Genomic DNA, 144,179 nt, shown 5'->3' on the forward strand with positions numbered 1-144,179 from the left:
TTCTCCATCGGTTTGGCTGGAGTGATCAGGTTCCGCAATAGGCCGTACGTTCTTGCGCCCATTAAGTTTAGTAGTACCGATGCCTTTTTCTCATCGGCTACTTCATTTGCCTTGCAATAGACTTCGACTCTTTCCACATATGTGGTCCAGTCTTCTATTGCATTATCGAAGGCAGTGATATTGCCAGTCTTCGGCATCTTGGAGATCTAAGATGGCGCCTCCCGCGCTTTGCCTTCTTCCCCGATTTAACAAAATGGCGCCTCCCGCGCTTTGCCTTCTTCCCCACTGGATTAAGATGGCGCCTCCCGCGCTTTCTGTCTTTTCCGCTGCTGCCAGCGCTGTTGCTGGCATTTTTATGCCTTGATGGCGACGCCCTATGGTCTTCGCGCGCTTCCCCCCGTGCTGCTGCCAACGCCGCTCTCCGCGGTCCCCGTGGCAAACTGCAGCTCCTCGCGGCTTTCTGCGCTTCTAATTTCTTTTTCTTTTATTTTAATTACTGTTCCCGTCGTCAGAGCAGACCCTATGGGACACTTCCCTCCCTCTTCTCGGGTCTGTACGCTGCCCGGCTTCATAGCACCGGCCGCGCCCTGTGTGCTCCACCCTCTCTCTCTCTCTCCTCTTCACGACAACGCTGCTTGGCCCCATTGAAAAGCCACCCGATTGAGCTCTAGCCCGCCGCAGCCCAGGAAGTATCAGTGTACTACCTGCCACCAGCCCGATTAGCTGGAACACCATAGACTGGATAACCAAGCCCAGCTCTCGACAGCCTCTCCTGCAAATCTTCGAATTCGATGAAGCAGAGGGCAGTTGGCCACGGTCGACGTCCGTTTCTTCTGTTTGTTTTTTTTTCTTTTTGCATTTCTTCCTTCTGGCTTCGACCTCTAATAAATTCGCTTCAGGGATGGATCCCCGTGAGGTGGTGCAGAACTGTAGGTAAGTTTGGATCTGTTCGTCGCCAATGTAATGTCCGTGTGTAATTGAGACACGGACTGCAGAAGTTGGTTATAACAGGTGTTTACTGAACGGAGACAAAACTGGAACTACTATACAAAGTTACTTCACATGCTTATATACAGGCGTGGTCACTACTGGTACTGCAGTATACAGGGGCTGCAGAATATAGTTCCTTCTTCAAGGTACATACACCACAGGTTCCACTCCTTAAATGTCCAGTTGGTCTGTGACCACAGACAGCTGATACTCGCTCTCAATTTCCGCTATCCTGGCAGCAGCCACGATGCTTTCATCCTGCGCCAGACCGGTGTGCCAGAACTTTTCCAGGCACCGCATCAGCCAAGTGGTTGGCTCCTCGGGGACAAGGGTTATCCACTCTGCATCTGGCTGATGACACCACTCCGTCACCCCAACACCCCTGCTGAGCTGCGGTACAATGAGAGCCATCTCGCCACCAGGAACATCGTTGAGCAGACGATCTGCGTGCTCAAGCAACGGTTCCACTGTCTGGACCACTCAGGAGGAGCCCTGCAGTACTCGCCTGAGCGAGTCTCCCTCTTCATAGTTGTTTGCTGCATTCTTCATAACCTGGCAATCCTCAGGACCCAGCCAATGCCACCAGGCCTTGGTGCACCACCGGAGGAGGAGGAAGAGGAGGAGGAAGTGGAGGAGGATGATAAGCAGCAGCACCAAGGCACCAGGGAGGCCCACAATGTTGAAACTGCAAGGGCCGTCCGTCAATGACTGATAACAAGCCGCTTCTAGGCCCCTACAGAGGAAATGGCTTCTGGCATGGAGAACAGCATGAATGAAAGCAACCCACAACCCCGAAGCCGGCCAAGGCAGCAATGACTCCAAAGGCCAAACCTGTACATTTTGAATACAAATACTTTTTTATTTTACAAACTCTATCATTTCTTCACGACAAACTAATAGAAACAAATACAAAAAAATCATGAATTAACATAACTGGCTCTCACAACCTGGAGATAATGTCCAAAACACTAAACAAAAGTTTGAACACGATCCTTGGCCTTTAATAAAATAATTCCCAACATTTTGTCACACCTCCTACTTTTTGCCCTTCGAGGGTGATCTCCTTCCCTTGCGCACTTTCCCCCTTCCCACCCTACTGCTCCTCCGTAATGGGGCCCCAGTGGCTGCAGCAAGGCTGGTGGAAGGCTGCTGATTGTCAGGACCTGAGACTACAGATGCCCTTGAAGGACGGGCTCAACCAGCTCTGGGTCTGGAGAGCCCGGTTGCTGACTGCACCAACTCTGCATGGGCGGCAGCAGTCTAGGCTACAGATGGTGGCAAGTGCAATGGGGAAGTAACAGTGGTGGCAGCAGGAATGCTGTCATCTTGAGAGAGGATTGCAACTCCCTGCTCGACCGACACACTGGCACTCCCACGGGGCATCACCTCAGCATCCGGAGCAATCTGCTGGAGCACAGATTGCTGGCCTGCTGCGGCGCGGTGAGAGCCCTGGGGAAATGTGTCCGAACCAGCGACAATGGCAGCAGTCAGTGCTCGCGTGGCCTCAATCTGAGTCTGCATGAGACCAGTCTGAGATTGGATCACGGCAGCCAGTAACTGAATTACAGCACTAAGCATTTGCGTGGCATCCGCCTGTGCTACGACAAAGTGCTCCACACTCCTTGTCAGTGATTCAATGCATTCGGGCACCCTTCCCACTGCACCCATGAGCTGAGTGTGCATGTCCACCGCCTAGGTGTTCATTTCAGCGATCAGCCGCTCCTCCTCTGCGTCCAGTGCAGCAGGACTCAGTGGCATACTCTCCCTCCGGGGAGAAGGCCCCCGAGCTTCCCTAGCCACATCGCGTTGCTGCAGCCTGCTGGGTCCCGGAGCTTCACCCTCATCAGACCCTTCCCCCCTGCACCCCTCCAGGGAAGGCGTGTTCCCAATGTGGGTATGGGCTTCCTCAGGAGGGGGTGGCGCTGATGCTCCAGCTTCCTCTTCCTCCTCGCCTGCAGCTTGAGGGCCCATCTCCACAGCTGGTGAATCACCATCTGAAAGCAGGGAAGTACAAGAGTGGGTTTAGCATCAGGACAGTGGGGCAGTAAGGGAGGAAGGAGTGGAGCAATTTAGTAAGTTGGATTGAAAGTGTCAAAGGCTGGTGTTGTGAGGGACAAGTGGGATGAGAGAGGAGAGAAAGCTGATGAACTTACCATTGCTGTCCTGAACGGGGTCGACCTCTCCAGGGGCGACGGGACTGATCACTTGGCTTGCCACAATCCTGTGGATGTGCACCTCAAGATTGCTGAGGGGTTGCAGCTGAGGCTGCCCTCCACCCGTCCGTTGCTGCTGTCTCCTGTTATGAGATAGCTTGGCCTGCAAGAAAAAGGACGGCGTCTGAATAAATATACAGCCATGGTCTTGCCTGATGTGCCTCCCATAGTTGAATATCTCTTACTGTATGCAAGATGTGGAATGTGCGTGTGTGTTTCATGAGAGGGCCATAGGTGTTGGATGAGTGTTGGGCATTGGGGTTTTAAGACCCTCTGGCCATAGAGTGAGGTTGAAATGGAGGAATGGAGAGGTATTGAAAAAAAGCCACTCAACCTGACGACCCGAGTGAGGTCGTTGAACTTTTTGCGATATTGAGTATGGGTCCTGGGCACCATGCTCCTGGAGGAGACGTGCAGAGCCACCTCCCTCCACACTCTTCTGTAGTCGCGCGGCAAAGGCCTCCTGCCACTCTCTGGCTACAGTATTGATCTTCTGTGCTCCAACGCGCCAATCAGCGCCTCCAAGGCCCGCTCGCTGAAGCGCTGAGCTTGTTCTCTCACCCTCGCCATAGTCCTTGGCTGGAAAATGTAGTCACAGGTCTCTCCAGGCCAAGATTCAAGGCTGTAATGAGCAGGGTGTGGCTGGAGAGCAAGATCAACCCTCCACTTTAAGAACTGGCCAGCGCCAATGTGTGTGTGTTCCATCGCTAACTGACATTACCTGCGCTGCGCCCGTGCTCTGAGTTAGCACTTCGCTCCTCGGCTTTTGCACCTTAAGACAGGTGTGAAGCGCCTGATTTCGCGCTGCAATCACCTCCAGGGGCAATAAAAGCCAAGTTTGCAGTCGGAGGCAATAATTAGCGCCAGGCACTAAACTTTGTGCCCGGCCGATAATTGCGCCCCAAACGGGGCAATACCAAATTTCTCCCCCTTAGTCTTACATTTATTTCTGTAAGATAGTTAATAGTCTAAAATTGTAGGACAGCTCAGCCCCATGGAATGCACATCTTGTGCCATGTGGGGACTCCAGGATGCTACCCGTGTCCTTGACAACCACGTGTGCAGGAGATGTCGTCAGCTGGAGGAGCTCGAGCTCCAGGTTTCGGAGCTTAAGCAGCAGCTGGCATCTCTGCGGTGCATCCGTGAGGCTGAGAGCTTCGTGGATAGCATGTTTCAGGAGGTGGTCACCCCGCAGCTAAGGAGTGTGCAGGCAGAGAGGGAATGGGTGACCGCTGGACAGAAGAGGAGGACCAGGCAGGTAGTGCAGGAGTCCCCCGAGTGCATCTCGCTCTCCAACCAGTATTCAGTTCTAAGTACTGGTGAGGGCAATGGTTCCTCTGGGGAGTATAGCCAGAGCCAACTCTGCGGCACCATGGGTGGCTCAGCTGTACAAGGGGGAGGAAGAAGCTTGGGAGAGCAATAGTGGTAGGGGATTCGATAGTTAGGGGAGCAGACAGGCGTTTCTGCGGCCGCAGACGTGATTCCAGGATGGTATGTTGCCTCCCTGGTGCCAGAGTCAAGGATGTTTCTGAGCAGCTGCAGAACATTCTGAGGGGTGAGGGTGAACAGCCAGAGGTCATGGTCTATATTGGTACCAATGACATAGGTAGAAAGAGAGATGAGGTCCTGCAGGCAGATTTTAGGGAGCTAGGAAAGAGATTAAAAAGCAGGATCTCAAAGGTAGTAATCTCTGGATTACTACCGGTGCCACGCGTGAGTGAGTATAGAAATAGGAGGATAGAGCAGATGAATGCGTGGCTGGAGAGATGGTGCAGGAGGGAGGGCTTCAGATTCCTGGGGCATTGGGACCGGTTCTGGGGGAGGTGGGACCTGTACAGGCCGGACGGGTAGCACCTCAACAGGGCCGGAACAATATCCTCGCGGTGAGGTTTGCCAGTGCTGTTGAGGAGGGTTTAAACTAATTTGGCAGTGGGATGGGTACCAGGATGTAACAGTAGAAAGGGGAAATAAAGTGTTCAAAGGATTGGGAGAGGTAGACAGCACTAAAGTAAGAAATAGTAAGGTATTAGGTGGGGTCAAACTAAGAGAGAATACAGGATGGTTTAAGATGGGTTTACAGTGTATATATGTCATAGAGTCATGGGCCTAGAAATTCAGTGGGCTGCACCACCCATTAGTGCCCTAAGAGGGCACTTAGTGGGTTTTGCGCCACTGGCCATGCCTCCCGCTAAATTTAGCGGGACGCTAATGGCGGCGCTAGCCGTTAGCGCTGCATCGCTACCGATGACGTCATCGGTGTGCGCAGCGCCCCGCTACTGCCCCGAACGCGAAATTTAGTAGCGCCCCCTGCTTTAACGCCGGTTGCAATTTGCGACCGGTTCAGGGGGGCCTACCTGCGGCGGTAGAGGCGCTGAGGTGCGGGGAGGCCATTTTTTTTGCTGGCCGCCTGCCAGCACCTCCCCGCGCCGCCGTCCCCGGCCTCCTGAGCACCCCCCACCCCCGCGGAGTGCCGGCTGTGTCCCAAGAGCCCGGCACTTCTCCTCGGTGCCGGGCTCTTTTACTAGCACTCGAGCTCTTCGAGTGCGCCGCAGCAGGCCCCTCCCCTTTAAGAAGGGGAGGAAGGCCTGCAGTACCGCAGCGTGCCGTGCCGCAGCGTGTGGCGCTGTGGCATGTTGCGCTGTGATTTTCAGTTGCAGCGCCCCAAGAGGGATGCGGGGCGCCTCGAGTAGCGCCGCGCTTCCGTCTGGGGCGCTGAAAGTGAATTTGCGGCAGGCGGCCACGACTCCTTCCGGGGCAGTACTTCTGGCGCCCTGGCGAGACTGGCACCCCAAACGGGATGCCAGTGAATCTCTAGGCCATAGAGTCATAGAGTTATACAGCACAGAAAGAAGCCCTTTGGCCCATCGGGTCTGCGCCAGCCATCAAGCCCTGTCTACTCTAATCCCATTTTCCAGCACTTGGACCGTAGCCTTGTATGCTCTGGCATTTCAAGTGCTCATCTGAATGCTTCTTGAATGTTGTGAGGGTTCCTGCCTCTACCACCCCTTCAGGCAGTTAGTTTGAGATTCCAACCACCCTCTGGGTGAAAAAGTTTTTCCTCAAATCTCCTCTAAATCTCCTGCCCCTTACCTTGAAACTATGCCCCCTGGTTATTGATTCCTCTACTAAGGGGAAAAGTTCCTTTCTATCTACCCTATCAATGCCCCTCATAATTTTGTACACCTCAATCAGGTCCCCCCTCAGCCTTCTCTGCTCTAAGGAAAACAGCCCCAGCCTGTCCAATTTCTCTTCATAGCTGAAGTGCTCCAGCCCAGGTAACATCCTGGTGAATCTTCTCTGCGCTCTCTCCAATGCAATCACATCCTTCCTACAGTGTGGTGACCAGAACTGCACACAGTATTCCAGCTGTGGCCTAACTAGCGTTTTGTACAGCTCCATCATAACCTCCCTGCTCTTATATTCTATGCCTCGGCTAATGAAGGCAAGTATCCCATATGCCTTCTTAACCACCTTATCTACCTGTCCTGCTGCCTTCAGGGATCTATGTACATGCACACCAAGGTCCCTCTGATCCTCTGTCCTTCCTAGGGTCCTACCATTCATTGTGTATTCCCTTGCCTTGTTAGTCCTCCCAAAATGCATCACCTCACATTTTTCAGGGTTAAATTCCATTTGTTCTGTTCTGCCCATCTGACCAACCCGTCTATATCGTCCTGTAGCCTGAGGCTTCCCTCCTCGCTATTTACCACTTTATCAATTTTTGTGTCATCTGTGAACTTACTGATCATACCTCCTACATTCATATCTAAATCATTAATATATACTGCAAACAGCAAGGGACCCAGCAATGATCCCTGCGGTACACCACTGGACACAGGCTTCCAGTCACAAAAACAACCTTCGACTATCACCCTCTGCCTCCTGCCACTAAGTCAATTTTGGATCCAATGTGCCAAATTGCCCTGGATCCCATGGGCTCTTACCTTCTTGACCAGTCTCCCATGTGGGACTTTGTCAATAGCCTTACTGAAGTCCATGTAGACTACATCAACTGCACTACCCTCATCCACACACTTAGTCACCCCCTCGAAAAATTCAATCAAATTGGTTAGACATGATCTCCCCCTGACAATGCCATGCTGACCATCGTTGATTAATCCTTGCCTCTCAAAGTGGAGACTAATTCTGTCCCTCAGAATATTTTCCAATAATTTCCCTACCACTGAATGCACAAAGCATAGTAAACAAGGTAAGTGAGCTGCAGGCACAAATAGCCACACAGGAATCTGATGTTGTGGCAATAACTGAGACCTGGCTCAAAAAAGGGCAGGATTGGGTATTACATATTCCTGGTTATCAGGTTTTCAGGAAAGATAGGGAAGGAAAGCTAGGAGATGATGTGGCAATATTGGTTAAGAAGACTGTTACAGTGCTGGAGAGGGAGAATGTCCCGGAGGAGTCAAGGACAGAATCTATATGGCTAGAGTTAAGAAATAATAGAGGTACCATTACACCACTAGGTTTATTCTATAGACCACCAAATAGTGGGAAAGATATGGAGGAGCAAATCTGCAGAGAAATTACAGAGAGGTGCTAGAGCTATAGAGTAGTATTAATGGGGAACTTCAACTATCCTAATATAGACTGGAATCGTAAAAGAGTAAAGGGCAGAGAAGGGGGAAAAGTTCTGAAGCGTGTTCAGGAGAACTTTCTTGATCAGTATGTTTCCGGCCTGATGAGGGAGGAGGCATTGCTGGATCTGGTTCTGGGGAATGAGGTAGGTCAAGTGGAGCAAGTGTCAGTAGGTGAACATTTAGGGAACAGTGATCATAGTATCATAAGGTTTAGATTAGCTATAGAAAAGGACAAGGAGCAATCTAGAGTAAAAATGTTTAACTGGGGGAAAGCCAATTTCAGTGGGAACGGATCTGGCCTGGGTAAACTGAAATCAAAGATTGTCAGGCAAAACTGTAATGGAACAATGGGTTGCCTTTAAAGAGGAAATAGTTCAGGTACAGTTGAGGTACATTCCCACTAGGGGGAAAGGCAGGACAACTAAAGTCAGGGCTCCCTGGATGACAAAACAGTTAGAGAGTATGATGAAGCAGAAAAAGAGCATGTATGACAGATGTCATGTGGCAAATACATCTGAGAATCAGGCTATATATAGAAAGTTCAGAGGAAAAGTGAAAAAGAAAATAAGAGGGGCAAAGAGTGGCTATGAGAATAGAATGGCAGCCAATATAAAAGGTAATCCAAAAGTCTTCTATAGGCATATAAATAGTAAGAGGAGAGGTGGGGCCGATTAGGGACCAAAAAGGAGACCTATGCATGGAGGCAGAGAGTATGGCTGAGGTACTAAACAAGCACCTTGCATCTGTCTTCACCAAGGAAGAGGATGCTGCCATAGACATAGAGGAGGTAGTGGAGACACTTGATAGGATAAAAATTGATAAAGAAGAGGTATTAGAAAGGCTGGCTGTACTTAAAGTAGATAAATCATCAGAAGCGGATGGGATGCTGAGGGAATTGAGGGCGGAAATCATGGAGGTACTAGCCATAATATTCCAATCCTCCATAGATATGGGGGTGGTGCCACAGGACTGGAGAATTGCAAATGTTACACCATTGTTCAAAAGGCCAGTCAGTTTAACCTTGGTAGTGGGGAAGCTTTTAGAAACAGCAATCAGGGACAAAATTAACAGTCACTTGGATTGGTGTGGATTAATTAAGGAAAGCCAGCATGGATTTGTTAAAGGCAAATTGTGTTTAACCAACTTGATCGAGTTTTTTGATGAGGTAACAGAGAGGGTTGATGAGGGTAATGCGGTTGACGTAGTGTACATGGATTTCCAAAAGGCATTCGACAAAGTGTCACATACTGTAATAGGCTTGCCAGCAAAGTTGAAGCCTATGGAATAAAAGGGACAGTGGCAGCACGGATACAAAGTTGGCTAAGTGACAGGAAACAGAGAGTAGTGGTGAATGGTTGTTTTTCGGACTGGGGGAAGGTATACAGTGGTCAGTTCCAGGACCACTGCTTTTCTTGATAAATATTAATGACTTGGACATGGGTGTACAGGGCACAATTTCAAAATTTGCAGATGACACAAAACTTGGAAGTATAGTGAACAGTGAGGATAGTGATAAACCTCAAGAGGACATAGACATGCTGGTGGAATGGGCTCGACAGGCCGAATGGCCATCTACCGTGCTGTAACCATTCTATGATTCTAAATATAATGGCCCAGAAATTCGGGTCGGAGGTTTCCCGCGGGTGCAAGCCTCCGACCTACACTTACCTAGCGCGCCGGCCGTTGAGCTGTGGGCCCGCGTGGGATTTCGATCCTGGGCCTGCTCCAACTGCCGGCACGCAGTGCTTGTGTATCCCAGGGGCGCAGTTAGTTCGATGCGTCCCCTGGGATCACGTGGGCCATGGAGAGCCAATGGTAGCAGGGAATGCCCATTCATAAAATTGACAGGAACAGCTGTCAAAATTATAAATACTATAAGCCCCAAAACATCACTAAAACTTCAAATAAATTTTTAAAAAATCACATTTTTAAAATAACTATAAATTACATAAAATAACTATTTTAAACAATAATTTAAATTTTTGAAAACATTAATTACATTTTCTAACGGGGCTAAAAATAAACTTACCTTTCTTTAAAGTATTTAAAAATAATAAACCTGTGGAAATAAATGTTTTAATTTTAATTAATTCACCACTTACCTTGTTAAAAGCAGGCCTTGCGCCTGCTTTTTACATGTGTAACTCCTGGAGACTTACCCTCCCAGAGAAACCGGGAAAAAAAACGTTAGTTCCATGCGCACGCACTGCCTCTCCGGCGTACGCGTTCGACCTCTGAACCCCTTCCTTTAAGGGAACTGAAGTTCCGGTTTCCCACGCATGCGCAGTGCATGCACAAAACTGGCACTTCCGTTGGGCCTACAGGTGAGTGCCCCGTGCGTACTCACCCGTGGAGGCCCGAATTTCTGAGCCATTACTTTTTTTTACTTTTTCTTTCTGTCTCTTTTATCTCTCTCTTAATCCAATCTTTATTTCCCTTTCTTTATTTTGCTTTCTGTACCTGATTTGACATTGAATTCACTATTCTAATTTACACTTCCTGGCTCAGACTCATTAATGATTCCTCAATCTGATTGGTTAAGGAGATACACAGTTGTTTGATAGCAAAATACTGCAGATGTTGGAAATCCGAAATAACAACAGAAAATGCTGGAAAAACTCAGCAGATCAGGCAACATCCGTGGAGAGAAATTTGAGTTGACGTTTCGGGTCGAACCCTTCTTCAAAACTGGAAAGAAAAGAAAATAGATCGAAGGCAGGGCTGCGATCAGACAAAAGAAGTGAAAGAAACAAAAGGAGTAAAAGAGCTAGACGAGATGGTAATAGGCTGAGATTAGGTGTAAAGTGTACTGGCAGGGCAAGAGATAGCTGCCAGGTGTGAGAGAGAAACAAAAGGAATGGTGGGGGGGAAAGGAGTGGAAAAATTACAAGAAAAAATGTGTAATAGGGGCCGAGGAAATGATCTGAAATTGTTGAACTTGATATTGAGTCCGGAAGGCTGCAGAGTGCCTAATCGGAAGATGAGGTGCTGTTCCTCGAGTTTACGTTGAGCTTCCGTGGAACAATACAAGAGGCCAAGGAGGTCCGAGTGGGAATGGAGCGGTGAATTAAAATGACAAGCGACTGGAAGCTCGGGGTCACCCTTACGGACTGAACGGAGGTGTTCCGCAAAGCGGTCACCCAATCTGCATTTGGTCTCCCCAATGTAGAGGAGACCGCATTGTGAGCAGCGAATACAGTATAGTGGATTGCGAGAAGTACAAGTAAATCGCTGTTTCACCTGGAAGGGGTGTTTGGGGCCCTGGACAGTGGGAAGGGGGGAGGTATAGGGGCAGGTGTTACATCTCCTCCACTTGCACGGGAAGGTGCCAGGCGAAGGGGAAGGGGTGTTTGGGGTGATAGAGGAGTGGACTAGGGTGTCTCGGAGGGAGCGGTCCCTACGGAATGCTGAAAGGAGAGGGGAGGGGAAGATACGTTTGGTGGTGGGATCACTTTGGAGGTAGCGGAAATGCCGGAGGATGATCCGTTGAATGTGGAGGCTGGTGGGGTGAAAGGTGAGGACAAGGGGAACCCTATCGTGGTTCCGGGAGGGAGGGGCAGGGGTGAGGGCAGAAGTGCGGGAGATAGAACTGACACGGTCGAGGGCAGTGTCAACCACGGTAGAGGGGAATCCTCGGTTGCAGAAAAAGGAAGACATGTCTGAAGCACTGGTGTGGAAGGTGGCATCGTCGGAGCAGATACGGCGGAGACGGAAAAACTGGGAGAGTGGAATAGAGTCCTTACAGGAAGCGGGGTGGGAAGAAGTGTAGTCCAGGTAGCTGTGGGAGTCAGTGGGCTTGTAGTGAATATTGGTCGATAACCTATCCCCAGAGATGGAGACGGAGAAGTCGAGGAAGGGAAGGGAAGAGTCAGAGATGGACCATGTGAAGGTGAGGGAAGGGTGGAAATTGGAGGCAAAGTGAATGAAATTGTCAAGTTCGGGGCGAGAGCAGGAAACGGCACCGATACAGTCATCAATGTATCGGAAAAAGAGGTGAGGGAGGGGACCCGAGTAGGACTGTAACAAAGATTGTTCCACATAGCCCACAAAAAGGCAGGCATAGCTAGGACCCATGCGGGTACCCATGGCAACACCTTTGATTTGGAAGAAATGAGTGGAGTTAAAGGAGAAGTTGTTCAATGTGAGAACAAGTTCAGCCAGGCGAAGGAGGGTGGTGGTGGATGGGGACTGGTTGGGCCTCTGTTCAAGGAAGAAGCGGCGCGCCCTCAGGCCATCCGGGTGGGGGATGGAGGTGTAGAGTGATTGTACGTCCATGGTGAAAAGGAAGCGGTTGGGGCCAGGAAACTGTTAAAGTGGCGGAGGGCGTCCGAAGAGTTGCGGGTGTAGGAGGGAAGAGACTGGACAAGGGGAGAAAAGATAGTCAAGATAGGAAGAGATAAGTTCCGTGGGGCAAGTTGTTTGCCTTGTTCGCACAGGTCCCAAATGTCCTGTAGAGGGTGCTGCGCTGTTTGGCTAACATCAACTTGTCCTGCAAAAGCCCACAAAGTCTATGGGCAAGTGCAAGTCATACGAACAACTGGTGCCATTCGTTCTCAGCTCACAGGGGACCTGTATTGAAAAGTTTCTCTTTACAATTGAGATATACACGATTTGGTATTTGCAGCCCTGTAGTGGCAGGTTGCTCTTCACTGTTGATGCATAGACTGTGGTATCTGCAGCCCTGAAATAATATGTTGCTCTTTATTACTAATGTCAACACTGTTTAGTATTTACAGCCCTGAACCGACAGATTACTCTTCACTGTTAGCGTGTACACAATGTCTGGTATTTGCAGCCCTGTACTGACAGATTACTCTTTCCTACAGAGCCGCTGGCTCCGGGCAGCTCTTCCTGCCGGGGGGTCCGCTCGGAATTTCCGTCAGCACCGAAGGACCTTGCCCCTGAGGTCCTGACAACCTGCGGATTGAGTGTTCCTCGAGGAGGTACCTGCACTGTCCGCCCGAAGGCAAATGGCAACGAAATATATATTAAATACCGCAAGAGGTTTTTTTTAAACAAATAAAACAATGCATATCATGTGTTAGAAAAAAATGATTATCTGCCGAATCCATCGCAAAAGAAAAAAAGGGCGCAGCAAAGCTCAGGCGTGGGAAAGGCAACTGCGGCGAGGGCTTGGTTTCCACCTTGTGCGCATGCTCAGCCTGGCTGTTTCTGCCGGTTTGGACCATGCCGACCGTCAGCGTCAAGCGGGATTTGTTATTCCGGGCTTTGGGTCAAACATACAGTGAGTTCATTCATGGTCTTAGCTGTCGGCGGCCTAAGAGTGCCCGGGAACAGACGAGCTGGGGGGTTGAGGAGGGAAGGAGAGACTGACCGATCGGGCTGGGACAGACAGAGAGGGAGGGAGAGGAGCGGGTAAGGCGAGCCTGGAACTCCGAATGTGGAACGTGGAACTCCGAATGTAGACGTGGAACTCAGGATGGAGTGTCTGGAGCCATCCCCGGGGGTTCCGATTCATTCACTGTTTCCACACCGAGTTGCTCCTTCCCGCTGGCTGATTGCATCATGCAGTGCCGGAGCCCCAGTCGTGTTTGCGGCGACGTCTAGAGACGGCGCGGTGCACTGAGAGCGGAGCTGTCAACATCAGGGTGAGAGAGGTGCAGGAATGAGACGAAGGATTTGAGGTTGATCGCAAACTCGTTTAAAAAATGCGGAACTGTGTTTATTTTCCAAAGATGCTTCCAATAGGTTACTTCTTAATTCCGACACGTTACTGTGGAGGGGTGGAGAATCTATTCATGTAGTAAAGGCTATGCAAATGTATCCTCTTTGGAGGGATATTGCCGCAAGAAGGTATATGATCACTGTTTTGATCCATTTAATCTGTACAGTATATTATTAATATATTTCTGCCGTTCTGGGAAAAATAATGTCTGCTGAAGTAGTTACCACAGTGTCATGACGTATTATACCGTCAACTCTAAAATCTCATCTTTCTTACCCTTTTATTAATATTGCACCATTCCAAATGCAGACAGCTTCTAGACTGCATCATATAATTAATTCTAAAAGTAGAAAAGCTGGCCTAGTGGTTAAAGGCACCACTTGTGTAATAAATACTGTAAGGTCCCAAAAGTTCAATTCCTGGTCTCTGCTGATTTCCGCCCGGGCAGTGGTTTGGGTGCTACAGTTGGCCTCACTGCTCTTGAATTAGGGAGGGCAAAATCATCCAGCAATCTCACTTCTGATTACTGACTAGTGACCCTTGCTTGAAAGTGTTCTTGTGTAGACATTGGGCGAGGACAGGATCGGCTCCAGTTGCCAAAACCTTTGCAGTCGTATAGCCCGACAACACCCACTGTCCGGGTTGAAGTTGAAGACTTACCAGCGTGGATGAAATACCATAGCACAGACAGCACCAGGTGCATAAGAATGGGTCGTATTTTCCGATCGGAGACTTCCTGCGTGCGGAGGCCTCTGATCTGGAAAAAATCTACGCACTTACCTGAGGGCTCCCGAGCTGCGCATAGTTCCGATCCTGGGCCTCTCCAAACTCCAAGTGCGCAGGGCCCACATATCCCTGGGATCACGTGGGCCATGGGGAGCCAATCAAAGGAGGGAATCTCTTGACAGGTAGACCTGTCAAATATATGAATGGAGATCACCACAAAAACACTTTAAAACATTAAATTTTTTTTTTTTAAATCACATTTTTAAAATTAGTTGAAATTACAATAAATTAAATATTTTAAACAAAAATTTAATTTTTTGAAAAAATACTTAACGTTTTTACGGGGCTAAAAATAAACTTACCTTTTTTAAAGTATTTTTTAAATGATAAATTGGTGAAAATTTTTTTTAAAAACTTTTTTCAACTCTTATCCTGGTAAAAGCAGGCCTTACACCTGCTTTTACCAGGCGTAAGATTTCTAAGGGTTTTCTGCGGGCGGAGGGTCACCAGAAAGCGGAACTATCCGCCTGCAGAGGCCCTGCTCCAGGGCAGGCGTCCGATCTGTCAAGAGCATTCTTGACAGATCGGAAATGCTGGTTTACAGCGCATGCGCTGTGCATGCCTAAAACCGGCATTTCCGATGTCCCTACGGGTGTGTACACAGCCCGTACACACCTGTAGGGATCGGAATATCCGGCCCAGTGTTTTCTATCTTTCATCTGGAGTTATACCCCAACAAGATATTGGCCCGGAATTTGCGGTCAGCAGTGAAGCGAAGGCGTTCGCTGCTGGCCCCGAGATACGCTTTGCACAAGATCTCGCAATCCCTGTGTCGAGAACTTCAGGTTTTCCGACCTTCAATTCAATTCAATGGACTGTAGTTTGGGAATCCCTTGTTTGAACTGCTGTGATGTCAACAGGCTGTCTAAGCAGCCAATCAAAAGGCAGAAATCTCAGACAGTGAACAAGGAAGTGAGTAAGCTCTTAAAATTCGAACTTTTAAAAATAGTTGGAGAGAGCAAAACAAAGATTGGGACTGTCACATGGGGAAAAAGCAAACCTGAAATAAAGATGGGCAAATTAAAAAAAAATTAAAGAATATTTTTTTGAAAGGTTTCTTAAGATTTTTAATTTTTCTTAAAATGGACAAATTTCACACTGCACAAAATTAAAATTACTTTTCCAGGCCCTTAATATTTGTTTAGCAGTCAATATGCTGTTAAAACATCAATTTCACCTGATCCCTTTGGGTCTAATTTAGGGGAATTTAATAGCGTAATTACTGCAGAAGAGCCAAAGTTTTTGTCACTTTCAATAATTTGGCTGATTACACAGATTGACAGCTCTGTAGGGTGGGGGGAGGGGGCACAGCACAGCCTGTTTCGGAGCTGTCAATGACTGACCGCAACTTTGGGATTTCCAAACCCGAAGTTGCGGCCAGTTTCAAAGGTGGAATGATGGCGACTACTGCGTTTTCAGGAGGGGCGAAAAATGGAAACAAAAAAAAAGCATTTTAAAAGTGCAAAATTATCCTGTTTTCTCCCTGGGAAACTTAATGAAACAGTGCTGCATAAACCTTTTCCTGTTTGGACATGAAAAGAACCTTGCAGTGTTTCTGTTGTATTACACAAATATGACAGACAATACAACTCAATGTGACTTACATCATCACATTTATGTTTATAAGCTAAAATAGTTCACCAATTACCTTTCATGGAAACATTGATCCTTTAAATTTAGCAATGTAAGCTTGTGGTTCTGTTTATATTATCTTTTGTTTAAGATGTCGTCAGAATCACTACTTTGTAAATTACTATAAGCTATCCCAACATTAAAGGAAAACTCCAGAGAAAGCTCACAAAAGTTCATTTGTGCAGTACTTGTTAGCTCCTTGTAAACCTACTTGGGTCAGATTTTTGAATAATCTAGAATGATCTATCCTACAGATTTGGTTGATTGAAGCCCATTTCTGTACCCATAAAAAAAGTTACAGTGCTCTGCAATGAGATGAACCTGCTTTGTGTTGAGCCCAGCATTTCCTCAACATCAGCACTGAGCTGTGCATTCACTGAATGTTGAATCTTATAACTGTATATACTGTCCTCCCAGGGAGCTGTCAGTTGTACATTTTACATTTCCATTTGAAATTCAATTTTCAAGTTGGTGGTTAGGTACAGATATGTTTTTTTAATTTACATTCATAGAAAATTCGCCATTGTAAGTAGTGCATTATTGGGGAAAATGGGGTGGTTATTTACTCTTAACTGCATAAAATTATATGGGAATTCTTTCAGGAATTTTGTGCAGTAATTGGTTTCAATAACACCTATCTTGTTTATTTTGTTTTACAGCTGACGAAGAATTTGATGAACTATGTTTTGAGTTTGGTCTGGAATTGGATGAAGTGGTACAGTATTATATTATAGCTGGCTAATATATGTCTAGTGAATGTGGAAGACTGTTGCCAAGATGCTTTTGGTCAGGAAATGCATGGTGTGCTAACAAAAAGAAAAGCATAGGAGGATTTTTCCTTTCCAATTTTCTCTCCTCAGGGTGCTCACTGTTGTTAGCGTACAGTTCAGTGGGTGCTATCTGCCCTCCACAGCAATGGCCATTCTTCATGTATGAGTCTACATAATTATTGGTGGTAGGCTATTCAACCATGTGGAGCACCATAGCTGAACCTAACCTAATGTACAAATGCACATTTTCCAGCAGGTGTCACTGGATAATGATCAGGAGGATGAATCCAGACTGTTTTCACCCCCACACCTTCCCTAATCGTAGCTCAGAGCTGGTGAGGCCTAGTTTGGCATTCCTACTGCATGCTGGCTGAGATCAGCTAATGGCACAGATCTGGGATCAAAACTGAGACTCTGCTGATCTGTATTACTATTATATATTGACCCGGAATTTGCGGTCTGCGGCGAAGCAAAGGCTTTCGCCACTGGCCCCGAAGTAAGCTTCGCACAAAGATCTCGCGATCTCTGTGTCGAGAAGTTTGGGTTTGCCGACATGTAATTCACATATAGTGGGAATCCCCCAATGCGAGCTGCTGTGATGTCAACAAGCTGTCTGAGCAGCCAATCAAAATGCAGAATTCTCACAGACAGCGAACCAGGAAGTGGGTAAGCTCTTAAAATGCAACTTTTTAAAAATGCTGGAGAGAGCAAAACAAAGATTGGAGCTCTCACATGGGGAAAAGGCAAACCTGAAATAAAGATGAACAAAATTTTTAAAAAATAGAATTTTTTTTTTAACTCTTAAAAATTGTAGTTTTTATTAAAATCAATAAATTTGACACGGCACAAAATTAAAATTAGTTTTTCAGGCTAAGTCCTTTGGGTCTAACTTTTAGTGGGGAATTTAACAGCACAATTACTGCGGAAGAGCCGAAGTTTTCATCAGTTTCCATGATTTGAGAGATTTCACTGATGGCTGGCTTGGTTGGGAAGTGGGGGTGGGGCACAGCGCAGCCTGTGTCGGAGTAGTGAATGACAGACTGCAACTTCAGGATTTCCGCATGTGCTAAATCCTGAAGTTGCGGTCAGTTTCAAAGGCGAAATGATAGCGAATATTGCCAGTTCGCTGTCATCAGGACCGCAAATTCTGGGCCAGTGCCTTTACCATTTTAGTTTGGTGGGAGGTGGATGCTGCAGGATGCTCTCTTAAGTTCAGATGGAAAATTACCCAGCTGTTATGAAGCTGATGTAAGTAAATATTGGTTCTTTATCTGCAGACATCTGAGAAGGACATTATAAGCAGAGAACAGGGAGATGGAAAAGCAGAGGGTGCATCTGATGTGGTACTGTATAAAATTGATGTTCCTGCTAACCGCTATGATCTCTTATGCCTGGAAGGATTGACCCGTGGATTGCAGGTCTTCAAGGACAGGTAATGTTTCTTAATGATTTTTAATTACAAACCTTGTTTGTTCTGTGGAGAATTTGCTGCCCTCATTATGTTTGGTTTGTCATGAAGTCGTTAATGTTTTAAAATATCCATGCTTCTGAAGTATGGTGGTGGTCATAGTCTAATTTCCATGTGCCCAAACAGAATTGAAGCTCCAAGGTACACAAGAGTGGGACCACTTAATGGGGACATGCAGCAATTAATTATCACCAAAGAGGTAAGAAAAAGTTTATTGCATAATAAGCTGAAGTATTATATATAAGATGCATAATTAAAAGTAGGATTTTTTACAATTAAAAAAAAATCTCAAAATCCATTTGCCAATAGCCCATCTGCTACTTCTCCCAAACAATCAAACTAATCCTTGAAGCATATGCACTTTTTTATTGAAAAAAAAGCACATTGGTTCGGATTTTGCAGTCAGCGGTGAAGTGACGGCGCTCGCTGCTGACCTCGAAGAAAGCTGCCCACATACTTTTAGCAGGTTGTGTGTCGTCAGTTTCACCTTTTCCGACATGACCTTCCATCTGCCGCCATGTATAGGGGATCTGTGGTGTCCAGCAACAGTGATGTCATCAAGCAGGCTAAGCAGCCAATCACTGAAGAATTCTCAGACAGCAAACCAGGAAGTAAAAAGCAAATGTTATCATTACTTTTTAATAATTTTTCAGAAAGCAAAATAAAGATTGGGACATGCACATGGGATTAAGATAGAAACTGAAATATCATAAACAAACTTAAAAAAAAATTAAAGATTTGTAAAGAAAAAAAAAATGTAATCATAGATTGGAAAAAATGACACTCCACAAATACAAAATTAGTTTTTCAGGACCAGAGAGGTTGTTCAGCAGTAAGTATGACTTAGTACACCATTAAAAACTCAGTTACACCTCATTCAACAAGGCTTTTCAAGGGTTTTTATAGCGAGAATAGTGCATCAAAAGTTGAAGGTCACATCAATTCAGTGACTTCGAATTGATTTCCAACTTGCGAGGACTGCAAAAGCGCACCCTGTGGAGGAGCAGGGTATCACCGACAGCAACTTCTGGATTTCCGCGTTTAACTGCGCACTTGTGGACTCCAGAAGTTGCTGTCAGTTATACAGAGTAATGACGGTGAAAACTGACAGTTTCGCCATCATTACAACCGCAAATTCCGGGCCAATATTTTCATCAAGATGAGGAATGTTAGTCTTACAAATATTTGTTCATTTCATGCACTTAGTGCCAGCATTAAGCACTCCTAGGCCAGATAGGGGGGCACGGTGGCATAGTGGTTAGCACTGTTGCCTCACAGCGCCAGGGACCCGGGTTCAAATCTGGCCTCGGGCAACTGTCTGTGTGGAGTTTGCACATTCTCCCCGTGTTTGCGTGGGTTTCCTCCGGGTGCTCCGGTTTCCTCCCACAGTCCAAAGATGTGCAGGTTAGGTTGATTTGGCTATGATAAATTGACCCTTAGTGTTAGGGGATTAAATACATGGGGTTACGGGGGTAGGGTGGGATATGTGTCGGTGCAGGCTCAATGGGCCGAAATGGCCTCTATCTGCACTGTAGATTCTGTGATTCTGTGATATGCCACTGTTAGATGCACAGTAAAGCTGCTTTTAATCTGCCCAACAATATTTCTGAGCCCCAACCTCAAAACACCTGCTCCTGCAGGAGTATGACATTTGTGTTTCCCAGACCAATGGGATGGATTTGAACCCAGGTGGCAAAGGTGAGAGGACATGATGCTAACCTATTGTACCAGATTTCTGCATTTGAAAAAAGTCTTTATTTTGGCCTTTTTCCTCTCTTCCCCTTTTCTCCTAAATGCATGATTTCTTGCTAGGGTGCAGTTCCACAGGCACCTTACCCGGCTGGCATTACTCACGTGAACTCTGGTGATGAGTGCCTCGAGTCATAGAGTTGTACAGCACAGAAAGAGGTCCTTCGGCCCATCGTGTTTGCACCGGCCATCAAGCCCTGTCTATTCTAATCCCATTTTCCAGCACTTGGTCCGTAGCCTTGTATGCTATGGCGTTTCAAGTGCTCATCTAAATGCTTCTTGAATGTTGTGAGGGTTCCTGCCTCTACCACCCTTTCAGGCAGTGAGTTCCAGATTCCAACCACCCTCTGGATGAAAAAGTTTTTCCTCAAATCCCCTCTAAACCTCCTGCCCCTTACCTTGAAATTATGCCCCCTGGTTATTGACCCCTCTACTAAGGGGAAGTGTTCCTTTCTATCTACCCTATCTATGCCCCTCATAATTTTGTACACCTCAATCAGGTCCCTCCTCAGCCTTCTCTGCTCTAAGGAAAACAACCCCAGCCTGTCCAGTCTCTCTTCATAGCTAAAGCGCTCCAGCCCAGGTAACATCCTGGTGAATCTCCTCTGCACCCTCTCCAATGCAATCACATCCTTCCTATAGTGTGGCGACCAGAACTGCACACAGTATTCCAGCTGTGGCCTAACTAGCGTTTTATACAGCTCCATCATAACCTCCCTGCTCTTATATTCTATGCCTCGGCTAATGAAGGCATGTATCCCATATGCCTTTTTAACCACTTTATCTACTTCTTCTGCTGCCTTCAGGGATCTATGTACATGCACACCAAGGTCCCTCTGATCCTCTGTCCTTCCTAGGGTCCTACCATTCATTGTTTATTCCCTTGCCTTGTTAGTCCTCCCAAAATGCAACACCTCACACTTTTCAGGGTTAAATTCCATTTGCCACTGTTCTGCTCATCTGACCAACCCAGCTATATCGTCCTGTAGCCTGAGGCTTCCCTCCTCACTATTTACCACTCCGCCAATTTTCGTGTCATCTGTGAACTTACTGATCATACCTCCTACATTCATATCTATGCGACTACAGGGGCATCACAGCCAAGCCTGATGCTGCCTTCTCCAACATTTAATACACACACACACACACACACTAGTTGTCACTGGATGGGGATCAGGAATGGAAAACCTGGCAGCTTTTTCTCTTGCCAAAACCAGTGTGGTTGGGGCCAATTATTATACTCCATCACTGCCCTGTTTGCGATCATCTAACTCCGCACTGACCAGGGATTGAATTTAAAAAGTTTTTAACTGGTAATTATTTCCATGAAGGGAGGAATGGTACCCAATAGTGTTGTTTGATGTTGTGCCGCCATGACCATAGAACATTGTTAGATCTGTAACAGTCTCAATCCATATCCTTATTGTTGCTATGTCCAAGTGCTAGTTTCATGATGATTCTCTTCCCTTTGTAGACTGCGCAGGTTCGTCCACATGCTGTAGCAGCTGTCCTTCGTAATATCAAGTTTACCAAGGATCGCTATGACAGTTTCATTGAGTTGCAAGAGAAACTGCATCAAAATATCTGCAGGTGAGATCATCTGGTCCCTTACTTTCTGACAAAGCCTACACAAAACTACGACTAAAGAGAATATGTATCTCCTAATTTTTAAGATGTAGTTTTGAGATATGCCTGTCATACTTCAGGCATCACATATGCAAATATCCATGTGACACAATATTTTCAATTTTTAGATGCTCAATTTTGTGTTGTATTCTGCAGTGTTCTAGTTGTAATACTGAAAGATTAGGTCTGAAATTTTGAGAAAATAATTTGTGTATAAATGTTTCTCTAGGAAGCGCGCTCTGGTTGCTATCGGAACCCATGATCTGGATACAGTATCCGGACCCTTTAGTTATACAGCAAAACCACCTTCTGAAATTAAGTTCAGACCTTTAAACCAGTCAAAGGAATACACTGCTCACGAGCTTATGGATCTTTATAGGGTAAGAAACACTTTCAGTCATAATGTTTTATTTACATATTATGAATGCTCTGGCTTTGATGATTTAAAATAAATGTAAAGAAACCCAATTGAGAAATGATTAATGCTGATGAACTAATAATTGTAAACTAGCAATTCTAGGTTAATCTGGGGTAGCTATGGCACTTACTTTTTCTTTCAACTGAGAAATTGTACCCTGGTAAAATATTTTACTGGAACAAGAAATATTCCATTGTGCAACAATGCTTATTGAGTACGAACGTCTGTATTTTTAAAAACTTGGTTTGAGGGCGACTTGTGTTGCAGCAGATTAGATACTGGCCTATTGCATCTTGACTTCAATTCATATCCAGCTCCGACTGATGGGGTGAAAAGCTCCTATGTATGCTGACTGTAAGGGTCCTTGTGAAATGTGTTTGGACAGTTTCAATCCAATTTCCAGTGAGCATGGGTGAATATCACATAATTACCCTAAATTTGGCACTAATTGAAACTATATGGGCAACCTCACTTTCAGGCCACCAGATGGCTAATGTGGAAAGTAAAAATTGACATGCTGCTGCCGTAGAGATTGCCCCTTTTGAGGTTGGGCCTAAAGCACATTGTTGAAGCAGAGTTCAAGCTTAATCTGCATCTACTTATGTTGTACCTTAGTTGTGAGTGTTTGAAGTGGAGCTTGAGTGACTAAGTAGAAAGCTTTCCATTCCTCGGCATTATCATTCTTCATCTTCTAAATACTTAGATATTTACTAGACAAATACACTTCTGTTTCCTTCTTTAATGTTTATTTTTTCTCCATTCCCCCATGTTATGCACAGTATTGAGGAATTAGCTGAATTTTCCTTAGGTCTTTGTAATGTTGCTTTTGAGCTGGTCACTTGCAGGTGCATGAGAATGTCTTCTATCTCTCATCTGTGACATTAAATTGAGACCCTGTCTGCCCTTTCAGGTGGATGTAAAAAATCCCATAACACGATTTTAAAAAAAGCACAAAATTCTGCCGATTTCCTGGCCAATATTCCATCCTTGAACAACACAGCTGATTAAGAAAGAAATTAACAGGCCATTTATCCCATTTGCAGTTTGTGGGATATTGCTGTGTACAGTTGGCTGCACATTTTCCTACATAACTACAGTGACTGCACTTCAGAAGTGATTAATTGGTTGAAAAGTGCTTTGCAAAGTCCTGCGGTATGCTAAGGTACTATACAAATGCAAGTTCTTTCTTAGACTGAATTCCCAAGCACTTGAGGAAGAATTGTGTCCCTGGGTCAGCACATTAGTAGAGGGGTCAATAACCAGGGAGCATAGTTTCAAGGTAAGGGGCAGGAGGTTTAGAGGGGATTTGAGGAAAAACTTTTTCACCCAGAGGGTGGTTGGAATCTGGAACTCACTGCCTGAAAGGGTGGTAGAGGCAGGAACCCTCACAACATTCAAGAAGCATTTGGATGAGCACTTGAAACGCCATAGCATACAAGGCTACGAACCAATTGCTGGAAAATGGGATTAAAATAGACAGGGCTTGATGGCCGGTGCAGACACGATGGGCCGAAGGGCCTCTTTCTGTGCTGTACAACTATGACTCTATTAGAGTCCAAACACACCTTGCCTTAAATAAAAGTAACACTGAATAATCAATTGTAAAAGGAATCCTTCCCTGCCAAGAGACACCCTCAGTCTTCTGCATAACTTTATTAATTGCTGTGAATTAAATTGTAGATAATCGCGTGATTGATTCACTTGGCTATTAAAATTATCCAGGTAATGTACATAAGGTAAATATTTGATTTCTGGTCATATATTTATATGTTAAGTGACAGTGTGCTGATTTAAACTCTAAAATGTACATCTTTGATTCCAGAGTGGAAAATCTGGTTTATGAAGTAAAATTCTTGATGGATTTACAAAGGATACATATTGGAGAAAGCTGAAATACCTAATTTATTTAAACAAATGAAAAAGCTGGGGGTGAATTAGGTGGGGCTCTCCCACTTATCTGCAGTAACTTCAGAAAAGCCGTGGAATCCCCAGAAAAATGGCTAAACTATGTTTCCCCAGGGTTTCTGCACTTTGTGCCGAAGTTATGACAGATGAGTTAGGGAACCCCTGTGGAAATTCACTGCTTTGTAACTTGCAAGTAATGAAGTTGAAAGTGAGTTACCATTTTTTTAAAAGAATTAAATAATCTGATGTATTCTAATTGTAAAACACATGACTTAGAAAAGTTTGTATTTCTTTTTAAAAATATTATTACAAGTCTTTTAATTCTCTGAGGTGTGGCAGTACTTCAGTGACATCACATTCCCACCATAGACGGAGTCGCCATGGAGCTCAGTCTGCATTTGGCTCCTATCGAAAATATGGTGTGGGAGGAGCTGCTTTCTGTGTCCCTATAGACCTAACATACCACTCAATAATGGGCTGGATATTCTAATCCCTACAGGTGGGTACGGGCTGTGTACCCACCCGTAGGGACACTGGAAATGCCGGTTTCAGGCATGCACTGCGCATGCGCTGGAAACCGGCATTTCCGATCTGTCATGAAAGCTCTTGACAGATCCTCCGGCTGCCCTGGAGAAGGGCCTCTGTGGGCAGATAGTTCCGCTTTTTGGAGACTCTCCGCTCGCAGAAAACACTTACAATTCTTGCGCCTGGTAAAAGCAGGTGTAAGGCCTGCTTTTACCAGGATAAGAGTTGAAAAAAAGTAAAAAAAAAAAAATTTCCACTGATTTATCATTTAAAAATACTTTAAAGAAAGGTAAGTATATTTTTAGCCCTGTTTAAAAACTTTAATTATTTTTTCAAAAATTTAAATTTTTGTTTAAAATAGTTCATTTATGTAATTTCAAGTAATTTTAAAAATGTGATTTAAAAAGTTTTACTATGTTTTGGGGGTGATCTCCATTCATATATTTGACAGGTCTTCCTGTCAAATGTATGAAGGGAGATTCCCTTCTCTGATTGGCTCCCCATGGCCCACATGATCCCAGGGACGCTGCAAAATACCTGCGCCTCTGGGATACGTGGGCCCTGCACACTGGCAGTTTGGAGAGGCCCAGCAGCAGAACTGTTCGCCTCCCGGAAGCCCTCAGGTAAGAGCGCAGATTTTTCCAGATTGTAGCCCTCCGCCCGCAGGAGGCCTGCGATCGGAATATCTGGGCCAATGTGTTTTTGACTGATACTTAAATTTGTTAAAGCACGGCTATAACATCTGCCTTTACAGAACTGTTCATTTAATCTTTAATTCACTAGTATATTGTGTAGTGTCGTGCTTTTATGGTATTGGGCTATATATTGAATGAGGTTTTAAATCCAAGATGTTTTGACAAAGTTATTGCATGCATATTTATATTACTGTTTGCAATGTGTCTTTTTAATAGTGAAAAGCAAGACTCCAATGACATCTAGCTGACCAATAATTTACGCAAAGATCCTGGTCCTGAAAATACTCATTCATTTGATTTGATTTTCAGATGGACAGTCAACTTCGCCATTATTTGCATATCATTGAAGACAAACCAGTTTACCCTGTTATCTATGACAGCAATGGCATAGTTCTTTCTATGCCCCCTATCATAAATGGTGAGTACAGTATACCATCTGTGGCACTATTTTTGAAGCTGGTATTTACGTCTGGGCCAACTTTTCTACTTAAAGGAATTAAGTACTTGCGTCCGCTGTATCTCTTTTTCCCCAATTTCCTCCTCATTCCCATCTCTCCTGAACACATTGACTCTATGTTCAGGTTTGGTTCCACAGGTCGAGTCAGCCCTAGTAATCATTATTCACGCATCATAGATAATGCTGAGTGTTGATAGGCAATTTAACTATGGGGGATCACAACTAATCTGATCCACACACGTGCTCCCCAGATGGATTGCTGGAAAACCTTCAGGAACAGGACCTGTGATTTATTTTTCCCTCCCTAACCCAGGGTTGCTGAGGTCACTCAAAGTGCCCTTACTGCTGTTCAGTAACTCAGCACAGACTCTGGGTTCAACCTGGGACCCTTTTGGTCTGTATGGCTCTGCTCCTCACTGGATAAATTCACTGGGTCATTAGGGGAGCATTTGCAATATTTAAATATTATAATGAGGCTGCGTACCTCATATTGATCCACAATTCCAAATTTAACTCTGGCCAGCCGGCTTTCCCTGGCCTTGGGAAACCCGGCGGCTAAAAATAGGCGAAGACTACTGGATCCAGGAGGTAACTGCCTTTCCACTTACCTGCTGGATTCAACGTACCTGCTGTGCCAACCCCTGTGATCAGACTCCCCCACGAGGCCACCGACCTCCCCACCAACCCCCTCCCCCCCCCCCCACCCCCCCCCAACCCGGATTTCTTCCTGGCTAGATTGGGAATTGCATAGCCAAGAGGTAAGGAAATTATATTTGCTTTTCAAATTTAACTATTTTACAATTTAAGTTTGACCAACCTGTTGCTTTTTGTGTTCCCTGATATTTCCCCATACTTTAAAAAAATATTTATTTTTCAATTATTTATCCACTTCCTTTTTAAAGGCTAGTTCCATCGATTTTGGGTAGGGCATTTGATGTACTAACTGTATTTTGCGTTTAAAAAAAAATCCTAACTTCTCCCTTTGTTCTTTTGGTGATGGTCTTAAATTTTTGCTCTCTAGCTACTGACTCACCAACCAGTGGAAATTGGTCTTTCTATTTACCTTATTAAAACCCTTCATTATTTCGAATACCTGTATCAGATCCTCCTCTAAACTTTCTTTACTTAGCTGAAAAGAGCCCCAGTTTCTCCAGTCTCTCCTCATAATTAAAGCCCGTCATCCCTGATATCATCCAATGAATCTCTTCTGTACCCTTGACATCCTCCTTAAAGTAGGTTGCTCAAATCTGAGACTGGGCACAATATTCTAACTGACTGAACCAGTGATTCATAAGGGAAAACAAGAAGGGAGGTGACTATAACAGAAGCAGAGCTATTAAACAGCTCAAAACAATATCTTTAATTCGAATAATGTATTTTCATTATAGGAGGTGGCGATTGCAAATTATACTTACAGTGATCACACTTTTTAATGTCTTTGATTTGCTAGGAGATCACAGTAAAATAACACTCAACACTCGGAATGTTTTTATTGAATGCACAGCAACTGATCGCACTAAAGTAAGTAGACCAGTGTTTGTTAGAGTTTTATACATTTTCAGAGCCGTGTTTGATTATGTTTTGTCAGTGTTTGCCAAACTTCAATTAAATTAAATGTTTGACTGTTTCTTGTAACAGGCAAAAATAGTGCTGGATACAATTGTCACAATGTTCAGTGAGTACTGCGAGAAGCCATTTACGTAAGTACTTCTACTTCCAAAAATTATACCATATTCCTTAGCATCTGAATTAAAAGTTTGTATTCTTGATTGATAAATAAATACATTGGAGTGTATAGAAATGAAATAATATTTTAACAAAAACAAGAGATTATGTTTTAGGCAATTAATGTGTATTTGTACACTTCTAATATATAATGGCCTGGAATTTGCAGTCAGCAGCGAAGCGAAGGCATTCGCTGCTGGCCCTGAAGTACGCTCCGCACAAAGATCTCGCAATCCCTGTGTCGAGAACTTCGGGTTTTCCGACCAACAGTTCAATTGAACGGAACTTAATGGGGATCCCCTTGTGCGAACTGCTGCGACGTCAACAGGCTGTCTAAGCAGCCAATCAAAAGGCAGAATTCTCACAGACCGTGAACAAGGAAGTGAGTTATCCCTTAAAATTCTAACTTTTTAAAATAGTTAGAGAGAGCCAAAGAAAAATTGTGGTTCTCACTTGGGGGAAAGGCAACCCTGAAATAAAGATGGACAAACTTAAAACATTTTGAAAAGCATTTTTGAAAAGTTTCTTAATTTTAATTTTTATTAAAATGGACAAATTTCACACTGAACAAAATTAAAATTAGTTTTCCAGGCCCTTAACATTTGTTTAGCAGTCAAACCCCAGTTACACCTCATTCCTTTGGGTCTAACTTTTAATGGAGAATTTAACAGCTAATTACTATGGAATGCTGAAGTTTTTGTCAGTTTCAATGTTTTACGAGATTTCACTGATTGCCGACTCTGTTGGGGGGGGGGCGGTGTTGGCGGTGCACAGTGCAGCCAGTTTCGGAGCTGTCATTGACAGTCCGCAACTTCGGGATTTCCATGCGCCAAATCCCAAAGTTGCAGTCGGTTTCAAAGGCGGAATGACAGCGAACGCTGCCAGTTCGCCATCATCTCAACCGCACATTCCGGGCCATTAAATCATTGCTATTTGTAACCCCTTCCCAAAAAAACTGTTGGAGTGGGATCGTTTTTAGATTTTAACCAAAAAGAGTACTTTTAACACTATATGCTTGTAATTATCAAGTGCCACTGACTTGCTGGAAATTACTTTTGATTTAAAATCTGAATCTGTCTTACAGAGTTGAGGCAGCTCAAGTAATTTATCCGAATGAAGAAACATGTATTTACCCAGTAAGTATAATCAGCTATCCTTTTCGTCGTGTAAGTAGTGTACTAGATGCCCTTGATCATAATCACCTAACATTAGGACTGGAAGTAACCTCCAAGACAATTTTACAGTTTTAGAAATGTAGAGAAATTAATTTTATACTCAACTACTGATACCAGAGAAATGAAAATGGATAATCTACTAATGTTTTAACTTTCATTGCAGTAAGTAGATTTTTGTATTGTGTTCATGCTGCTCAACTTTTAATTTTCTACACAATATGTAGATAATGGCTGCACTTTTTCATTTGAATTGAAAATATTCAAGATAGGTTGGAAAATTAGGCATACATTGTTAATGTGGCAATTATGTGTTATGCTAATCATTGAAGAAACAAATCAGCTCAAATTGTGCAGAAAAAGAGAAATAAAAGCTGTCACTTTTATGTGAACTGCAGCTGCAGTATTGTTGGTAGGATTTCAATAAAGTATAATGGTTGATAAGCAAAAGAGTTGTGCTATGTACATTTGAACTATGAGAAATACCCAGCAGTGCAATAGTACATTTTTTCCCATTCCAAACTTGGGTTGCATCTGGAGCAAGCATTTTGATAAACTAGGATGAAACGGTGGTGGTTACAAGTCTGTCAGTGGTGTTAGTGATGAGAGCAGATGGGATCACACAAATATATCTTAGAATATTAAAGTATATTGGCTCAAGTGTGATTTTTTTCCCTTTATAATATTACGATACCAGTATGCTATATATCAAGATGTTACAAATGCTTTTCTTCTGAATCAGAGTTTGTTTTAAACTTAATTTCAATAGGTTTTTAAAATTTGATCCCTTTCTAAGTTTATGATTAAAACATTTGAAATATTGGAAATACAGCAGCCCTGAATTCGCAGTTGGCGGCGTAGCTAGGGAGTACGCCGCCGACATTCGAACAAAATCCGCACTTAGCTCGTGCGAACCCACCTTCGAAAAGTTGCTTTCAAACGCTGCAGAGTTGTGCGCAGCGTGGTGGCCCATGGATCCTAGGGGTGCACCGTTGTACGTATGCGGACCTGGGATCACGTGCTCCTTTCACTTCCTGACTCTTAGCCAATCAGGAAACAGAGGAGATTGCTGATTTGCCCACAACTCATTTTAAATAACTTAGCAGCCAGAAATGCTATTTTATTAATAAATTACGATCATTTAATACACAAATCAAGATTCTAATACACAAACCTATAAACAAGGGGAGGCGGTGGCGTAGTGGTTATGTCACTAGACTAGTAAGCCAGAGGCTTAGTCAAATGCTCTGAGGATATGGGTTCAAATCCCACCACGGCAGCTGGTGGAATTTAAATTCAATTCAATTTAATTCTGGAATTAAATGTTAGTCTTAGTAATGGCGACCATGATACCATTGTTGATTGTTGCAAAAACCCATCTGGTTCACTAATGTCCTTTAGGGAAGGAAATCTGCCGTCCTTACCTGGTCTGGCCTACATGTGACTCCAGACCCACAGCAATGTGGTTGACTCTTAATGCCCTCTGAAATGGCCTAGCAAGCCACTCAGTTGTAAACAACTGCTACGAAAAACAATAAGAATAAAACCGGACAGACCACCCGGCATCGACCTCGGCACCGGAAACGACAACGGCAAACCCAGCCCTGTCGACCCTGCAAAGTCCTCCTTACCAACATCTGGGGGCTTGTGCCAAAATTGGGAGAGCTGTCCCACAGACTAGTCAAGCAACAGCCTGACATATTCATAATTACCAAATCATACCTTACAACCAATGTCCCAGACATCACCATCACCATCCCTGGGTATGTCCTGTCCCACCGGCAGGACAGACCCACCAGAGGTGGTGGCACCGTGGTATACAGTCGGGAGGGAGTAGCCCTGGGAGTCCTCAACATTGACTCAGGACCCCATGAGGTCTCATGACATCAAGTCAAACATGGGCAAGGAAACCTGCTGCTAATTACCACCTACCGCCCTCCCTCAGCTGATGAATCAGTACTCCTTCATGTTGAACACCAATTGGAAGAAGCACTGAGAGTAGCAAGGGCACAAAATGTCCTCTGGATGGGGGACTTCAATGTCCATCACCAAGAGTGGCTCGGTAGCACCACAACTGACCGAGCTGGCCGAGTCCTAAAGGACATAGCTGCCAGACTGGGACTGCGACAGGTGGTGAGGGAACCAACAAAAGGGAAAAACCTACTTGATCTCGTCCTCACCAATCTACCTGTTGCAGATGCATTTGTCCATGACAGCATTGGTGAAAGTGACCACCGCACAGTCCTTGTGGAGATGAAGTCCCGTCTTCATGTTGAGGACACCCTCCACCGTGTTGTGTGGCACTACCACCGTGCTAAACGGGACAGATTTCGAACAGATCTGGCAACTCAAAACTGGACATCCATGAGGCGCTGTGGGCCATCAGCAGCAGCAGAATTGTATTCAACCACAATCTGTAACCTCATGGCCCGGCATATCCCTCACTCTACCATTACCATCAAGCCGGGAGATCAACCCTGGTTTAACGAAGAGTGCAGGAGAGCATGCCGGGAACAGCACCAGGCATACTGAAAAATGAGGTGTCAACCTGGTGAGGCTACAACACAGGACTACTTGCATGCCAAACAACGGAAGCAACATGCGATAGACAGAGCTAAGCGATCTCACAACCATCGGATCAAATCAAAGCTCTGCAGTCCTGCCACATCCAGTCGTGAGTGGAGGTGGACAATTAAACAGTTAACAGGAAGAGGAGGCTCCAAAAATATCCCCATCCTCAATGATGGTGGAGCCCAGCACGTGAGTGCAAAAGACAAGGCTGGAGCATTTGCAACTATCTTCAGCCAGAAGTGCCGAGTGGATGATCCATCTCGGCCTCCTCCTGAGGCCCCCAGCGTCACAGATGCCAGTCTTCAGCCCATTCAATTCACTCCACGTGATGTCAAGAAACGGCTGAAGACACTGGATACTGCAAAGGCTATGGGCCCTGACAACATTCCGGCAATATTACTGAAGACTTGTGCTCCAGAACTAGCTGCGCCCCTAGCCAAGCTGTTCCAGTACAGCTACAACACTGGCATCTACCCGGCAATGTGGAAAATTGCCCAAGTATGTCCTGTCTACAAAAAGCAGGACAAATCCGACCCGGCCAATTACCGTCCCATCAGTCTACTCTCAATCATCAGCAAAGTGATGGAAGGTGTCGTCGACAGTGCTATCAAGCGGCACTTACTCAGCAATAACCTGCTAACTGACGCCCAGTTTGGGTTCCGCCAGGGCCACTCAGCTCCTGACCTCATTACATCCTTGGTCCAAACATGGACAAAAGAGCTGAACTCAAGAGGTGAGGTGAGAGTGACTGCCCTTGACATCAAGGCAGCATTTGATCGAGTGTGGCATCAAGGAGCCCTAGCAAAACTGAAGTCAATGGGAATCCAGGGGAAAACTCTCCATTGGTTGGAATCATACCTAGCACAAAGGAAGTTGGCTGTGGTTGTTGGAGGTCATTCATCTCAATCACATGACATCACTGCAAGAGTTCCTCAGGGCAGTGTCCTAGGCCCAACCATCTTCAGCTGTTTCGTCAATGACCTTCCCTCCATCATAAGGTCAGAAGTGGGGATGTTCGCTGATGATTGCACACTGTTCGGCACCATTCGAGACTCGTCAGATACTGACGCAGTCCGTGTCCATATGCAGCAAGACCTGGACAACATTCAGACTTGGGCTGACAAGTGGCAAGTAACATTCGCACCACACAAGTGCCAGGCAATGACCATCTCCAACAAGCGAGACTCTAACCATCTCCCCTTGACATTCAGTGGCATTACCATCGCTGAATCCCCCACTATCAACATCCTGGGGGTTACCATTGATCAGAAACTGAACTGGACCAGCCATATAAATACTGTGGCTACAAGAGCAGGCCAGAGGCTGGGAATTCTGCGGCGAGTGTCTCACCTCCTGACTCCCCAAAGCCTTTCCACCATCTACAAGGCACAAGTCAGGAGTGTGATGGAATACTCTCCACTTGCCTGGATGAGTGCAGCTCCAACAACACTCAAGAAGCTCGACACCATTCAGGATAAAGCAGCCCGCTTGATTGGCACTCCATCTACCACCTTCAACATTCACTCCCTCCACCACTGGCGCACTGTGGCTGCAGTGTGTACCATCTACAAGATGCACTGCAGCAACTCGCCAAAGCTCCTTCAACAGCACCTTCCAAACCCGCGACCTCTACCACTTAGAAGGACAAGGGCAGCAGACGCATGGGAACATCACCACCTACAAGTTCCCCTCCAAGCTACACACCATCCTGACTTGGACCTGTATCGCCGTTCCTTCACTGTCGCTGGGCCAAAATCCTGGAACTCCCTTCCTAACAGCATTGTGGGTGTACCTACACCATATGGACTGCAGCGGTTCAAGAGGCGGCTCACCACCATCTTCTCAAGGGCAATTAGGGATGGGCACTAAATGCAGGCCTAGCCAGCGACGCCCACATCCCATCAATGAATAAAAAAAAATTAAAAAATTACAGTCTTATAGTCCTATCGAATTTGTTTCTCCTCTATTGGACTAACTAACTTTTGATTAATTTCAGTAATGTAAAATTGAAAGTTTAAATGTCTGATAACATGAGGAAATCATGAAAGTAAATTAAATCCTATCTAAATAGAAGTTAGGAATTAAACCGAAGCTACAAAAGGCTTTTGGGCAGCAAAGACAGTGGTACAAAAAGGCCCTGTTTTCAAATTCGAACAAATGAAAGTTTCTTTCAAAGTTTGTATCCGCTCAGACATGAACCAGTGCCTCATTGTTATGGGTTATAGCATAAACTAATACAATTTTCTCATTCCCACCCCCACCCACCCCCCCTATGCAGTGCAACAGGCTCCTATGCCTGTTTGCACCAGACGTAAACATTTTCAGGGTAATTAAGGCGCAGTAGGTGGGTAATTAGCCCAACATTTCGCCAGCACGTTGATTTGAATGGGTAGTTGAAACGTGCAGTGAAGCCAATGCGCAGTCGGAACTTGACGGATTGCAAGTTCGGGATTTAGCGCATGTGCAAGTGCATGCGGAAATGCCGAACTTGCGGTCAATTTCAAAGGCGGTATGACTGCGTACTCTGAGAGTGCTGCGACGTCAACAGACTGCGAATTCAGGGCCAGTATGTCTAAAACAGTTTACCTATATGATTATGTAAATCAAGCAAAATGCACTTGGAATGAATCTGCGGCTTAGCAATGTTTCCTTTTAAATATGAAAACTATACAGATCGTTCAACTAGGATACTACACTTTTGTATACTAGCATTTTGATGCACACAGCTACTTGGTAATTTTCAGATATCAAAAATATTGCCAGTTCTGGTTACACTGGTGCATGGATGTCAGTCCCAGAACTACACAAATGTGATTTTTGTTGCAGAATATGATTCATCTAAATTAATGCTGGTGTCTATTTCGTGAATTGATAGTGTGGTCTGGGCTCAGCACCAGATTTTCCAACCTAATTGTGACTGGCAAGTGCCTGACAGAACCCATGGAACCATAAACTCAGAATAAACCCCTGTGCTCACTGACCTACATTGGCTCCCGGTTAAGCAACGTCTCAATTTCAAAATTCTCATCCTTGTTTTCAATTCCCTCCATGGCCTTGCCCCTCCTTATCTCTGTAATCTCCTTCAGCCCCATAATCCCCCTGAGATATCTGCGCTCCTCTAATCCTGCCTTCTTGAGTATCCCTGATTATAATCGCTCAACCATTGGTGGCCATGCCTTCTGTTGCCTAGGCCCTAAGTTCTGGAATTCCCTGCCTAAACTGCTCCACCTCGCTACCTCTTTCCTCCTTTAAGACGATCCTTAAAACCTACCTCTTTGACCAAGCCTGCCTAGGTCACCTGCCCTAATTTCTCCTTATGTGGCTCAGTGTCAATTTTTTTTTCCGTCTTTTAATACTCTGTGAAGCGCCTTGGGACGTTTTACTACAAGTTGTTGTCATTGTTGAATAAACCTTCAGGAGAGGAAGGAAGAAAGTTGGAGGGGATTAACAAAAGACTGTTTAAAATAGCTCTGTTAGTAATGTATAGCAACTTTTTCTTTTCCTTTGCAGGAGATGGGATACAGAAAAGAAATTCTAAGTACAGACTTTATTAACAAACGAGTAGGAATCAAGTAAGTTATTAAAATTGTTATTATATAATTAATTGACTGAATTGAACTTAATAAAATTGTAAAATTTTATTTTTATTTTACTTTAGTGAGACAGCTGAGTCTGTTGCCAAATTGCTGACTCGGATGTACTTAACATCCAAGGTTATGGGGAATGGAGCACAAATAGAAATTGAAATCCCCCCTACAAGAGCAGATATCATCCATCCTTGTGATATTGTAGAAGATGCAGCAATAGCCTACGGTTACAACAATATCAAGATGACAGTTCCAAAAGCCTATACTGTGGCTAATCAGGTGAGAGCTGGCAGTCTTGGTTATTGTTTAAGGTGAATGGTTGTAATGTTACATTTCAGAGATTTGCATTGTACAACAGAACGTCAGTCATCAGCCGTAACAGAGTTGACCCATGGCGGCTGATGGAACTTGGCAGATAATCAAGACCCTGCAAGTTCTGGTCTTACATGTATGGTGTAGCAATACTCTTGGGATAGAAATTAAGACAAATGCAAATAACTAAAGAAGCATTGTATAGTTTTAATCTCTGAGAAACGGAGATGAAATACAAATAACAAAAGAAGTTGTACAATATTCACACAAGGCTTTGTCCTGAAAGAAATAACTTACATTTATATTTTATGTCCTCAGGATGTCCCAAAGCACTTCACAGCCAGTGAATTCTTGTTGAAGTGTAGTCACTGTTGCTATGTAGACAATCACAGCAGCCAATTTGCACACAGCAAGGTTTCAGAAACAGCAGTGGAATAAATGACCACTTAATCTGTTTGGTTGAGGGATACATGATGGCCAAGGCACTGGGAAAAGTTCCATTCTCTTCATCAAATACTGCCATGGGATCTTTTACATCCACTTGAGCAGGCTGGCAAGCCAAGGTTTAATTTTTAAGCTGAAAGGTGGCACCTCTGACAATGCAGTAGTCGTGCCAGCCTAAACTGTGTACTCGGGTTCCTGGAGTGGGACTTGAACCAACGACCTTCTGACAGAGGCAAGAAGACTACTGTTGACTCAGGCTGAAAAAAATTGTACAGATAATTGGAACGGTGTATACTAGGAGTACAGTTAATGGAATTGTCTCTTCAACCATGTATTTGTTACCCTTCCCCCCCCCCCCAACATTACTATACTTCCTTCTCAGTGTCTACCTTTCCCCTTTACTTGGCACTGTGAGAGATTCTTTGTGAGGAGTGCTATATGAAGCCTTTTGGGGAAGAGAGTTCCAGATTTCCAATACTATTCGTGTGAAAAATAAAGACTTAAAAAATGAGGGGTTTTTCTGCTGGAGCTGAGAAGATTCAGGTGACCTGTTAGAGGACCTCAATATTAGAAGGAAAATAGTGATAGATTATTTTTATTGGTCGGCGAGATGGTAACAAAAAGGTGCAGACTTAAAAATAATCACAAAAAGGACTACAGAAAGATTAGAAACAATTCCTTTCTTTAAGATGTGGATAGAATGTGTAACTCTCTGCCATACACTGTTGTTGACGCAAAGTCCATAAAGAGGGAGTGTTTGCTTGTGCTCTGGGGGAGGGTTTAAGCTAAAATGGCAGGGGGTTGGGAACCTGAGCAGGGAGACAGAGGAAAGGGAAACAAGGATAGAAGCAAAAGAAAGGAAGGAGAAAAACAAAGGTGGCAGGCAGAGAAATCAAGGGTTTAAATCAAACATGGCCACAGTAAATAATAATTCTAAAAGGTGTAAGAGTGTTAAAAAAACAAGCCTGAAGGCCTTGTGTCTTAATGCGAGGAGCATTCGTAATAAGGTGGATGAATTAGCTGCGCAAATAGAGGTAAACGAACATAATATGATTGGGATTACGGAAACATGGCTCCAGGGTGACCAAGGCTGGGAACTCAACATCCAGGGGTATTCAATATAGAGGAAAGATAGGCAAAAAGGAAAAGGAGGTGGGGTAGCATTGCTGGTTAAAGAGGGGATTAACACAATTGAAAGCAAGGATATTAGCTCTGATGATGTGGAATCTGTATGGGTAGAACTGAGAAATACCAAGGGGCAGAAAACGTTAGTGGGAGTGGTATACAGACCTCCAAACAGTAATGCGGAGGTTGGGGATGGCATTAAATGGGAAATTAGAGACGCGTGCAATAAGGGCACAACAGTTATCATGGGTGACTTTAATCTACATATAGATTGGGCTAACCAAATTAGTAACAATACTGTGGAGAAGGAATTCCTGGAGTGTATACGAGATGGTTTCCTGGACCAATATGTCGAGGAAGCAACTAGAGATCAGGCCATCTTAGACTGGGTATTATGTAATGAGAAAGGATTCATGAGCAATCTTGTTGTGCGAGGCCCCTTGGGTCGGAGTGATCATAATATGATAGAATTCTTCATTAAGATGGAGAGTGAAGTAGTTGACTCAGAGACTAGAGTCCTGAATTTAAATAAAGGAAACTACGATGGCATGAGGTGCGAGTTGGGTAGGATTGATTGGGGAATGTTACTCAAAGGGTTGACGGTGGATAGGCAATGGCAAACATTCAAAGATCGCATGGATGAACTACAGAATTTGTTCATCCCTGTTTGGCATAAAAATTAAACAAAAAAGGTGACAAGGGAAATTAGGGATAGCATAAGATGCAAGGAGAAGACATAAATTGGCCAGAAAAAGCAGTAAACCTGAGGATTGGGAGCAGTTTAAGATTCAGCAAAGGAGGACAAAGGGATTAATTAAGTGGGGGGAAATTGAATATGAGAGTAAGCTTGCAGGGAACATAAAAACTGATTGTAAAAGCTTTTATAGATATGTGAAGAGAAACAGATTGGTGAAGTCAAGCATAGGTCCCTTGCAGTCAGAATAAGGGGAATTTATAATGGGGTACAAAGAAATGGCAGACCAATTAAATACATACTTTGGTTCTGTCTTCACAAAGGAGGACACAAATAACCTCCCAGAGATGTAGGGGAATGGTGTTAGGGAAATTGATGGCATTGAAGGCCGATAAATCCCCAGGGCCTGATAATCTACATCCTAGGGTACTTAAGGAAGTGGCCCTAGAAATAGTAGATGCATTGCTGGTCATCTTTCAGAAGTCGATAGACTCTGGAACAGTCCCATGGATTGGAGGGTAGCTAATGTTACCCCACTATTCAAAAAAGGTGGTAGAGAGAAAACGTGGAATTATAGACCGGTAAGCCTGACATCGATAGTGGGGAAAATGCTAGAGTCCATTATAAAAGATGTAATAGCAGAGCACTTGGAAAATAGTGACAGGATTGGACAACGTCAACATGGATTTACAAAAGGTAAATCATGCTTGACTAATCTACTGGAATTTTTTGAGGATGTAACTGGTAAAATAGATAAGGGAGAACCAGTGGATTTGGTGTATTTGGACTTTCAGAAGGCTTTCGATAAGGTCCCGCATAAGAGATTAGCATGTAAAGTTAAGGCACATGGGATTGGGGGCAAGGTACTGACTTGGATAAAGAACTGGTTGGCAGACAGGAAGCAAAGAGTTGGAATAAACGGTTCTTTTTCCGAGTGGCAGGCTGTGACTAGTGGGGTACCGCAGGGATCGGTCCTAGGACCCCAGCTATTCACAATATATATAAATGATCTAGACGAGGGAACTAGATGTAATATCTCCAAATTTGCAGACGACACAAAGCTGGGTGGGCGTATGTGCTGTGAGGAGGATGCCGAGAAACTCCAGTATGATTTGGACAGGTTGCGTGATTGGGCAGAAGCATGGCAGATGCAGTATAATGTGGATAAATGCGAGGTTATCCACTTTGGTGGCAAAAACAGGAAGACAGATTATTATCTGAACGGCAATAGATTGGGAGAAGGGAAGTGCAACGAGACCAGGATGTCCTTGTGCACCAGTCACTGAAGGTAAGCATGCAGGTGCAGCAGGCGGTTAAGAAGGCAAATGGTATGTTGGCCTTCGTAGCGAGAGGGTTCGAGTACAAGAACAAGGATGTCTTGCTGCAGTTGTACAGGGCATTGGTGAGACCACACCTTGAGTATTGTGTGCAGTTTTGGTCGCCTTATCTGAGGAAGGATGTTCTTGCTATGGAGGGAGTGCAGCGAAGATTCACTAGACTGATACCTGGGATGGCAGGAATGACGTATGAGGAGAGATTGGGTCGATTGGGCTTGTACTCGCTGGAGTTTAGAAGAATGAGAGGGGATCTCATTGCAACTTATAAAATTCTAACGGGACTGTATAGACTGCATGCAGCAAGGATGTTCCCGATGGCCGAGGAGTCCAGAACCAAGGGTCACAGTCTAAGGATAAGTGGTAAGCCATTTAGGACAGAGATGAGGAGGAATTTCTTCACCCAGAGAGTGGTGAACCTGTGGAATTCTCTACCACAGCAGACAGTTGAGGCCAATTCATTAAATATATTCAAGAAGGAGTTGGATATATTTCTTAAGGCTAAAGGGATCAAGGGATATGGGGAGAAGGCAGGGACAGGGTACTGAATTTGGATGATCAGCCATGATCTCATTGAATGGCGGAGTAGGCTCGAGGGGCCGAATGGCCTACTCCTGCTCCTTCTTCTATGTTTCTATGAATGGCTATGAGATAGTTGATGAAAAAGAGGACTATTAAAGGGTATTGGGACTGAGCAGCAAGTGGAATTAGACTAGGGCCCGTAATTTCCGATAGGAGGCTTCCTGCGTGCGGATGCTTCATATCGGAAAAAAATCTACGCTCTTACCGGAGGGCTCCCGAGGTCCGGACACTTCTGATCCTGGGCCTCTCCACAGTCGAAATGCGCAGTGCCCATGTATCCCAGGGGCGCATGCGGTTCACAAGCGTCCCTGGGATCACGTGGCCCAGGCCAACCAATAGGAGAAGGGAATCTCCCTTCATAAGCTTGACAGAGAGACCCGTCAAAAGTATGAATGGAGATCACCCCAAAAACACATCAAAACATTAAATACATTTTAAAAAAACCATTAAGTTTTTAAAATGAGTTAAAATTACATTAAATTAATTATTTTAAACAAAAATTTAATTTTTGGAAAAAAATAATTAAAGTTTTTTACGGGGCTAAAAATAAACTTACCTTTTTTAAAAGTATTTTAAAATTATAAATGAGTGAAAAACATTTTTTTTTACTTTTTTAAACTCTTGCTGGTAAAAGTAGGCCTTACACCTGCTTTTACCAGGCATAAGATTTTGAAGTGTTTTCAGCGGGCGGAGGTTCTGCAGAAAGCGAAACTCTCCCCCCACAGAGGCCCTTCTCCAGGGCAGGCATCCAACCTGGCAAGAAATGCCGGTTTTCAGCTCATGCGCTGTGCATACCTGAAACCGGCAATTGCGATGTCCCTACGGGTGTGTACACAGCACGTACACACCCATAGGCATCGGAAAATACGGGCCTAGATGGCTTGTGTCAGAAGACACATTGACGGGCTGAATGGTCTGTTTTTGTGCTGTAATATTCCATGATTCTGTGAATTGACTTTGAGGTGGAATCTTCAGTATTGCATAATGTCCAGTAGAAAATCAGAAGTTAATCAGAAGCACTTGAATAGTCCAGGTGTGGTTTGAAGTAATTAGTTGTAAGACTTATACAACACTGGACTCAAAAGTTTACAGAAGCAACTAATTGCTCCAAAAGTGGTCCCTTAGACTAAAGGAAGCTTTGCCTATTAAAGTTCATTTCAGAAAGTTGCAGTCAGCAAATTACCATTTAGCTGCAATCACCTGGTGCCACTTAAGTAAGAAGTAAGTACTATACTGTATGTTATTTGTTAGAAAACACAGCTTACTTGACAACGTGAATACATGCCAATGTTGTTGACACCACCTCCAGCCTGGTCACCTGAGTGCTTTCATTTTGTCTTCATTAGTTTCCATTGAATAAATTATCCGAGTTGCTGAGGCAGGACATGGCAGCTGGTGGATTCACGGAGGCTTTGACCTTTGCCCTGGTGAGTTCATTAACATTTTCTAATGTTCAGGATTATTATAAGAACATTAATAAGATCCACTTCATTTTGTGGTTTCAAATGCATTCAAGATCTCTCTTAACAGTGATCAGATATGCAACTTTTGTGTAACTGGTATATATTAAGATGATTTATAATGTTGGGGAGAAAAACAGAACTTTTGGGCATTCTTTTTTCGATGATTGCTGTTTCCTCTTGAAGGATGGAATGTCAATAATGACAGTCTTATTATGATAAACTGCTGAACACTGATCTATTTTATGTCAGATGTCACTCTTTGCAGTGAGTGACTTAGAATTTTGGTGGAGCTGTAATAATCTACCCAATTAACACTTCAGCAACTTTTAAATAGCCAACAATACATATTTTAGAATCCTGCATTTCAGAAAAGAAAAAATGCAGCCTACTGGCAGAACACATGGGTGCATCAACAGGGCGATTCATGGAGTGTTAGGATGTAGGTTTATATCTTTCATTTCTCTATCTTTCTCTTTCTTCTCTCCCTGCCTCCACCCTATGGTAAATTGTTCATCTCAGCTGGATCTAGGGAAATGTGGCATGGAAGTGAATCAGTTCCTTGAAAGAATTGGGAGAAGATTGTATGGAGAGTTGGTGAGAGTTGACCTATGCTCCTATACCTCCAAAGGACCAGATTATTATGAGGCACCATTGGTAGAGTGCGGGGAACTGGTCACATGGCCTTATTTTAGTATGATTTACGCAATTAATGAGACAACCTGAAGAGAGGAGGCGAAAAAAATTTTTTTTTAAGAGTTGCAATATACAGATGTTCCTGATATCAACTGAGCTGTACGGCTTCCCCATAGTGATGGACGGAATGTTAGAGGAAAGCTGGTCAACAACACTCACTCTCTGCAGCCAAGGAGGCAGCGAGGTGGACTGTTGCAGGGTTCTGTAGGACCAGGTTAACCAGTAATAGGAAGTTGTGAGAGAAGCCCAGTGTGACTGGCCTGGTTTTCTCTGCATTGTTGTAGTGTTTATGAACTTCATTCAGCAAATGCTTCTATTGCTGCATCATCCAACATTGGAAACAAATATGCTACCAGTCCATGGCAAATTTTGTTAGGACATCAACTTATTGGGTTACTTTTATATAGTAACTTATTAATCAGAGGTGCCATTTGCAGAACCTAAACTGATGAATTATTACAATATTTTTTGCTCTAAAACTGTTTTGCAGGATTTATCCTTAAAAACACAGGAATGTCGATAAGAATTTATTCTAGAATGTTAACAAAAGCCCACAAGATTTTCTTTTGAACACTCAGAATTTTGCTAAATTGCACTTGAGAAAACATTAGCCTATAATTTTCCAAAAAAATAACGGCGTCTGAACAACGCACGCCATAATTAATGTGCAAATTGGCCAGCAACTTGTGGCAAGGAAGAGATACCCTGTGAATTACGAATTGCCACAAGTTGCTGCCATTGGGCCCTTAACCTTCCCGTGAGTTTCATGAAGTTGCTGCATTTACACATTAATTACCCATTAAACTTGCTAGAGAAAGCTAAGTCTACTAACTAATGGCGTAAGTAAACTTTTAACGACGTGATAATTGTTAATGACTGCCATTCAAGCTCTCTGGCCCAGAAAGTGAACAATTATAAGTGTAGCATGTCATTCCTGCATGTAGTGAATTATTGTTGGAGACTTAAAGGGCTGGATTTTGCTACGGGGGCAGGTTGGAGGTGGGAAACCCACATTCGGGCTTGTTGTCCCGCCTCCATGGAGATGTGGCCAACCCACTGGATTTTCCTCTGATTGACCTCATTGAGCCCGCCCTGTGGGCTCAGCAGGCCAATTAAGGGCCACCCGGCAACAGGTGACGTCAGAGATTGACATTTCATCTGTCAAAAGCTTTTGGCAGATGAAATATCAGTGTTTAACAGCTGTTTGAAGCTGTCAAGCACTGAAAAACTGCTAATTCAGCCTCAGTCCTTTCTCAGGATAACTTTAAAATCATTTTGCTGCAGAAACCAAGAAGCTGATTTTTTTTTAAAAATCGGAGCTTCTGTGGTTCTTGCAGCCGACTCCCGACACAGGAATGCAGGACTCCTGTAAAGGTAAGTAAAAGTAAGTTAAACTTATTTAAACACTTTAAACACTTGCAAAACACTTACCTTTGCACTCCTGCACCCCTCATTCACCTGAACACTGGGCATCTCAACCCCTCCAAGACCTCAGACCCACGTCCCGCCTCGAAAACTTTTCGTGGTTTGGAGCTGTCGGGAAGCCCACAAACCAGCAATAAAAATCGCGAATAGGCAAAAAACTACCTGTTAACTACCTGTTAACAGGCAGTTTAATTGCCTTTAATCCCTTCCCGCCTCTGGGAGTCGGGTTCCAGCACTTGTCGGCAACCCGACTCCTATGAAATTGACATGGAGGCGGGATGGGGTCGGGACCCCCGGATCTCCGATTTTTATCGCCCGCACGCCTCCAACCCGACTCCAGGGGCTTAGGAAAATCCAGCCCAAAGTGTCAAATTTTACATTTTTGCATTTTTTGTCTTACTTTTCTTTTCTGTCTCTTTTTTTCTCTCTCTCTCTTAATCCAATCTTTCTTACCCTTCCATTATTTCTCTTTCTGTACTGATTTGACATTGAATTCACTCACTCTAAGTCACCCCCCTTCTCAGTCCTTCCACTGTTTATTTCTCAATCCTTACACCTCACTAATATTGGCTCGCGCTTCCAGCAACTTTGTGGGCAAAAATATTTTGAGCTGAAGGGTGCAGAAACAAGCCTAACTAACAGCATGGTGTGAGATGTGCCGCTCCAACAAATTCTAGGCCATTTTGTTTGACCACCTTGTACTGTATCTTTGTTTTAAGAAGGAACAGAGGGAAAATAATTATTTTTGTATGAAATAGACCTAGTTAGCCATCGTCTCCTATATAAACAGTATACTCCTTTTCATTACCTCAGTGTTCTCAGGATGATATTGCAGAGAAGCTGGGCAAGGACATAGCAGGAACAAGAGCAGTACATATAGCCAATCCCAAAACAGCTGAATTTCAGGTAAGAACTTAGAATGAATATTTGTTCAGTTTATTGAAAGGTTTACACATTTGCCTCTTCCAGCTTTGAAGACAGATTTGTATGTGTGCAAACTAACTTGGTTAAATTATACCTGTAAAGATTTAAAATACATTTTGGCCTGCACCTTCATTATTATTGAATTTTCTGACAAGTTTCTTTTGGGTTATCAATTGTTAATGAGTTAACCATATCAATATAATTATTTTAATAGGTATTTCTAGATAATAAAAGATATATTCTGAATAGTTGTGTAATATGATTTATTATTCAGTGCATGGATTGACCTCCTAACTCACTTGTGAATTCACTTGATTTGTATCTTAACTGGGATGGAAATCTGATTCCATGGGTCTTCGATGCATACCTTGAATCCCAGGGGAAGATTTCCATTGTGAAGTACTTGCAGTGAAATTGTTAATTAATTTATGAAAAAAATATATGATTTTGCTACAAATGCAACGTACACCCTCCTCTCCTACTTCTTCCTCTCCTCCTTTCTGACTGCCTCCCTCCCCCTCCCTCCCTCTCTCTGTTTCCCCCGGTTCTCTCCATCTGCTCCCATCCTCTCCCTGTCTGCCTTTCTCCCTTCTCGCCTTCCCCTCCCTCATTTCTAATGGGTTTTGCTTTTGACAGTTACACGAGAAAGTAAATGGGAAAACCTTTTGAAAAAAACGCTTCTGCTGATTTAATTTCCTTTATGCACTATTTTTAGTGCACTGCATATTGTATTCCCATCAGATTCACATTTGTGGTACTTGAACACAATCATTAACCTGTTTAAAATAAAAACTTAAGAAGGCCAAATAAAAAAAGTTTTATGAGAAAGGTGTCCTAGGCTAAAATCCAAATGACTCTTCCCCCAATATGCTCATAATCTTGCTGCTGGTATAGTCTTCTCTCAATTCAAAGTTGCTTAATTCAAATGATCCAATATGCTTCCATCGTATAGAGCCTTGGTCAGACCCCATCTGCAGTACTGCTTTCAGTTTTGGACACCGCACCGCATGAAGGATATATTGACCATGGAGAGTTTGCAGTGCAGATTCACCAGAATGATACTGGGGCTTAGAGGTTTAAATGATGAGGACAGGTTGCAGAAACCTGGCTTGTATTCCCTTGACTATAGGAGATTGTGGGATGATCTGATCGAGGTGTTTAAAATGTTAAAAGGATTTGATAGGGTAGATACAGAGAAACTACTTCCTCTGGTGGGGGAATCAATATTAATAGGACATAATCTTAATATCAGAGCTAGATCATTCAGGAGCGAAATCCAGAAGCACTTTTATACAAAGGTTAATAGAAATCTGGCATTCTCTCCCCCCCAAAACGCTGTGTATGCTAGGACAATTGGAGCTTTTAAGACTGAGATAGAGGCCTAGAAATTGGAGGTGTTTTCGCTGGCCATTAAGACCCGCTTTGTTGAAAAAATAGGCGGCCGCCTCACTTCCGCCCGCTTCCGGTGGGTCCCGCAATGCCCGTCATTTTTGGCAGGTCGGCGGGCTACACCAAATTGATGCACACTCATCCGTTTTGGAGCTCATCACTCCTCTTACTGCCCTCTCCAAAGCATGCCTGTGCGTGCTGCCGTTGACAGTGCGGAGAGGCAGGAGAAAGTGGCGGTGAGCTAGAACCCATACAGTAAACAGCTGCAGGGATAACTAACTATGGAAAGCTATTGGAGTGAAAACTGCTTCCACTGAGATGCATCAAATCTCCCTCCTGGTCAGTCAAACAGTATAGGAGGTACTTTTAAAATAAACTGTACTGTATTACAGTTGTAATAATCTCAAGAAAAAAATCAAAGCTGCATTTCCTTCAATTTTATACTTTGGGGTTTTCTAGTTTAAGAACTGATAAAAATGATATGCAAAGTTTGGAAGTCTGCTTTTAAAAGGCTTGACAGCATATTCTCACCAAGAGTTCTTCAGAAATCTGCTGTTGTTAAAAATTTTATTGAACTCTCTTCTGCACCATTTACACCAGTAAACTCCTGACCAAGAGTTCATGTTCTCTTTTATTAAAATTTCTTTCCATTGATGTCTCATGCAACGGTTTAAGGACATCTATGCCACAGTCTTCATGTGGTGTTTCCAGGAGTCCCTCCAGATCTGAGCCTGTGCTCATGAGGGAGTGAATGCCCTGTGCGATATGCAGGCTAGTGCACTGTCACTGCTAGCTACAAGACGGAGCATTCCTATCCCTCTGCCCCTCCAGCACCATGACAGAGCACAAACCTCCACACAGCAACCATCTGGGTGAAAATCTGTGGAGTTCTGACAGCCAGCGAAGGTGGGAGTACCAGGCAGTCTGGCACCCATTTGTGGACCCCACACAAAACCCAGAAAAATGCCCGCATAAGTAAGAGCGGAGCTGTGGACAAACAAATGCCTCGTGATGTGCCCCATTGTACAATGCTCCAACCCTACAAGGGCCATCAGCGGACTCGCTATCAAAACCCAGAAGCCGTCACCAAATTCTCTGACACAGCACATTGCCCGAGAACGCCGCACTGAGCCTTCAGACGTGATCTTCAGCCTCCTGCTGAGGTTAGCGCTGGAACGAGCCCATTGCACCACAGATTCTCTGCTCCGCTGTTATAAATTAGCAGGCAGCACCAAAATACCTGCTACTGCAGACGGCCATTAGCCTTGGCTGGCGCTGTTACCGGCCTACTCGAATTTCTAGGCCATATATTTTTGTTGGGTAAGGGCATCGAGGGATATGGAGTAAAGGTGGGAAAATGAAGTTTAGGTACAACCATGATCTAACTGAATGGTGGAGCAGGCTCGAGGTGCTGGATGGCCTACTCCTGTTTCTAGGTTCCTATGTTCCTAAAATGTTTAGCACTAAATTTCTATTTTGGTGTGTTATTTGCATCTCTTAATTCAAATTATTGGATAAATCTTTGAAAAACTGGAGCCTGTCCATCAACAAGCTACGAGGAACATTGCCTTTCGTCAGTTGTCAAACCTCCAGGATTCAGTTTAAGGGAGGGCTTGTGTACATACGACAGCCACCTTTTCACTGGCCATTGTTGACTAAGGTGTGGCCAGCTGATGCAACATTTTAGAAACTGAAATCAACACGGAAGGTACCTGCCATCAGGCCTAATATCCAAGTAGTGGCATTGCAAAAATACACAATGCAAATAACAATGCTGTCAGATGGTTAAAAGATTTATATATAGATGTTTAGGAACATCTATTTTGCAAGGCGTAATACAAGCAGTAGCACAGTTGTTTTTTATGCTGCCATTATGACCTTCAGCTGCCTACATTTTGAGCCCACTCCATGAGTTTCTAATTGTTTGGATCAATAGCTTATGACCAGTGGATCCAATGTAGTTAATTTTTAGTGTTGAAATGAAGCTTCTCTTTAATGTGCTTCTGTCAACTGGTGATGGTGTAATTCAAAAGGCCACAAGGTGGTGCCAGTGTCCCAGTTTGTAAAGGTTTTACCAAGTGTGATGAGAATTCAGTCTGTAAAATGTTGCATCACTTGGCCACCCCTGTTCATAAGCTTAAAGAAATGTAAATTTTAAGTTGAATTGGGGAGTTATCCAATGTAATTAATATGCTTTATTTAGGAAGGAACATTTAACTCTAAAAGCAGTGTTGACAAGATACAGTTCCTATATATTATATGCATGCCAGTTTTTGTACAGATGCAGAATATGGCTTCACCTGAAGATTGTAGCAGTAATATTTGACTGAAGTTTTTCAAGTGGTAAAATATGTGCTATTAATATCTGCAATTAAAGCTTACTTCTGTATCTTAAATAACAACAGTTTACTCATTCCCAGAGATACTGTTCTGTTTTACTGTTCCCTTGACTACATTTATTTTGCAAATGGGAAATTCTTTTGCCCATTTTGACTGGTAGTCTCTGTTCTAATATCTGCTAAAGCCACATAATACTGTCAGCAGTGAGCAGGCAATCATGAAAACTCTTGTTCTATGTGATGGATCTTCTGTATTTTGGCATTTCAAGTTCAGGACATGCCATGCTGATAAGTGAAAGCAGCTCATTTATTGTATCCATCTTTCTGTTTGATTTAGGTAGCTCGCACCACTCTTCTGTCTGGTCTGCTGAAGACAATTGCAGCCAATAGAATGATGCCACTGCCTCTGAAATTGTTTGAAATTTCTGATGTTGTTTTGAAAGACCCTTCTAAAGGTATTTATACATCATTAAACATGATGCTTATTTCATAGTCAATTGCTCTCTTATTTTTAATCAGCATACCGTAACATTCAAAACAAGTGATTTTAGAATGATGTTTTACACACATGCATGGACAATAAGATGGTTTTGCACAATAGTTTATCACATAAAAGTATATAATCTCTTAAAATGATATCCCGCTGGACTCCCCACTGGCTCAGCTGGCTAACCCAACAAAGAGCTGAACCATAAAGACCAGGAAGGTTCCAGGTTCAGTCGTCAGTCTGTGCTGAGCTAGCTGACCTCAGCTACAGCAGTGGCAAGGGCTCTACAATAATTTCAGGAGCACGTACCCTGCCTGATATTTTTGTTCCTGCCCCCTGCAACCCAGGGGCAATTGAGGCCAATCGTGCCACCTTTACTGCTGCACCAACTGAGAAGGACTAACAGCACAGATCAGGAATCAATTTTAGGACCATTCTGGTCTTTATATCTCAGCTACTCATAGAATTGTGCTGATCTATTAGAGGAGCCTGTTAGAAATACTTTAATAATAAAGTTTAATTTGTCCCTTCTTTAAGTGGTGCATTGGCATCATTCACAGGCTATTCAGTTGTAGGTGCTCATGCACTTCCAGCAGGGGTCACTATGATAATCAAGAAAGGGAACCATGGATGGTTTTCCCCTCTCTAACTCGTGGGCAACAGGCTAATTGTAGTGCCCTTACTGCTGCCTTGACTCAGATCAGTAAACCCAACACAGACTCGGAACCGAGCCTGGAGCCTTCCTGGTCTGCATGGCTTAGATACCCGTTGAATAATTTTTTGAGCTACCTGGAAGCTCAACTCAAAATATTAATCACTTATTTTTGTTTACCAAAACATGATCATTTATAATATGTGAAAGGATATAATCAGGTTGTAACTTGTAGCAGATTGCTTGCAAGTTCACTGTACAGTTTATATTATAAAACTGAAATCCGCCTGGATTTAAAAGAGCAGAAGTACCTGTGCATACAGAGGAATCATCTTTAAACATCACGGAACTTTTTATACAAAAGTCACTCCTACTCCAAAGGGCATTTTTAAAAAAGTAATTGTAAACAAATTAAGAAAAAATTCATAACAGGAATAATTCATAAGATAATCCATTATATTTAATCATGGCATTGGCTTTCATTTAATGAAACTTATCAATTTAATGCACTCACAACCATCCACCTTGAGGTCGTTTTATATCCGTGCATCCAAGCTGAAACCTGCTCTGTAGATCTCTGGTATCATAACTGATGATTTAATTTCCATTATTTTCTTGGATACTAAAGCTGAATTTGCCTTTTGCTCAGTATTTCTGCTGTTTATGAGAGGGGGCTCTCCAATTAATTTACATAGCTCTTTCACAGTAAAATTCATTTTCCCTGCAATAATGTGGTATGAAACATACAGGTTTGCTCAGTTCTGAACCACTGGTGAATACCAATTAGTGCCTATGCTCACACATTTAGAAGGCTTCCTCTGTGAGTTACTGGAGGGGGGACTCGTGCACAGGGAACTACATACCAGCAAGGAGTCAACTGTTCCCGGAGGGGAGAAAATTGGCAGGGTAAAGAGGGAAAAATTGGACTCAGCTTCTTACCAAAATTTACAGCTTTTTGCAAAAATATATATTTGTAGAACATTTTTCATTTTGAATTGGCAATCTCCCATCACAAAGAATAATGTTGAGTGCCTGTTGTGTAGGTGGATATACTCAATGCAACAGTTAGTGCTAAACAAGAGAAACAGCTAGAATGTCTTAATAAGGAGTACTGAGCAAATGCCAGATTCAAAGCATGCCACATACAGCCTCATATCCTGCATGTGTCAGAGGTCAAAAATGGAACGGCATACTTGTGTGGTAGAAATTCAGTTAGTCGTGCAGCCAAAGATCTGCTTAAAATCTTAAGCAAACATGATTTACGCATTATAAGCTGCAGGGAAATTCTTTCATGACATTACAATAATATTTTTGTTTAATTACTTGAAACTACAAGGATATGGCGTAAGTATTTTATCTGATGTGTCGCATTCTTTTTATTGACAGTACCCAAGGATTCATTTTGTACTCAAACATGGCTCTTTTGTATTAGCAGAAATAGTTTTATTCTTCACAAAAGCAGAATCAAATTATGTTCAACATGAAGTCATTTTTTCTGGCTAATGTTTTTGATGGCTGAATTATTTCTTCTTGAGATGGCAAGGGTTCTGAATCCATGGAAAACTTCTCTACTGTACAGACTAAGATACATGGGGGAAAATTCTACCACTTGTATTTCAATTAATGGTTGCTGCAGAATGTTATAAGGAACATAAACGTATGGAATGAAAAAAGAGCATTCAGCCCATCCAGCTCCTGTTTCAGAACCTGTCATGTTCTCGTTTCCTACCCTAAACCTATAACTACTCTATTGAATCATTAATTGATTTAGTTCCCTTTTGATGCTTAACTAAATCGGTATTTTCTGCACTAAGTAGCAATCTATTTCATATGTCTCTAAACATAAAGAAATTATTCTCTAAATTTGGCTTATGGCTTCGCGACATTAACCATGTCCTCTTGTGCCTCCTCTAACCCCTATTCTTTGTGTGTTAGCTTAGACAGTGAATATTGGCATATTATTGGACTGTGAGTATGGGAATCACAGCTGAGTGTAATCCTGTCCACACATACACATTTTCCAGCAAAGGTTACTGGATAGTGAGCAAGTGCAGGAACCCTGGCTACTAAGTCACTAAGACAATTTCAAAGGGTGCAGTCTTGTTCAGGATAAAAAAAAATTAGCTTGGGCTGATTTATTGACCAGAATGTAATTAATAAAACAGAATGGGTATAAATCTTCAAACAATTCATGGCCATAATTTAGACATGGGCATGAAGTGAATGCTAGAGGAGAGGTGAGAATAATTGCTCTTGATATCAAGGCAACATTCAACCACGTATGGCACCAAAGAGCCTTTGCAAAACTGAGGTCAGTGGGGGTCAAGAAAAACCCCCTCCAGTGGCTGAATTCATAATTGGCATAAAAGGAGATAGTTGTGATTGTTGGAAGTACCTGTACTATTCAATGGCTATTTCCAACCACCTCCCATGACAATTAAATAGCACCACCATTGCCCTGCTTTTGAAGCAACAATGTTGATGTGGCAGGTCCGTTAAGCTTGAGGTCAATGGTGACCTCCCTCCCCGCCTCCCCCCCCAACCACCACCACATCAACATCATCTTGGGAATGAGGGGGTGGTCACCACTGATCAGAAGCTTAACTGGACCAGCCATATCAATAGCCTGGCTACCAAAGCAAGGCAAAGTTTGGGTACTGAGCGACCAGTGGCTCATCTCCTGACCTCTCAAAGCCTCTCCACCATCTACAAGGCTCAAGTCAGGAATGTGATGGAATACTCACCACTTGCCTGGATGGGTGTGGCTACAATACTCAAGAAGCTCCATACTACCCAGAGCAGAGCTGTCTGCTTGATTAGTGCTCCTTGCACAGGACTCCGTATCTACCCACAGCCAACACAGGCGCACTGCAGCCGCAGTATGTACAATTTGCAGGATGCACTACAGCAACTCACCAAGTTCACTTCGGCAACATCTTCCAGCCCCAAAGTCCTCTACCACAAACAAGCAGCAAGGTCACATGAATGCCATCATCTCCAAGTAACATACCAGCATAACATGGGCATATACTGTCACTCCTTCATCATTGCTGAGTCAAAGTTCTGGAAATCCCTGCCTAATGCCATTGTGGGAGCACTATCACCACAAGGACTACAGTGATACAAGCAGAAGATCCAGCACCTCCACCACCAGGGCAACTAGGGATGGGCAATAAATGTAGCCTTTTCAATGTCACATCCCGAAAACAGATTTAAAAAATGACATGAAGCAAAGCTGACTTTGTATACATAAGTATAGAGGGAACCTCTGCAGGGAAACTACTGAAAAACTGACTCACCAAAATGTAATCAATGGCGAAGATGATCAATTTAGCGATTAACAATCGACTTTGGATAGGTGAGATCTGTGCGTTAACGGGTCATTACTGGAGGCATCTAATCCAGATTTACACCACTGTCTGGAGCCCGGAAGTGGAGTCATTTATATTTGTGAGTGCCATCGAAAGCAAGAGAACTACTCACCTGCAGTCAGCAGTATCCCTCATGGTAAAGGTACCTTAGTCCCACAGCCCCAGAACACAATCGGCCTTCTTTAGATATCCACTGTAGCGCTTTCTAATTATCAACATCCAAGTTGTTTAATTAAGCGGTTGACAGTTTTTGGAGTTTCAAGAACTTGTTTGGAAGTGCATTTACTTTAATGTTGTTGATAGTTGCCTTGTGTGAACTGTTTTCTGGTGAAGATAGATTATATAGTTTTTTTAATTGAGATCAATGTTTTAAAATTTATTGGAATATAGATGTTGGTGCGAAGAACAGCAGACGCCTCTGTGCTGTGTACTACAACAAGAATCCTGGCTTTGAGGTGATCCATGGCTTACTGGACCGCGTAATGCAACTTCTTGAACTGAAACCAGGAAAAGAGAATGGATACTACATGCAGGCGGCAGAAGGTGAGCGGTGTTCTTCTTCAGATTTTACTCTAGATATTCTCCTTGGATTCAGCATCACCAGCCATCTCTCTTAGAGTTCCTCACGTCCCTTACAATCTGGATTGTGCCTTTACTGCCCCACCATCTAAGTTAAAAGAATATTGAGACCTAGGGAATGAACAGAGAATCCGTGGCACTATGCCTGATGACTGGAATGCAGCATTGTTGTACAGCATATATAACAGCAGTAATATAAAGGATCAGTTAATCTGTTTTGATGGGTGGTTTCTGAGGGATGACTGTTGGCTAACATGCTAGGAGAACTCCCCCCTCTTCTTTGAGTAGTGCCGTGGGATCTTTGGCATCCACCTCAACAGGTGGCTGGGCCAAAATTTATTGGCCCGAATTTTGCGGTCAGTGGCGAACATTACACTTACTTTTGCCCACAGATTTTTATGGGATTTTGCACTTGAACATGTCGTGATTAGAAATCCATTTCAGCGCGGTGCCCTCTATAGGGAATCTGGGACCTGTGTGAACAGGGCAAGCAACTGTGTATCTCCTTAACCAATCAGACTGAAGAATTCTTAATGAACAGTGCAGAGTCTAAACCAGGAAGTGTAAGCTAGAATATTTAATTCAATGCCAAATCATGTAGAGAAAGCAAAATAAAGAAAGGGAAAAAAAGATGGGATTAAGAGAACGTAGGAACAGGTGTAGGCCATTTAGCCCCTTGAGTCTGTTCCGCCATTCAGTGAACTTATGGCTGACCTGTGACCTAACTCCATATACCTGCCTTTGCCGCATATCCCTTAATACCTTTGGTTAACAAAAATCTAACAGTTGACCTAGCATCAACTGCCGTTTGCGAAAGAGAGTTCCAAACTTCTACCACCGTGTAGAAGTGTTTCCTAACTTCACTCCTGAAAGGCCTGGCTCCAACTTTTAGGCTATGTCCCCTAGTCCTAGACTCCCTAACCAGCGTATATAGTTTCTCTCTACCCTATCAGTTCCCCTTAATATCTTGAAAACTTTGATCAAATCACCGCTTAAACGTTCTAAATTCCAGAGAATACAGCCCTAGTTTGTGTAATATCTCCTCGTAATTTAACCTTTGGAGTCCAGAGAGACAGATAAAAGAGACAGGAAAAAAAAGTAAAAAAACAATGTTTTAAAAAACTCCAACAGTAATTAAAATCTGGAGGAATGAGACTCCACAATTGTAAAAGGTTAATTTTCACTGCCAGAAAGGTTGTTTGGCGGTAATTAAGACATATCACGCCATTTAAAAATCCACTTACACTAGAATGAACAAGCCCTAAAATTTTCTGGTGAGCTAGTGGGTAAGTACCGCAACTTCATGTGTTTCAATGCTGAGTCTCTCGGCGAGATACCGATACAGCGAAGCTTGTGGAGAAACAGGGCAACTCGGACTGCAAATTCCTGATTTCCACATTTAACTGCACGTGTGTGGTCGCCGGATGTTGCTGTCCGATTTACTCTTTAATAATGGTGAGCGCTGATAGCCGCACTGTTACTTTTCCTGCAAAATCCAGGCCAAGGTCTCATCTGGAAGACAACACCTCTGACAATGTTGTATTCCCTGAGTACTGTGCGGAAGTGTCAGCCTGGATTATGCGCTCAAATCCTGGATTGGGGCTTGAACCTGCAATAATCTGACTCGGAGGCAGTAGTGCTGACATTTGCTAAGCCTATACCCTTTTTCCCATGTTGAATTGGGAATCTGTCCACTTCATTTTTCAATGCTCCTGCCAAATTCAAAATCATGAGTGGCCTAGACAGAGTAGATAGAGAGAAACTGTTCCCATTGGCGGAAGAGTCAAGAACCAAAGGACACAGATTTAAGGTGATTGGCAGAAAAACCAAAGGCGACATGAGGGAAAACTGTTTTATGCAGCGAGTGGTTATGATCTGGAATGCACTGCCTGAAAAGGTGGTGGAAGCGGATTCAATTGTGGCTTTCAAAAGGGAATTGGATAAGTACCTGAAGGAAAGAAATTTGCAGGGCTACGGGGGAAAGGCAGGGGAGTGGGACTAGCTTAAGTGCTCTTGCAGAGAGCCGGCACGTGCTCGACGGGCTGAATTTTCTCCTTCTGTGTTGTAACCATTCTATGATTCTATGAAATTCCTCTTCACAGATAGATAGCAGTCTGGTTTGTAAATTTACAGTTTTTTTATGGATGATATCCAGTGTGTGTTTTGAGATACAATGTAAAAGTTATAGTATATTTTTCATTAGTATTTTTGTGTCAGTTATACACATTTGCATAATTGTTCCATAAAATATTACAGTGGAAATTTAACAGAGGAACAGAATAATATGGCAATTGGGGAAACTAGATTCAGACATCTTATAATCTGTGCAGAGTTTTCAAATGGCATTTTCCCATCTATCTTAAGCACATCCAAAAACTTCCTAATGTATATGCCAATATGTTTCATCTGTAAATGGAAATCAATTCTTACAATGACAAATTTGGCTTGCTGTTAGGAGACTGAAAGAAGAGGGTCTTAAGCAGACTGTAATCTCGAGAGATTTTCTTTCCACCACCAGCAAATTGTAGTGTACTTATAATGCTGAAAGTACTTGCGATTCGTCCTGCCGAATGTTTTTAAAGTAATTTGGTGTTACATACAAATATACGAACAATGACGGACAGGTAAAGACTATCTGGTCCATCGAGCCGGTCCCTTAGCATGTTTGCTTGTGGAATAGTACATTAATTTGTACAGTGCTTGCATTGTAGCAGCATTTTCTAGTCCTTGAGCAAATTACCAAAAATAAATGTGAAGAAGTACCCTCTGGGAGTGCATGCCGCACTTCTTTTAAAACACACATAAAAATAAAGCTAGTGTTACTTTTATGGAAACTTATTACAGAATGAGAAAATACCATGCGACTAATAGATGATTTCATGGGAAATGAAGCACTTGTGATAACGGAGTGACTGATTTTTGCCTTTGCACCTGATGAGTTACATGCTCTGAAGGCATTTTGATGTTTCTTGTACTTTAAACATTACTTCCTGTCTACAATATGTTGATTGAAATAATATAACTTTGTCAACAAATATTTCAGTTAGTAAGTTTTTAAAGCTTACAATCCTATTGTTTCATTAAACTCAACCCAAGAAATGGAGAAATGGCTGTAGTGGAAAATACTGTAGGACAACAAACTGAAAGCAGGGAATATTGGAGGCAGCAGTGTCTGTTTATCCAAAACTTAAATGATATGTTGCTGTTTGTGAAATGTGCTCTGCTACTTGCCCCATTTTTATATGAATGCAGGAAAACATAAATTACATGAAGTAGATCAAAAAGAGCGCTCACATTTTCACGAAATAGTCACATAACTAATTGAATAAAGCTAAAGAAATTGCCTTGTGATCAAGTCAGATGGTATGAATATGATGTAATGCCAGAGTGAAGGGGCGAAGAGGAAGTCCGAGCTGCAGCAGGCTGACATTGTATTTGTTTGCCTATATAACAGTGACTGCAGATCAGAAGTTACTTATTGTATGGAAAGCACTTTGAGATGTTGTGATGATGTCATAAGCTGCTGTATAAATGCAATTTAATTTGTTTGTTCTGGCTATTCTGAGTTGTTGAAAACGTTTACCAATCCAACTACAAAGTTATCTGTCAATAATTTTTTTTAAATCACAAGGTTTCAAGCAGCACCTAGAGCTATCTGAACCATTTTAAGAAAGTGAGGGTAAAGTGAAAATCTGGCTGTGCATTGCTCTGTTATACAGATTTTCAGGCCAACACATTTACTTCTATTAAGCATTCAAATTTTCTTTCATTGGCCAGCAGATGTAAGGAATTAGATAGCACTTTTTGAAAGCTCCCAGTTGTGCTTAAAATAAGTGATCTTGTTTTCTAAAAATACAAAAACGTAGCTGGTACTTGCATCGACTACTTTGTGTGGGAAGAAAGAATGGGTGAACTTGCATTTATGTAGCGCTTTTCACATCCTCTGAAGGTCTCAAAGCATTTTTACAACCAATGAGTTATTTTTGAGGTGCAGTCACTGTTGTTAGGTAGGTAAACACGGCAGCCAATTTGTGCGCAGGAAGGTTCCATAAACAGGAATTTAATTAAATCGGTTTTTCGGTGGTGTTGGTTGAAGGAGGAATGTTAGCCAGGACACTGGGGAAATTCCCTGCTAATTCTATATCTGTGTTCTCTATCTTTATAGAACTAGAGTGGGCAGACTACAGGTCTGCAGACATAGAACCAATAAGAACATTGGGGTAGAATTTATGCAGAGACCTTACGATCTCCCACTGTAACTTAAAAACCCCAGAGAAATGATGTAAACGGCTATTTACAACATTTCTCTGGGGTTTCCACCAATCTGACCCACATTTATGGGGCTAGGCACTGAAATGCATCACATTTTATTTTGTCTGGGAATGACATTCCTAAATGCTTAAAATAGATCTCTACTGTTGGTAGAATTGTCAGGTTACCTCTTTGGATGGTGATCGATCAACATCTGCTGAGAGACTCAGTAAATTATTTAACACTTTGGGGGCATTTATTCACCAAAGTACTATTATGAGCTTTTTTTGTTAAAATATTATAAAGGAAGATAGGCTAGTTTATGGTACTTAGCATCAGAGATCCTTTCTGCAAATATATAACTGTGTACCCATTAAAAAAAATGTGCAGTATTCATTACTCAGAGTCAGCTATGAATGTGTACAGTTACCTCGGGTATAAAGCCAAGGACATAAAGTCTGTGATAATTATATATGCCCTCCCATCAAACCTTTCCTTAGGAAGGAAGGAGAAGAGAGAGGTTAAGCATGTTTTCTGTTAAATGCTCCTCTCCACATCCTCTCCTGAAAGCTGGCAGCCCTCCAGTATCTTGCTCAAGTGCAAATCTTCCTCTCTGTCCGGATAGTGCATGGCAGCAGTGCATAATGTCACCACTGGCCACAATCCTGCACCCATCCAGTGTTGCACTTTCTGATTGGAGTTACTGGATAGCAATCAGGAGTCGGAATCCTAGCCAATTTTTGTTTTCCATACCCAGCCCAGGAATCCTTAAGGCTATTTGTTGCTGAGATCAGCTTATTCAGCACACAACCCAGAGATCAAACTATGGCTCAGTTCAACACTGATCAGTGCATTTACCAATTGAGCTATTTGGGGAGTAGACTGTTCTATAACTTACTGCATATACATTCTTTTACATTTATAAATTGTACAAATTGTCCATTTGATGGAGTTAGCAGGGCAACTAACTATTTAGAGGAATTTCAGACAATTTATTCGGCATTCATATGCTACCAACCCACAGTATCATTTTAATTTGCATTTACTGAGGATAATTACAACTGTGGCAAACCTTTTACATCTTGAAAACCATCTTAATGTGGGTATATCATTCACAGGGCCACCAGAACTGGTGTGAAGTTTGAACAGAGACTAAAAGAAGTAAAGGTTAAAAACCAAATAGATTAGTTACTATTGCAGGATTAAGATTACACTAGCAAATCACTGGTTAGGCCTCAGCTGGAGTATTGTGGACAATTCTGGGCACCACACTTTAGGCACGATGTAAAGGCCTTAGAAAGGGTACAGAGGTGTGCCAGGGTGATACCAGGGATGAGGGGCATCAGTTATGAGGAGAGGCAAAATTTAGGACTGTTCTCCTCAGAACAGAGAAGATGACCTAATAGAGGTTTACACAATGATGAGAGGTTTTGATAGAGTAGATGGAGAAAAACTGTTCCCTCTGGCAAGTGGGTCAATAACCAGAGGTCATAGATTTAAAATTATTGGCAAAAGATCTAGAGGGGAGATGAGGAGAAATGTTTTCACTCAAAGTTGTCGGGATCCGGAATGCTCTACCTGAAAAGGTGGTGGAAGCTGATTCCATAAATAATTTTAAAAGGGAGTTGGGCAGGTACTTGAGGATGAGGAACGTACAGGGTAACAGAAAATAGGCGGGAATGTGGGACTAAGCACGACTGCTCTTTCAGAAAGCCAGCACAGGCACGACGGGCCGAATGGCCTTCTTCTGTGCTGTAAGTTTCTATGATTCTATGAATAGCTTTTATAAATGGGTGGTATAATAACAAAATGTCTGAACAGATTTTATACATCTGTTTCACATGCAAGGGAGAAATGTAATTGTGCCTTAGTGGATTTTCCACCATAATTAAAAGTTCTACCATTTACCATGAGAAATTGTGCAAATAGGTTTGGGTACAAATCACTCTAGATTGAGTAAAATCATTCATTTAATTGAATGCTCTTCTGAAGATCCTTTAATTAATCTTCTATGTGCCTTAACTTGTTATGTCACTTGTAGGGCAAGGTTTGCAACCTCTCCCTTTCTGCGCTTGTAAAATACAATTTTTCATAACGCCACTGAGTCCTGGCCTTCTGTAGCCTTCTGTGAAACACCTGTGCATGGATATAGATGACTGGAAATAGGGGTGAAATTGTTGAGTGCCATTTGCCTTTCTGGGGATTGTGTGTGAAAAATGATCCTCGCTCGGGCTACTCTAAATGGAGCAGGGATGCTGTAGGTGGCCGTTCAGAGTAATAAGTATCATCAGGAGATTTAGTGATCCTGTTAAAGCCTGGATACGGAACAGCAGCATTAGCAAACAGGCGTAACAAAGCAGACAGTGCATCAGTCAGACGCCTGGTCTAGTTACCATCTCCTGGGACCAGGGAGGAGGGTTAGTCCATTATATGTAGAGTGGAGAGGTGTAATAGTATTATAATATAATTAGCATTCACTGCACAAAATCACTGAGATTTTCCTTTAGAGTATAGAATTTGCTCTTATAATCTAGGCCATTAGTACCACAGGGTGTTATTAAATGATTACAAGTGATTAACTGGATTGTCTTATGTTATTTTGGCCAGAATAAGGCAATTGTAAGGAAAATCATTCCTTCACATTTTGTGAATTGCTTATGGAGACCAATGCCTTTTAGGAAAATCCTATATATTGGGGCAAGGCTGAGTTACAGAGCATGAAGCTGTTCCAAGAATATATTGCACCCAAATGTACATCAGCTTATTTTTCTTCAGTATGTGCTTCCTCCTTGCAAATTCAGAACCTGGTATTTGAAAGGTTTTCTTTGTGCATTTTGTCAAAGTTGAATTTCAGTTAACTTGGTATCATTTGGTGTGTCTTTGGAAGAGCAGCCCTATCATGGATTGTACAGGAGGAAATCCGAGCTCCGATTGTAGCCTTGGTTGACGTTCCCACTTGTGATTTAAGTAGAGCAGAAAGTCTAAACTGTTTGTCTTAGTGGGCCAGTTATCTGTATATCATGGGCCACCTGTAACCAATCTCAATTCAAATCACAAAACTCTTGGAATACTTCAGTTCGGAACATAAAACTTTCAATGTTAGAAAATGTATTTAAAAAACTCTACATGAGCATTTATTTTACTTAATGCATCTTGTCTTTTCTCATCGTCTTGCTAGAAGAACTCAGTAATTTATATTAATTGTTTTTTTTGGGTATAAGATTTGTTGTTCCACATTCTCCTATCATTACTCAATTAATGTAAGTTAACATAAATATTTATGTTTTCATACCACTTTTTCACGGTAATTTCTAAGCTTTTCATTATGTTTTCATATTGTTACCACTCTTTCACGGTAATTTCTAAGCTTTTCATACCCTAAAACCGATGTAATAATTTAGGAATTATCCACTTGTGAGACAGCTGTAAGCCTTTTCAAATCACTAGGCTTGTGAATCTCAAGTAGAGAAAAGCAATGGTATATCAAAAATGAGTGCAAGTAGAAAATATGTCACTGGGACATTGTGAGCCTGATAGCTTGCGGCCATATATGATCCAGATTGTGGCCCATAGTTTTGACACCCCTGATCTAAAGGATGCTCTTACTGGTTTCAAATGCATCATGTTTCAAAGGAGGGAAAACTGCCTATGGAGGTACTACTCAATCATCCCTCTTATTGTGGACATGAAGAAGCACTATTGAATATATTTGCGGAGACATCTTAGGTGTGTGTATTATATTTTGTATTACAGGTAGGAGTGTATTATAACACAGTTAATGCATAAAGGGATTCAGATGGCTGCTGAATCTATGAGAGCAAAGCATGAAAATTTTTTCAAAAGCCTCTGAACCCCAAGATGAGTTGTTGGCTTTTAACTTCAGTATACATTTCCAAAATATATCCTATATATTGGGGCAAGGCTGAGTTACAGAGCATGAAGCTGTTCCAAGAATATATTGCACCCAAATGTACATCAGCTTATTTTTCTTCAGTATGTGCTTCCTCCTTGCAAATACAGAACCTGGTATTTGAAAGGTTTTCTTTGTGCATTTTGTCAAAGTTGAATTTCAGTTAACTTGGTATCATTTGGTGTGTCTTTGGAAGAGCAGCCCTATCATGGATTGTACAGGAGGAAATCCGAGCTCCGATTGTAGCCTTGGTTGACGTTCCCACTTGTGATTTAAGTAGAGCAGAAAGTCTAAACTGTTTGTCTTAGTGGGCCAGTTATCTGTATATCATGGGCCACCTGTAACCAATCTCAATTCAAATCACAAAACTCTTGGAATACTTCAGTTCGGAACATAAAACTTTCAATGTTAGAAAATGTATTTAAAAAACTCTACATGAGCATTTATTTTACTTAATGCATCTTGTCTTTTCTCATCGTCTTGCTAGAAGAACTCAGTAATTTATATTAATTGTTTTGGAAATGTATACTGAAGTACTTGATGTTTCCCTAAAATATTGGTAACTTAGTTGTCAATTATTCAAAACAGCGATACAACTCAAAGGTTGTTACAAGACTGGCATGCTTTAGGGATTTGGATAACTGATTTTTTAAAATCTGTTTATTGACATCATCTGAACCTTGAGTGTGTTGCAGCTATAAACATACACGGTAACACAGTCTTTTTTTATTTACTTTTCTAGAAGTAGACACTTGGGCATGGAGTTTTCACTAGGATGCAATTTGCCCCAAATCAGTCAAACACGTGCAAAAGATTGAGGATTTTCAAGCGCAAATTCTGTCCAGCACAAATCGAGTTACTGCAGTCTTTTGTGCTAGTTTAAAAACATCGCAATAGAAGCCGGCCCCGCCCACAAAACTGGCCACACCTCCCGATCAAATTAATCACCATGGCGAGTTTCTGCTAATTACACCAATTTGCGGGCCTTCGAGGAGGCTCTTAAAATTAAGCCTTTTTTTAGGCGCAAGGGCACCAGTATGCACGTTTTAAAAGCTTTAAAATATTTGTTTTAAATTTACTAAGAAAGTGACTACTGTACCAATGTACATAACTAGCAAATGGTTCTGTATAGTTTTTTCAAAGTCAACTTCAGTTATTTAAAATCAGGTTACACATAGGTGGTGGACTAGACACTGATTAAAAGTGCTTATTTTTTGTGATAAACCCATTTTCAGCTGTATTAATGAAACTGTACCAGGTTACCACTCTTAATTACATCACAGAATATTTTTAATGCAAACATTTTTTTTTAAAATTACGTTCTAAAACATTGCCCGATTGCGCTGGTTCATGGAAGATTTTATGTTTGCCGATATGCAAATTAATTTGAGCGGAAACTTGAGCAAAAAGTTCACTTTGCAAAACTAGCGCAATTGTGAGCACGGATTGCGATCAAAGTGGAAACTCTTGGCCTTAGTGATTTACATTCAGAATTTTTTTTTAACCTCGGGTTTCTTTCCTAGTAAAGTAAGAGGGAGTAAAACAGGGTTATAATGGGCTAATTGATGGGTAAAGATGGCTTTTCCTAGAAACAACATATCCTACTTTACAGAGACAAGATCCATTGTATGTAATGTTTCTTTTTATTATTGAGTGTGGGATCAAACTTAATATTGGATTAACTTTAACTAAAGCTATGAGACAGTAATACATTTTGTGACAAAACCACCAATACATAGTGGCCACGCTTACATTGATTATCTTGGATTGAAGAGCTTGCATCTTATGTATTCTATCTATTCGTAGCCAGAGAATCACCTGCAATGGTGTCTCTTCCCACTCCTGCATCGTTACCTCTGGTGTCCCCCAAGGATCTATCCTTGGTCCCCTCCTATTTCTCATCTACATGCTGTCCCTCGGTGACATTATCCGAACACACAACATCAGTTTCCACATGTACGCTGACGACACCCAGCTCTACCGCACCAGCACTTCCCTCCACCCCTCCGCTGTCACTAAATTGTTAGACTGCTTGTCCAATATCCAGTATTGGATGAGCAGAAATTTCCAAAAAAATCTAAATATTGGGAAGACCAAAGCCATTGGGCTAGATTTTCAGTATAGACAGTTTTGGGGCGCTAACCTTAGCGCCCGCCCGAAGTTAGCGCCCGCCCCAAAGTAGCGCCCCGTTGCCGGAAATTCAGTGGCTTCGCCCTAAGAGGTTGGTGGAGCGCTAAAAGAGGCGTTCCACTACTATCTTTAGGCGCTAAGCCGGCGGTGCAGAGCACAGCGCCCGAGCTCGGGCGCAGCACCCGGCAGACACTCTGGTGCCAGTGAGCTCTTGAGGAGGAGGAGGAGGAGGAGGAGATAAATACACCGTTCACAACAACACACTGGATCCTTCCACACAACACATGCAGACTGCCGTTTATAGTGCAGGAGGAGTGCCCTTTAATTTGCGCTCCCCAGGGTGTGTTGCGTTCCATTTTACAAACGCTCTGGACGCCAGCCGCACAATGGGGCGGTCCGACTGAAGTTTGGATTCGGGGCGGCCAAAGGGCGTTGCATGAGGATGTGACGTCATTTTCTGCGCGCGCATCCGGGCGGCCGGTAAACTTTGCGCCGGCGCTAACGGGCAACTTAATTTGGGGTGGGGCGCAAACTGCGCTGCGCCCGGGCGCTACACGAATAGCGCCCGAAAATCACTTCTCTTAAGGCGCTAACTGCTGGCGCAAGCAACTGAAAATCTAGCCCATTGTCTTTGGTCCCCGCCACTGACTCCATCCTTCTCCCTGACATCTGTCTGAGGCTGAACCACACTGTTTGCAATCTCGGTTTCATATTTGACCCTGAAATGAGCATCCGACCACCATATCTGCACCATAACTAAGACCGCCTATTTCCACCTCCGTATCATCGCTCGTCTTCGCCCTTGCCACAGCTCATCTGCTGTGAAACCCTCATCCATGCCTTTGTTACCTCTAGACTTGACTATTCCATCACACTCCTGGCTGGCCTCCCACGTTCTACCTTACGTAAACTTGAGGTCACCCAAAACTCGGCTGCCCGTATCCTAACTTGCACCAAGTCCCGTCACTAATCACCCCGGTACTCGCTGACCTACATTGGCTCCTGGTTAAGCAATGCCTCGATTTTAAAATTCTCATCCTTGTTTTCAAATCCCTCCATGGCCTCACCCCTCCCTATCTATCTAATCTCCTCCAGCCCCACAACTCCATGAGATATCTGCGCTCCACTTTTTCTGGCCTCTTGAGCATCCCTGATTATAATGGCTCAACCATTGGTGGCCGTGCCTTCAGCTGCCTAGGCCCTAAGCTCTGGAATTCCCTCCCTAAACCTCTCCGCCTGTCTACCTCTCTTTCCTCCTTTAAGGCGCTCCTTAAAACCTACCTCTGACCAAGCTTTTGGCCATCTGCTCTAATTTCTACTTATGTGGCTCGATGTCAAATTTTGTTTTAAAACACTCCTGTGATGCGCCTTGGGATGTTTACTACATTAAAGGTGCTATGTAAATACAAATTGTTGTTATGGTTCTCAGCCTTTTCAAAATTATTGATTGATTCCTGGGATGAGTGGGTTGTCCTATGAGGAGAGATTGAGTAGAATGGGCCTATACTCGCTGGTGTTTAGAAGAATGAGAGGTGATCTCATTGAAACATACAAGATCCTGAGAGGGCTTGACAGGGTAGATGCTGAGAGGCTGATTCTCCTGCCTGGAGCGTCTAGAACTAGGGGGCATAGTCTCAGGATAAGGGGTTGGCCATTTAGGACTGAGATGAGAAGACATGTCTTCACTCAGAGGGTTGTGAATCTTTGGAATTCTCTACCCCAGAGGGCTGTGAATTCTCAGTCGTTGAGTCTATTCAAGGCTGAGAGCGATAGATTTTTGGACTCATGGGGAATCAAAGGATATGGGGATCGGGCGGGAAAGTGGAGTTGAGGTCAAAGGTCAGGCATGATCTTATTGTACGGTGGAGCAGGCTCAAGGGGTCGTATGGCCTTCTCCTGATCCTAATTCTTATGTTTTTAAATGTTGGCATTTTGATTACACTGGAAATGCAGGACTCTTGCTCTTTCCTACAGCAATTTCTCATGGTAAAAATGTACTAAGGAGCAGCTCAGAGCGATGGAATTGAAATTTGCAAATTCTAATATGCTTCGATGTATTGATAAATAATGACTGTTCACTGTCTTCATTCTAATCCTCTTCTTTCCTTCTCCTTTCTAATCCAACAAAAATAATGAAAACCAGATTGCTGTGGTCTGATTGAATCCACATAAACATATGCACAAACACTTTTTACAAAATATTTTGGATAGATTTTTTAAATCCGGCACAGCACAACTAACACTAGATAAATGCAATTCGAAGGGTTCAAGGATAAGATTCATTATACCAATCCACTTTCCATTCACTCCAAGTATATAGACAATAGATACATGATATATGCCCCATTATTTTAGTGTGATAACACACAAATGAATATTTTGTTAAAAATGAATCTAATAAATGAGATAATTTGAGGTTTTAAACAATCTTTAATGGTGCAGTGTATTCTTTTGTGGTTAATTTCTAGTGCTGCTGTAAGCAGTGTGAGTGCTACTTAAACTAAAATGGGATGTGGGTTTAGAATACTTATACTTTGAATATTCTCTTTATAGAAAAAATTGTTCCAGCAATTGGAAGGTGACATAATCTCCCTATTAAAAAAAATCATGGAAATTATCAGTACTTTATGGTATATGATAGCTAAGCTCTGAACTTGTAAAAATAAATATGTATTCAATTGAAAGGTTGAGTGAAAGCAGAGTAGTGTAGCCTGTAGAGAATGTGCTGTTATTTAAATACAACACTTGAGTTTTTCACAGAAATATAATTGATGGAATAAAGAAATCTCAGTTCAGGTGTTATGGTGTTTATTTACTGTAAGTGTAAATAAAAACCAGCTGTAAAATGTAGACATTTCATGGTGCATTTACCATGAATTTAAAACGTGGGCTTTTCTCCTTTTATTCCTGCATAGTGCAGTCAGCCCCCAGTCTCTCAAACAAAAATGAGGCAGTTCCTTAGAAACCTAGAAATTCAGGGGATAAGAAGAGCCGGCATAGACTAGTTAGGCCGAATGGCCTGTTTCTGTGCTGTAAATTAGTTGCAATTCTATGATATAGAAAAATAGGGGGCAGGGGAGTTGAGTTGATTAGTGCCAAAATAGTTTAATACTTCGCAACTACAGACCTACAGTTAACGCCACCATCTGCCCAGATTCAGTAAGGCAAAAGTCAAAGAAGTAGCTGCAGGCATACACAGGTTTTCAGCTGATGGATTCTGTGCCTGGATCTGTCATTGGCGCCTTTGTTAGCTGTGTTCTTTGATGTTGTAGAGTGTAGAGATAGTGCTTAACCTAAAAGGATTAGACATACCACCTGAGAGGCTTTACACCTGTGCAGTTCAGACACTAAAGCAGCTTCTGGTGCCTTGCTGTGCAAGGCTTTTAATAAATACTTGGGTAGAATGAAGAGTTGAAGTGACTATTAATTTTAAGCTGCTTATACAAGGTGTAGTTTGTTCGTTTCAGGTTTTTAATGTTAAATAAGATACCCTTTTATAGAACTTTTCAGTGTGGTTGTTTTAGCACGATGTAAGTGTTCCATTTTATTACTTATGCGCTTATGGCTGGAGCTATTTAGTGTAAAATTTCTTTTTGCCGCATCCAAAACAGGAAAACAAAGAGTAAATGGAGCAGTGGGACTTGATGCCATTTCATCAAACTATAAATGTCCTGAAAAGTATGTGACAACTGAAATGACCCAGCATGTATTTTTTTCTTTAGTATGTTGCAGCGGGTATTACACTGTTTCATATAATTGGTGTAACCTGAAACCTGTCTATTGTTGACTGTCAAATTAGAATAGTAGTGGGAAATGCTGTTTCCTGTCATTTACAAAAAGAGCTATTCAGATAAAAGCTGCTTGAACTCAGTGACGGTGTAGAGTAATGCTATAATTCCTGAACTGGTTGGTGGTTTTGGATGTCACCAATGACTTGTGTGAGATCCTGCTATTGCTTAGTGATAAAATGTATCCATTGCTTGCCAAGTGCACAGAGAAGATGCGCATTGGATTCACTATAGTAAGCAAACCTCCTGGATGAGTCACAGAGGGGAAAACGTACAGTCAGTTCTGGGCAGTCATACATCTGATCAGTTTATCTGCCTTCTATTAGCGAGAGCTGCAGAAATCAATTTCAATGGAAATGACAATCAGATGGGTTCTATAGTGGGCGGGCGATCAGTTCTGCCAGTTTACCACCCAAGTGGTGGTGAAAACTACCCACTGCGTGTTTTAAGTGAAAATGGGAAAGGGGAGAACCTGGGGGGAAAAGAAAGATTCTGTAAGTTGCTTTGAAAAGGAAGTCCAGTCTATAGACTGGCTCCTCGCCCAGCCCCAAACCAAATAGTTGCAAGTCCAGGTGTGATGGGATGTCTGGTAGTTGATTCTGTTTCACTGTTGCTGCGCTTTATTCTTAGCCTGGCTATTAAGTGGAATGTTTCACCATGCCAGGGATTCTCTCCCTGAAGGAGGGTGGAACTGAACCAGCTGGGTTTGCTGAAAATGTCTCTCATTGGTTGTAGAAGAATGTGGTTAAAGAGATGGCAGCTGCTGAAACTCTCTTATCCTCTTGGACAAAGACTGCGAGGTGGTGAAGAGCTTTTCCAAGGAATTAAAAAACATAAAAACCATCCCAAACCATTTCAAACAAATAGATTCATTTTACTATCTTCATTATAACTATTGAAGTTTCACAGGTTACAGAGTTGGTAATGTTAAGTCCATTCTCTGTTCGATCTCCAGCTTTAGGAAAAACACATCCTTTAAGTGAATGAATTTCCCAAAGACTGCATAAGAAGCTAATCTAATATAAAATGATTTATCATTAGAATCAATGATTCACTGGGTAATTAGCATTATACTGTAGATTACTAACACTGGACTCCTTTATGCTAGAACTCAAATGAGCAATCAGCCAAGGAAACTGATGCATATCAAAACAATCTGGAAGTTTTAGAAATACTACAAGATCTTAAATGAAGGAAATGGGGATTCCTCCCATTTTGATCTCAACCCTCACTCCATGAGTTATTTTTATTCTCTTTGGGGAGGAGGGGAGAAAAACATTTCACCTCATTATAGATCAATTTAAACATTCAAATTGCAGTTGATTCTTTTATAAAACATACTAAAATACAGTTCTAAAAATCACCTCCAAACACCTACTCATGTGGATTGTTACTCTTTTTTTCCCACCTTTCCTTTTCCCTAGAGGAAACCATGCACAAGAAACAAAAATGGCAGCTTAATTCACACTTTCTCAAAATTTCCATATGACTAAACTTTGTATAAATATTGAAATACAGCATTGGCCCAAAAATTGCTGTCAAAATATTGGCGAGGCTAATGGCGTTCGCCGTATTTATGTGCAAATGCTACATCAACTTTAGGCGAGGGCAGCTGCACGATTAAACATGGAAAACCAAAAGTTGCTGTCCAAGATGCGCTGCTCTGCCATTAGCTTCGCGAAAACGGCATCTCACTGTCTGGCTCCCCATTCAAATGCGTTGAGTGGTGTGAAGTTCCTGTACTTGCACTGTAGATACGAAGGAAACTTGCCATAGAAAGTTAATTCAAATCATTTCAAGTCTTAAGTACCCTTTTAATGATGTGATAAATGTTAATTGCTGCCAGTCAGCCTCTCTGGCACTAAAGATTAACAATTAGAAATGTGGAGTCTTATTCCTTCAGGTTTTAATTGTTGTTGGAGATTATAATTTAAAAAAATCTTTTTCTTTGTCTCTTTTTTCTCTCTCTCTTAATCCAATCTTTATTTACCTCTCTTTATTTCTCTTTCTGTACCTGATTTAACATTGAATTCACCATTCTAACTTACACTACCTTGTTCAGATGTGCTGTTCATTTCACAATCCTTCAATCTGATTGGTTAAAGATACACAGTTGCTTTCCCTGTTCACTTAGATCCCAGATGCCCTGTAGAGGGCGCTGTGCCATTTCCCTCTTGCACTTCCAGCAACTTGCAGAGAAAAATATAGGCCCAGAAATTCAGGTCAGGGGCTTCCCGAGGGTGCAAGCCCCCCGACCTGCACTTAACTAGCGCGCCGGCCATTGAGCTGTGGGTCCGCGTGGGATTCCGATCCTGGGCCTCCTCCAACTGCCGGTGCGCAGTGCTTGCATATCCCGGGGCGCAGTTAGTTTGATGCGTCCCCTGGGATCACGTGGGCCATGGAGAGCCAATGGTAGCAGGGAATGCTTCACTCATAAGTTTGACAGGAAGAGCTGTCAAACCTATAAATACTATAAATAAAGCCCCAAAACATAACTAAAACTTCAAATAATTTTTTTTTTTTAATCACATTTTTAAAATAACTATAAATTACATGAAATAACTATTTTAAACAATAAATTAAATTTTTGAAAAAATTAATTACATTTTCTAACGGGGCTAAAAATAAACTTACCTTTCTTTAAAGTATTTAAAAATAATAAACCTGTGGAAAAAATGTTTTAATTTTAATTAATTCACCACTTACCTTGTTAAAAGCAGGCCTTGCGCCTGCTTTTTAAAAGTGTAACTGCTGGAGACTTACCCTGCCGGAAAAACCTGGGAAAAAAATGTAAGTTCGATGCGCACGCACTGCCTCTCCGGCGCACGCGTTCCACCTGTCAACCCCTTCTTTCAGGGGAACGGAAGTTCCGGTTTCCCGCGCATGCGCAGTGTATGCACGAAACCGGCACTTTCGTTGGGCCTACGCGTGAGTACCCAGTGTGTACTCACGCGTTGGGACCCAAATTTCTGGGCTATAGTCGACATCAAACAGGCAAGGGCAAGTCTAACTCACAGCAGGCGCCACTCGTTGGCCTGTCACAGCTATTTCTGAGCCATTGTTTTAGATTCTAGTCCCTGTGTACCCGTTGAATTTTTCAAAGCCATATGTGTGAGAGAAGGTATGCAAATGGTATAGTGATACCTCTGGGAAAACTGGAGCTTAACAATTATCGGTAAAATCTGAAAATTCAAATATGAATTTGCTTTCTTAATGATTCTATGTAGATTGATGGAAATCACTTCAATTGCAACAAAATGTGTTGTATAGTCATTAAAATTACTTTATAATGAATTTTGCAGAGGAAGCATTTTGAAATCTTTCTGTTATTGTATAGGAAAGGAATTGAGAGACCAATTCAAAATGATTTTTAAAGCAAACCACCCAATTCATATTTATCAGATAATTGTTCTATTATTTAGCATTACTTTCTTACATTCTGTGTGCCTTATTGCACTGCGCAGTACGTGCTATTATAGAAAATGAATCTTTAGTGACGTTTTCTTTAATTCTGCAAATTTTAGGGCATTCTAATTTATTGAACAATAAAGAGTTAGTATGTCAGCATAAAATATATTTTTGTTATACATTTGGTAGCTGCGCTGTTTACTATAGACTCAAAACCAAGATATTTCTATATTATACATGTACTTCAATTTTTACCCATGTACAGAGTGTTTTTTGCAGCTGTTAAAATGTGAAGACTTTGTGCCATATAATATCTGAAAAACGTATTTTCTATATACCTCTTCTGATCCTAGGCATAAAGTAAAGCAGGACTGCAGAAATGTGCAGAAACAGAGAACACCAAGAGTACTCTGAATGTAAGGGAGGGTTTCAGTGGACAAAAATGAGATGTGACCAGTTCAAAGAGTTAACTACTTCATGATCACCTGCAGGAAGGGTGTGTGCTGATATAGAAGAGGGACAAAGTGGAAGAAAATAACATTCTCTAATAAAAATAGCTATCAAAAAGCTACGATTGTATTCAAAAAAGTCATGAGGCGACCTCTTGTACACTTTTAATTACTTGTAAATGCAAACACTGCTTAGTCCTTTGGTGCCGAAAACTTTGATGGTATTTTGCGCCTTTGATGGTTAATTATCTTGAAAATGTGATAAAGACTAGTTACTCATTTGGATTCTGGTAAAAAAAAAGGGATTCGGCCACCATCATCAAAGTGTAGCTCACTTCTGACCTGCGGAAGACAATTATAAATTTTCATTTAGAGCTGTTGAAGATTTAATTAAAGGCATTATCAGTTACCAGCTGCAGGGCAGTGCGAGGGAAGTGAATTACATCTGCTGGTTATTGAAGGTGGAGAAGTACTGATGGTTTTTGTTCTGTTTCTTCCTTTTATAGATTCCACTTTCTTCCCGGGTCGATGTGCAGAGATCTTTGCAAAAGGTCAGAGCATAGGCAAGCTGGGAGTTCTTCACCCTGATGTTATCAACAAATTTGAACTGACCATGCCCTGCTCTGCTCTCGAAATTGACATTGAGCCCTTTCTTTGACGGAAGAGACTGCTTCTTGGTTCTTATCACACTTTTGTGTCCTTCAGTCATTCTGTGCAAAGAGCAGCTACCGACACTATTCAACTGTAAAGATAAATATTTAATAAGGCAAAGGATCCTGTGTCTGCTTTGTGGTTAAATATGTTCTCCCTACTGTAATTTTATCTGTTTGCTTGAAACATAATAGTACATTCTTCAGCATAAATTAGCTGAAGCTATAAATGTACAATACTGCAATTCAGTGCAACATATGACATAAGTGTAACATTAGAAGTAAAAAAAAATTAAATCAAAATGTTGATACATAGCGCTGTAACTTACCTGCTGTAATAGAAACCATTCTACTTCAGGAAATCCCCCTCAGTTTTCTAATATATACACTGTACTAGCAGCAAACATGATATAGAATAAATGCATATGTAACTGATAAAATAGTTTTAGTAAGTGGCATAAAGCCAACTTGAGGGTTCCCCCTATTGGATGTCTCAGCACCGGGTACAAAATGTGGCAACTGCCAATAGCTACCATTATACATTTTATGCTCCAACTGGGTGGAATGCCTAAATCCTATAATGTTTAAGTAATGTTCACATGTCTGCAATGAATCAACCATTCTGTTTTGTCTGACCCATAAGGATATAATGGGATTTACTCAGTTGGTGCAGTTGCCACATTACTTTCAAATGTACAAACCGCACTACATATGAAAGGCAATGACTTTTTAAAAAAGTTACATTCTGGAAAATATTGAGTAATGGCAAGGGCCACTGAATGTTGTCTATCTGACTACAGTGCTTAAACTTATATCCTATATGACTGTCAGTAGCACTCTTGACTCTTCAGAATGAGCTTTAATTAGTCTTGGTTAGGCTATCTGTAGAAAGGAATGAGAAACTAAGGGTTCTCCCTGTGCCAGGAAAGTGCACCTACCAGTTGTCAAGCAAAGATCGGGATTTGTAATATTATCTCAATGCTGGATTATTTTATGGACTGGGACAGTTTAGTGTGGATGTGATCAACAACATTCAGATGGAAATTGACCTGTTGTGCAATTCCAAGATTTTCAGTTTTTATTTTACAAAAATTGATATTGAAGATGTATATACATAATTTCAAAACTATTGACTTATGATTTTATGAGGGTACTATTACTCGCTAGAAGCTTTTAAAAAATAGCTGATTAGTAGCTTAGGTCCAGGATTCACTTACTTGCATATTATTCTCAATTCTCTCCTCTTAGCTCCCTCTTAACTGTCATCCTTTGCAGCTTCCCTCATTGCATTTGAAGTTACTTAATGTTCTGTCGATTGGCTGGCAGGATGCAGCAGTTTGTTTTCCTGCAGTTGTATGGCCCACCACAGTGGCCTGGTTTAGAACTAATGAAACCCATCTCCTGCCCTATGGGCATTTTTAAACTTCTGAAGTCAGAATAATTCACTTTTTGTTGCCAGGAAATCCTGGCAGTCACTAACCATTTCACTTGCTTTGGAATTTGTTTTGTGTGGGTAGTAAATATGAAGCATAAAAGCAATTTTTCCAGAATTGTTACACACAAACAAACAAAAAAGTCTGAACTTGGTGATTCATGTAAGTAGTGAAACTCTAATCTAGGCCCATAGATTTATAAAGAGTGCTCCTTAACCATTCTCCAGCATTCATACAGATTTTGAAGAAAATAAGAGGTATTTCCTTAATCTCCATGTAGAAACTTGTAGATAAAATTGCCTTTTAAAATTAACTTCATCTACTGCTGGCATCCCAGATGATTCAGCAAATGAATCCACTGAGTCGCTGAAGCATACTCACTAGGAAGGTCCCAGATTTAATCCCAGGTCAGCATTGGGTTAGCTCATCTCAGTTGGGCCAATGATAGGGGTACGACAATTGGTTTCAGTGTTCCATGGTTAAAGAAGGGAAAATTGGCCAGACTTCCTTCTGATCTTCATCCAGGACCCCCACTAGAAGTGCACATGTTTGGAATTTGAAAAGCATTTTAGTGAGTGTGGATTTTTCTTGCTATGATTTTCATAGAATCATAGAAAGTTACAGCACGGAAGGAGGCCATTTTGGCTCATCGTGTCCATGCCGGCCAACAAAGAGCTATCCAGCCTAATCCCACTTCCCAGCTCTTGGTCCGTAGCCCTGCAGGTTAGAGCATCCCAAGTGCACATCCAAGTACTTTTTAAATGTGGTTAGGGTTCCTGCCTCTACCACCCTTTCAGGCAGTAAGTTCCAGACCCCCACAACCCTCTGGGTGAAGAAATTTCCCCTCAAATCCCCTCTAAACCTCCCTCTAATTACTTTAAATCTGTGCCCCCTGGTTTTTGACCCCCCTGCTAAGGGAAATAGGTCCTTTCTATCCACTTTATCTATGCCCCTCATAATTTTATACACCTCAATAAGGTCTCCCCTCAGCCTCCTCTGTTCCAAGGAAAACAGACCCAGCCTATCCAGTCTTTCCTCATAGCTAAGATTCTCTACTCCCGGCAACATCCTTGTAAATCTCCTCTGTACCCTCTCTAGTGCAATCACATCTTTCCTGTAATGTGGTGACCAGAACTGCACGCAGTAATCTAGCTGAGGCCTAACTAGTGTTTTATACAGTTGAAGCATAACCCCCCTGCTCTTGTATTCTATGCCACGGCTAATAGAGGCAAGCATTCCGTATGCCTTCTTAACCACCTTATCTGCTTGGCCTGCTACCGTCAGGGATCTGTGGACATGCACTCCAAGGTCCCTTTGTTCCTCTACACTACCCAGTGTCCTACCATTTAATGTGTATTCCCTTTCCTTGTTAGCCCTCCCCAAATGCATTACCTCACACTTCTCTGGATTGAATTCCATTTGCCACTGTTCTGCTCACCTGACCAATTTATTGATATCTTCCTGCAGTCTACAGCTTCCTTCTTCAGTATCAACCACACAGCCGATTTTAGTATCTTCTGCAAACTTCTTAATCATACCCCCTATATTCAAGTAAAGATCATTGATATATACCGCAAAAAGCAAGGGATCTAGTACTGAGCCCTGCGGAACCCCACTGGAAACAGCCTTCCAGTCACCCAAACACCCATCAACCATTACCCTCTGCTTCCTGTCTCCGAGCCAGTTTTGAATCCAACTTGACACTTTGTTCTGGATCCCATGGGCTTTTAACTTCGTGGCCAGTCTGACGTGGAACCTTATCAAAGCCTTGCTAAAGTCCATATACACTACATCAAATGCACTACCCTCATCTACCCTCCTTGTTACCTCCTCAAAAAATTCAATCAAGTTTGTCAGACACGACCTTCCCTTAACAAATCCGTGCTGACTAACCTTGATTAATCTTCCTAAATGAAGATTTATCCTGTCCTTCAGAATTCTTTCCAATAATTTTCTTCTAGTTGTCCAGTACAGGCTGGTATGTATAGTACTTTGGAATACTTAAAGATCATTATTTCACTAATATCATTAGTTGGCATTTGATCAATGAAGAGGCTGCAGTGAATGAGTGTGTGTAAAATATAATTTGCACACCAGTGAGACATTATACTATTTGATAGTATAACCATCCCTTAAAAAAATTATTCACCCGTCTCCTATGGGTGTTGTTACATGCAGAGTATAATCATTGCCAAAGAAAGGTGATTTGCTTGAATTCAGATATTGCAGTCTTCATTCTTCATTTGAAGATATATTGTACTTCCCACCCTCCCACCTAATCTATTATCTGATCAGCCAAGTATCACTCCTTGGTTTAAAAATGTAACCTGTTTTAATGGCCCAGAAATTCAGGTCTCCACGGGTGAGTACGCATGGGGTACTCACCCGTAGGCCCAATGGAAGTGCCGGTTTCATGCATGTACTGTGCATGCGCGGGAAACCGGAACTTCCGTTCCCTTAAAAGAAGGGGTTCAGCGGTCAAACGCGTGCGCCGGAGAGGCAGCACGTGCGCATGGAACTTACTTTTTTTTCCTGGTTTCTCCAGGAGGGTAAGTCTCCAGGAGTTACACATGTAAAAAGCAGGCACAAGGCCTGCTTTTGACAAGGTAAGTGGTGAATTAATTAAAATTAAAACATTTTTTCCACAGGTTTATTATTTTTAAATACTTTAAAGAAAGGTAAGTTTATTTTTAGCCCCGTTAGAAAATGTAATTTTTTTCAAAAATTTAAATTATTGTTTAAAATAGTTCTTTTATGCAATTTATAGCTATTTTTAAAATGCAATGTTTTTAATAAAAATTTATTTGAAGTTTTAGTGATGTTTTGGGGCTTATAGTATTTATAGTTTTGACAGCTCTTCCTGTCAATTTTATGAATGAAGCATTCCTTGCTGCCATTGGCTCTCCATGGCCCACGTGATCCCAGGGGACGCATCGAACTAACTGCGACCCTGGGATACGCAAGCACTGCGCGCCAGCAGTTGGAGCAGGCCCAGGATCGGAATCCCACGTGGGCCCACAGCACAACAGCCGACGCGCTAGGTAAGTGCAGGTCGGAGGCTTGCACCCGCGGGAAGCCTCCGACCCGAATTTCTGGGCCAATGTCACTTTAAAATACACAGTTTCCAAGGAAGTGGATAGGATTGTTACATTCTGGTTTCTTTCTGCTGGTACAACTCATAGACTGGAATTTTACCAGCGCTGAGAGAACGGGATCAGAGGCGGGTCAGCTGTGAAATTTTAAATGATTGACAGTGGGTCGGGACCCCACTGTCAACCCGCCTCCATGCTAGTCTCCTAGGTGTCGGGTCTGTTGGTGCTGAACAGATCCGACACCAAGTAGCGGGGGAGGCAATTTAGATAATTAGTTGGATTGTTAAGAGGCAATTAAGTATTATTTTAAGCTTACCTTTAGATTTTTAGAGTTCGCTAACGGCTTCCCTGTTGCTTGGGGATCAGGTCCGATGAGGTCGGGTTTTGTGTCAGCATAGAATGATTTACTAACTTGACAACTGCAAATGGTCTATAAAATCTCCCATTTCATAGGTCTTCACTTTCCAAGGTTAGAAGCTGTTGTTTACTGCAATTGGAAGACAGATTGAGCTTTATGCAGCTAGCAAGTGTTTGGAGCAAACTCTCTATCCAGTGTCACCTCATTGGAATAACCTCTCTCACCATTGACGGATCGCTTCTGTCATCTCAACCTCACCTGCCATCTATACCATCAGCATTGGTGCCCTTGAAAAAATCTCACCTTGGTCCTCAGAATCCCACCACAATCAGCCCCAACACCAGCATCACCGGGCACACCAATCAACTGATGCTGCACAGGAAACAGGGCATCAGCACCCAACCACATTGCTGCCCGGGACACCAGGGATGGCCTCACCATGGCCAGGTTTACTTCACGACGCTGCACACCTTGGTTACCACATGATGCGCCAGGTTGGCACCACCCCATAAAGCATCCCTACAATGCCATTCCTTTCACACTCCTCACCATTGCGGGGGGTACCCTTATGTCTCAGCATTCACTGCAACTCTTTAAGCCACTTCCAAAGGTGCACACAAATCTGTCCAGGAATGCAAAGTGTTGAAAATAAAGATTTAAATGTTTGACAACACATTAACAGAAACTTCACATGAACATTGGCTAAAACACCCAGGTGCCTACCCTTGTGTGTTGTTAGTTGGTATGCTTGCAGTAGGATGAAGGTGAATGTGAGGGGTGCCTAGTGAGATGAGGAAGTGATAATGTAGATAGGGATGGGTGGAGGTGCGAGGTAAGTTGGTGTGAGTAAGTAGTGAGTGCAGGAGTAGGGTAGGAAAGGCAGAGTGATGGGGATGTGATGAGTGGCACAGCAGGATGAGGTTGAGTGTGGCTTTGCAGTAATGTTTCGTGATCTACTGAGATGATTGAAAGGTTTGCGCCACTGCAGCCTGGTCCTCCTGACGACATCCCTGCTTGTGCCCTCCTGTGCAATGTGCAACCAGGCTGCGTTGGTCTCCTGGGGAAGTCTGTTCTGCCCATTGGAAGGGAAGAGAACCTTGTGTGCTGTGAATCCCTCCATAAGCATATGGAGGGAGTCATGGGAGAGTCTGGGTGCAGCCGTGCACCTTTGTGCAGTGCTTGTCAGTATTTGCAGCACCTCAATGCTGTAGAACACTGACAGCACAACTGTCAAAAGTAAATTTGGACATGGCCCCTTTAAGGAAACCGGCTGATGATGCATCATCAAATGATGTCATCAGACCCACTTCCTTTTAATTGGCCGGGAACCTCGCAGGGCAGGCTTAGCAAGCCCAATCAACGTAAAATCACTTCAACAGAACGAGATGGAGTAGGCAGCAGGCTGGGACCGTGCTACCTGCCGCGGACCCACCTCGGTAGGTGAAATCGCCGCCATAGATGCCGATTTTAATTGTTTACAATCCTTGTCTGGCTAAGCTTCCCCCTCTCATGGTGGGTGTGTGGCAACACTCTTGGGTTGCATCTTCAAAGATTGATTATTTATTTTACTCCTGATCTACTGCAATTTAAGTTGAGGCTTGAGAGATTGGCTTGACTGGGCTTTTGGTGCTTCAGTGATTCTAACCATAACAGCACCAGGGTTCCTAAGAAAGCCAAGCAGAATATCTCCCAAGACTGTCAAATTAGGAATATGAGTAAGCCATTCAGCCTCTCGAGCCTGTTCCACCATTCAATGAAATCATGGCTGATCTGCATTCTAACTCCATCCAGCCGCCTTGGCTCCATATCCCTTAATAGCCTTGGCTAGCAAAAATCTATTGATCTCACATTTGAAATTATTAATTGAGCTAGCATCTATTGCTTTTTGTGGGAGAGAGTTCTACCACCCTTTGCGTGAAGAGGTGTTTCCTAACTTCTCACCTGAACGGCTTGGCTCTAAATTTAAGGTTATGTCCCCTTGTCCTAATCTTCCCCCACCAACGGAAACAATTTATATCATCAATTCCTTTCAAAATCCTAAAAGCCTCAATTAAATCACCCCTTAACCTTCTATATTACAGTTTATGTAATCTCGCCTCAATTTAACCCTTGGAGCACTGGTAACATTCTGGTTTATCTGCGCTGCATTCCTTCCCAAGCCAATCTATCCTTTCTAAGGTGTGGTGCCCAGAACTGTACCCAATACTCCAGATGTAGTCTAACCAGGGCATTGTATAGCTGTAGCAAAGCTTCCTCCCCTTTACATTCTAGCACTCTTAATTATAAAGGCTAACATTCCATTAGCCTTTTTGATTACATAACATGAGAATTAGGAGCAGGAGTAGCCCATACGGCCATTCGAGCTTTCTCCACCATTCAGTAAGATCATGGCTGATCTTCGACCTCAACTCCACTTTCCCGCCCGATCTCCATATCCCTTGGATTCCCAGAGAGTCTTGGGGCTAGAAATTCAGTTGGTTGCGCCAGCCGTTAGCGCCTTAGGAGGAGTAGATGTCGAGCGCTAGGCGCTTAGCGCCCGGGCGCAGCGCGATCTGCGCCTCGCCCCAACTTCAGTAGACATTTAGCGCCGGCGCAAAGTCTTTGCGCGCGCTCAGCTGCGCGCGCAGATCATGACGTCATTTCCTCGTGCAACGCCCTTTGTGCGCCCCAAACCGGATCTTCAGTCGCGCCGCCCCATTGTGCGCGTGGCGGCCCTAGCGACTGTTGAGTGGAACGGTGCTCAGCCGATGCGGGCCGTGGGGAGCGCAAATTAAAGGGCACTTCCCCTGCACTATAAAAGGCTGTCATTTTGCAGCACTCATTCTTGTGAAACGGATCTTTGGAGAGAGACCAAGGTAGAGAGCTTATTGCTTTGGCCCAACACTAGGACAGGTACTTCTGGCTTCAGGCCACAGCTTTGCAATTGTTTTTGGCCTCATTGATATCTCATTGTTTGCCAGCATATTATGGGGGCTGCAATGGGTGTCAACGCTGGCTTTCACAATTACATCCAAAGGGCTCACAGACGCCGTGAGAGAGTGCGAGCCCTGGCTAGACTGAGAGGGGGCAACAGGCATCGCCAAGGGAGGCCTTACCCACCCAGGGTCTACCGCCAGCAGTTCTCCTATCTCAACATGCCTGACGAGCAGTGTGTTAGGAGGCTGCGATTCCGAAGGGAGGTGGTCACAGAGATCTGCCAGCTGCTTCAGAGAGATCTGCAGCCACAGCTGAGGTGCAGGACGTCTCTGTCGGTGGCAGTGAAGGTGACGGTAGCTCTCAACTTCTATGCCACCGGCTCCTTCCAATCCGCTGCTGGGGACATTGCTAACATCTCCCAGTTCGCCGTGCATTGCTGCATCCGCCAGGTGACCAATGCCCTTTTCAGAAGGAGACGTCAGTTCATCTCCTTCCCCATGACCCTGGACAAGCAGCAACAGCGTGCAATGGGATTTGGAAGAATAGCGGGCTTCCCCATGGTGCAGGGCGCCATTGACTGCACGCATGTGGCTTTGCGAGCACCTCTGGAGAATGCCGAGGATTACCGCAACCGGAAGGGCTACCATTCCCTCAACCTACAGCTGGTGTGTGACCACAGGCAGCTCATCCTAGCTGTCAATGCCCGCTTTCCAGGCAGCAGCCACGATGCCTTTATCCTGCGACAGACTACTGTGGCTGACATGTTCCAGGCACAGCCTCACCCAAGAGGATGGCTTATCGGGGACAAAGGCTATCCTTTGTGTACCTGGCTCATGACCCCGCTCCGCGCGCCCAGGACCCCTGCTGAAGAGGCATACAACGAGAGCCATCAAGCGACCAGGAACATCATTGAACAAACAATTGGCGTCCTGAAGCAACGGTTCCGCTGCCTGGATCGTTCCGGCGGAGCCCTGCAGTATTCGCCGGAGCGAGTCTCCCATTTCGTGGTCGTTTGCTGCATGCTGCACAACCTGGCTACCCGCAGGACTCGGGCACTGCCACCACAGATTGGAGCACCACCTCAGGAGGAGGAGCAGGAGGAGGAGGACCAGCACAGGAGGGAGGCACAAGGTGCAAGGGCCGCCTGTCTGCGGCTTATTGAACGTAGGTTCTAGGCCCCCTCTCGGAATGGCTTGTGCCAATGAAAGAACATGAATGCAGCCGCTCCGCAAGCCCTCAGCCGGTCAAGGCAACAAAAACTTCAAAGTTCAAACATGGACAATCTGAATAAAGAAAATTGTTTATTCCACAAACTCTGTGCCCTTCCCACATGACAAACAAAAACAGAAAAAAAAACCCAAAAACAGTCAGACACATAACTCGCTCCCACAACCTGGAGAGGATTAACAAAACAGTGAAACAAAAATGACCGTCATCCTCGGCCTTCGTAAAAAACAAACACAACATCCTCGGCCTTCATAAAAACAAACACAACATCCTCGGCCTTCAAAAAAACAAAACATTTGCCCACACCTTCTACTTTTTGGCCCGCGAGGGTGATGCCTTGCACATACTTGTGCGGCCCCTGCCCGCCCTGCTGCTCCTCCTCAATTGGAGCCCAGTGGCTGCAGCAAGGCTGGGGGAAGGCTCCTGAGGGGCACATGGCGAGACGGCAGATGCCCTTGGGGGTCGGCCTGCACGAGCTCTGGCCCTTGAGGGGCTGGCTGGTGACTGCTGCAGCTGTGGCTGGGCGGCATCAGTGCGTCCAGCAGCTGGTGGCAGCTGCACTGGTGGAGTGGCAGTGTCGGCTGCAGGAATGGGGGCAAGCTGGCTGATGGCAGGCGCTCGCTGGTCGCCTGATACAGTGGCAGTCGCCCGGGCCAGCACTGCAGCATGCGCAGCAAACTGCTGAAGGACAGCCCACTGGGCTGCTGCAGCGCGGCGGGTGCCCTGGCGATGCCTGGCTGATGCAGCCAGTGTGGCACCAGTTAGTGCCCGTGTTGCCCTGGTCTGTGACCGCATAAGACCAGCCAGTGACTGGATGGCACGACTGAGCACTTGGGTACTCGCCGACTGTGCTGCCCTGAATTCCTCCACACTCCCAGCCAGTGACTGGACGGCACGACTGAGCACTTGGGTACTCGCCGACTGTGCTGCCCCGAATTCCTCCACACTTCGAGCCAGTGACTGTATGGAGTCAGGCATCCGTGCCACTACCCCCATGAGCTCCGTGTGCCTGCGCTCTGAGTCGACGGCCATTTCCTCTAGGAGGCGCACCACCTCTGCGCTGACCGTCGCAGGACTGGAGGCCGCACTCACCCTCTGGGGAGAAGGCCGCCGAGCTTCCCCACCCCTCCCGCGTTGCTGCAGGCCGCTGGGCCCAGGAACTTGACTCTCCTCCGACCCTTCCCCCAGGCTCCCCTCCAGGGAAGCCATGCCCCCTACATCGCCATGGGCTGTCGCGGCTGAGGGTGCCACTGATGGGCCGGCTACCTCTTCTGAGGGGATGTCACTGGCAGCTTCAGGGGCCGCCTCCTCACCTGGCGATTCACCATCTGAAAGCAGGAAGGCACAAGAGTAGCTTTACAGTGAGGACAGGGCATCAGCGAGGGAGGCATGAGTGGTGCCATTCACCGCATTGGTCGGACAGTGGCAAAGGATGTTGATCTGATGCGCAAGTGGAACGAGAGAGGTCCAAAAGGTGATGTCCTTACCATTGGTGCCCAGAACAGGGTCGGCATCTCCAGTGGCAACGGGGCCAATCACACGGACTCCCATAATGCGCTCCACGCGCTGGTCTAGGTCGGTGAGCTCTTGGAGCTGAGGTCGGCCTCCCCCGGTCGCAATCTGGCTACGCTTGTTGTTAGCCAGCTTGGCCTGCAAGAGAAAGGACGGCCTCTAAGTACGGTGTGTAGCCCTGATCTTGTCTGCACTGCCTCCCGTGGTCGAATAGCTTGGACATTGTGTAGCCCTGATCTTGCCTGCACTGCCTCCCATGGTCAAATAGCTTGGACAGTGTGTAAAGTGCAGAATGTGCAATTGATGTTCATGCCAGTCCCATAGCTGCTGGATGAGGGCTGGCCATTAGGGCTTTCAGGTCCCTTTGTCCATAATGTGAGGTGCACATGCAAGGATGAGGAGGACACTGGAAAGGGTACTCACCCTGACAATCCGAGTGAGGTCATTGAACTTTTTCCTGCATTGTACAGGATTCCTGGCAACCACACTGTTGGATGTCACCCTGTTGGAGACCTCCCTCCAGGCTTTGCGGTAGATGCTGGGCACCGGCTTCTTGCCACTGTCAGGAAACAAAACATGGCGTCTTCGCTCCACTGCGCTAACCAGCAGCCTCAGGTCACCTTCGCTAAAGCGCAGCGCTCTCTCCCGGGCCTTCTGCATCATCCTGGGTGGTAAACAGTTGCAGCAGCAGTGCTCAGGCCTAGGTGGAGGGCTGCAGTGTCCAGGGCGTGGCAGCCAAACAAATCGACCCTTCCCCCTTTAAGAGATGGCCGGCGCCAGCGTGTCTGCCGTCAATGAAGAAATCACCGCACCTGCGCTGCGCCCGGCCTCGGCGGTATCATTCAGCACCGCCGGCTTAGCGCCTAAAGATAGTCATGCATCGCCAGTTTTAGCGCTGCAGCAACCTCTTAGGGCGATGCTACTGAATATCGGCGAAGTGGCCCCGGCTTTGCGCCGGGCGCAAACTTTAGCGGCCGCCCGACTTTACCGCCCCAAAAGTGGCTATACTGAATTTCTAGGCCTTGGAGCCAGGAGCGGAAGGACCAGAGAGCCGAGGCCCGGGTGAGTATAAAACCTCACTTTCGTGGGCTTTCTTACAGTGCTTGGAGTCGGGAGCGGAGGGACCAGTGAGCCGAGGCCCAGGTGAGTATAAAACTTCACTTTCGCGGGCTTTCTTACAGTGCTTGGAGTCGGGAGCGGAGGGACCAGTGAGCCGAGGCCCGGGTGAGTATAAAACCTCACTTTCGTGGGCTTTCTTACAGTGCTTGGAGTCGGGAGCGGAGGGACCAGTGAGCCGAGGCCCGGGTGAGTATAAAACTTCACTTTCGCGGGCTTTCTTACAGTGCTTGGAGTCGGGAGCGGAGGGACCAGTGAGCCGAGGCCCGGGTGAGTATAAAACTTCACTTTCGCGGGCTTTCTTACAGTGCTTGGAGTCGGGAGCAGAGGGACCAGTGAGCCAAGGCCCGGGTGAGTATAAAACCTCACTTTCGCGGGCTTTCTTACAGTGTGACGTCACCAGAAAGCAGGTAAGTGATTGGGTGGCAAGTATTTCTGTCTTTTTTAAATTAAACTCGGTGGTTTATAGTTTGTAGACCAGCGCCCTTAAATATATCATTTAGCTGTAAGCTAACTTCAATTCTGCGGTTTATATTTTCTAGGGTCTCTCTGGAGTAGCGGGAACTTTTGCCATACAAGCGCCCTACAGTATACCTTTAATTGGTGGTATTGAATTAATTTAAATTAATTAAAGGGTAAGTCATGTCAGGACAGGCCAGCCCTGTGTTATGCTCCACCTGCGCTATGTGGGAATTCAGGGACGCTGCCGGTGTCCCTGACGACCATGTGTGCCGGAAATGTACCCAGCTGCAGCTACTAGCAGACCGCATTGAGGCGCTGGAGCTGCGGATGGATGAGTTTTGGAGTATTCCCGATGCTGAGAAGGTCGTGGATAGCACGTTTAGTGAGTTGGTCACACCGCAGGTAAGGGCTGCACAGGCAGAAGGGAAATGGGTGACCATCAGGCGGAGCAGTAGAAGCAGGCAGGTAGTGCAGGGGACCCCTGTGGCCATCCCCCTCTCAAACAGGTATACCGATTTGGATACTGTTGAGGGGGATGACTTACCAGGGGAAGGCAGCAGCAGCCAACTTCCTGGCACCAGGGGTGCTTCTGCTGCTCAGGAAGGGAGGAAAAAGAGTGGGAGACCAATAGTGGTAGGGGATTCTATCGTAAGGGGAACAGATAGGCGTTTCTGTGGCCGTAGACGTGACTCCAGGATGGTTTGTTGCCTGATGCGCTATCGATTACTCAAAAGACTGAGGTTAAGCGAGTAACTAACAGGCTTTTATTAACAAGAGAATGAAGGTGTGCCTCGAGTGGTCGACCAGTCCAGAATACAAAGGGACTGTGGAGCAGTCACCTTTATACCTGGACTCGTGGGAGGAGTCAGCCAAGGCATGTACAGACATGTACACAGTGGAATACAAACACACACACAGGCAGGTATAACAGTGGTTTACCACATTCACCCCTTGTTTAAAAATGAGTCCGGCGGGGTGAAGTGTATTAAAAGTTTGTGTATTGGAGTCTCTCCGGAGGTCTTGTCTGCCGATGTGATCGACGTGGCGACGGCAGGGGTAGTGAAGCTTCCGGCGTCAACTCCCGCGTAGGCTGGGGCACTGGTGTGTAGCCCTCGTGGGTATCTAGCGGGTCGCGGGGTCCAGGCGTGCCGTCGGCTGGGGTTGGATATTGGATCGTGGGGGGGGGGTGGTAGTGGGTAGTGGGTTACTGGGGTCCCCGAGGGTGCGAGGTCTCGTATGGAGACTGTGTCCTCCCGCCCATCCGGGTACGCAATGTAAGCATACTGGGGGTTGGCGTGGAGGAGGTCGACCCGTTTTATGGGTCCTCACGTGTCTTCTCAGTAGGACCGGCCCTGGGGACGTCAGCCATGGCGGGTAGCGATGTCCCCGATGTGGACTTCCTTGGGAAGACAAACATTTTCTCATGAGGGGTGGCGTTAGTGGCAGTGCAGAGCAGTGACCGAATAGAGTGGAGCGCATCGAGGAGCACATCCTGCCAGCGGGAGGTTGGAAGGCCCCTAGACTTTAAGGCTAGCAGGGCGGCCTTCCAAATTGTCGCATTCTCTCTTTCCACCTGTCTGTTCCCCCGGGGGTTGTAACTGGTGGTCCTGCTTGTGGTAATACCCCTAGCGAGCAGGTACTGACGGAGTTCGTCGCTCATAAACGATGAGCCCCGGTCGCTATGGATATAGCTGGGGAAACCGAACAGGGTGAAGAGGTCGTTCAGACATTTAATGACCGTGGCACTGGTCATGTCCGGGCAGGGGATGGCGAACGGGAAACGGGAGTACTCATCAATAATGTTGAGGAAGTACACATTGCGGTTGGAGGAGGGGAGAGGCCCTTTAAAATCAACGCTCAGGCGCTCGAAGGGGCGAGTGGCTTTTATCAGGTGAGCCCTGTCTGGTCTATAAAAGTGCGGTTTGCACTCAGCGCAGACTTGGCAGTTCCTGGTCATGGTCCTGACCTCCTCAATGGAGTAAGGCAGGTTGCGGGCCTTGATGAAGTGGAAGAACTTGGTGACCCCCGGGTGGCAGAGGTCATTGTGGAGGGCCCGCAGTCTATCGATCTGCGCGCTGGCGCAGGTGCCACGCGATAGAGCATCCGGGGGTTCATTGAGCTTCCCGGGCCGGTACAAGATCTCGTAATTGTAGGTGGAAAGTTCGATTCTCCACCTCAAGATCTTGTCATTTTTGATTTTGCCCCTCTGCTTGTTGTTAAACATAAAAGCAACTGAACGCTGGTCAGTGAGCAGGGTAAATCGTTTTCCGGCCAGGTAGTGCCTCCAATGACGCACAGCCTCCACAATAGCCTGGGCCTCCTTCTCAACAGCGGAGTGTCTGGTCTCCGGGCCCTGGAGGGTTCGTGAAAAGAAGGCCACGGGTCTCCCCGCCTGATTAAGGGTAGCAGCCAGGGCAAAGTCGGACGCGTCGCTTTCCACCTGGAAGGGGATGGATTCGTCCACTGCGTGCATGGTGGCTTTGGCAATGTCTTCCTTGATACGGTGGAAGGCTAAGTGGGCCTCTGCCGTCAAGGGAAAAGAGGTGGACTTGATCAGCGGACGGGCCTTGTCCGCATAGTAGGGGACCCACTGGGCGTAATAGGAGAAAAACCCTAGGCACCTCTTCAGGGCCTTGAGGCAGTGTGACAGTGGGAGTTCCATAAGGGGACGCATCCGGTCGGGGTCGGGACCGATGACTCCGTGTTCCACAACACAGCCAAGGATGGCGAGACGGCTTGTGCGGAATATGCACTTCTCCTTGTTATACGTCAGGTTGAGGAGTTTGGCGGTGCAGAGGAATTTTTCGAGGTTTGCGTCATGGTCCTGCAAGTCATGGCCGCAGATGGTCACATTGTCCAGATATGGGAAAGTGGCCTGCAACGCATTTTGATCGACCATCCGGTCCATCTCCCTTTGGAAGACTGAGACCCCGTTGGTGACGCCAAAGGGAACCCTAAGGAAGTGATCGAGGCGGCCGTTTGCCTCAAAGGCAGTATACTGGCGGTCCTCAGGGCGGATAGGGAGCTGGTGGTACGCTGATTTCAGGTCAATGGTCGAGAAGACGCGGTACTGTGCGATCTGGTTGACCATATCAGCTATGCGGGGGAGTGGGTAAGCGTCCAGCAGGGTGTAGCGATTTATTGTCTGGCTGTAGTCCATGACCAGGCGCTGCTTCTCGCCGGTCTTAACGACCACAACCTGGGCTCGCCAGGGGCTGGTGCTGCCCTCAATAATCCCCTCCTTCAGGAGCCGCCCCACTTCGGTTTTAATGAAAACCCTGTCCCCGGCACTGTATCGCCTGCTCTTTGTGGCGATGGGCTTACAGTCGGGGGTGAGGTTAGCAAACAGTGGGGGGGGGGGTGACTCTGAGTGTGGAGAGGTTGCACCTGGTGCGCGGCGGGCAGTTTGGAAGCTGCTGGCTGCGGACTGTGAGTGGGGGTAGGGGTCCACCGTACGCCATCGTAACACTTTTAAGGTGGCACTGAAAATCTAACCCCAGTAGAACGGCAGCGCAGAGGTGGGGCAGGACCAGAAGTTTAAAATTATCTTACACAGTCCCGTCTACTAAGAGTGTCACCACGCAGTAGCCGCCAATGCGCCAATGTCCGCCGACTGGGACTCGGAGGCCATAGAAATCCGCTGGTGCGCAGGCAGGACTGGGAGAGAGCAACGCCGCACCGTGTCGGGGTGGATGAAGCTCTCCGTGCTCCCGGAGTCAAAAAGGCAGGTTGTTTCGTGACCATTTACCTTAATGTCCATTGTGGACCGGGCCAGTTGGTGCGGTCTCGCTTGGTCCAGCGTAACGGAGGCCAGCGTAGGGGTCGGTGTGTTGCTGCGGGTATCAGATGAGGCGGTGTTGGGGGCCTGCTGCGTCCCGGCTGGCGTCCAAGATGGCGGCGTCCATGATCCCCATGTGGCTGGAGGCATCCAAAATGGCTGCTGTTCCGGTGGTTCGCATATGGCTGGGGAGGCCCAAGATGGCGGCCCGCACGGCCCACACGCGGCGCTGCTGGGGTTCGGGGTGGCTTTGGCCCTGCAGACGCTGGCGTAGTGTCCCTTCTTCCCGCAGCCCGAGCAGATCGCATTTTTCGCCGGGCAGCGCGCTTTGGGGTGTTTGGCCTGGCCACAGAAGTAGCATTTCTGGCCTTGGGACACTGCTGTGGTAGTTGGGCCGTTGCTGGGATGTGGCTGGGGTGGCACGGCGCTATGAGACGGTCCTACCATGTCCCAGGCTGTCGTTCCCCGCGGCATCCACGGTGCAGAGGAGTAGGCATCCATGCCCCGGTAGGCTGCGTCCAATGATAGTGCGAGTTCAGAGGCCTTGTTGAGGTCGAGGTCACTCTGCTCCAACAGTCGCTGTCGGGTGTAATTGGACCTGCGGCCCGCTACAAAAGCGTCCCGGATAAGTTCCTTTGTGTACACGGCGGCCTTTACATCCTTACAACCACAGGCCCGGCCAAGCACAGACAGTGCCTGAAGGTATTCCTCAGTCGATTCCCCCGGTTGTTGTTTACGACTCCCCAGGAGGTGCCTGGCGTACACCTCATTCACTGGGCGCGTGTACTGGTCCTTGAGGAGCTTGAGAGCAGCCATGTACGAGGTCGCGTCCTGGATGACCGAGTACGCTCAGTGGTTCACTTTGGAGGTCAGGACATCCAGTTTGTCCTCATCCGATTTGACCATTGCAGCGGAGGCGATCAGGAATCTTTCAAAGCACTTAAGCCAGTGAGCAAACTTGGTGGATGCGTCCGCCTCCCGATGGTCTAAGTCCAGGCATGCTGGTGTGAGGATCTTCTCCATTATAAAAAATCTTGTTAATAAAATTGATGCGCTATCAATTACTCAAAAGACTGAGGTTAAGCGAGTAACTAACAGGCTTTTATTAACAAGAGAATGAAGGTGTGCCTCGAGTGGTCGACCAGTCCAGAATACAGAGGGACTGTGGAGCAGTCACCTTTATACCTGGACTCGTGGGATGAGTCAGCCGAGGCATGTACAGACATGTACACAGTGGAATACAAACACACACACAGGCAGGTATAACAGTGGTTTACCACATTGCCTCCCTGGTGCCAGGGTCAAGGATGTCACTGAACGGCTGCAGGGCATTCTGAAGGGGGAGGGTGAACAGTGAGAGGTCGTGGTTCACATTGGGACCAACGACATGGGTAGGAAGAGGGATGAGGTCCTGCAGCAAGAATTTAGGGAGCTAGGTAGCAGATTAAAGAGCAGGACCTCAAAGGATGTAATCTCTGGATTACTCCTGGTGCCACGTGCTAGTGAGTATAGGAATAGGAGGATAGAGCAGATGAATGCTTGGCTAAAGAGTTGGTGCAGGAGGGAGGGCTTTCGTTTCAAGGATCACTGGGTCTGCTTCTGGGAAAGGTGGGACTTGTACAAGTCGGACGGGTTGCACCTGAACCAGAACGGGACAAATATCCTTGCGGGGAGGTTTGCTAGCACTGTTGGGGGTTTAAACTAACTTGGCAGGGGGATGGGATACAGAGTGGAGCTATAATAGGGGGTGATGTACAGCCAAATATAGAGGAAAAAACAAGTCGGCTTAGAAGGCAGAGCAAATATGTAATGGCACAAGGGAGTAGGGCAAGGCTGGATGGCATTTATTTTAATGCAAGGAGTCTTGCGAATAAGGTGGATGAACTGAAGGTGTTGATGAACACATGGGAGTATGATATTGTTGCTATCACGGAGACATGGTTGAGGGAGGGGCAAGACTAGCAGCTCAATATTCTGGGGTATAGAATCTTCAGACGAGACGGGGGGGGTAAAAGAGGAGGGGGTGTCGCAATATTAATTAAGGAGTCAATTACTGCTGTAAGGAGGGATGATATATTAACAGGTTCCTCTAATGAGGCCATATGGGTAGAACTTAAAAACAAAAAGGGGGCAAGCACTTTGCTGGGAGTGTACTATAGGCCCCCAAACAGTCAGGGGGAGATAGAGGAACAGATATGTAGGCAAATCTCAGAGAAATGTGCAAATATTAGGGTAATAATAGTGGGGGATTTCAACTTCCCCAATATTAACTGGGATAGTCAGAGTGTGAAAGGCTTAGAGGGTGCAGAATTCTTAAAGTGCATCCAGGAGAGCTTTTTGAGCCAGCATGTAGAAAGTCCTACAAGAGAGGGGGCGGTATTGGACCTAATTCTAGGGAATAAGAACATAAGAACATAAGAAATAGGAGCAGGAGTAGGCCAATCGGCCCCTCGAGCCTGCTCTGCCATTCAATAAGATCATGGCTGATCTGATCCTAACCGCCAATCTACTATCACAGAACCATCTCCTGAATCTAACAGAATTAGACACACGAACTAGGAGCAGGATCAGGCTACACGGCCCCTGGGCCCGCTCCGCTACCCACAGGGCCATGACCGATCCGAACCTAGACTCATGTCCAAATTCCTGCCTGCTGTGGCCGGGCAAGTGGTAGAAGTGTTAGTAGGTGAGCACTTTGGTGACAGTGACCATAATTCGGTGAGATTTAAGGTAGTCATGGAAAAGGACAGAGATGGACCGGAAATAAAGATTCTAAATTGGGGGAAGGCCGATTTTAATATGATAAGGCAGGATCTGGCCAAAGTGGACTGGGATCAGCTACTTGTAGGAAAATCCACATCGGAGCAATGGGAGTCTTTCAGAAAGGAAATTGAGAGAGTAGAATGGCAACATGTTCCCGTAAAGGTCAAGGGTGGGACCAACAAGCCCAGGGAACCTTGGATGTCAAGGGATATATGAGAATGTATTCGGAAAAAAAGGGGGGCTTTTGGCAGATACAAAGGACTAAAGACAGAGGAAGCCCTAGAGGAGTATAAAAAATGCAGGGGGATACTTAAGAAAGAAATTAGGAGAGTGAGGAGGGGCCATGAAATAACACTGGCGAGCAAAATAAAGGAAAATCCTAATGTGTTTAATAAGTATATTAAGGGCAAGAGGATAACTAGGGAAAGAGTAGGGCCCATTAGGGACCAAAGTGGCAATCTGTGTGTGGAGCCAGAAGATGTAGGTGGGGTTTTAAATGAATTTTTTGCATCTGTGTTCACTATGGAGAAGGACGATGTAGACATAGAAATCGGGCAGGGGGACTGTGATATACTTGAACATATTAGCATCGAGAGGGAGGAGGTACTAGCAGTTTTAGCAGGCTTAAAAGTGGATAAATCCCCAGGCCCGGACGAGATGTATCCCAGGCTGCTGTGTGAGGCAAAGGAGGAGATTGCAGGGGCTCTGACACAAATTTTCAGAACCTCTCTGGCCACAGGGGATGTGCCAGAGGACTGGAGAACAGCTAACATAGTATCATTATTCAAGAAGGGTAGTAGGGATAAACCAGGGAATTCCAGGCCAGTGAGCCTAACATCAGTGGTAGGGAAATTATTGGAAAAAATTCTGAGGGACAGAATTAGTCTCCACTTGGAGAGGCAAGGATTAATCAGGGATAGTCAGCATGGGTTTGTCAAGGGAAGATCATGTCTGACTAATTTGATTGAATTTTTCGAGGGGTTGACTAGGTTTGTGGATGAGGGTAGTGCAGTGGATGTGGTATACATGGATTTCAGTAAGGCTTTCGATAAAGTCCTGCATAGGAGACTGGTCAAGAAGGTAAGAGCCCATGGGATCCAGGGTGACTTGGCACATTGGATCCAAAACTGGCTTAGTGGCAGAAGGCAGAGGGTGATGGTCGAAGGTTGTTTTTGTGACTGGAAGCCTGTGTCCAGTGGGGTACCGCAGGGATCGGTGCTGGGTCCCTTGCTGTTTGTGGTCTACATTAATGATTTGGATGTGAATGTAAAAGGTATGATCAGTAAGTTCGCAGATGACACGAAAATTGGTGGGGTGGTAAATAGCGAGGAGGGTAGCCTCAGTCTGCAGGACGATATAGATGGGTTGGTCAGATGGGCGGAACAGTGGCAAATGGAATTTAACCCTGAAAAGTGTGAGGTGATGCATTTTGGAGGGACTAACAAGGCAAGGGAATACACAATGAATGGTAAGACCCTAGGAAAGACAGAGGATGAGAGGGACCTTGGTGTGTATGGACATAGATCCCTGAAGGCAGCAGAACAGATGGATAAGGTGGTTAAAAATGCATATGGGATGCTTGCCTTCATTAGCCGAGGCACAGAATATAAGAGCAGGGAGGTTATGATGGAGCTGTACAAAACACTGGTTAGGCCACAGCTGGAATACTGTGTGCATTTCTGGTCACCACACTATAGGAAGGATGTGATTGCTTTGGAGAGGATGCAGAGGAGATTCACCAGGATGTTACCTGGGCTGGAGCGCTTCAGCTATGAAGAAAGACTGGACAGGCTGGGGTTGTTTTCCTTGGAGCAGAGAAGGCTGAAGGGGGACCTGATTGAGGTGTACAAAATTATGAGGGGCATAGATAGGGTAGATAGAAAGGAACTTTTTCCCTTAGTAGAGGGGTCAATAACAAGGGGACATAGATTCAAGGTAAGGGGCAGGAGGTTTAGAGGGGATTTGAGGAAGAACTTTTTCACCCAGAGGGTGGTTGGAATCTGGAACTCACTGCCTGAAAGGGTGGTAGAGGCAGGAACCCTCACAACATTCAAGAAGCATTTGGATGAGCACTTGAAATGCCATAGCATACAAGGCTACGGACCAAATGCTGGAAAATGGGATTAGATTAGACAGGGCTTGATGGCTGGCGCGGACGCGATGGGCCGAAGCGCCTCTTTCTGTGCTGTATAACTCTATGACTCTATGAGGGTCCAAAAATCTATCTATCTCAGCCCCGAAAATACTCAACGATTCAGCATCCACAGCCTTTTGGGGTAGAGAATTCCACCGATTCCTCCAAGTGAAGAAATTTCTCCTCATCTTAGTCTTAAATGGCCGACCCCTTACCTTGAGACTATGCCCCCTAGATCTAGACTCTCCAGCCAGAGCAAACAACCGCTCAGCATCTACCCTGTCAATCCCCTTCTGAATCTTGTATGTTTCAATGCAATCACTTCTCATTCTTCTAAACTCCAGGGTGTATAGGCCCAATCTACTCAATCTCTCCTCATAGGACAACTCTCTCATATCAGGAATCAATCTAGTGAACCTTCGTTGCACCCCCTCTAAAGCAAGTATATTCTTCCTCAGATAAGGAGACCAAAGCTGTGCACAGTGCTCCAGGTGTTGCCTCACCAAAGCCCTGTACAATTGTAGCAAGACTTCCTTACTCTTGTACTCCAAGCCCCTTGCAATAAAGGCCAACATGCCATTTGCCTTTCTAATTCCTTGCTGTACCTACATGCTAACTTTGTTTCCTGTACGAGGACACCTAAATCTCTCTGAGCACCAACATTTAATAGTTTCTCACCTTTTAAAAAAAATTATGTTTTTCTATTCTTCCTACCTAAGTGAATAACTTCACATTTCCTCACATTATACTCCATCGGCCACCTTACTGCCCACTTACTTAACCCTGTTGTATCTGTACCTTTCTACCTAGACACAATTAGGAAGCAGAACTCAGAGATTCAAACATGAAGTGCTTTATTCAAAAAGAAGGTTCTGGAGAGTACCGAACAAAGAGAACTAAAACTTAACCAAGAGAACAACCCTAACCATTTATCTGCTGTGACAGCGCCACTGCAGGTGGGAGGAGAACACACAATACATGACATATTCCTCCCCTCTTAAATGAAAGGTCCACATTATTCCTCAACAGGTAAGTTACTAAGCCGACAGATCCAAGCGTCTTGGAGGCCGCCGCTCTCTGACAGGATACCGGCGGTCATCGCTGGCTTCCACAGCAGTAGGCATTGACACAGGCCTAGATAGAGAAGGTGCCTGTGCCAGTTGAAAGTCAGGAGTTTGCACAGGTGGAACAGTCTCTTTGACTTCCTGTGTTGGAGAAGAGCACTGTGGCAAAGGATGCTGGTTTGCGGTATAATCCTGAAACAGTTCAGGCCAACCAGCCGTTGGAGCCTCTGTGGCTGTCTCTGCTCCTAGCAACAGTTGATCTGTGTGTCTTCTCCAGACGATGTCCTCAGCAGTCTCAACCGTGTAAGACACGGGGCCCGTCTGCGCGATCACCGTAGCAGGAACCCATTTCGGTCCAGTGTTGTAGTTTCAAGCTAGGACGTGCTCTCCAGGATGAAACCGTCTCTCCTTGGCTCTTTTCTCTCTCTTTTCAACTTGAGCTTGTTTTTGACGATGGACAACCTGCTCTGCCCTTGGGGGTTTGAGTAAGTCAAAACTTGTCCGCAACTGCCTCTTCATCATGAGCGAAGCGGGGGAAGTTTTGGTTGTGGCATGTGGCTCGTTCCTGTAGGACAACAGGAAGCTGTTCAGACATTGGTGGATTGAGCCCTGACCTTGCGATGCCTTCAAGGCGTGCTTCAAAGTTTGCACGAACCTTTCTGCCAGGCCGTTAGTAGAGGGATGATAGGGCGCAGACCTGATGTGTTGGACACCATTCACATGCAGGAAGGTTGCAAACTCCTGTGATACAAATTGTGGACCGTTGTCACTTACGAGTTGTTCCGGTGAGCCATAACGGCTGAACGTCTCACCAAGTTTCTCAATTGTTTTCTCTGCCGTGGTAGACCTCATCATAGCGACCTCCGGCCACTTGCTACGAGCGTCCACAACCACCATAAACACCTTCTCTTCGAAAGGACCGGCGAAGTCCACATGTACTCGCTGCCACACTTCTTCAGGCCAATCCCAGGGGTGTAGGGTTGCCAGCTGTGGAACATTCCGGACCCTTTGACATGGGGAACATGTTTTGGCTTTCTCCTCAATATTTCCATCGAGACCTGGCCACCAGAAGTAGCTTCTTGCCATTTCCTTCATCCGAACCATCCCACTGTGGCCTGTATGAAGTTGTTGCAGTATAGGTTCCCTCAGAGGTGGCAGAATGATGACACTGTGTCCCCAAAGAAGACAACCTGCCTGGATGGAGAGCGCATTTCTTTTTGAAATGTAAGGTTTCAAACTAGGAGAATCTCCTATAGCTCTCCCTCGAATGACATTGTCCATTACCTCAGACAGGACTGGATCGTTGCGGGTGTACCTTCGCACCTGAACTTCAGTGACAGGTGCTCCCTCCACTTGTCTAAAGTAGAAGATGTCTATCTGACGAGGCTCTGGGGGAGTAACAGGCAAGGGCAGCCTTGAGAGACCGTCTGCGTTGCCGTGCAAGTCTGATTTGCGATATTTGATGTCGTACGTGTGTCGTGACAACAGTAAAGCCCACCTTTGCATCCTGCTTGCAGCAAGAGACGGAATTCCGGTGTGGGGCCCGAAGATTGAAGTCAATGGACAGTGGTCCGTCAGGAGTGTAAACCTTCTCCCAAACAGATACTGATGAAATTTTCGAATTCCAAAAACGATTCCCAAGGCCTCGAGCTCAATCTGTGCATAGTTACTCTCGGCCTTGTTCAAGGTGCATGATGCGAAGGCGATAGGTTTCTCTTCCCCAGAAGGCATGATGTGGGATATGACTGCTCCCACACCATATGGTGATGCATCACATGCTAGCTGCATGGGTAGCTTTGGGTCGAAGTGTGTCAGGACCTCCGACTTCAGCAATGCTTTCTTTGCTTGGGCGAAATCTTCGTTGCACAGTTCAGTCCATTTCCATGTTTTGCCTTGACATAGCAACTGATGTAATGGTTTCAGCAATGTTGCTAAGTCTGGAATAAACTTCCCATAGTAGTTAAGTAGCCCCAGAAATGAACGTAACTGGCTCACATTCTGGGGTGCTGGGGCCTCCACGATCGCCTTGACCTTTGACGGCGCCTTATGCAGGCCAGTAGCATCAATCACATGCCCCAGGTACTCAACTGAAGACTGAAAGAATTCACATTTGTCCTTACGAACTCTGAGTCCGTACTCTTTCAGTCGTTGTAGTGTCGCATCCAAGTTCAGAAGATGATCCTCCTCATTTGTCCCAGTGACAAGGATGTCATCCAGGTCGCACTGGACTCCTGGCAGTCCACTCAAAATCTGATCCATTGCCCTTTGGAATAGAGCAGGGACCGACGTAATTCCAAACGGAAGGTGGCAGTACCTGTATAGCCCCTTGTGTGTCACAATTGTCAGCAGCTCCTTTGATTTGTCATCGACATGCATTTGTAGATAATCCTGGCATAAGTCTATTTTGCTGAACTTTTGCCCTCCGGCCAGGCCCGTAAAAAGATCACCGATGAGGGGAAGAGGGTACTGTTCCGCAGACAGCACTGGGTTAATAGTCACTTTAAAATCCCTGCAGATTCGAACAGATCCATCCTTTTTCAGGACAGGAACAATGGGTGTGGCCCATTTGCTCACACTCACAGGCTCCAGGATTCCATTCTCGACTAAGGCCTCCAAGTTAGCCTCAACTTTTGGCCTAATTGCATAGGGTACAGGTCGGGCTTTGTGAAACTTCGGCTTGCTGTCAGGTTTAATGTCAAGTCTCACGCTGATCTTTTTTATGCTCCCAAGTTCACCATTGAAGAGATCTGCATGTTTGTTTAAAACTGCAGTCAGACCTGACTCCCCTTTTGACATCATGCGGACTGCAGGCCAGTCCAGCGTGATTTTCTCTAGCCACGCACGTCCCAGTGGAGATGGGTAATTTCCCTTTACTACATATAGTGGCAGTTTCGCAGTCTGTCCGTTCAATTTAACTGTCACCTCAATGGCACCTCTCATGGCCACAGGTTCGCCGGTATACGTCTTTAGCACAATGTTTGTTGGCTGAAGCGTAAGATGCTTTAGCATTTTGTTGTAGACAGTGTCTGAAACAAGGGAAACAGCCGCGCCTGTGTCCACCTCCATCCGCAATGATTGTCCCTCCACCAGTGGTGACGCCCAGTAGCCATTTGAACCACCTGCAACCATCAGTATGTGCACCTCTTCCTCCTCAGAGGTGTCACACCCCTCTGTTTTGCTTGTTCCCTCATACTGCACTGAATGAACACTCTTTTTCTTCTCTTGTCCAAATACAGACATTTTGCTTTCATGCTTCCCAACTCTGTCTGTTCTTTTTTTTTACCTCTACAGGCACGTTCAATGTGACCTTCTTTGCCACAATTTCGGCATTCCAGCTCCGTACACCAGTAGTCATTAGCGTGATGGCCCATTTTCCCACAACGGTAACATGTGCCGTTCCGCGCACCTTTAGGCTCAGACGACACCTTGTGAACTCTCCCTGTTGAACTCAACTGGTGAGCCTCCTTTTCCGCCATCTCCATGGAGACACTAACTTCAATGGCCTTTTCAAGAGTAAGGTTGTCCTCAGTAAGAAGGTGCTTCTGTGAGGCTGCACTTTGCAGACCGCACACAAGTCTGTCTCTAATGGTGTCATTCAGCACCTCCTTGAACTCGCAGTGTTCTGACAACCTTTTTAAAGCAGCAATAAACATCATCACTGATGCCCCCTCTTGATTCCATTTGTGAAATCTAAATCTCTCAGCAATAACCAAAGGTTTTGGTGAAAAATGTGCTCCAAGAATTTCCACTAGTTGTTTATATGTTTTAGTTCCTGGCTTATCTGGCTGTACAAGGCTGCGAAGTAAATTGAATGTCTTTGCCCCCATTATACTCAAAAAGGTAGGCACGCCCTTTTCATTTGCCACCGCATTCGCCAAAACAAAATAGTCAAAACGTTCCGTATAAGCGCTCCATTGCTCCACATTTTCATCAAAATCACCGATGTTTCCTAATATAGTAGCCATCTCACGTTTCAAATTTTAATTTCTGTTTACTCACTGCACCTGTAACGTTAATGTGATGCTGCAATCTCTGTTCCGAGTGATTTGTAGTCGAAAACAAGAAAGTTCCCACAATGCAGATTCATCCCATCCTCGTCGCCACTTTGTTGTGTCTGTACCTTTCTATCTAGACACAATTAGGACTCAGAACTCAGAGATTCAAACATGAAGTGCTTTATTCAAAAGGAAGGTTTTGGAGAGTACCGAACAAAGAGAACTAAAACTTAACCAAGAGAACAACCCCAACCATTTATCTGCTGTGACAGCGCCACCGCAGGTGGGAGGAGAACACACAATACATGACAAACCCCTTTGCAGGCTCTTTGTGTCCTCCTCACAGCTTACTTTCCCACCTAGCTTTGCATCGTCAGCAAACTTGGGTACATTACACTTGGTCCCTTCATCTAAACCATTAATATAAATTGTAAATCACTGAGGCCCAAGCACTGATCCTTGTGGCACCCTACTAGTTACAGCCTGCCTACCTGAAAATGACCCATTTATCCCTACTGTCAGTTTTCTGTCTGTTAATCAATCCTCTATCCATGCTAATATGTTACTCCCATCCCCATGAGCCCTTATCCTGCGTAACAACCTTTTATGTGGCACCTTATCGAATGCCTTTTGGAAATACAAATATAGAAACATAGAAGATAGGAGCAGGAGTAGGCCATTCGGCCCCTTGAGCCTGCTCCGCCATTCAGTGAGATCATGGCTGATCATCCAAACTCAGTACCCTGTCCCTGCCTTCTCCCCATATCCCTTGATCCCTTTAGCCTTATACTACATCCACTGGTTCCCCTTTATCTACCCTTCTAGTTACATCCTCAAAAGTTCTAATAAATTTGTTAAACACGATTTCCCTTTCATAAAACCATGTTGACTCTGCCTAATCATATGATTTTCTACATACCCTGTTACCACTTCCTTAATAATGGATTCCAGCATTTTCCTGACAACTGACATCAGGCTAACTGGCCTGTAGTTCCCTGTTATCTCTCCCCTCCTTTCTTGAATAGCAGGGTTACATTTGCTACGTTCTAGAATCTAGGGAGTTTTTTTTTATACCTGACCACTACATTTTAATGATCTGTGTACATGGACCCCTAAATCTCTTTGGACTTCCACTGTTCCTAGCTTTTCACCATTTAAAAAAATACTTGGATCTTACACTTGCCTGCGTTGGAATCCATCAACTCACTCACTTAATCTATCAATGACTCTTTGTAATTTTATGCTTCCATGTACTTTGCCACCACTCTCTGTGTCATCAGCAAACTGGGACATATGGTTCTCTGTTGTGTTAATTAGGTCATTAATAAATCTAGCGAATAGTTGAGGCCCCAACACAGTTCCTAGTGGGACATCACTAGTTACTTCCTTCCAATTCAAGTAGATACCCATTATCTCTACTCTCTGTCTTCTACCGCCTAACCAATCTCCTAACCAGGTCAATAATTTGCCTTCAATTCCATGAGCTTTAATTTTTAGCTAGCAGTCTCTTATCGAATGCCTTAGGAGGTACTGTTGGTGCATTGCCGAGGGGTGGGGGCGGGAGTGGGAGTGATAATTCAAAAGAACTGCTCATGATTTAGTACCATAAAACTGGCAGCTGGCAGCATTGCTGGCCTTGGTTATCCTGTTCGACCTCGACTTTCTGGTCATCCTCTTCAGCTTGCTTTTCCATTTCTTCCTCCTAATGTGCCAATAGGGCTTGCTCCGTTTGTAGCGTGAAATTTTGAGAATGCAACATACTACGACGAATCTGGAGACCCTCTCTGGGCCATACTGAAGAGCACCTCCAGATCTATCCAGACAGTGGAACCTCTGCTTGAGAATGCCAATAGTTTGCTCTAACAGAGCTCTGGGTGTGGTGTGGCTTTGATTGTAGCGCTCTTCAGCATCTGTGCTCAGGTTCCTGACAGGAGTCATAAGCCAGGTGGTCAGGGTTACCACCTTGTCCCCAAGCAGTCAGCCTGACACCTAATGGACTGGATGGAAGAGAAGGGGATTGAGGACTGGCACAGGGTAATTGCATTATGACTACTGCCAGGAAACCAGGCACAGACATGCACGAGCCTCTGCCTGTGGTTATATACCAGCTGCACATTCAAGGAGTGGAAGCCTTTCCTGTTGACAAATAGTCTGGGGTCTTCGTATGGAGCACGCAGGGCAATGTGTGTGCAATCAATAATGCCCTGGACCTGTGAGAAGCATGCAATTCTGGCGAAGCCCAGAGCTCTTTCCTCTGGTTTAGCTGCAACCATCGAAAAGGTGATAAATTGGTTGTGCTTTTTGAAGAGGGCATCTGTGATCTGCCTGATGCATCAATGCACAGCAAATTGTCTGATATTGCTAATGTCACCTGTTGCAGCCTGGATTTCCCACAGAGGTGTAGAAATTGGGGACATAGTGGCATTTACAGCCACAGGCAGTGCTGTGCATGACCTGGTGCTGGGCTGCAACAGGTGACATAGCTCTGTACGGCCTCCCTGGTGAAAGGGAGCCACCGGACACACTGCTCCTCACCTCAGTTGAGGTAGGAGATTCTATGCAGAAGACCTGCCTGATGTAAGGCCTCCTGCACCCCTCCCACTCCCACCCCCCACCTCTCCTTTGCCCTTTTGTGCCACCAGCTGCAGGTCTCTGCTCTCTTGATACTCATCCTCCAACCCCAGTAACACATATTTCACCAAATTGCAATGAAATAGTGCTGAAGCTTCAAAAAGTCAGTCGACTTAAAGATATGGCAATCACAACAGCCAGTAAAAGGTCTATAAGCCCACCAGCAGTCTAAAAAGACTAACCAGAGGTTTAACTGAGTGCAGCTTAGTATCGATTTGAATATCACTGATACATCCTGCTTGCTTGCTGTTGGCACCAATAATTACTGGGCAAGGTTAAGAATCCGCGAGTTCGGCACTCCCACAGTTCAATTTGGGAAAAGGGTCCTTAGGAACCTTACTTTAACGAGCCCCCCTGCTGCTTACAGGCAGCCATTCAGATAGAAACATAGAAACATAGAAGATAGGAGCAGGAGTAGGCCATTCGGCCCTTCGAGCCTGCTCCGCCATTCAATGAGATTATGGCTGATCATCCAAATTCAGTACCCTGTCCCTGCCTTCTCCCCATATCCCTTGATCCCTTTAGCCTTAAGAAATATATCCAACTCTTTCTTGAATATACTTAATGAACTGGCCTCCACTGCCCTCTGTGGCAGAGAATTCCACAGGTTCACCACTCTCTGGGTGAAGAAAGTCCTCCTCATTTCAGTCCAAAATGGCTTACCCCTTATCCTTAGACTATGACCCCTGGTTCTGGGCTCCCCGGCCATCAGAAACATCCTTCCTGCATCTAGTCTGTCCAGGCCTGACAGAATTTTATAGGTTTCGATGAGATCCCCTCTCAATCTTCGAAACTCCAGTGAGTATAAGCCCAATCGACACAATCTCTCCTCATACGTCATTCCTGCCATCCCAGGTATCAGCCTGGTGAATCTTCGCTGCACTCCTTCCATGGCAAGAACGTCCTTCCTCAGGTATGGCGACCAAAACTGCACACAATACTCAAGATGTGGTCTCACCAAGGCCCTGTACAACTGCAGCAAGACATCCTTGTTCTTGTACTCGAACCCTCTTGCTACGAAGGCCAACATACCATTTGCCTTCTTAACCGCCTGCTGCACCTGCATGCTTACCTTCAGCGACTGGTACACAAGAACACCCAGGTCTCTTTGCACTTCCCCTTCTCCCAATCTATTGCCATTCAAATAATAATCTGCCTTCCTGTTTTTGCCACCAAAGTGGATAACCTCACATTTATCCACATTATAGTGCATTTGCCATGTTTCTGCCCAATCACCCAACCTGTCCAAATCATACTGGAGTTTCACGACATCCTCCTCACTGCATACCCTCCCACCCAGCTTTGTTTCGTCTGCAAATTTGGAGATATTACATCCAATTCCCTCGTCCAGATCATTAATATATATTGTGAACAGCTGGGGTCCTAGGACTGATCCTTGCGGTACCCCACTAGTCACTGCCTGCCACTCGGAAAACGACCCGTTTATTCCAACTCTTTGCTTTCTGTCCACCAACCAGTTCTCTATCCAAGTCAATACCTTGCCCCCAATCCCATGTGCCTTAATTTTGCACGCTAATCTCTTCTGCGGGACCTTATCGAAAGCCTTCTGAAAGTCCAAATACACCACATCCACTGGTTCTCCCTTATCTATTTTACCAGTTACATCCTCAAAAAATTCCAGTAGATTAGTCAAGCATGATTTACCTTTTGTAAATCCATGTTGACTTTGTCCGATCCAGTCACTGCTTTCCAAGTGCTCTGCTATTACATCTTTTATAATGGACTCTAGCATTTTCCCCACTACCGATGTCAAGCTATAATTCCCCGCCTTTTCTCTACCACCTTTTTTGAATAGTGGGGTAACATTAGCTACCCGCCAATCCATGGGTACCGTTCCAGAGTCTATCGAGTTCTGGAAGATGACCAGCAATGCATCTATTATTTCTGGGGCCACTTCCTTAAGTACCCTGGGATGTAGATTATCAGGCCCTGGGGATTTATCGGCCTTCAGTCCCATCAATTTTCCTAACACCATTTCCCTACAAATACTGATTTCTTTCAGTTCCACCCTTTCATCAGACCCTATGTTCCCCGGCATCTCTGGGAGGTTATTTGTGTCCTCCTTTGTGAAGACAGAACCAAAATATGTATTTAGTTGGTCTGCCATTTCTTTGTTCCCCATTATAAATTCCCCCGATTCTGACTGCAAGGGACCTACGCTTGACTTCACCAATCTTTTTCTCTTCACATATCTATAAAAGCTTTTACAGTCAGTTTTTATGTTCCCTGCAAGCTTACTCTCATATTCTATTTTCCCTTTCTTAATTAATCCCTTTGTCCTCCTTTGTTGAATCCTAAACTGCTCCCAATCCTCAGGATTATTGCTTTTTCTGGCCAATTTATATGTCCTCTCCTTGGACCTTATGCTATCCCTAATTTCCCTTGTTAGCCATGGTTGGGTCACCTTTTTTGTTTTATTTTTATGCCAAACTGGGATGAACAAATTCTGTAGTTCATCCATTCGGTCTTTGAATGTTTGCCATTGCCTATCCACCATCACCCCTTTGAGTGCCATTCCCCAATCAATCCTACCCAACTCGCTCCTCAGACCATCGTAGTTTCCTTTATTTAAATTGAGGACCCTAGTCTCTGAGTCAACTACTTCATTCTCCATCTTAATGAAGAATTCGATCATATTATGATCGCTCCGACCCAAGGGGCCTCGTACAACAAGATTGCTAATTAATCCTTTCTCGTTACATAATACCCAGTCTAAGATGGCCTGATCTCTGGTTGGTTCCTCGACATATTGGTCCAGGAAACCATCCCGTAAACACTCCAGGAATTCCTCCTCCACAGTATTGTTACTAATTTGGTTGGCCCAATCTATATGTAGATTAAAGTCACCCATGATGACTGCTGTGCCCTTATTGCATGCTTCTTTAATTTCCCTTTTAATGCCATCCCCAACCTCCGCCTTACTGTTTGGAGGTCTATAAACCACTCCCACTAATGTTTTTTTCCCCTTAGTATTTCTCAATTCTACCCATACAGATTCCACCTCATCAGAGCTAATATCCTTCATTACAATTGTGTTAATCCCTTCTTTAACCAGATGGTTAAAAGTTATGACCCAATATGAAGGCATGGGGAGATCGGCCACGGGACATTACAACCAAAATTCGCCCTCCCACAATGTTAATTTTACACCCAAAAATCGGCAGAATGCTGTTGAATTTTTCCCTATACAATCTCTTTTGAATTTATTAGGTTATTCTGGAGAGGTTGAGGTTGTACACTAATTACACTTCTAATGGCTAAAAGTCATATTGATCCACATCATGGTTTAATTACTTTGACGTTGCTACAACACCAATTTAATTTGTGAAAATATATAGTCGGGTTCTGTCTTCCAGTGGATTGCAATGATTTATAAAATAATCAAGGTTGCAATTCGCTGTAGAATTGCCTCAGATTCATTTCATGCATTCAGTATCAACCATCTTAAGAGCCCTTTATATTGTGTACTTCGGCAAATCCTGTTCTGTAGAGGTCTTTGCTGATAATTTTAATTTGTAATATTTTCTATTTTAAATAGGTTCTGCTGTTTATGAGAGAAGGTTTACAGATTTGTTTTAAATAGCTTTTTCCAGAATTTGCGATCAGAAGCAAAGCGACGGCACTCGTTGTTGACCTCGAAGAAAGCTGCCCACAACAGTCTAGCGATCTCTGTGGCATCTATTGCAGCTCTCCCGACCTTTGTTTGAATCTGGCACCAAATCAAGCAAATCTCCAGCGTCCAGCAACAGTGATGTCATCAAGCAGGCTGAGCACCAATCACATTGAAAAATTCTCACAGACAGCAAACAAGGAAGTAAAATGCACAGATTCTAATTTACTTTTTATAAATTTTAAAGAGAGCAAAATAAAGATTGGGACATACATGTAGGATTAAGGTAGAAGCTGAAATATCATAAACAAACTTTAATTTTTTTTTAAAAACCATGTAATTCTTAATCATATTAATGGAAAAATTTGACATTCAACAAATATTAAATTAATTTTTCTGGTTGTTCAGCGGTCAATACGCCACTAAAAACCCAGTTACACCTCTTTCAATAAAGGCTAACCTTTTCAGGGGTGGGGTTGTTGCGGTTTAACAGCGATATTCCAGCATAATAGGGGAAGTTTTTGTCTTTCAGTGTGATTTGAATTGATTGCAAGCTCTGGGGAGTTCCACAACGCAACCAGTGGCGGAGCAGGAAATGACTGAGCGCAACTTCTGGATTTCTGCATTTATCTGCGCTTGTGCTAAATCTTGAAGTTGCTGTCCATCTCAGAAGGGTAATGATGGCAAACGCTGAGAGTTTCACTGTCATTAACACCGCAAATCCGGGCCATTCATAATTTAATTGCTCCAACTTTGCTTAGTTATGAATGATTACTCATAAATGAATGATTATTTAATTGTCTCCCTACCTTCACCTCCAGCAGTGCCCAGTTTTTCCTTATGACTCTGAAGCACTGTGGGACACTTTTTCTTTGTTAAAGGTGCTATATAAATGGAAGTAGTTGCTGTTAGGACTACTTTGAATTATCAGTACAATACACACTCAGAACGTATTCAAAACTTAAAATGAATCATTTGTGGAATGAATAGAATAATGTGTCACTGATAATTTGTTAATGTTTAATTTTTGGGAAAGATTGTCATAATCCATCTGTGGCCATGATAGTCAAAACTTCTCACTCTGACATGAGAAGGAACTGCAATTGTGGTGCCACTGGTGCAATGTCACATATGTACCTCAAGTTAATAACCTGCATCGTTATGTTCTAGTGGAAAAACGAACCTATTCACCAAATCTGAATCAACCAATTGACAAAAAGGTCTATTTGAAAAGATGGAGGTATTTTTGGATATAGTTAATTACTTATCAAAAACAACTGTCATTCGCTTTCAATTACAAATTGACATAAAAAGTTGGTTTTAAAAGTTCTTTTTTCACAATGCAAAAATATCCCTGAACCAAAACCCCAAGAAAGTGGTTCATAATCATTAAGATACTCTACTCGATTGTAGTACAATTAATAGCCGTTGTAAAGCTGTGTGGTGAATAGTACATTGAAGCAGCAGTATGTAGCACTGAGGAGTGATGGGATGTGGGTTCATTCCTACAGTCCATCAACTCAAACATATCACAGTTGGGAAGCTGAAAGTGGAGACCAGGAGAAGGAAAACAAGAGCAGGCATCATTCCAGGCCTCTCTTGCACACTTAATGGTTGGTTCATCACATCATCACCCTGGCCCTGGGAATAGATCACCCACACATGCTCTTGGCCAGCAATGGGCCAGGTCCTGTAGACTAGGAAAGCAACTAAATTGAAAAAAGATTTCATACACTCACAAAAAATGTTTAAATAGAAAGTTGAGTCTTGATAGTGTTGCCAGGAAATTTATTTCCAGCAGGTCTTCATCAACACATGAAATGCATCTCAGACTCGATATGAATTCACAGAGAAATCACTCAACCCACTCACAGTCCTCAGAGTAGTTCAAGTAATTGATACAGCAAAGGCACTACTACTGTTGCATTGAAGCCAATGGATGAATATGTAGCAAATTTATATGGTACTTCAATCTCCAGCCTTTTCCGAGCTTCCATATCATATCCTGGAACGTCAAACCAAGCACACAGCACTTTGAGGGAAAGAGTTTTGACAACTTGGCGAGTGGCAACAAGAATGATAATTCCAATAAGAAAGCGTGCAATGGCCAATGACACAACTTCCAGGGTTATAGAAGGTATTTCAAATGGGAGAGATCCTGTAGGCTCATATGTTTGACCATACTGATAGTTCATCCAAAAGCCAATTGTACATCCTGATGCAACACCCAGGATAATGGTGGTGTCCCCCCTGGTTGGGCTATAATGATCTAATGCTGGATAGGTATAACTCATGAAAAAGGGCAAAACCACTGCAATGATAGGGGTTAGAGGGCTGGTTAACTGCAAATCATCGACAATGTTCCAGAAAGGGCATGTAAGAGCCATAAGCACTGCAGTAATAAGGACTCCAACGATTACATCCTGAAAATTGATATAAACAGAATTAGAATACACTGACAGAGTAAATTTGTTATTAAAGCTACTTCAATTATATATTTTTGAAAAATCCCAATAATATTAAAATTAACAAGTTTTCTGAGTTGTTGGGCACAGAGTGCAGTAAAATCTTGACAGTTAAAGTTAGCAATCGTTAGGATAGAGTTCTTATATTTTTTCCAGAATTTTATCCCCTCTTGTCTCTTTCTGGATTACAGCTTCATGATTGCCAGCAGCCCTCCTGCTAAACTGGCCATTCTACATGTGTGAACATAGACATTAAGTGTTGGTGGACTATTTGGCAAAGGATGGCATCACAGCTAAACCTAATCCTGTCCTTGCTTGACATTGACATATGTGCACTTTCCGGCAATGTTAATGGATAACCAATCAGCAGTGGGAACCTGAGCTAACTTTTCCCCAATATAGATTAGGGACACTGAAGCCAATTGCTATCCTGTCTGAGATCAGCTAATTCAGCACAGAATAGGAATCAAACCTGCAGCCTAGTCTGTATGTCTTAGTGCTATACCAAGCACTACCTTTTACCCACTAGATTATTGGGGAGCTGAATTAAACCTTTTTTGGATGCAACAGTGACATATGACTTGAAATAGAGAATATAGTAAAAGTGCATTAAGATGTATTGAGACAGAATTTTCCCAGAGTTAGAAAGTGTTCCTTAAATTATAATTGTTGTACTAGTTAAAAGAAATAATTGACTTGTTTTCAACTCATTTTTAGCCTTTTGACGTACAATATTAACCCGTATTTTCCGATCGGAGGCTTCCTGCGTGCGGAGGCCTCCGATCTGGAAAAAATCTACGAACTTACCTGAGGGCTCCCGAGGTGCGTATAGTTCCACTCCTGGGCCTCTCCAAACTCAAAATGCGCAGGGCCCATGTATCCCAGAGGCGCATTCAGTTCGCAAGTGTCCCTGGGATTACGTGGGCCATGGGGAGCCAATAGGAGAAGGGAATCTCCCTTCATACACTTGACAGATAGACCTGTCAAATATATGAATGGAGATCACCCCAAAAACACAGTAAAACAGTAAATAATTTTTTAAAAAACCATCACGTTTTTAAAATGAGTTGAAATTACAATAAATTAAATATTTTAAACAAAAATTTAATTTTTTGAAAAAATAATAAGTTTTTTACAGGGCTAAAAATAAACTTCCCTTTTTTAAAAGTATTTTAAAATGATAAATGAGTGAAATTTTTATAAAACTTTTTTCAGCTCTGATGCTGGTAAGAGCAGGCCTTACACCTGCTTTTACCAGGCGTAAGATTTCTAAGGGTTTTCTGCGGGCGGAGGGTCCCCAGAAAGCGGAACTCTTCCCCCTGCAGAGGCCCTTCTCCAGGGCAGGTGGAGGATCTGTCAAGAGCAATCTTGACAGATCAGAAATACCGGTTTTCAATGCATGTGCTTTGCATGCCTGAAATCACCATTTCCAATGTCCCTACGGGTGTGTACACAGCCCCTACACAGCCGTAGGCATCGGAATATACGGCCCATTATCTTTTGGTCTTCGGTACTTCTGTTAGTTATTTTTCATCTAGTGAGAGCTAACTTAGTAATAAAAGGAATTTATCTCTTACCAGCACAGTGTGCATTCCTGTGTAGAGCCTGCTGAGTGAGACCAGAGTAGACAGCACTGTAGCAGCCATTAGTCCTAGTGCAAATGAGTACTGTAAATCAGGTAAATCAAATCACTATTAATGGAATAGATCAATTATTCAGAACAGGCAAATTTCAGAGTGGACTGATTAAAATGTAGGTGAGCTTTCTAGTGGTGTAGGATATTAATAACCATATGCTAGAATCAAAGTTTTAAAAAGAAAATCTACTGCATTATAAAATTGCTGCAAAACACACATGTAAAGACAAATTAACAAATTTGTAACACCTTGAGGGGTTGGCAAATGTCTGATAAGCAAATTAGTATTTATGCTGTATGCTTTGAACGGACTCTAAAAGGAACAGGAGCATAATCACTGCAGTTACACTGGACAGAGGTATGTTGATTGAAGAAAAGCTAAAATGACACATAGGTAACTTTAAAGTACTTTGACTGCCGTCACTCGGGTGAGGGTCATGGATACAATCATTTTGTGAATGGTGGAATTAGGCACTGTGCTGTAGATTAGCAGGAGTCGGCGATACAGCTACACAGCACTGAGTTCACTTTGGCCTGTATAGGGTACATTTCCCCAAAGATTGCATGGAAAGCTCAATGAGTGAGTCAAGCTGAGTGAGTCACCCTTGCACAACTTCCTGATGGCTAGTTCAAGAACTCCATAGGCAATGGCTTGGGAACTTCATCCAGGGAGAACAAAACACTGTGTGGAGGGAAAAAAATATTCATACAATGCTTGTGGTCTCTGGAGTGGTGCATAGGACTATTTTTGTACTGAGACTCAGCAGGAGATTACCAATAAATTCCCATACATGACACTGCTTCTTTTGATAAACTGTCAAGTTGTTGCTTTTGTTTATATTTCCTTAGCCAGAGAGGCTTTACCCCTTGTTTGGTTTGACCTTAAATTTGCCTGCAAATATAATTAGCACAGATAGTGAATAACTTATGGAAAGTATTTAAAATGGATTTAACTGTAATCAGACTCATAGCTCTGCAAGCTTGCTTGGCACTCTGCTGCGATCAGATACTGAGCCAGTAAACAACTATTTGGCACATGCATGTGGTTAAACAAAATAAGATGATTAAATCAACTGCTTAGCCGATTCTTAAGGACTGATAAAGATATTAAGTACACATTTATTGGATCTGCCTCAAGTAGATTGACTTGAGCTTTAAAGTGAACAAAGAATAATATTGAGTGGTTCCTTCATAAATGTTGTTTTACGTGACCATTTAATGATCTTATGCTGACGGGGACATTGTGGTACTGTTGTTATTTATTCCTGTACTGTTTATTCAGTAGATACCATTAGTAAAAATGGTCTAGAGGGGTTTAGCGTGCATGTTGAATCCTTTGTAAATATTCATTAAATTAGTGCAATGCAATTAAAAGGTAACATAACTGAAGTGACTTTTGTGTAGCTTAATGCATTCATGTTCTGCCTAATATTTTACAGTAAAGCCATATTTTCAATCCTAATGCACTCACAGCAAATAATCATTTACCATTCTTTAATAAGAACTGTTTTCAAGGTAACATTCCAAATTATGGTATGATCATGACATTGATTTATCACCAAGTAAACACCGCTACAAAGCAGTCTTACTGCAGAGTCTGATGCAGACGTGATAAAAATGAATGACCTCAGGATTTGCAAGTCATTGTTTAAGCCAGGTGCCAAATTTCATGAATTTCTGTTTGTGGTAACTGTCACTCAAAATGTGATCAATTTTATTTGACCCAGAAAAATTGTTTACAATTGCTGCTTTTCATTTAAATGCAAAGATCTGGTGCTGAATTTTTGAGAGATATATTATATATAGTACAAATCAGAAATACTTTGCTTTTGAATCATGACTTAGATAGCATTGATTTATTCAGCTGACAATGGCTTTGTTAGTTCTTTATTAAATATGGCTTTAGTTACAAACTGTCTATGCAAAGATTCATATTTTGTCCAAAGTCTAATTAGATTTAGTTTAGCCTATTTGCATCTAATTCAACCACTTATTACTACCACCATGTAACAATTTGCTTTTGCAAAAAAAAAGGTTTTTCTTCAGATAGCTTTTTATTGAAGAAGTAACTAGACTGAACAAAATTGATCTGGAATTACAATTAATTAGTTTATTCTTCTTCTTTAACATGAAAGGATCAAAAATTACCACATACTCTGAAGGTTGTTGCAGCAGTGCACTCGTTCCCTGAGCTAATCTGGCTTGCCTCTGAGTGGATAGTTTCAGAGTTTCAGAATATCATAGACAGAGATCTGGGATCATAACAGCTGGCTGTCCTCTTGGCCGGTGACTTGAGGCATGCGGAGACTTACTTTGTTTATGGTTGAGGTTTTCCATTTTTGCGTTTGCCAATCTCCAACTTTCCACTCATTAAAGTGAAAGAGTGGAAAATTGTGGGCTGGCGAGTATGGAGTGTGAAACCAACCCCAATAAGGAGCAATACAGAAGGTTCCATTGCAATATTTAGAAGGGAAAAAAATAAGACAAGTTGGAAAAAACAACTGAAAATTGTTCCTGGATACCAGAAATACATATTTAAGTGGATGGATCAGGGCATGGATACTATTAGAATAGAACTAGAGAACATGTGTACACATTTACGTCTTGAACAAGAATAGAAAATAGAAGATTTTTTTCGCCCACAGTGTAGTAGATATGTGAAGAAGGTGTTAGCAAGAATATGTTAGTGCAGTGTCAATTAACTCCTTTGAAAGAATGCTAAGTAAAAAATTAGTTGGGAACGGGATTACAAATTATAATGGTAATGTAGATAGAGATGCTAAAAAAACTGAATGGAACAGAACAATTTCTGAGTTGATTCAAATTTTTCTTATAATTTTTAAAAAATACTTATGTTATTTCAGCTGCTGTAGATTCTGATGCTCCTGCTTTGAAATCACCTCAAAAGCTGACAAGCAGCTTATTTTAAAGGATCCCACTATGTCTAAACAATGACAATTATCAGTAAATGCTGTGAATCAGATGCTGCTGACATTTGAGAAATTCAGCCTGTAATACTGCAGTCTGTCTCTACATGAGCAAGGGCTGCTTTTGTGAGTAAACTATTGAAATAGAGAGATCTTAAAAACTAGGGCAGGGATCCATTTTAATAAAGAACAAAACCTTCAACTGACCTTAAAGCTGCATGTTACTATATGTCGCTTGTGGTTTTGTATTTGTGAGTTCCTGTCAGGATTAGAATTTAGAGTGCCTACCTTGTACCTGTACATTGTAGCGATTAGGAATGTAAAAGAGATAGCGGTGGCTGCCATAGCATGGGTTGATGGCATACCATACTCTGCATCAACTCTTGTTTCCAACTTTACAACTGGCGGCGATAATGGACGAGGCCACTTAATGATGTCTTTGGAGGCCTGCCCCAAGTACATAACAATCTGTCAAAACAATTACAAAAAGGTAAAAGACAGCTGTTCATGAAGGTACATTGTACAATTTCATTATTTTCTGCATGATTCTTTCTGCTTTGATGCTTCATTTTAGCACTGGTTAATTTTTAAATCTGTAAAACTATTAATGAAAAAACACTTGAAAGAAAAACTTGAATTTATATAGTGCCTTTCACAACCTCAGGGCATCCCAAAGCAATGAAGTACTTTTGAAGTGTTGCCACTATTGTAATGTAGGAAACATGGCAGTCAATTTGCACACAACAAGCTCCCACAAACAGCAATGTGATAATAACCTGATAATGTGTTTTAATGATGCTGGTTGAGGGATAAACATTGGCCAGGGCATTGGGGAGAACTCCTCTTCTTTGACTAGCATCATGGGATCTTTTACATCCACCTGAGAGGGCAGACATGGGGCCTTGGTTTCATGTCTCACCTGAAAGACTACACCTCTTACAGCGCTCCCTCAGTACTGCAGTGGAGTGTCAGCCTAGATTTTGTGCTCAAGTCTCTGGAGTGGGACACGACCTTCTGGCTCCAAGGCGAGAATGCTACCTACTGAGCCACGGCTGACACCTTGATTTCAGTTTACTTCATTACAACTTGATTTCAGTTTACTTTATTACAATATTTATATGTGAGTTACCCTGATGAAGATCCCAGATTCGATCATGGACCTTAGCTGGAATTTAAAAAAAAATGTAAATTAATTTATGGGATGTGGGCATCGCTGGCAAGGCCAGCATTTATTGCCCATCCCTAATTGCCCTTGAGAAGGTGGTGGTGTGACTTGGAGGGGAACTTGGACACTCCAATTAGCCTCGGTGCCCTGGGCTAGGCAGGGGAACAAATCCAGTGCAAAGCACATAACCCAGCTGGGATGCTTTCCACAGTTGAATAGTCTGTTGAATGCCACTGTCCAGTCTCACATATGAAAAATTGCCACTTGTGTTCAGTATCAAAAGGCTCAACATACCACAATGTGAGTCAGCATCTTAAAGGAGGAGGTGAGAAAATAGGAAAACAGATTTCCATACATAAACAGCTTGCTGATGAACCATGTTACACAAAACAGCTGTACATGGAAAAATAAATCACGATGAAAAAATAATTTATAACATTGAATTAAATAAATATTCAATTTAAGCACAAAATGCATTAAATGATTTTGGTTTATCAAAAATGTTCAGTGTGCAGAGGCAACTCAATACAGATTGTTGTAGCAGGTTATCAATGCAAATGCATTTGTCTCTTGCTTCATATAAAGTAAGAGAGGATGAGAAATGCATTTGCAGTGATAACTACTTTTCAAATCTGCACTGCATTGCCTCTCTTTTCCCACTCATCAGTGGATCCGATTCCACCTGAGGGAATGCACACTGCAATTGCTCTCTCTACTCCACCAGAACTGTCGCCTGTTGTTATTCGGCAGCTTTTTTCCCATATGCTTCTTCAGTTCTGAATTATTTGTGAAAACTTTATTTACAGACATTTAAGTCTCCAATGCCACATAATTGTCACAGCATTATTTTTTCTAATATGAGCAGAAGCTAAAAAGACAACCTATTTTTTTTAATTACTTCCCAATTTGTTCTTACGGTATTTAAGATTTTACAGCAGATAATTTTAGGAAGGTGCAGTTTATGGACTCAGGCTACTGACCTCTGTTCTTCACACCTACGCTCCCACTACTCAAAAAGCCAGAACTCGCAGAAGGGCTGAGGTCAGCAGCACAAGTGTATTCCTCAAATTGACCTCCTCTGAGAAAGCGTGAAGGTCTTTACAACAGACTGCACTACAGTGAAAACATTTTTCCTGGTGGACCTCTCAATGAGCTACATTTATATTAGGAAAGATCCTTCAACATCAATTTGAAATTCTATGTACAAGAAACAAGACAAGAGTCACCTGAAGTCATGTTGTTTCCTGGCACTTTGCTAAACACAACCCCTTTAAAATATTTTGTTTGTTCTCAGATTTTCAATACTTGATCAGTATGAGGTCATAAGGCACTTACAGAAGTAGAAAAAAGATAGGTCACCAATCAACCTGATGAGAAATATCAATGCAAGAAGGAAAATAATACCAATCAATGCTATTGATTCTAGTTATGAAATGCAACCATTTTGTGACCTAAATGTTTTGGTGTAAGGTGTTTGCGATTTTTTTAATCTACAAGAAGTATTAAAATTATGCAAATCAAATTCAGGGACAACACTTACTCATTTTGATGGAAGCCTGCAGCTTTTCTCCCATTTGCTGTTCCAAGTATTAATTTTTTGAGAGTTTCTGATACATCACAACGGAAGTGAAAACAAAACAACGTTGAATATTCCAAAGAGTGATATTGAAAAGAGAAATGAACAATGCTTGGCTGTCAGCTTGTGATATTTGAATCGGTTGGGAAAAAACCCTACTGTGCTTGACATAGTGGAGAAATACTATGACGTTATTCATAGGGTTAAGCCCACTATGCTTGTGTGACTTTGAGAGTGCAGTGTCTGCAGCTTAGGAGTTGGCTTGCAAAACCAGCTGGAACCAGAAAGCAGGCAGCCAAGGGAGTATTGACTTTTGCCTTCTAACTAAATATCATGTGACTGGCCTTGGCAACAACAGTGCTGTTTTCATTAAAAAAATAAAGTAAATAGCACCCAGTCTTCTGTAAATTGGCAGGCTGTAGTTATTGATTTTGTTGACTTCTTATTAGAAAAGAAAAATATATACTTGGGTAAATTCTGTGCTGTGATTTTTTTAATAGTTTCCACAAACAGGAAATCATCTGCAACATTAAGCCCTATAGCCCATTGCCTCTAATTGAAATGTTTCATTTTAGACATTAAATTCCAGCTGCAATTTGTATTCAAAATGTGCTTCTACTTCTTGTTTGCTTTAAAATAATTGTGTTAAATGTTTATCAAATTGCATCCATTCCACTATTGATTGTGCAAATAGAAAAGGCAGTGCAGACTTGAATATAGGATCATGTTTTCCTGATCGCATTTTATTTAATGCCTATATATAGCTCTGAGTAAATAAAGATGTTCAGCTTTGAATGAAAGAAGAATCCCAGTGGCTGCAATAGCGTATGAATTCACAACTAGAAGGTGCACATTCTAATTCCAGTCAGAAAAGCCAACTCCTTGCAAAGCTGACTTCATCCTCTGCCCCACACAATGCCAGGGAACCAAGCATAAGGCCCTGTATCACCCTTCATATTAGACTAGTAAGACTAGACAGACAGAGTACCTCAAGGATAAATGCCTAGAACAAGATGACGAGGGATCATACAAATACAGCATTATTACAGAATTTACAGCACATGAAGAGGCTATTGTGCCTATGTCAGTGCTAGCTCTTAACTGCAGCTTCTCTAATCTCATTCCCCTGCCTATTCCCATTATGTTTTTATATTCTTCCCTTACAAATATTTATCCAATTTTCTCTTTTAAGTGATATTATAGTCTCTATATAGATTGAACGGGTGACCTGCTACCAAACAGCCACATTTCCAACTCACCCCACTGCATTCTTAGTCAGCTGTGGCTCAGTGGGTAGCACACTCGCCTCTGGGTCAGAAGGTTGTGCGTTCTAAGTCCCACTCCAGGGACTTGAGCACATAAATCTAGGCTGACACTCCAGTGCAGTGCTGAGGGAGTGCTGCACTGTCAGAGGTGCTGTCTTTCGGATTAAACCAAGGCCCCCGTCTGCTCTCTCAGGTGAATGTAAAAGATCCCATGGCACTATTTTGAGTTATCCCCGGTGTCCTGGCCAATATTTATCCCTCAATCAACACAACAAAAACAGATGATCTGGTCATTATCACATTGCTGTTTGTGGGAGCTTGCTGTGCGCAAATTGGCTGCTGCGTTTCTCATATTACAACAGTGGCTACACTTTGAAAGTACTTCATTGGCTGTAAAGTGCTTTGAGATGTCCGGTTGTCGTGAAAGGCGCTATAGAAATGTAAATCTTTCTTTTTTAAATACATCACTAGCACAATCCCAATGACTTCCAGTGATCCAATGGACTGACAATGGATGCACAGCCATTAGCTATAAAGCAAGGAAGGATGCCAGGGTACGTACTCTAGGCATCTGCCAGTACTGCTCTATAGCCAGTCACTAAGAGGTAGGTTGGTTGAGTCTGCTTCAAATTTTACTCCTTCCCTGTGGGAAAATAGGTGACCTCCAGTTAATGGCCATCTACAAAAAACTGGGCTAAGATCATGAATTCATGGGTGGGAAATGACAAGAAACAGCATTATCTTTATTCTTTAATTCCATCAAATCGTACGGAATCAGTGGTGGTATGAGCTGGCCACTTAGATCACTGTTGTTTATGTAGGGGGCAGAGCCCCGTGCATGTAAACTCAAGTTCTCACCTGCCTCTGCTACTAGAATATCTAATGTTTATTATCTAGCTAAACGATACTGAAACCCAGGGATCATAACTGAGAAGCCTTTCTCTGTACATCAGCTACTGAAATGTATTATGTACCACCATGCAATTCTCTTCTCTTTAAAACATGAACTGAATATAAACTCTTAGCAGACTCAGGCTCAGACTTTGAACCAACAAATGGTTCTCTTTAGATAAAACAGGCGAATGAACAGTATATAGTATTAAACAGTAAATCATACATTCCACTACCCTCCTCAATGCATGAAATAAGAAGACAACACTCACTTTCTCTCTAAATATAACCGAGGTCAATCTCACCTAGCCGGGCCGGCATAAACTTAACACTGAGCTCAAAGCTGACACTGACTAAAGACTGTCTTCTCAGAGATTTACCACAGAAATATGATTGCAACTCCTTTGAAGTATACTGAAACAAAAGGCAATGCATGACTGCTTCTCTCATATGACCAACAGCCATTCACAAAAGTCTGCATTTCTCTTATTAAAATTGAATGGATAACCAATATTGGATAATGACAAGGTAATCTGTGACTGCCTGTGATATTGCCTACCATTCAAACAATTCACACCTCAGGCATCCCATTGCCTCAGCAACACTCCTTGTTTAATCCACTGCAGCCAACCTGTCTGGTCTCTGAGTTGATGCTTTTGCTTGCAAAATACCCCGTGTGACCTTGCGTTTTAACTCCTTACATGCTTTTTCTGGTAATAGGAAAAAAAAGCTTAAAATTCAACATAGACAAAAATCCATCTTTGTCACAATTCCTCTGTTCTAATTAACTTCCAAACAATTTTTCAAAACGTTTGATAAATTAGCTTTTAAATTGATTTAAATTGCATCCCAATAGCAGGTAGAGATTCCTGACTCTTCCTTTAGCTTCAGAGTAGCTTTTACATGAATTTATAGATTTTACATTACCGCTGACATTGTACCACCTTTTCTTCAACAGATATTTTACTGCCTAAATTGTAACAAAATTATATTTATATACAGTTTAGAAAAATATTGAGAATTTTTTCCAAATTGAAATACCTCATGAATTTTTACACAGAGCAATAATGACTTTGTTTAGGGAAAACTGTGCAATATGTCGAAAATGTGATTTGCAAGCACTAAAATAAGGATGATGAGCCAGCCAGCTCGGCAGCTTCTCAGAGTCAGGGAAGTCAGCCAGTTATCATAGGTTGTACATGGAGTTCTAGGATGTTCCCTTCCTATGTTTGAATCAGTTTTATTAATTACTCAGTCATTGGCCTGAGGGGAATTGGTTGACCTCTGTTATTAATGGATTTTATGGCATGCAGCATAGGATATAAAAGTTGAGATGTAACAAAACCTTCGTAAGACCACAACTGGAGTATTGTGTGCAGTTTTGTGCTCTGTATTATGTGAAAAATATTGAGGCAATAGAGAGGGTACAGTGCAGATTCACTAGGAAGATGCCTGGTATGAGAAAATATAAATAAAGAAAATACTTGAAGAATTGGTTTTTTTTTCATTAAAGCTAGTTAGATTTTTTCCTCACTCTTCAGCTCGAAAAAGTTTTACGCTGCAAATTGCTGGAAGTGCAAGCTAAATATGCAAGGGCAGTGAGGCATCTGGGACCTTCGTGAACAATGGGACCAACAGTCTTCCTTCTTAACCAATGAGATTTAAGAATAAAGAAGAAAACAGAGGAATGGCAGAGCTCTAATAGGATAAATTAGAGTCAAATTAATTACAGTAAGAGAAATAAAGAAAGGGAAAGAAAGATTGGATTAAAGGAGAGAGAAAAAAGAGACAGAAAAGGGAATTTTTTTTTTTTAAATTTTATATATTAAAAACCTCTAAGAACAATTTACTACCTGCAGGAATGAGACTCCACAGTTTCAATTGTTCCCTTTCTGGGCCAGAGAGGTTGAGTGGCATTGCAGGAACATAAATCTAGTCATTAAAAGGGTCCTTACGCTGTTAAGTACTAGCCCTAAATTTCTGCCGCGTGTTCAATTTGTATTTATTATGCAAATGCAACAATTTCTTGAAACTCATGCCAAGGTTGATGGCGAGATCACGTTCTCACGAGGCTAACGGTAGAACAAATCGTCTAGTAACTTGTGGTGATTCGCAACTCATGGGTATCTCTTCCTCGCCACATATTGCTGCGTTATTTACACACTAATAATAGCGTGCACATTAAATGCTGTTATTTTCACAGCAAATTCTGGGCCTTTACTTTTTTTGTAAATTTTGCTGTTTATCAAGAAGGTGAGGATTGCCAGTGTAAGAATGGGGCATTTCGCCAGTTTTTTCACCTAATGTCAGCATTAAGTATTCCCAGGTCAAGAATAGTATAATCAATTGCAAAGTATAGCTCCTTCTGCTCTGCCCTGGTAATGTACATTGACTGTAATCTCTGAACAGCACCACTGCTGCGCCAATGTGACTTTATCATTCCCTACATCATCCATCCTAAATAAGTCTGTGTGGCGGAGCCACTAAAGGACTCAGATCGTTTGTATATAATTCCCTTTAACAACATGTTAGCTACAGCCTGAGTCTGTATCTTTATTTATACTGTTTACTTGTACAGAGCGTGATTACTTTAACAGCGCGGGTAAACACGATGACGTCACGCCGTTCATCACGTGATCCCCCACTGGCGGGAAGAACGTGATGAGGTCAACCACGGGACCGCCCTAGCAGTCCTCGTGGAGCCTCCGAACTGAACAGACCTACACTCGATGTTCTCCTGCAATTACTTGTTTAAACCTGTTAGTTTCCATTAAACTTCGTTTTGTTTGATCGCCTGAGTGGACCTCAGTCTTTGGATAGGAACTAGACATTCCTACAACTGTCAATTTCTCATATTGTAGCAAGTTTAGACCATGGCCCACAACAAATTGGAATGAGTTTGAGTAATGCCCAGCCTCATTTCTTGAATGACACTTACAGCCAAGGGAGATTTTCATCTCCTTGGTATTGCTGAATTTGAGCAATGTTGTAAAGGTGAAAGAATAGTCTACTAACTCATTCAGTATCTACTAACAACAATAGCTTGCATTTATATAGCACTTCTAACAAAGATAAAACATCCCAAGGTGTTTCATGGAGGCATATGGAAAAAAGTGCACACTGAGCCAAAGAAGATGATGTTAGGAAGGGTGACCAAAATCTTGATCAAAGAGGTGGGCATTAAGGAAAGGCTTAAAGGAGGAGAGGGAGGTGAAGAAGCAGAGGGGTTTAGGGAGTGAATTCCAGAGCATGGTGCTTATATGGCTGAAGGTATGGCTGCCAGTGGTGTGGTGAAGGGAGGAGGTGGATACACAAAAGTCCAGTGTCAAAGGAACGGAGAGCTTGGTAGGGAAGGGTGATGGGTGTAGGGCTGCTGGAGGGGCAAGGCCATGAAGGAATTTAAACATAAGGATGAGAATTTTAAATTGGAGTTGTTAGGGAATCAGAAGTTAATGTAAACCAGCAAGAAGAAGTGTAATGGTTGTGTGGGATAGGATACAGGCAGCAGATTTTTTGGATTAGCTGAAGTTTTTAAGAGCATGGAGAATGGGAGGCTAGCCAGGAGGAAATTGTAATAGTCAAGTCTGGAGGTGACAAAGGGAAGGCCTGTGGCATGGGGCGCAGATGGGTGATATTACGGGAGTGGAAGCAGGTAGCTTTAGTGATGAAGAGGCTATGGAGTCAGAACCTTAGCTTGGGGTTGACTAGGATGCCATGGTTGTGGTTCAGCCTGGCACAGTGACTGGGGAGAGGAATGGAATTAGTGGCAAGGGTACGCAGTTTGTGGCGGGGACTGAAGACGATGGCTTTGGTCTTCCCAAAATTTGACTGAAAGAAATAAATTGGAAGGGACAGTCAACACTGGGGAGGACTGCAACAAATTACAAGAAGACATTAATGACTTGCAGAATGGGCATATAATTGACAAATGAATTTCAACACAGATAAGTGTGAGGTATAAGATTTTGGCAGAAAAATAGGGAGGTCACATATTACTTGGAAAATAAGAATCTAAATGGGGTAAAAGAGCAAAGGGATCTGGGAGTACAAGTTGCAACGCAGGTCAATAAGGCCATAACAAAAGCAAACCATGCACTAGGGTTAATTTCTAGAGGGATAGAATTGATAGGGTTAATTTCTAGAGGGATAGAATTGATAAGTATAGAAGTTATGCTAAACTTGTATCGAACCTTGGTTAGACCACACTCAGAGTACTGCATGCAATTCTGGTTGATATATTATAAAAAGGATATAGAGGCACTGGAGAGGGTGCAGAGAAGATTTACAAGGATGTTACTAGAGTTACCTATCAGGAAAGGATGAACAGGCTGGGTCTCTTTTCTCTTGAAAAGAGTAGACTGAGGGGTGACCTACTAGAGGTCTTTAAAATTATGAAAGGGTTTGATAGAGTAGACACAGAGAGAGTGTTTCCACTTGTGGGGAAGAGCAAAACTAAAGGCCATCAATATAAGATAGTCACCAAATAGGAATTATACTCAGGAGACAGTGGGAAGAAATAGTGGCGAAGGTCAATGCCAGGAGTGTTGCTCCTCGAACATGGATACAATGCAGGAAGAAGTTTAATGATCTCACATGAGTTGTCAAGGTGAGTGACTTCATCTTCAAACTGCACCACTAGCCTCATCCACTGCTCCATTCACTACACCCCCATCACTCACCTACCAACAATCTTGACCAATCAGGACTCAACCCTAACATTCATATGATTTACCTCACCCTTACACACTTAGCACTTTTACAAGCCTCACACCCACAACTCACAGCTTGCACACTGGCAGTTATTCAACCATGACAGCCACATCGCCCAAACATATTGCACAACACTCAATGACACATTTCCCTGTTTCTTGCAGGAGAAGGTGGTGTGTAACAGGATGCTGCAGGAAAGAACTGGAGGAGGACAAGCGCGCCTGCATGTTTTAACACCCATGGAGAAGACAGTGTTGGCCATCATGGGAAGGGGCATCACTGTGGCCATGGCCACCAGTGGCGCTGAAGTGATTGATGATGAGGGTATCAGCATACCTAATCCTCCTTCTCTCATTCCACTTCTCCCTCATATCTCAATCTCTTCTGAGTGAGAGGATGCAGATGGTGTAAGTATGCACTTCTTACTTTCTCCTCTCCCCTCACCACAACCAAACCCTTGTCCCTTTTTCATTTCAGATACCCAAGATCTGGAACCTGCCCAGTCAGTTGTGGAAGAGGAAGAAGACAGTGAAGTTGAAGCAACACCGACACTCAATCTTACATTTGCAGCCACCAGCTCAGATACTGACACTGTGCATATTTTAGAGGCTAGGATATAGGAAGGTCTACATGTGGTGAGACACCGGGCACAAGTGCACATGTGCCAGCTCGCCGGAAAACCCCCACCAGTACTGGCGCCAAATCAGCACTGCACATTGATTGACATCACAATCTGCCTTCTTTGCATGCTGCTGTCGGTCATTAGGTGTGTGCGCGCAAACCCCTTTACCAAGATGGCGTATGGCGCACTTCTCATCGGAAGTGTGCAAACGCATCTCAGATGCCATTTTCGAGCATTAGGAGGCCGATTAGCGCCTAAAAAATGGTCGCTACAGTGCCCAAATTCTCCTCTGACATTTTGCAAAGCCACAGCAGATTGACTAATAACATAAAATCAAATTAATATATAAAAATAAGGACAAAATCTATGATTTTAAACTTGGAAGTGAATTACATCTGCATGCCTGGTTCTAATTATCCCCTTCCCGCTAACTATACTTCACCTGAAGACTACACTTAGTCTTGATTCCCCATGTAAAGTAAAGTTTAAAGTGAAAATGTAACAATCTGCATGGAGATCATGAGGGAGATAAAATGTGGGGCCTACGGAGGCAGGCCTCACTGTGGGATAGCACTAATCTAGATTGCTCATTTTTGACCAGTCATGTGAAACAGAAGTAACTTGATATACACTTTAGCAAAATCATAAAATAATCAGCAATGTTAAGATCTAAAACCAACATTCCAACACTTACTGTTGTTCTGGTAGCTCGTGCCTTGCAATGTTTTGCTTTTGATGGTTAAACTGAAATAGCAATAAAATATGTCGTACTTACTGCCCACACACCAACCAGCCTCCTAGTAACAAATGGGTCAAAATTCCAGTAGGTAAATGGAAGGAATGTGATGTAAAAGATCTCCTGACCCAGTGCAGCAGCAAATTGGAACAAGTAGTAGAAAACAATGTTCTTCACCACATATCCTGGTTTTTCCTGTAACAATGTAAAACTACATGAATTTCCAATCTTCATTTTCTTTTTGAAGCAGTTGGATTTTGCCTTGTCCCACATTTAATAGATGTCCCTTATCCATTCATGCTTATGCAAACAAATAACAGTGTTTGTCCAATCAACTCAGCTTTCCCTTCCTCAAGAGGTACTCTAACTGGAATAAAATATTTAAATAAATTAAGTCAGCATACAGAGAGAAAGTGTAGGTTAAGTGTACAATAAATTTGCAACTTTATCATTTGGGATGCTTGTGTTGATTACCATATTGTGTTTCCCTTTGTCTCTGTGTGTTGAGGTTTAATATAACTTTAGTCTTTCTGTGGCTTTTCCAATGCTTGAAAGACTTATTTGGTGAGAAGAATTAGTTTGAATCTGCTCCAGTATGTCTAAAAAGGTCTTTGTTAAAGTAACACACAACCTAAAATAAAATCATTTTTATTTTATTAGTTAAAACCAATTGGAAATATTTTGAATTGCGATGGACTTCAAAAAAGTTCTAGTGATTAATCGAGGATAGACAGCATGGATTTGTTAAGGGAAGGTCATGTCTGACTAACTTGATTGAATTTTGTGAGGATTTAGCAAGGAGGGTCGATGAGGGTAGCTCGTTTGATGTAGTCTACATGGATTTTAGCAAGGCTTTTGACAAGGTCCCACATGGCAGACTGGTCAGAAAAGTAAAAGCCCATGGGATCCAAGGGAAAGTGGCAAATTGGACCCAAAATTGGCTTAGTGGCAGGAAGCAAAGTGTAATGGTTGATGGGTGTTTTTGTGCCTGGAAGGCTGTTTCCAGTGGGGTTCCGCAGGGCTCAGTACTAGGTCCCTTGCTTTTTGTGGTATATATCAATGATTTAGACTTCAATGTAGAGCGCATGATTAAGAAGTTTGCAGATGATACAAAAATTGTCTGTGTGGTTGATAGTGAGGAAGAAAGCTGCAGACTGCAGGAAGATATCAATGGACTGGTCGGGTGGGCAGAAAAGTGGCAAATGGAATTCAATCTGGAGAAGTGTGAGGTAATGCATTTGGAGAGGGCTAACATGTCCAGGGAATACACAATAAATGGTAGGATACTGAGAAGTGTATAGCATCAGAGAGACCTTGGAGTGCATGTCCACAGATCCCTGAAGGTACCAGGACAGGTAGATAAGGTGGTTAAGAAGGCATACGGGATACTTTCCTTTATTAGCTGAGGCACAGAATGTCAGAGCAGGGAGGTTATGTTTGAACTGTATAAAACACTAGTTAGGCCACAGCTAGGGCACTGTGTACAGTTCTGGTCACCACATTACAGGAAAGATGTGATTGCACTAGAGAGGTTATGGAAGAGATTTACATGGATGTTAGCAGGGCTGGAGAATTTTAGCTATGACGAAAGATTGGATAGGCTGGGGTTGTTTTCTTTGGAACAGAGGAGGCTGAGAGGAGACTTAATTGAGGTGTATAAAACTGTGAGGGGCCTAGATAGAGTGGATAGGAAGCACCTAATTCCCTTAGCAGAGAGGTCAATAACCAGGGGGCATAGATTTAAAGTAATTAGTAGAAGGATTAGAGGGGAGTTGAGGAGAACATTTTTCACCCAGAGGGTGGCAGGGATCTGGAACTCACTGCCTGAAAGGGTGGTAGAGGCAGAAACCCTCATCACATTTAAAAAGTACTTGGATATGCACTTGAAGTGCTGTAGCCTATAAGGCTACGGACCAAGAGCTGGAAAGTGCGATTAGGTTGAGTAGCTCTTTTTCGGCCGGTACAGACATGATGGGCCAAATGGCCTCCTTCTGTGCCATAAATTTCTATGCTTCTATGAGAAATTGAGGGATGCACTGCAACTGTAGCACACTGGCTGAGAAATTCCTAGGAGCCTCTCCCATTCTGCTGGCGTTACTTCGCCAGAAGTGTGGCAGAAACCTCATATACATGTGTAAACAGGGTTTCCGCCGCACTTCTGGTGAAGCAATGCCAGAGGAGCAGGAGCAGCTCTAAGGAATTTCCTGGCCAATGTACCCTTACTACTCAGTACCTGTATGGTGTCTGTTAGGCTTTGTGGTATTCTGCATTATTTTACGGCATCACTAATATAATTTACAGTAGCTCTATATTATCATTGTGTCATTACATTTTTGCCTCATTTATTACATAGTATTACCAGCACAGAAACAGGCTATTGGGCCCAGCAGGTCCATGCCAGTGCTTATGCTCCACATGAGCCTCCTCCCACCCTTCTTCATCTAACCCCATCAACATTTCCTTCGATTCCTTTCTCCCTCATGTGTTTCTCTAGCTTCTCCTTAAATGCATCTATCTATTCACCTCAACTACGCCTTGTGGTAGCGAGTTTCACATTCTAACCACTTTCTGGGCAAAGAAGTTTCTCCAGAATTCCCTACTGGATTTATTAGTGACTATCTTATATTTATAGCCCCTAGTTCTGGTCTCCGCCGCAAGTGGAAACTTCTTCTCTATGCTTACTCTATCAAACCCTTTCGTAATCTTAAAGGCCTCTATCAGGTCACTCAGTCTTCTCTTTCCTGGAAAAAAGAGCCCCAGCTTGTTCAATCTTTCCTGATAGGTATAACCTCTCAGTTCTAGTATCATCCTAGTAAATCATTTTTGCACCTTCCCCAGTGCCTCTATATCCTTTTTATAATATGGAGACCAGAACTGTGCACAGTACTCCAAGTGTGGTCTAACCAAGGTTCTATACAAGCTTAACATAACTTCCCTGCTTTTCAATTCTATCCTTCTAGAAATGAACCCCAGTGCTTTGTTTGCTTTTTTATGGCCTTATTAACCTGTGTTGCTACTTTTAGTGATTTGTGTATCTGTACCCCCAGATCCATCTGCTCCTCTACCCCATTTAGACATTTATTTTCCAAGGAGTATGTGGCCTCCTTATTCTTCCTACCAAAATGTACCACCTCACACTTAGCTATATTGAATTTCATTTGCCAATTATACACCCTCCCTGCAAGTTTATTAATGTCTTCCTGTATTTTGGCACAGTCCTCCTCTGTATTAATTATACACCCCAATTTTGGGTCGTCCACAAATTATGATATTGTACTTCCAATTCCTGAGTCCATGGGGGAAAAATTTAGTTGGTTAGCGCCGCCCATTAGTACCTCTGAGGGTGCTAATGGGGCACTAACGACTTTCTGCCTGTGCGCGGTGATTATAGCGCTGCCCGCAAAATTGACCTGGCGGTTTGCGGTGGCGCTAAACACTACTGCCACGATCTCCTGCGCCCGGAGATGGTGACATCATCCAAGTGTGCATCGCCCTGGTAGCTACCTGGACCAGAAATTGATTCTCACCCCCTGCCTCAGCGCCTGCCACTAGGAACAACAGGTAGAGGGGGACAGTTTGCAGTCAGCTGGGAGCTGGGGGAGTGCTAGTTAAAGGCGTGCGCTTCCTGCTTTTTCCTGTCAGCAATCAATTCCGCATACGCAGGTTGAGAGGGAGAGAGGCGTCTGGAGACATTTAACGCTGTCCTACTTGAAGGAGTTTTGGTCATCAGCAAGACTTTTCAGGTTCCCATTTCTGTAACCTTTGTTACTACCACATTTAGAAGATTTAATGGGGGCTGAATTGGCAGGGGGCCTACCATCGGAGGCAGTGGAGACGGAGAGAGAGAGGGTGGAAAACATGGCCAGAGGGAGGAAGGCCAACAGAGCTCTGCACAGGAGACCTTACCCTCCCAGGGTATTCCGGGAGCAATTCTCATACATTCACCTGTCCGAGGAGCAGTGTTTTAGAAGGCTCCGTTTCAGCAAGGAGGTGGTCACAGAGCTCTGCCACCTCCTGCAACCAGAGCTCCAACCTCTGCTCAAGACCAGGACGTCTCTGTTGGTGGCAGTGAAGGTGACAGTGGCTCTCAATTTCTACGCCAGCGGCTCCTTTCAGGCTTCACCGGGATATTGCGAACATCTCCCAGTTCGCTGCCCATTGCTGCATCTAGGAGGTCACAAATGCTCTATACAAAAGGAGAAGGGAGTACATCTCATTCCCCATGGCCCGAGGCAAACAGCATGAATGAGCATGTGGCTTTGTTAGGATAGCGGGCTTCCCCATGGTTCAGGGCGCCATTGACTGCACGCAGGTGGCATTGCAGGCACCTCATGAAAATGCAGAGGCTTTCCGCAACCGCAAAGGCTTCCACTCTCTGAACGTACAGTTAGTGTGCAACCACAGACAGCACATCCTTGCCGTCAATGCCCGCTATCCTGGCAGCAGCCATGATGCATTCATCTCTCTGATCTCACCAAAGTTCTGCATACCCCAGGACATAAGAAAAAATTGATAAGGCCTCAGCTTATATATTGATAAAGAAGCAAAGCAGTACCAGAATTTCTCCTCTATGATGATAACTATAGATTTAGCAACATAATTTATTTCAATATAAAGATATGCACCCAAAACATTAATTTGTCTTTTGTTCTTACAGATACTGACTAACTGCCTCTGTATTTCCAGCATTTTATGTTTATGTTTCACAATGCAATGTTCAGCTTGTGCAGAGGGTGCACTATTTGAGTCCATTCTGTACATGATTTGTTAAGAGTTTTGGTCATTACCTACTTAAGCACACATAATGCAGGATGTCTCCAATAAGTAAGGGAACTTGCTCTGAAATTTGAAGTAAATCACTCAGTGGATTCAATGGATGAGTTCCTGTCTTGACACAGACAGGTGCACTTTAGCAGCTAAAGCAAGCAGATTAAGTTAAACCCACAGACTTGCATCATTGTAATTTGAGCATTTGGACCCTGAACATGTACAGATGCACTGTGCGGTTGTAAATCAAATGAGGAATTGTGCACGTATTGTAGGTAATAATGCTTGTGTGCCCCAGCAAATACGCATCTAACCCCACAATCTTTTCAAGCCCAAGGAAAGTGATGTCCCAGCCTTAAACTATTATAAACCTGATGTGCCTCAATAAATCCGAGACTCAATGTTAGCAGAACAAAACAAGACTTTTATTAACTTAGAAGGTAACACACAGTGGAGAGGTGTCTTCCATCCAGAGGTCTGCAGTACTGGATGTGAGGCACGCTGAGCCTGCTTACATAGGGGCCAGGTATGGGCGGAGCCCTACACACAATACAATACAAGGTGAGGAAACGGAACTGAGGTAAGGGAAATGAAACTGAAACTAAACCACAGTCACAGGCACAATCACACAGAGAATACAGATGAGTGATGAATGGCATATTTCATCACATTCACCCCTTCTATAGATTTAGTCTGTTCGGGGGTTTGATAGTCCTCTGTGACCGACGTGGCTGTTGTGGTGCCGTGGGTGTCGGCTGGGTGTCCTCGGTGGCCTCCTGGGTCTCTGCCGGGGGCGCCGCCAGGGTTGTTGAAGGGGTAGTTGGTGGGGGTACCGTTGGTCGATGTTCTTCCGGGGGTGATGAAAGAGTAGTGGGTGGGTAAGAGTTGCTGTGATCGTTGTTGCTGCTGTTGTCGTGGTTGTTGTCGTTACCGGCTGGGGCGACGTCTTTTATGGACACGGTGTCCTCCCTTCCGTCGGCGTGCCGGACATACGCGTATTGGGGGTTGGCGTGGAGTAGGTGCACTGACTCCACGAGAGGGTCCGTCTTGTGGCCCCTCACATGCCTTCGCACGAATACCAGACCTGGGGTGGAGAGCCATGACGGCATGGATACGCCTGAGGTGGATTTCCGGGGAAAGACAAACATTCATTCATGAGGCGTGGCATTAGTGGCAGTACACAATAGCGACCGTATCGAATGGAGCACATCTGAGAGGACTTCCTGCCAGCTGGAGATAGGGAGGCCCTTGGTCCTTAGAGCTAGAGTGACTGCTTTCCATACTGTCCCGTTCTCTCGCTCCACTTGACCGTTACCCCGGGGGTTGTAGATGGTGGTACGGCGCGTGGCGATCCCCCTGGACAGCATGTACTGGCGTAGCTCTTCACTCATGAAGGACGCCCCCCTATCCGTATGGATGTAGCTCGGCATACCGAACAGGCAGAACAGGCTGTTGAGGCATTTAATGACCGTGGCGCTGGTCATGTCTGGGCAGGGGAAGGCGAATGGGAAACGGGAGTATTCGTCCACAATGTTCAGGAAGTAAGCATTGCGGTCAACGGACGGGAGGGGGCCCTTGAAGTCTAAGCTGAGCCGCTCAAAGGGCCATGTAGCTTTGATTAAGTGGGCTCTATCTGGGCGGTAGAACCGAGGCTTGCACTCAGCGCAAGTGCGGCAGTTCCTGGTCAGAGACCGAACTTCCTCAATCGAGTACGGTAAGTTACGGGACTTTATGAAGTAGAACAGCCGCGTGACCCCTGGGTGGCAGAGGTCGTTGTGGAGGGTCTGTAGCCGATCCCCGGTGGCGCTGGCACACATCCCTCGTGAGAGGGCGTCGGGGGATTCGTTAAGGGCCCCTGGCCGGTAAATGATGTCATAATCGAAGGTGGAGAGCTCGATCCGCCACCTAAGAATCTTATCATTTTTAATCTTCCCCCTCTGTTTATTATTGAACATAAACGCTACCGACCGCTGGTCGGTAAGTAGGGTGAAGCGTTTGCCGGCTAGGTAGTGGCGCCAGTGGCGCACTGCCTCCACGATGGCTTGGGCCTCTTTTTCCACGGAGGAGTGTCTGATCTCGGGCCCTTGGAGGGTCCTCGAGAAGAAAGCTACGGGCCGCCCCGCCTGGTTGAGGGTGGCCGCCAAGGGAAAGTCAGACGCATCACTTTCCACTTGAAAGGGAGTGTTCTCGTCCACTGCCTGTAGCGTGGCCCGCTCAATATCCCGCTTAATGCTTTTGAAGGCGGCGTGGGCCTCAGCAGAGAGCGGAAAATAGGATGCTTTCAAGAGGGGGCGGGCTTTGTCGGAGTAGTTGGGGACCCATTGGGAATAATAAGAAAATAACCCCAGGCACCTTTTCAGGGCTTTGGGAGTGTTGGGCAGGGGCAGCTCCCGTAGGGGGCTCAATCGGTCGGGGTCTGGTCCGATTTCCCCATTCTCCACCACGCTGCCTAGTATGCAGAGGCGCGTGGTGTTGTAAACGCACTTGTCCTCATTGTAAGTGAGGTTGAGTTTTCTGATGAAGGCATCGCGAACAAGCTCGTCAGTGTACACTGCGGCTTTTACATCTTGGCACTTGCAGTCTTTGCCAAGCGTTTTCAGGGTGACTAGGAACTCATCCAGCGATTCCCCAGGTCGCTGTGCGTGAGTAGCGAGCAGATGCCTAGCATACACCTCATTCGTAGGCTGCTGGTAATGCACCTTTAAGATGTCGCAGGCGGCCGGGTACGTGTCAGCGTCTTGGATGAGGGGGTAAACCCTGTGGCTTACCCAATTCCGCAGGATTCCGAGTTTCATACTTTCAGCGTCCATAGCGCCTGTGACGACTGCGGAATTGTCCAGGAAGAATTCCATACACATAAACCAGTGTCCGAAGCGTGCCGATGCGTCCGAAGCATGCTGGTCCAAATCCAAACGTTCGGGTTTCAAGAGTTGATCCATTGTGTTGAAAAGTAAGTTAATAAAATTGATGTGCCTCACTAAATCCGAGACTCAATGTTAGCGGAACAAAACAAGGCTTTTATTAACTTAGAAGGTAACACACAGTGGAGAGGTGTCTTCCATCCAGAGGTCTGCAGTACTGGATGTGAGGCACGCTGAGCCTGCTTACATAGGGGCCAGGTATGGGCAGAGCCCTACACACAATACAATACAAGGTGAGGAAACGGAACTGAGGTAAGGGAAATGAAACTGAAACTAAACCACAGTCACAGGCACAATCACACAGAGAATACAGATGAGTGATGAATGGCATATTTCATCACAAAACCTTTATTAATCAATAGCTTTCTCTCACCATAAGCTACAGACCTTGCATTAGATTGTCTGCTTTGGCTCAGTTGGAGCACTCTTGCTTTTCAGGCAGAAGGTCACAGGTTCAAGCCCCACTCCAAAGCACATAAGGAGGGACTGCAGCACTGTTGCAGATGCCATCTCTCAGATGAGATGGTAAACTGAGGCCCTATCTGCCCTCTGAGGAGCATGTAAAAGATTCCATGGCACTATTTGAAAACGAGCAGGGAAGTTCTCCTGGTTTCTTGGCAAACATTTGTCCGTCAACCAACACCACCAAAACAGATTATCTGGTCATTTATCTCATTGGTGTTTAAGGAACCTTGCTGTGCACAAATTGGTTGCTGCATTTGTCTACAAGATAACATTTTAAAAGTACTTTATTAGCTGTGTAACACTTTAGGATGTCCCAAGAATGTGAAAGATGCTATATAAATCTAAGTTCTTTCTTTCTCTCTGTAAAATGGGTGGATACTGTTGTGTATGCATCTTTAAGAGAATAACTGGTCTCAGACTGCAATACTGGCAGTGACCACCCCTGTATAAAAGGCGCTAGTGAGCCTCTGTGTTTTTAGTTTCACTATTGACTTGCACCAGTAAAGACTTATTTTGTTCCACTCCTGCAGTCCGTGTCTCAATTATTCACGGATGTAATATTGGTGACGAGTAAGAAACGAACTTACCTGCAACTCGGCAGCACCTCAGACGACGTTACTGAAGGTCGAAGCCAGAAGAAAAGAAAAAAAGAAAATCCAAAGAAACTCGAGAAACGGGCGTCGACCGTGGGCAACCGCCCTCCAAATCATCGGATTGAAAACTTGCAGGAGAGACTGTCAAGAGCCAGGCTTGGTTCCCCGGTCTGTGGTTTCCCAGCTAATCGGGCTGGTGGCAGGTAGTGCACTGATCCTTCCTGGGCTGCGGCGGGCTAGAGCTCGATCGGGTGGCTTTTCAACGGGGCCGGCCAGCGAGTCGGGAAGCAAAGAGAGAGAGAGAGGGTGGAGCACACAGGGCGCGGCCGGTGCTTTGAAGCTGGGCAGCGTTCGGACCTAAGAAGAGGGAGGGAAGTGTCCCAGAGGGTCCGCTCCACGATGGGAAAAGAAAAAAGAAAAAATATTAAACGCGCAAGAAACCATGGAAAGCAGCGCTAACAACAGCGGGGAAGAAGGCAAAGCGCGGGAGGTGCCATTTTGTTAAATCGGGGAAGAAGGCAAAGCGCGGGAGGCACCATTTTAGATTTGCAAGATGCCGAAGACTGGCTGTATCACTGCTTTTGATAATACAATAGAGGACTGGACCACGTATGTGGAAAGAGTCGAGGTATGTTTCGAGGCAATCGAAATAGCAGAGGAGAAAAAGGCATCGATATTGCTAAACTTAATGGGCGCTAGAACGTACAGCCTATTGCAGGACCCGATTACTCCAGCCAAACCGAAGGCGAAGAGTTTTAACGAAATTGTTGCTGTCCTACAGGAACACCTAAACCCTGCACCGCTGTTGATAGCAGAAAGATTTAAATTCCACAGGAGAACTCAGCACAAAGATGAGAGCAATGCTGAGTATCTTACGGAACTACGCAAGCTATCAAAGCACTGCCAGTTCGGAGCAGGACTGGCAGATACCCTACGGGACAAATTTGTCTGTGGACTCCTGAGTGAAGGAACACAGAAGAAGCTACTCTCAGAGAAAGAGCTGACGCTAGATAAGGCTTTCAGTGTGGCAGTATCGCATGAAGCAGCAGCCAGGGGAGCTGCAGAAATTCAACAAAAACCACAGGAATATGGCACCCACGAAATGACACGGGGATTTGCAAAATGTTATCGCTGCGGCAGAACTAACCATGACCAGAAGGACTGCTGGTCCAAAGACAAAATATGCAGGCAATGCGGGAAGATGGGACACATTGCACGAGTTTGCAGGTCTGGGAAGAAGACCAGCGACAACAAAAAGGCTACTAAGGAACCGTACAAGAAAGTACAAAAGATGACGGACAGTAGTTCCGAAGACCAGATGAGCGATAGTGAATCCGGGAACAGGAGACTAAGCTGTCTCAAACTTCACAATGTAATCGCAAAAGAGGATCACCGAACCATTTGGGTCACCCTCACGATAGCAGGGTCCCAAGTTAAAATGGAATTGGATACAGGATCAGCGCTAACCGTCATGAATCAACGAGACTACGAGCGGCTATTTTCACACATACCCTTGAGAGAGACATCCATCGTCTTGACAACGTATATGGGGCAAAAAGTATACCCCAGAGGAAAAATAAGGGTGCCTGTCGAATACAACGGCAAGAAAATACGGAAATTGTATCTCTACATACTGCCAAATGGTGGACCACCGTTATTGGGACGGGAATGGATCAGGAAGATAAACTTAGATTGGCACTCCATTCATGCAATGACGGTGGACGGTAAAAAAGATGAAGACGTCACTCCTGGACGATTGTCAACAATCTTAGCTAACGCCAAAGAGGTATTTCAACAAGAACTGGGCACGCTTAAAAGCGTAACCGCCTCGATAAAAATAGAAGAGAATGCAGTTCCCAAGTTTTTCAAAGCAAGACCGGTACCATATGCAATTCGCCCAGCCGTTGAGGCAGAGCTGGAGAATCTGGAGAATGCAGGCGTGTTATCTAAGGTAGACTGGAGCGAGTGGGCGACACCCATCGTTCCTGTCATGACGAAATCGTTAAGCAATAAGTCCGGGGAGCCAAGGAAGATTCGCATCTGTGGGGATTTCAAGGTGACGGTGAACCCAGTCCTTCACACAGTACAATGTCCTCTTCCAAGGATAGAAGACATCTTCGCCTCACTGTCTGGAGGGAAGCGTTTTACAAAAATTGACCTAGCACAAGCATATTTGCAGATGGAGGTTGAAGAATCCTCTAGGAAGTATCTCACGATAAACACTCACAAAGGTCTTTACCAGTATCATCGATTGGTATTCGGAGTAGCATCGGCTCCGGCGATATGGCAAAGAGCGATGGAACAAGTCCTGCAAGGGATTCCGGGGACTCAGTGTTACTTGGACGACATCCTTGTGACAGGTGAAGATGACAGTGAACACCTTAACAACCTAGAACAGGTGCTCACTAGACTACGGGAACATGGGCTGCGAGCCAACCGCCCCAAGTGCGAATTTTTTAAGAAACAGATATCGTATTGTGGCCACGTGATTGATGAAGAGGGGTTACATAAGTCCCCTGACAAAATTGAAGCGGTTGTTAAGGCCCCAGCGCCTGAAAATGTGTCGCAACTGAGGTCATTCCTCGGATTGGTGAATTACTATCATAAGTTTTTGCCGAATTTGTTGACAATTTTGCACCCACTGAACACCCTGCTACGAACGGGGGTAGCATGGAAATGGAGCGATGATTGTAAGCGTGCTTTTCAGAAGAGTAAGGACTTAATCACTTCAAGGGAAGTATTGGCTCACTACAACCCAGCACTGCCGATCAGACTGGCGTGTGATGAGTCTCCCTACGGCATTGGGGCGGTACTGTCACATAAATTCCTTGATGGTTTAGAGAGGCCGATAGCTTTTGCGTGACGCTCGTTAACTTCTGCCGAGCGTAACTACGCTCAGATTGACAGAGAGGCCCTCAGCCTAGTGTGGGGGGTGAAGAAGTTCAATCACTACCTGCACGGTCAAAAATTTACTCTACTAACCGATCATCAACCTCTTGTCTCCATTTTCAACCCTCAGAAGGGCGTGCCGATAATGACAGCGCAACGGCTGCAGAGATGGTCCCTTTTCCTAGGGGCACACCAATATGACATCGAGTACAAAGGAACTAAACAGCATGGAAATGCTAATGGATTGTCACGCCTACCGTTGCCGACGGTGGAAGAAGAAGACCTTGCAGTGGATCCAATGGAGTTATTCCACTTGACCATAGTCGAATGTATCCCTCTGACGAATGCAAACATAGAAAAGGAAACACAGAATGACCCGACACTATCACGGGTCTATGATTTAACGGTGAAGGGATGGCCAGCACATGGCGAACCACTGCTGCCAGCATTCTCGCCGAGAAGAGAACAGCTGTCAGTGTGCAGAGGAACCTTGATGTGTGGATCCAGAGTAGTAATTCCACCTAAGTTGACGGATAGAGTGCTCAGTGAGCTTCATGAGGGTCATCTGGGTGGGGTAAAAATGAAGAACTTAGCCAGAGCGTTTGTGTGGTGGCCGGGAATCGATAGAGAAATCGAAGAGATGACCAAGAGCTGTGCAGGATGCCAGAAGATCCAAAACGCCCCACCACAAGCTCCTCTGCATCCATGGGAGTGGCCCTCATCTCCATGGCAAAGGGTGCACATTGCTTTTGCTGGTCCCTTCATGGACTAGATGTTTTTAATTGCGGTAGATGCACATTCAAAGTGGCCAGAGGTAATAAAAATGTCCTCAACCACCACGGAAAAAACTATCACAGTTTTATGAACCATATTCGCCAGGAATGGGCTGCCTGAACAGATTTGCTCTGACAATGGACCACAGTTTGTGTCTGAAGAGTTCCGGAGGTTCTTAAAGAACAATGGTGTTAAGCACTACACATCTGCCCCATATCATCCAGCCACTAATGGATTGGCCGAGAGGTTTGTCCAAACATTCAAGAAGGCTATCAAGGCAATGTGTAATGAAGATATACCCCTACAACACAAGGTGGACAACTTCTTGTTTGCCTACCGGAATGCGACACATGCGGTTACCAACCAAACCCCAGCCATGATGTTCTTCAATCGAAGACTACGATGCCGCTTGGATTTGGTTAAGCCAAACGTCCAAAGAGATGTGGAGAACAGGCAGTTTCAGAATATGAATGAAAGGCCGATCAGGAGTTTTAAGATAGGTCAACCAGTTTTGGCCCGGGACTACTGCACTGAGAAATGGCAGCCAGGAACGATTTGTACACGGCAAGGACCTCTCATGTATACCGTGGACGTTGGAGAGAGCATTGTAAGACGCCATGCTGACCAGATTCTAGAGTCACTGGAAAACATCAACTCCACACCACGATCTGATACACCTGGCAATTAAATCGACATACCAATTGCAGCTACCGCAGAATCGGTGATATTGGAAGCAGATGAACCAAACAACGACATTGATCTCAACTCAACATTGCCAGAAGAACCTGAGACCCCAAAGAGGCGTTATCCAGACAGAATCAGGAAGCCTCCTCAAAGGCTGAACTTATAATTGTTTAAACTTAACCAATGTATCTAGCAACCGTAATTGTGATTGTAATTAGTTATCATTTAGTTGTTAAATGAATGTTATGTACTGTTTATCTAAAAGGGGAGGAATTGTTGTGTATGCACCTTTAAGCGAATAACTGGTCTCAGACTGCAATACCGGCAGTGACCACCCCTGTATAAAAGGCGCTAGTGAGCCTCTGTGTTTTTAGTTTCAAAATTGACTTCCGCCAGTAAAGACTTATTTTGTTCCACTCCTGCAGTCCGTGTCTCAATTATTCACAGACGTAATAGATACTGTATATATATTTACAAAAATTATTCTCACCTCTTACAATAATAAGAGTAAAACCAGACAGACACCTGGCATCAAACTCGGCACTGGCTTCAGACACGACAAAGGCACACCCAGCCCAGTCGACCCTGCAAAGTCCTCCTCACTAACATCTGGGGATTTGTGCCAAAATTGGGAGAGCTGTCCCACAGACTAGTCAAGCAACAGCCTGACATAGTCATACTCACAGAATCATACCTTTCAGCCAATATCCCAGACTCCTCCATCACCATCCCTGGGTATGTCCTTTCCCACCAGCAGGACAGACCCATCAGAGGTAGTGGCACAGTGGTATACAGTCAGGAAGGAGTAGCCCTGGGAGCCCTCAACAGTGACTCCTGAGTCCGGACCCCATGAAGTCTCATGGCATCAGGTCAAACATGGGCAAGGAAACCTCCTGCCGATTACCACCTACTGCCCTCCCTCAGCTGATGAATCAGTACTCCTCCATGTTGAACACCACTTGGAAGAAGCACTGAGGGTAGCAAGGGCAAAGAATATACTCTGGGTGGGGGACTTCAATGTCCATCACCAAGAGTGGCTCGGTAGCACCACTACTGATCGAGCTGGCCGAGTCCTGAAGGACATAGCTGCCAGACTGGGCCTGCAGCAGGTGGTGAGAGAACCAACACGAGGGAAAAACCTACTTGACCTCATCCTCATCAATCTACTTGTTGCAGATGCATCTGTCCATGACAGCTTTGGTCATTGCAGGCCAAAGTCACTCACAACAGGAGGGAGCAGGAGCGCACAGGCAGGGGACAACCTGACATTCAACCACTCTCTGAGCTGGAGGAAAGAGTGCTGCAAATCATTGAGCACCAGGTGGTCGGCGCCATGGCCACCGGTGACGTTGACCCGCTTGGGGACAACAACGGTATGTTCATCCCTACTCCTTCTTCTCACATCCCACTTCCTCCTCACCCCACAAGCCTTTCCCAATTTCCAGCTGATCGTGCTGCATGCATGCCTTTCTCCCTTCATCTTAACCTGACTCTTGTGCCTTTATGCATTCAGATAATGAGCAAGCAGCTGAGCAACCTGTCCCTGAGGGTACAATAGAGAGTGAGGCGGAAGAAGAGGAGGAGGAAGAACACATCGCATCACTGCATTTCTTGCCCGCAGGCACCAGGTTTTTTAAAATTCATTTATAGGATGTGGTAAGGTCAGCATTTATTGCCCAGATACTGGCTCACATACTGGTACTATGCTTTCTTTAGAGGCTAGTACAGTAGTGGGATCTGCACAGGGTGATGCACGGCGGATGAGTAGGCTGCAGCAAGGCCAGGGGGAAGGTGTAGCTTGGGGGACAGCTCCCCGGAGGGCGAGTTCGCGCGTGAGTTCTGCTGCACAGGACTCAGATGTGGACGTTGATGGGGAGGCATTTAGAAGAAGGGTGATGGCCATGCACACTGAGATGATAGGTGCAAAGGCAAGGGTGCCGGAGAGCCTCCCGGCAATGGGAAGGAGCGTGGAGGTGTCCGCCTCCAACATTGCACAGACTCTGCACACAACATGGAGCCCATCATTTGCAGTCCACAAAGGATGGTGGACTCCCAGAGAGACTGTGGCGACCCAGACCTCACTCCACGTGTGATGGGTGATGTCGCAGCTTCCATTGCAGCACAGGTGGAAGCCACGCAAAGTCTTAGTGCTGTAATGCAATCTATGCTCGGTGCCATTGATTCTCAGACTGCTCTCATGCAGTCTCAGATTGATGCCACTCAAGCTCTGACTGCTGCCATCGTGGCTGGGTCGACCACCGTCCACCAGGCTTTCACGGTGTCGCAGCAGGCCAGCAATCTGTGCTCCAGCAGATTGGTAGTGATGCTGAGGTGCTGTCCTGGGGGAGTGGCAGTGGGTTGGTGGAGCAGGAAACTGCTGTCCTCTCTCAGGATGACAGCATTCCTGCTCCCACCACTGGCACTCTGCCATTGCCCTTGTCGTTGCCTGTCATCCAGCCAGCCCAGACTGCTGCCACCCATGCTGAGGTGGTGCAGTCTAAAGCCAGGCCTTCCAGGCCCAGAGCTGGTCGAGGGCATCCTGCAAGGCCATCTGAAGTCTACCACATGAACATTCAGTAGCCTTCTACCCGCTGTGCTGCAGCCACTGGGCCAACACTTTGTAGGAGCATTAGAGCAGGCAAAGGCACTGTAACGAGGGGCACTAAGGGATTGCACAAGGGTGAATAGCTAATATTGTGTTGTTGTAAATAAGTTTTAACTGATTATTGATAAATTTATTAATTGGCTTTGGAGTGGAATTAAACAGAGTGCACTTAAACAGAGTGTTTCATTTGGGAATAACTTAATCTAGATCAATTAAGTAGTCAAGAAACTAAATTGGAAACTAAGTTACTTAAATACAAATTGAATTAAATAGAACAAGGTCATATAGGGATGGCAGTGGAGGTGGTGTGCCTCAACTGCAGCATGTGGGAGTTTGTGGAGAGCATTGTGATCCCGGACAACCACGTTTACAGTAAGTGCCTGCACCTTGAGGAACTTCAGCTCAGAGTTGTTGAGCTGGAGTCTGAGGTGCAGACTTTGTGGGGCATCGGGTGGGGGGGGGAGAGTTACCTGGACACTTTGATCCAAGAGGCAGTCACACTCCTTAGGTTAGGTAGTGGTACAGGTCTGGTTAGTAGTCAGGGATAGGAGGGTGTGACTGCAACTCAGGCAGGTAAGCGGACCCCAGGTGCAGTGCTGGAGGAGCCTTAGCATTTGCCCTTGTGCAACAGGTATGAGGTTCTTGCTGCCTGTGTGGATGAGGGAAAAACCTGCAAGATGGATGAGCAAACTGACTATGGCACCATGGTGCAGGAGGCCATTCAAGTGGGGGGAGTGAAAGGGAATGTAGTTGTGGTAGGGGACAGTATAGTCAGAGGGATATTGTTCTCTGCAGCCGTGACTGGGGGTTCCGAAGTTTGTGTTGCCTGCCAGGGTTAAAGACATCTCCTTGCGGCTGAAGAAGAAATTGGAGTGGGAAGGGGAGGATCCAGTTGTTCTGGTCCACGTAGGAACCAAAGGCTAGGAATGAGGTTCTGCTGAGAGAGTTTGATGAGTTGGGGTCCAAATTAAAAAGCAGAACCTCAAAGGTAATAATCTCTGGATTATTACCTGAGCCACGCGCCAATTGGCATAGGGATAAGCAGATTAGAAGATTAAGGCCTAGAAATTCGGTGGCGCCCTGTTTGGGGCGCCAGTCTCACCATGGCGCCGGAAGTACCGCCCCGGAAGGAGTCGCGAGCGCCCGCCGGAAATTCAGTTTGAGTGCCCCAAACGGAAGCGCAGCGCTACTCGAGGCGCCCCGCATCCGTCTTGGGGTGCAGCAACTGAAAATCGCAGCGCAACGTGTTGCAGCGCAACGTGCCGCAGCGCCACACACTGCGGCATGGCGCGCTGCGGTACTGCAGGCCTTCCTCCCCTTCTTAAAGGGGAGGGGCCTGCTGCAGCACGATCTGAGATCGCGAGTGCCGGCAAAAGAGCCCGGCACTGAGGAGAAGTGCCGGGCTCTTGGGAGGCAGCCGGCACAATGCTGGGGGGGGCCTCAGGAGGCCGGAGACGGCTGCGCGAAGAGGTGCTGGCAGGCGGCCAGCAAAAAAAATGGCCGCCCCGCACCTCAGCGCCTCTACCGCCGCAGGTAGGCCCCCCTGAACTGGTCGCAAATTGCGACCGGCGTTACAGTGGGGGGCGCTACCAAATTTGGCGATCGGGGCGGTAGCGGAGCGCTGCGCACACCGATGACGTCATCGGTGGCGGCACAGCGCTACCGGCTAACGCCGCCATTAGCGCCCCGCTAAATTTCGCGGGAGGCATGGCCAGTGGCGCTAAACCCACTAAGTGCCCTCTTTGGGCGCTAACTGGTGGCGCAGCCCACTGAATTTCTAGGCCTAAGTGCGTGGCTCAAAGGGTAGTGTGGGAGGCAGGGGTTTTGCTTCATGGAGCACTGGCACCAGTACTGGGGAAAGAGGGAGCTGTTCCGTTAGAACGGTCTCCACTCAAACCAGGCTGGAACCAGTGCCCTGGTGAATCAAATAACTAGGACAGTAGACAGGGCTTTACATTAATGAATGTGGGGCGTGGGAGGATTCAGGAAAGAGTAAATTTAAAAGCAGTGAGAGAAACATCAAGGCTCTAGAACAGAGCAGAGTTTTGGGTAAAAATAAGCAGAGTGGGTCAGAAAGGGACAGCAAGAGTAACAAAGGTAATAGGGTATCAGTGACTAAAGTAACATCAGGGAAAAATAGAAAAAAGTCAAAGCTAATGGCACTCTATCTGAATGCGCGAAGCATCCGCAACAAAACAGATGAATTAATAACGGAGGTAGAAATTAATAGGTTTGATCTATTAGCCATTACGGAGATGTGGTTGCAAAGTGACCAAGGTTGGGAACTAAATATTCCAGGATACTTAACTTTTAGAAGAGATAGGCAAAGGAGGAGGAGTAGCCCTGATAATAATGGATAATAACAGATGGGATAAAGACAGTAGAGAGAAAGGATTTTAGCTCCGAAAATCAAGAAGTAGAATCAGTTTGGGTGGAGCTAAGAAACAGCAAGATCAGAAAACATTGGTGGGAGTTGTTTATAGGCTCCCAAACAGCAGTTGTAATGTAGGACAGAGTATAAATCAGGAAATTGGAGGCACATGTAATAAGGGTAATACAGTAATCATGGGGGACTTTAATCTACATATAGACTGGGCAAACCAAATTTGCAGTAATACTGTGGAGGACGAATTCATGGAATGTATACAAAATAGTTTTCTAGATCAGTATGTTGAGAAACCAAATAAGGAGCAGATTATTTTAGATCTATTATTGTGCAATGAGAAAGGGTTAATTAATAAGAACATAAGAAGTAGGAGCAGGAGTAGGCCATACGGCCCCTCGGGCCTGCTCCGCCATTCAATAGGATCATGGCTGATCCGAACTTAGACTCACGTCCACTTCCCTGCCCGCTCCCCGTAACCACTTATTCCCTTATCTGCTAGGAAACTGTCCATCTCCGTTTTAAATTTATTTAATGTCGCAGCTTCCACAGCTCTCTGAGGTAGCAAATTCCATAGATTTACTACCCTCTGAGTGAAGAAGTTTCTCCTCATCTCAGTTTTGAAAGGGCAGCCCCTTATTCTAAGATTATGCCCCCTAGTTCTAGTCTCACCCATCAGTGGAAACATCCTCACCGCATCCACCCGATCAAGCCCCCTCACAATCTTACATGTTTCGATAAGATCGCCTTGTAGTAAAGGGGCTCCATAATATGATAGAATTTTATATTAAGTTTGAAAGTGATTTAGTTAAATCTGAAACTAAGGTCTTAAATCTAAACAAAGGAAACTACATAGGTATGAGGGGTGAGTTAGCTAAGGTAGATTGGGAAACTACCTTAAAAAGTATGATGGTAGACAAGCAATGGCTAGCATTTAAAGAATTAATACATCATTCACAACAAATATACATTCCTTTAAGGCACAAAAACTCCACAGGAAAAGTGGTCCAGCTGTGGCTAACAAGAGAAGTTAACAATAGTTTTAGGTCAAAGGAAGAGGCTTATAATGTTGCCAAAAGAGCAGTAAGCCTGAGGATTGGGAGGATTTTAGAATTCAGCAAAGGAGGACCAAGAAATTGATAAAGAAAGGGAAAATAGATTATGAGAGTTAACTACTGAGAGACATAAAAACAGACCGTAAAAGTTTCTATAGGTATGTAAAAAGGAAATGATTAGCGAAAGTAAATGTGGGTCCCTTACAGGCTAAGACAGGAGAAATTATAATGGGGAATAAGGAAATGGCAGAGAAATTAAACAAATACTTTGGGCTCGAATTTCCAAGCCCCGTGGAGGTGGGTTTGGAGGTGGGAATGGTGGGAAAATTGCAGAATCGGGGGGCACGAACCCATCCCGCCCCCAACCCACCTCCGTGCCAATGTCCCAGGAGGCGGGTATCTGACCTGTGCTGGGAGCCGCCTCTCTGAGGTGGGAAGGGGATTAGTGCCAATTAACTGCCTGTTAACCGATAGTTAACAGGCAGTTTTTTGCCTAATCCCTATTTTTAGCCCTGAAGTATGGGCTTCCCGTCGGCTCCGAACCATGCCAAGTTAGCGAGGCGGACCATTGGTCTGAAGGGGTTGGAGGGGTTGAGATATCCATTGTGCAGGTGAGTGATGGGTGCATGTGTACAGAGGTAAGTGTGTGAGGTAAGTGTAAAGTGTTTTAATAAGTTTTACTTACCTTTACTTTCTCCTGCAGGCTTCCTTCCTTCAGTTCTCGGGAGTCCCTCAGCTCACCGGCACAGAAAGCAGAATGGCTGCTGAAATGTCAAAAGCTGCAGCATTCTGCTTTCTGGTCTGGAGAGATCTCTAACTGAGTCTGAGTAGAAGGACTCAAGTTAGAAGACAGATTGTCAGTGTTTGACAGCTTCACAGAGCTGTCAAACGTTGATTTTTCATCTGTCAAAAGCTTTTGACAGATGAATTGTCAATCACTGATATCACCAGTAACCAGGTGTCCCTTAATTGGCCTGCTGAGCCCGCTGGGTGGGCTTAACAAGGTCAATCAAGGGAAAATAGCGTGGGTTGGCCACAAGTCGATGGAGGCGGGACTACAACCCAAAATGTGGGAGTCTCGCCTCCATCACGTCCCCATTGACAAAATCCAGCCCTTTGTGTCTGTCTTCACAGAAGAAGATGCAAAAAACTTTCTGACAATTGTGGACACCAAGGGTCTAGCACGAATGAGGAACTGAAAGATATTAGTATTAGTAAAAAAGTAGTACTGGAGAAGTTAGTGGGACTGAAAGCCGATAAATTCTCTGGACCTGCTAGCCAAATCTTAGGGTGTTAAAAGAGATGGCTAGAGAGATAGTGGATGCGTTGGTTTTGATCTTCCAAAATTCCCTAGATTTTAGAACGGTCTCTGTAGATTGGACTGTAGCAAATGTAACCCTGCAATTAAAGAAAGGAGGGTGAGAAACAATAGGGAACTATAGGCCAGTTAGCCCGATATTAGTAGGAAAAATTCTAGAATCTATTATGCGGGATGTGATAACAGGACGCTTAGAAAATAATAATAGGATTGGGCAGAGTCAACATGGATTTATGAAAAGGAAATCATGTTTGACAAATCTGTTAGAGTTTTTTGAGGTTGGAACTAGCAGAATAGATAAGGGGGAACCAGTGGATGTAGAGTATTTGGATTCTCAGAAGGCATTCAATAAGGTGCCACACAAGAGGTTATTAAACAAAATTAGGGCTCATGGGATTGGGGGTAATATATTAGCATGGATTGAGGATTGGTAAACAGACAGAAAACAGAGAGTAGAAATAAACGGGTCATTTTCAGATTGGCAGGTTGTAACTCGGGGGACCGCAAGGATCAGTACTTGGGCCTCAGCTATTCACAATCTACATCAATGATTTGGATGAGGGGACCAAATGTAACATATCCAAGTTTGCTGATGATACAAAGCTGGGTGGGAAGGTAAGTTGTGAGGAGAATGAAAAGAGGCTTCAAGGGTATATAGACAGGCTAAATGAATGGGCAAAAACATGGCAAATGGAATATAATGTGGAGAAATATGAAGTTATCCACTTTGGTAGGAAAAATAGAAAAGCAGAGTATTTTTTAAATGGTGAGAGATTGGGAAATGTTGGTGTTCAGAGGGACCTGGGTGTCCTTGTATACAAATCACTGAAAGTTAACATGCAGATACAGCAAGCAATTAAGAAAGCAAATGGTATGTTGGCCTTTATTACAAGAAAATGTGAGTATAAGAGTAAAGGGGGGAGAAATTCAGTATCACCCCATTTGGGGCGCAATTATCGGCTGGGCGCAAAGATTAGCGCCAGGCGCTAATTATCACCTCCGACTGCAAACTTGGCTTTTATCGCCTCTGGAGGTGATTGGAGCGCTAAATCAGGCGCTTCACACCTGTCTTAAGGTGCAAAGGCCGAGGAGCGAAGCGCTACCTCAGAGCGCTGGCGAAGCTCATGTGATGTCAGTCAGCAATGGAACACAATGGCGCCGGCCAGTTCTTAAAGGGGAGGGTTGATCTTGCTCTCCATCCACATCCTGCTCATTACAGCCTTGAATCTTGGCCTGGAGAGACCTGTACATCAAATCTGCTGGAAAGAACAATGGAGAGACCCAGCGAAGAGCTCAGATTGCAGCCCCCACAGTCTCTTCTAAATCGATACAAGGAAGGGCAAATCAAAATGAACCTGGAAAGTGCTGCTCAGTATCCAAAACTCCTTCACACAGCGTTGAATCTCTCCAGAAGTCTCTCTCCCTCTCTCAGAATGCGTGGTGCAAAAATGTCACCAACAAAAAAGACAGGAAGTTGTCGCCTTTAAATAGCGCTGCCCCAGTCCCTTCCTGACTGCAAAACGCTCCCCTCAACCTGTCATTGCTAGCGGCAGGTGGTAAGGCAGGGTGCGCCACTCAATATCTGGTCCGGGGCGTTACACACTCGACTGACGTCACGATCAGCCGGCGCAGGAGATCGTGGCGGTAGTGTTTAGCGCCGCTGCAAAATGTCTAGTTAATTTCGTGAGCGGTGCAAACATCGCCGCGCATGTGGCTCTAGTTGCTTTGCGGCCCATTAGTGCCCTCTTAAGGCGCTAACGGGAGGTGCAAACCAACTGAATTTTTCCCCCAAGATGTCTTACTGCAATTATAAAGGGCCCTGGTGAGACCACACCTGGAGTATTGTTTACAGTTTTGGTCTCCTTACCTAACGAAGGATATACTTGCATAAGCACATAAGCACTAAGATATAGGAGCAGGAGTCGGCCATACGGCCCCTCGAGCCTGCTCCGCCATTCAGTAAGATCATGGCTGATCATCGACCTCAACCCCACTTTTCCATCTGATCTCCATATCCCTTGATTCCCCTAGAGGGCAAAAATCTATCTATCTCAGCCTTGAATATACTCAAAGTCTCAGCATCCACAGCCCTCTGGGGCAGAGAATTCCAAAGATTCACAACTATCTGAGTGAAGAAATTCCTCCTCATCTTGGTCTTAAATGGCCTACCCCTTATCCTGAAACTATGCCCCCTAGTTTTAGACACTCCAGCCAGGGGAAACAATCTCTCAGCATCTACCCTGTCAATCCCCTTCAGAATCTTGTATGTTTCAATGAGATCACCTCTCATTCTTCTAAACTCCAGAGAGTTTAGGCCCATTCTACACAAGCTCTCATTATAGGACAGCCCTTTCATCCCAGAAGTCAACCTAGTGAACCTTCGTTGCATCGCCTCCAAGGCAAGTATATCCTTCCTTAGATAAGGAGACCAAAACTGTGTACAGTACTCCAGGTGTGGCCTCACCAAGGCCCTGTACAATTGTAGCAAGACTTTGTTACTCTTATACACCAACCCCCTTGCAATAAAGGCCAACATGCCATTTGCCTTGCTTATTGTTTGCTGTACCTGCATGCTAGCTTTCTGTGTTTCTTGCACGAGGACACCCAAATCCCTCTGAACACCATTTAAAAAATATTCTGTTTTTCTATTC

At 44.3% G+C, this 144,179-nt stretch overlaps 2 protein-coding genes across 3 annotated transcripts in view; one reads left to right on the plus strand and one right to left on the minus strand.

Annotated features, from left to right (window-relative positions):
* The first annotated feature begins 12,934 nt into the window (after window positions 1-12,934).
* On the plus strand, window positions 12,935-71,280 carry farsb (phenylalanyl-tRNA synthetase subunit beta). 2 transcript variants are annotated; one of them, XM_085990486.1, is made up of 17 exons: window positions 12,935-13,043; window positions 16,562-16,617; window positions 17,950-18,104; window positions 18,267-18,339; window positions 21,364-21,479; window positions 21,745-21,895; window positions 25,368-25,476; window positions 26,966-27,036; window positions 27,154-27,215; window positions 28,325-28,376; window positions 34,494-34,555; window positions 34,642-34,849; window positions 40,408-40,488; window positions 43,456-43,548; window positions 47,632-47,749; window positions 52,195-52,347; window positions 70,826-71,280. In XM_085990486.1, exons 1-17 carry the CDS (start codon window positions 12,986-12,988, stop codon window positions 70,975-70,977), a joined length of 1,770 nt encoding a protein of 589 aa, XP_085846612.1. In that variant the 5' UTR covers window positions 12,935-12,985; the 3' UTR covers window positions 70,978-71,280. The 2 variants fall into 2 exon arrangements, with proteins under 2 accessions (XP_085846612.1, XP_085846613.1); XM_085990487.1 differs by lacking the exon at window positions 12,935-13,043 and adding an exon at window positions 13,424-13,612.
* Window positions 71,281-103,307: 32,027 nt separating this feature from the next.
* The window catches only part of sgpp2 (sphingosine-1-phosphate phosphatase 2), a 46,384-nt gene continuing 5,512 nt past the window's right edge, over window positions 103,308-144,179 (minus strand). Inside the window, exons 2-5 of the mRNA XM_085990488.1 lie at window positions 121,114-121,269; window positions 110,398-110,577; window positions 107,124-107,213; window positions 103,308-105,504 (exon numbers count right to left, since the gene is read on the minus strand). Of these exons, the coding sequence (XP_085846614.1) occupies window positions 104,959-105,504; window positions 107,124-107,213; window positions 110,398-110,577; window positions 121,114-121,269 (972 nt within the window). The 3' untranslated portion in view covers window positions 103,308-104,958. The remainder of the gene's footprint in view (window positions 105,505-107,123; window positions 107,214-110,397; window positions 110,578-121,113; window positions 121,270-144,179) is intronic.

The sequence above is a fragment of the Somniosus microcephalus genome, chromosome 6, assembly GCF_052327205.1.
Source record: "Somniosus microcephalus isolate GS21.2 chromosome 6, FLI_Smic_1.0, whole genome shotgun sequence".
NCBI classification, from domain to species: Eukaryota; Metazoa; Chordata; class Chondrichthyes; order Squaliformes; family Somniosidae; genus Somniosus; species Somniosus microcephalus.

Coding starts and splice junctions, on each gene's coding strand:
- farsb (XM_085990486.1), top strand. CDS start 12,986: ATGCCGACCGTCAGCGTCAAGCGGGATTTGTTATTCCGGGCTTTGGGT. Junction 28,377..34,493: donor AAGAAACATGTATTTACCCA/GTAAGTATAATC, acceptor TTTCCTTTGCAG/GAGATGGGATACAGAAAAGA. Junction 52,348..70,825: donor CTACATGCAGGCGGCAGAAG/GTGAGCGGTGTT, acceptor TTCCTTTTATAG/ATTCCACTTTCTTCCCGGGT.